Source organism: Anabas testudineus, chromosome 15 (genome assembly GCF_900324465.2).
Source record: "Anabas testudineus chromosome 15, fAnaTes1.2, whole genome shotgun sequence".
In the NCBI taxonomy this organism is placed as follows: domain Eukaryota; kingdom Metazoa; phylum Chordata; class Actinopteri; order Anabantiformes; family Anabantidae; genus Anabas; species Anabas testudineus.
The window spans coordinates 17,035,474-17,179,652 of NC_046624.1; the positions used below are offsets into that span (position 1 = coordinate 17,035,474).

The window sequence follows — 144,179 nt, forward strand, 5'->3', positions numbered from 1 at the left end:
AACCTGTCGGGTTTCTTTTCTTTTTTCTCTCTCTGAACTCTGAAGCATCCGTGTTTTCGCCGCAGCTCCTGCTCTCTCCTCTCCTCTCCTCTCCTCTCTCCTCTCCGCGTCTTTCTTTGCTCGGAGCATCGCTTCTGCAGGAATTATGCACCGTTAACTGGCCTGTCTGATGTGACTGCGGCTGCAACAAAAGGGAAGAAAGAAAACGAATAAAGGATGAGGCGAGACGTCGGCACCACAACCTCGACGGCGTTAACTAGTGATTGTTTAATGCTCCACAGTCCAAGCGCATCAGAAATGGGAGCCTCTCTCTCTCTCTCTGGGTTTTTTTATTCCACCGTCGCCTTCGGGTGGGAATAAACAAGAGGAAACGAGAGGAGGAAAAAAAAAGAAGAGTTCATTGAGTCTTGGGAAGAAAATGAGAGTGGCACCTGATGATGTCGACTTTGACACGTGTTAATTGCTGCTCAGCTCTGCTCATTAGGGAGTCTCAAATTATTTTAGCGCTCCGGGCCACGACGCCTTGTTTGCTTTGCTTTGCTGAGGAGAGGAAGCAGTCTGGCCCAAACTTCCAGTGGTAAGACACAAAGCGCTTGGGCAGAATGATTTGATGGAAAATATAAGAAATACACGCGTGAAATTATCACATGGTTTCAAATATATTGAAATAAAAACGAGAAATGGAGCGATTTATATTTGATAGAAACGTTTATGATGCAGTGAAGTATTTAAACACACCACTTTAAAATCAGCTCCTCCTTAAATTAGTTTTATTAATAATAAATTAAACAGCATCAGTTTCATTGTCAATTCAGATTCTTGCTCCTCTGTCAATATTTAAGACAGGAAGATAATTATTAGATGAATTTGAATCTTTTTTCCTCTGACAACCAGATTTACAGTCGAGTATTGTCCCTGCTGTTAAATCAATAACGGGCTGAAAATCAATAACCTTCTCAGATAAAATGGTCTCATCAATAGCCTGACAAAACTGCTTCACTGCACACAGCAGCATTTAAACATCAACAAAATGTGACTTGCACCTAATCAAATATATTCCAACACTAAAATCCCCTTTCTGCTGTAATTGCATTAAAATCTGAGTCTGTGGCCTCGACTTGAATCTGCTCCTGCACCAACACACCTCCTTGTACTAAATGCAAACAAATAGTGATGCAGCCCGGTTTGCAGGAGCACCAGCCCTCATCCTGTCTGCTAGATTGCTTGTTACCTGTTGCCGTGTATTTATATAGCCTTGCATGGTGAATTATAAAGCCTTTGTTGCTGCCCTGGCTTGGGGTCGGCCACTTGTTTATGACACCAGTAATGGCAGTAATTGTTATTGTTGAGATTACCTGTCAAGAGGACCCAGGCGGCGAGCTTGGAGAAAGCGTCTCTCTTGACAAGGGGTGACAGGGGGACGGAGAAGAGGACAGGGGGGTAGAGAGATTGGGGACTGGGGGGCTGCGAGGGAGGCTGCAACGCCCTGATGACTTCTCGGCTGATAATCAGCCGCCGCGGCCTGTGGAATAATTCAGCTGTCAGTGCCACCTAGCAGGGCCCAGCATCAGCCGGCCGACCCCAGCTGGCGACATTCATTTGGACCGAAGACGGGGCTGCAGGTGAAAGGAGGGGTGAAGGGATGCAGGAGTAGAAACGCTGTCTCCATCTTATGTCTGAGTTGGCCTTCAGATACAGTAAATAAAAGCCATCATAAAACATTTTGCAGGAAGACAAATATCTCAGCTTTAAAATCGTCTGTCCAGAACCAGTTTTTCTAAAACCTCCTGTTATTAGTTTTTCAGCTTCACAGGAACCGTCGGGATTTGTCTCCATTTTAAATCTTTTTCTAAACGACTAAAAAGCACTGACCTCTGTCTTCAAGGACCAGATGTTTGGCTGTTTAATCCTTTCTGTGGTAAATAATTGAAAGATGTTGATGTCAGCTGCTGTTATTGTAGGTTTTTAATTGAATTAGTGAGTCAGTCGTTTGTGTTTGTGATGTGTGATGACTTCATTTTAATTTCTACGTTTTTTTTGTCTTCTAATATTTTATATTCCTAAAATTAACTAATTTGCATTGTAAGATGTAAAAAAATAATGTTAAAACTTCTTTAACCAGATCTGCTGAAACTAATTAGTTTTATAATGGAAATATTGGTTGCATTTAATATTTAATGCACTTAAACTGAGGGATTTTTCAAGACCTATACCTCCTCATTTCTTCTGCATAAGTAGTCTGGTTGCCTTCCTGGACACGTGTGCATCATAAAGAGTGTAGCAGCGGTTAAAATGGCAGGCAAATCACTTTTTGAATGGTTTTGGAGAAGCTATCAGTGTCATCCCTGAAAGGCTGTCTTTATCAATGATTCTGCCTGATATGCATCAGGGGGAGTGGGGGGGGGGGGGTTTCCTATCTGTTGCTGGAATCTTTCACAGTTTAAGGGCTGTGAGCTGCGAAGAACCTGTCAAAGATTTGGACAGCTCAAGTCCCCGGGTAGAAAATGCCGAGCTGTTCTCTATCTGTATTCCACTGTGGCGGCACGCAGGGTTGTAACACTGCGCTTCTGCTGCTCCAGTGGGATAATGTCACTGAGGAAATGGTGCCAGGAAATCGTCTGCACTGTATTTTTCTTTGCTTCATGAAATGGGATCTCTCATGCAGGGTTCAGAGGCTTTTTTTAAGCTGTTTTACTCGTACTTCGTTAATTCAACATACAAAACAATACGAAAACGAAACCTAACCACTGTCCCCACAGTTTTAGATCTCGAGTTGTGAAAGAGAGAGTTAACAAATCGTACAGTATTTTCTCAAACGCCACACATGGTGTGAATGTTAACACATCTTGGATGGTTTCACTGTCATTTTGTTAAGAATATCATAAATAATATTTCAGCTTTCGCCAAGTTTTCCAGATTTGCTGTAATAAATTGTTTGGTGGATAAATCTGTTAAAAAGCAGAATTTGTTTTATATCTATATATAAACACAGACATAAAAATATATAGAAATGTACATTTATATAACTTAAAGGTGAGCAACACTGAACCTTTGCAGTCGGTGCCGTAATCATCACAATATTTCATCTTGTGCAACCTCCTACATAATTTGGATGTGTGAGTTCGGCTTGTTTTCCCTTCACCACTTTACAACTGTAAAGTGCACAGAGGACGCTGCGTTACGTGCTGCGGCAGATTTGCAAAATGTGTCAATTTAAAATAAACACGTTAAGAGCTTTTGCACGTAGAAGCGATCGTGTGATGGAGGAATTTGTCAGTTTATGACTTAATAAATTCACTTTCCACTTGAATGCAGTTTGCTCTGTTTTAACCGCTCCTGTTTATATCTTTCTGTCACAGCCTTTGAATCACAAACAGTTGCTTCATAACTTCCTTTTTTGCGTCTTCAGTTTTATTGCCACAGCTTAATCCTTTGGCTGGTTGAGAAATGGAACATCATCATCACCGTCATCATTATCCCAACTTTTCCTAGAAATGTATATTAACACAATCTCTCCTTGATATTAAAATAAAGCATAATCCCATTTCTTATTCAAATGATAGCATTAGGCGCGTGTGCATTTATCACCCGATACAGGAGTGAGGTTATAAACAATGCCATTCATTATCTGGCCCAGATGCAGTGATTGTTGATTAAAGGGCTTTGAATATAACGGCCACACACAAGTGCGCACAAACACACACACACACAGATGGGTGGACATTAGGAAAAGAGTGAGGCCATCTGAATAGGCTGGAGGGACATTAACGGCAACAATGATTGATATTTGCCGCACAGGCTTTTTAATGGTATTGTTATTCCTCAGAGTTATACCCCGTCCTCCCCACGTCTCGTCTCGCAGATAAATGGAGGTGTAATAATGAATAGAAATTATCCTGATTATTTTGGTGGAGGTGGCAGGAGAGCAAGTGAGGAGGGGGTGATTGATAATCTAAAATGAAGCTTTAAAGCTTAGTCAACAGTGTCTTGTGGGTTTTCTTTAATGCTTAGCAAGTTTCTTTACAGTGAAAAAAACATTACAGCTTTAAATGCAAAGATATTTAATATAATTAAATATTCTAGTAATTCAAAAAGCTAAGTGTAGGATTGTTTTCTTTAAAAACGACAGCAGGTAACATTGAAATGGTCGGTTTCTGGACGTCCTGAAAACATGTAACTGACAAATGTGTATTTAGAGAATAATCTGTAAACAATTTACAATATTTTGCATGAATTTATCAGATTTGAAATAATTACAGTCTTGTTAAAATAAGTCTTCACGTACCAGAGCTGACACGCAGGTTAATGGGGCACAAGAACTACAACTAAAGCAAACCTAGGCCTTGATGCTGCCTCGCTGTGAGGAGCGGTGATATTGATTAGTTGTGTTTTCTTGAGAGCGTTCGCTGCTGCTGAGTGTTGATCAGTGGAACAGCTGAGGTGGACATCGCCAGAACACATTATTTGATGTGAGAGGCCAGCTTGTCCAAAGCAGTTGTGTTTAATAAACACTCCTCTGGCACCTGCTGCAGGGAGTTGGTCTGCCAGCATCCACCCATCAACACACACACACACACACACACACACACACACACACACACACACACACACACACACACACACACACACACACACACACAGTTCCAAAATCTCCTCTCCATTTAGCCACTTTCCACCCAAATGATGGCCTTTATCACTTTTCAGTTACATTTGCAGGACTCAGCTGTTGTTTCAGTGCTGCTCTGTAGCTTATGTCAAACCTGAAAATATGCAGCTAAACACTATGAACCCAGCTTCATTTCATTTAAACAGATTTTACACCTGGAAAAAATAAATCGCCATTTGTTCATAAACTAGTTTGCTGATTGTTGGTGTGACTTTTGTACAACTTTGACTGCAAATATTGGCTGTTTGTAGTGTATTGGAGGTTACACACTATAAACAGTGAGAGCACATTTGTTTTAGTCTTATCTTAGTGCGTCTTACCTGTGTCTGTCACCTGTTGTTCCTTGTCCTCTACGTCTCTGTCTTCTTTTTATTTTGTGTTTCCTTGTCTTCTGTAAGGAATAATTCTGTTAACTTTGTTTTTGCTTTTACTTTACAGTCAGTAAGACAATGACGGTGTTTTTTTTATTACTTTGAATAGTTTTATTGCAGCCACTTTTCCGTCTTCCATCTTCTTTTTTATATTTGTTCAAAAAAAATGCAAAAATTTTCCTTTAAAAAAAAAAAGGGTCAATAAGTCTTTTGCTTTTTTTGCTTTTCGCTTAAACAACAGCAGAGATGCTGCATAGTTCCACATTAAATCACTTCAGTCATTCAGACCGCCAACACCTCTCCTGTCTTTCTCCTGTCTCTTATTTATACTTCCTTATTCTCTCCATTTTCCCTTCTGGTGTTCTTCCTCACTTCTCTTCCTCCTCCTCCTCCCTACCAACATGTTGTGCATCATCCACTCCCTCCATCCCTCCTGTCCTCTCTCCCTTTCCTCTCCTAGGGTGTAATGGTGTGATGCCTCCCTCCAGCGTCTCCCCACCCCACCCCGCCACCCTTCCACTCTCTCAGTAATCAGGGCCAGATGGAGGCAGAGATGGAGTGATGGAGGGAGGGAGGATTGGGTTTGGTCCTAGCAGTGTCTTAGAACGCGGGGAGCTGTCAGCCCTGCAGGGAGAGAGGAATTCTCCAGCAATAAAATAGGGATTTATCACCACTCTACCACAGAGAGAGATGGAAGGAGAGGGTGTGAGGCAGAGAAAGGGACGGAGAGCTCAAGAAAGTCAGATAGAAAAGGGGTGACATGGAAGAGAAAAGGATAGAGGGGGCAGTCAGAGAAACCAACAGAGGGATAAAGAGTGAAGCAACATGATAGAAGACTCTTCATCATTGTAAAGCTTCAGACAGATGAGGCACGTTGAAGGAAGGAACATGCAGGATGATAGACTGAATTTGCTACTGGAAAAGGCCAGGAAGGAGAACAAAGCTAGAAGACAAGAGGAGAACAGAAATTAGGAGAGACAGTTGTGTGATGACACCCGCGGCTCAGTTTCTAGCGACCTGACAATTTCTGTCTTGCCATCTGTAGCAGCAGGAGAGGAGAGCGTCTGTCCTGAAAGTAATGCCCAGTCGCGTTCAGGGGATGGAGTGTTAAGCAAAAAGACTCGACCTCCCCTACTGGGCCAAATGAACCTGCTAAAATAACCGCTCTCCACAATGGGCTGTGTAATTGAAACCAGAATGTGCAGGATTTGATAAATTGCTTGACCCTGCAGGAATGTTAAGGTCGTAAATTTTGAGTGCATTTTGGCCGTGCTGAGGTGTGCTGAGGTGGACGTTAGGAGCATGTCTATTAGTTTGCATGTGTTTCTGAGGCCTGTGTGTGTTATTTTCAAAACATGATGGTCTTATACAGACACACGCACGTTTGTATTTGCATACACATACCTATAAATTATACTACACGCTCTGCACACATGCACACAACCACACATAGACTATAAATTGTGCCACTGCACTTTAATACTGTGGTTTGTATCAAGGGAGATTAGTAGATCTGAAGATCTTCTTAAGCTCTGAAAAGGGAGTGCACACATTTCTGACACTGCTAAAATATTCCAGTTAAGGTAAAACATATATTCTGTTGATGGTATGTTGTTAATCCACTGTTTTTAAGAATGCACCATCATTTTTAAAAATATTGTCTCAGGTAGTAAAACTATGATCTCCCATCTGGTGTGATGATACATTCACAATCTTTAAATCCTTGTCTAGGAGCAAGTAGTAAAATGAAGCTGTTAGTGCCACAATTCTCTACATGTATAATTACCTAAATACTACTTTCCTAAAACCATTTCTTAAAAGAGCTGCTTTCTTTTTATAGTTGAAAACATCTTCCTTTTTGTGTGAATGGTGGTAATAAGTGTCTTAAAGACAGGCTGCTCACATGACTCCAGCTCTTTCTGGCATTTTTTTTCTTTCATGCTCAATAATCAGATGTTCATAAAGCAGCCTGGAATTATTTCTCAATGTGTTTTAAGGATGAAAAAAACCTAAAACGCTCAAAATGAAGACGTTGTACTCGAGTATAGTTCACTTTCAGGTCTGGAACCATGGTGTGAGTGTGAGGCAATATTTAAATGAACTCTATATCCAAAACAAGCTCAAACTCTGATGCTGTCATTATTTATCCAGTGAGTCTTTTTTCTTTTGTATTTGCTTAAAAGGTGCTTCACTTTTATTAAGTTGCGTTTTTATGTGCTTTTGGAAATGTGCAAAATGTCTCAGCCATTAGCCTGTCAGTGCAGACATAGCTTGTTAGTTAAGACATCAGACAAGTCCAGTGTAATGCAAGAAAGCAGGTTTATCCTGGAGTGTTACCACTGATCTCGAGAAATGATAAATCAGTGAAATGCTAAGAAGTCATTGTTCATTGTTCATTGTGAGCTTGGAGACGCAAACGCAGTTGCGATGTGCCTTAAAACGGCCAAATCTGTGTGATCTCACACCAGGACATTCAAGGCTGCAGTGAAGACTTTTGACTTGTGTTGAGTACAGAGGATGATGGATCTAACAAGTGTTACAGCATCTGAAGACAAAACACCAAAACAATGCAACACTGAGAACACGACCCTCTTTATAGGACCGGCTGAGCACATAAAGGAATACACTATGTATGCATGTACCATTAATATGACATGTTCCTGACTGAATAAGGTGAAGGGGGCAACATAACCTGTGTAGAAACGTAAAACACACATGAACAAATTCATGAGATTTAAAAAAAACTCGTACAGTGCATGTGAACTACTCCATGTGTATGTATGTCAACAGTGCTGAGGGCATGGAGAGCCCAGCCAGGACCAGAGGGCATAGAGAGGTCAACACAGTGTAAACAGAGACCGCTGCACGATTTACGATGTTTGCTGGCTGCTAAGAGAAGGGGTCTGCACATTCTCAAAATCATAATTGCTTTTTGCAGCTTTTCAATCAACCTGACTTGGTGGATAATGTTTTTGTATTTTTTTCGCCTCTCATTTTTCCCCACTTGTCATCAGGGCGGCTGTGCTGTGTGTCGGTAGCAACCCTTGCGTAGCCGTGTCTCAAATCTGAACGTAAGCAAAGGTCTAAAGCTCCAAGATTCCTTCTTTTTTCCCCCCTCACTTCTCGTAATTAGGAGCAGACAGTGCTTCTTTCTCTCACTCGATTTCTCTCGATCTTTCGAAGCCTGACATCGGCCACTATGACCAACTGAAAATGGGAAACCCAGTCACACATGTGGACATCTGGTTGGTCATGGAGAACATGCAGCTCCACAGCATTTCACCCCCACAACCCCCGTCTGTTGACAGTCGTTACCTGTGCCCCAGTGGGCCCTCGCTGCCCTGAGATAAAACGACTTCTCTCCAGACACAGATGCATAAATATTTCTCTTTCTATTTTCCAAAATAGCTTTTAATTTTACAAGTTTTATGGCCCCAATATTAAGTGCATATGTTTTACAAGGTATCGTGTCCTCTGCCTCACCCCTCACTGTTGGAGTTTTTTTTTTTTTTACTTTAGTTTTCTAAAGGGAGAAGGGAAGAAAAGTAAAAGACATAAACGGGGGAAGGTTAGCCAGAGGAGGCTTTTTCTGCATATCTTTTAAGGATCCACACGTCCAATCTGAGCCCTTGTGGGGTATAGTTAATTAGTAGCAATGCAACTAATGGTTTTATATCACGTAGACAGAACACAGGCAAATAAGTAACAGCTGACTTGAGCATCATCGGGATAAAAATAAAAAATACATGTTTATATTTATCTACCATCAAAAACGGGCCTGTACAGTATATTTAAAGTGCAACCAACATGTTTATGGTTTAACCGAGCATCTAAGACGTAACTTCAAGTTTAACTTTTTTACTTTTCTGTGTGTAACCGTGTTGTTCTACTCCACGTGATCACACATGTGTTTCAGTGACTAGTTAATGGTGTAAAACTCTGAATCATCTTTTAAGACACCAGTTTTTAAAGTTCATCTAGCTACACATCTGTCAAAATAAACAAATTACATGAATAACAGATAAAGATTAGCATCCGTGCAGTAAAAGGTGTTTTTAAAATAAGTTAATTATAAACGAAATAAAAACTATAGAACTGTGGCATCAAGTGAGCTTAACTTAGCTTTGACAGTGTGATTCATTCATTTATTCTGACTATAGACTCTATATTGATTATAGCATATTGAGACAATTAAGTGATAATATTAAAGCAAATTAAAGAATAGAGAGTCTGAAACTGAAGGGGTTTTCTTACTTTATACCTTGTCTGTGCTGTTTATCATGGTACTGACAGTAAACAGCATCGCTCCATGAGCCTCTCTGCAGGACATTCCGGTTCACAAGTGCAAAACAGACATCTGAACAGGCCCCGCATTGCCTGAGATGAAATACACCACAATAAATCCCCATGTGTATATCTCCAGCGTGCTTGCATCGCGCTGTCTGCTGTGCTCAGATTGAGCTCCAGTGGTGACATGACTTACGGCACTCTGTCTCAAACCACCTTGTGAGGATTTATTACGGTGGCATACAACTCACCATGGAGGAATATTTGAAGCAGGAGCAGAATTGAGAAGAAAATTGGGAAAAGTAGGAAAATTGATCCACTGCTTTGAGACAGAAGCATTTGGACGAAGGACGAGAGCAGGATCGTGGCAAAAAAATAGTTTTGAAAGAAATACCGCCTCGTTCCCAAATGAGATTCTCCATCTGATAAAAGTGACGTCATGATATTTTCTTAAAGGATAATAACTGATGATGGCATCTATCCCATGTCCTTCAGATAGATAGATATATTTATATACATCTTTTTTCTCAAACAGATGTTTTCTAACATTTTTGATAAATTGGACATTTTAGGAGGCAGCATTGGGAAAGTCGTTGGATTTGTTTTATCGCTTCCACTTTACAGATGGTGGAGACAGATGAGACTGAGAGCAAAGTCCTCTCATCTTTTATGTTGTGTGGAGTCTTTGCTGCGCTCTTCGACCAGCTGATTCAAAACAACGGTGATTCAGCCAAGTGGTTCATGTAAGTTTCTACATCTGCTGCTCAAACCACCAGATGCTTGGTCGTTCTTTTCTGGGAAAAGATTCTCTGGCAAATGGGAAAGGAGGCATTTTGTATTTCTGAGAGTTTCTTGCAATAACAAATTATCTGGGATAAACAAAAGCAGGACTGTGGATTCAGTCTGAGCCGCGATAGTGTGATGGAGCGTAATGAGCAAAGGGGATGAACAGCATTTGGCAAGGCAGGAATTTTCCAGGAATCCTGGAACCCCTTTAAGGGCAAGTGCGCTCACATAATACAGGACTTACAGATCTCACAGGAGCTACTGAGGGTTGCTGATTTGTCTATTAATGCCATCACTAGGACTTGAGAAAGGAACCGGGCAAATGAGAAAACAAGCAACAACCAGGAGGAGAAAGGAGCTTAGTTTCTGAGGCATCTTACTTCTGAAGTCTGTTGTGAAAGTACCAGTCACAGCGACTTGACCCTAGCTTCCAGATGTTTTCCAAAACTTGTTGGTAAGAGCCCCATCATTATCTCAAACCAGCTGATAGAAATGAGAGATGAGTTTGTGAGCAAAACAAGTTTCTTTTACTCAGTGTAAGCACCGACCCTCCCATTGTGACATCAGTTTGAGTGAATTCAAGTCTCAAGAGGAAACAGTTTTATTTACAGCAACAGTTTGACAGATGTTTCCAGACTAAGGAAATGCTAATTCATGTAAACCTGTCCAGTACAAGAGAAAAGAATTACGGACACATGAAGGGGACATTTCAGTCAGGAAACGAAGGGCTGAGGGTTTAGGGAACTTGGCCTGGGGCCCCTCTCCTACAGGGACAAATTCATGTCAAGTCTCTGTATCCAGGAGGATTAAGTGTGTTTGCTTTGCATTCACACATAGTGCCGAGGACACACATCCTCACAACTTACAAAGGGACTCGTGTTTCAGCCCAAACAGGGAGGAGATGGCTAATCTCTTCACCTAATCTGTGTATACACACACACACACACACACACACACACACACACACACCGTATGCTAACCAAAACAGTGCTATCAGTCATTAGCTCTGCATTATGTAGAGGATGCATCAACAACATGGCTTTAAATACAGTTCTAGCTTGAGGTTATTTCCTTTAATTCCCAGATAATATAACAGTTTCATTATTTTCTTTTTAAAAGTGTTTGACGTAAAAGTGCAAACTAATTAGTAGCATCACAAAATGCTATTTTAATGTGACAACTGTGGAGGTCCCTCAGCTTGCGCTGATTTTACAGATTTTACAGACTGAGTGCCGAGACTTTGGATTTGGACCGAGTTTATCATCAAAAGGCACCTGCAGAAAATTATCTAACCCATTATACACCGTGTTTGAAGGGCCAATGTCCTGCAGGACTGATTTAGAGACATTTCACAAACTCCCTTCATTATTTTATTTAGTCCTCTTTTCTTTATTTTTCATGTTCAACACTTCGACTCCCACTGATGCTACATTTTTCGCTGATGCTTAACGGACCATAAAGTCCCCGTCTTGCTCCGCACTCCTCTAGTCTGTGTTTTAGAGACCCCCTTTGTCCATAATGCCATATAACGTAAACACATTGCATTTGATTGGTAGACATAAACATTGACTGTGGCTGCATCACAGTTTAACACCAGGCCACAACTCACGTTCGCCGTTAACGGGCTCACTGGCATAACAGATGGAAGCCAAGGTCGATCCCCTTCCCACCCAGTAGGGTCACAGAGGAACACGAGAAAAAGGAGAAAGATAGATGAATAGATAGATATGTAGATTGGAGAGCAACAGAAAACCAAGTCATAGGTTTCAGGTAATGAATGGTTCATAAAATATCTGCTGCGTTCACTATGACTAACATTTACTATCTGAGGCTTTTATATCAGAACACACAGGAGGAAGAGTTGTAGTCGTCATGCACATCAAGTATCAGCAGCCATGTTGCTAATGGGCAGTTGCACCAGTTGAGAACATGAACTGATCATTTTGTGATTGATATGTTGGATCAGTGTTGTGTTTCGATGGTTGTTGGTAATTAATATCAAGAGTTCAGAGAATCCGAGGATCTTTCTCAGTGGTTCTGAGCTACGTTTAGTCACCTTTCGACCAATGATAGCTCTCAACGACTCGTTAAATGATTTGTGACATTTACTGAATCACGTTTTGTTCTTGTAACTCCTGATTTGATCACTTAGCATCTACAACATTGACCTTGTTTTTAGAATATGAAAGTCCGCTCTGTCACTGGCACTGGTACCGTCAGTCCGTGTAGTCTCCTTGGTGAGCAGACATGCTGCTGATCGCTGTCGCCCTTTTCTGACATGTCAGTCTGTTTGAATTTGATTAACAATCTGAAATTAAACCTTTAAAATCCCAGTATATTTTTTAATGATGCACGCCCCCAGGTTATTTAATAGGATATGAAGATGACACCTGACAGTTCTACTGAACCATAGCGTGCTTAATGTTTATGCCAGCTATGTATGAGAGTGAGTGTCTTTTTTAAATTGTGGATATCAGATTTAGAAACTTGTCTGAGTTCAGTTTCATGTGCATTGTCAGGCCCCAACACGTGTGTATACACACACACTCAGAGGACATTTTCAAGTAACCTACTTGCACCAGTGTTTCTTATTTACCTTGAAATCTTATTGGACTCATCGGCAGTCCATTTGGAGGTGACGACCCTGCTTATCCACAGCCTAATAAATTCAGCTGTGTTTTAGTCGGCTAACACTAACACACCTCTGCTCCATCCATCACGGAGCTTAACAATAGCCATGTCTTCAGCTGCTTCTGCACTGCTAAAAGCTTTTCATGTGAAATCTGCAGACCTGCTGAGTGTGTGGTGGTGATGGGGGTGTGCACGACTCTGCCCATGTATATGTGTGTGTTGAGGCTTAACACTATGTGTGCATGTCCTAGGGCCCACAGCTCCCTTTTAAACCTTATCAGATGGATGTGTTTGATTACTCTGCTGCCAAGGATTTCCCACATCAACATAAACAACCCCTGAACCACTGGCAGGTTGCACTGACACAGACACACCACTGTAACTCTTAGATGTTTAGGAGTTCTGTTTCAGTGCTCTCATGGCACCCACTTTCCAGTTCAGTCTTTCCCTTAAGCTATATTAAACAATATCAACATGGTTGATGAAAAATGCCTTCATTAGCAATTTTTCTCTCTGGCTGACACCAGTTCTGGTTTCTTTAAAAGCCACGTGACAGTTGAATGGAGGAGTGCGTGAGCAGCGATGCTCCAACCCACTAGATAAGTGACGTCTTCATTGATGTCAAGCTAGCAAGCAGTTTGGCTGTTCAGTGTCTCATGGGGCTGAATCATCCATTTGCATAACAACGAATCCTCGTGACACAAACGCCTCGACAGATGTCAGGCTCGCGAAGGAAGCTGTCCACGTCTCTCCATCATCCATCACTTTGTTTTTTTTTTGTTGTGGCTCTTTTCAAACATTTTATGTTGGGTGAGTCACATGTCCTCAAGGCTTCGCTGGAGAGTTTGAGGAGTAACCTGATTTTTACAACAACTTTAGGGGTGTATATAAAGTCTATAATTATAAAAAAGTGTCGTCTGTGTGGAGTTTGTTCTTGGTACAATGCTTTCAGTGACAGTCTGCGGTTGCAGGACAGAAATCAATTAACTTACAGAACAAGTAGTAAATAAGATGTCAATGAAAATTACTTTTTGAAAGTGAACTGAGGAGTAAAACAGCCACGAGCACCACAGTCTCAGCATTTTAACGCCTCATACAAGGCAGACAAAGAAAAAAAAAAAAACAGTACGGCAGCTCAAAGATTCTGCTTCATATTTGGTTGCAATAGTAAGTGGCTGCTGGTGCTCCCTGCTGTTTTACGTCACAGGGGAAACATCTTTATCATGGTGTATATTATTCCAAAACACAGCTTCCTGCATGGAAACATCCCCCCTGTCCTCAATTCGCCTGCCTCTCTGATAGACTACATTGCTTCTTATAAACTGTCCATGGTCCATAAATTGTGCAGCGCCGAGCATAACACTGTACAGTGTCGGCCTGCAGGGACATGCACAGTCAAAGCCCCCACCTCTTCCCCTCGCTGAGATTTGCTTAGTAAATTGTGCGATGAGATCCCTGGTTTAGAGACGAGACAGTGAAAGATGTGTGGAATGTTTTGAACATGGAAGTTCGCTTTTTGTATGGAATAAATACTGTGAATCTGATTTTAGTAGAGACGGCTACCATCTAACGAGCCTTTTAAGTTTGGCTTTATTATGGAATAAAATACATGACATGATTATAAATGAGCATAGGAACTATTTTATTTTAAATGGCACAAACAGACATGTAGACTCTTGGATCCATCCTCCAAACACTGAAAATGTAATGTAAAAGGCAGGATATAGTCTGCACCGGTGGTCAGCAGAGTCGTCTAGTTTAATTTCTGGATTGTTGGCATGAGATGTGTTGTGAATTTTAGTAATCAGTATATCTCAAGATGTCGTCGGGAACAACTTAGGTAGGTGTAGATGTAGGAAAGAGGCAAAGACCAACATGCAGGCAGAGCTGTCAAAGCTGGAGTGTGTGTGATACAAAATAGAGCTGATTTGACATAAATGAATCACAGATAAATTGAATTACATCCCAACTGTAGAGATGAGTGGGAGTGAAACTGGATAAAACTACTGCAGCGAGAAGAAACTCCTCAAAGTGCAACTTATGTCTGTAAACTGGAGCAGAAGAGTCTGAACATGCTAGAACTCGAAGAGTAATCAAATTAGTCTTAATTAGACAAAAGTGTAAAGAAAGTTAAATCACAAGGGGCCGACAGAAAATAGCCTGTAGAACACGGCACGTCCTGCTGAATAAGACATTAAGAGTTTGTCCACCTCCACACGTCTGGCCCGAGGTTCCACCTCAGGTCGAAGCTCCTTGTCTTGTTGCTCGTCCTCTCTCTCTTTCTCTTTCTCTCTCTCTACATATATCAAGCTCAGAGAGACGGGGACAACACAACAGCAGAGATGAAGACGCACGTTGTCACGGTTGAAGCGGGATGGAAAGCGGCTGACAGGGTGAGAGTGCGTGGAGCTGACATTTTTCTTTACCCATCGCTGTTGTGAGGCTGATGAATATGTAAGATGGGGAACACGTTCACAGCCTCGCTTCTATCAGTTACTACAGTGACAGTGTGGAAGCTGATTTAGTTTTTTTCACTTTGCATCTTTGTTTTAATTCAGATTCAAATCTAGTTCTGTCTATAAAACTATGATTGTTGTGTTTGGAACACAAACCTCATCAAATGTCTCATATTTCTGTCTTTAATCATCCTTTAAACTTATATAACAGCAACACGTGTTTTATTTAGTGGCTGATCTGCTGCAGTATTACAGCTTCAACCCTGAATTGATCTTTATTATAATATTAAAATTAAAGTTTAGTCTTTTTCTGCCCAACAAGCCTCAAAGAACACTCCTGGTCTCCACCAACACCCCAAACACATTCTGAGATGAGAGCACAGATTGGACTGTATGATGAATGGTGAAGTAGCCTCAGCATATAAACTAATGAAAGACGTGGCTCGGGGCCAAAACTTTATCAGTATTGTGCTGTGGCTGGAATTCAGCCCCTCTGTCCTGTCTCGACTTGCTTCCTTACTGTTTACTTTTAGAGGCCAAGCAGTCAGTCGCAGCAAACGCTCAATGGAGCGACTGTGCAGAGTGAAAGCCGCAAGACAACAGTATTAAAACTCAGCCGTGCAGTAACGAACGAGCGCGGCGTCAGAGTCCAAAACGGTTTGACGCACAGCCTGAAATGTCCAAGAAGGATTCTGAATGCATCTTATTTATCCTGCTTAAACTCTGAAGAATAATAATAATACAAGACTTGCTACTCGTGAAGTCAACAGACAATAGTGTCATTATACTGTAGCTCCACAACATACACACACACACACACACACACACCTTGGTAACGGCACCATAGGTTTTTCACTGTAACACCTGAGTCACTGTTTCAGGTTTCAGTGGATCAAAGAGGAAAAAATAAATATGGAATTAAGTAAAAGTGGAAAGACGAGGAAGCTGTGAGGTTATTCTATTCATTAATAGATGCACTGGCACATGGGGGGGGGGGGGGGGGGGGGGGGGCAGAGAAGGAGTGGGCTTCAGTCTGTGTGTTGGGAGGAGGGGAGGTCGCTATTATTGGATATCACCAGGTGAGCTGAGGAGCCGACACCGCCCCCCCCCCCCCTGCTCCTCTGGCTCTCCTGCCCTGCTTGGCGATGCCAAGGTGACCTTCCAGAGCGGTGAGAGGGGGGGGGGGGGGGGGGAGGTGGATATTCAGGAAGGTGCTGACAGAAACATCTCTGCTCATGAACGAGCCGCGGTTTGTTTCTCCCCGCTGGAAAGGTGCGCTGCCCGCAGCGCGTCCCTCCCCGCAGCAGGAGCAGCTAGCAGGGAAAACACCGAGGCCAAAACATGTTGTCCCAAGCACCGGACGTCTTCGGTCATCAGCTGGAGGGGGCGAAGCGTCCCGTGCCCACACAGCATCCCGACCTGAGGAGTCCTGCTCTGACTGAGCTGTGCGGTGTTTACCTGTCACCGCTGCGCGTCTCTGAGCCAGGCTTTCCGTCACTGCCTGTGTCTGGCGCACACACTAGTGCGCATGTTTCCAGTCCCTGGCCCACAAATCCGCACTCGTACCTGCTGACAGCCCCCCCCCCCCACCCCCCCCCCCCTTGTGCACCGTGACGCGCAGCTCGTTCCCTCCGAGACTGCGGAACCTCAGCCGCGCTGTGTCCCACAGAGACTAAAGAGGAGGGTTTATACCGAGGCAGCTTTGTAAATCCTCACAGACCGGGTCCAAACGCACACTTAACATCGATATTTTAATATTTTAATTTGGTAAAAATGAAGAATTAGTTTGACTTTGGCTCAGATTTAGATTCTATAATTCAAGTGTTTCTATTTATTTTTTTATTTATTTTTTTTTTTCTGTTCCTCTTGGTCCTTTGGAAACAGAGGTTTGTTTGGTTTTGTTTGTCTGTGTCGGGCTCCGAAACTGGATCCCGTGACTTCAGCCTGAATCAACCCTCTGCAAACAGCACGGTGTACATTATCACTCCAAACAAAAAACTACCTGAATCATATAGTTTGAAATGTTTTCTCGCTTCAGTCTCTTTAAACTCGAGGGAATATTGTTATAGTTTAATGTTTAATAATCACACGTTATGTGACATATATATTAAATTCAGACTCAGACTTAATGGAACTAATAAGAAAACACTTGATCACGTTACTTTCACCCTCCTCTGTCTCCTTTGCATTTCGTTTTTTTTTTTTTATCTGCAGTGTCTTGGGGTGAAACCTCAGAGCAGACCAAACGTTACTTAGCCTGAACGCAGAGAAGCTGCACATAATGAGAGCCTGGCTGCATTAAATGGACAAACAGCAATCCGGCATCTCCTGACCCCTCGATGCTCCTCTCGGTTCCATTGATCATCCCCCCTTATGAGATAATGCAATTACAAACATCAATAAGGAGCTGCGAGGGGAATCATTATGTGGTGACAGTGATAAATGATGCTGCAGAAAATAGCGGGCTCCTCTCAAACAATCCGTGCGCCCAAGGGGCTTTTGAGGGCCGGGGCCCCGTCGCCAAGGAGACAGATGACATCCAAAATGGCCCCCGCTCAACAGTCCTCCTCTCTTCTATTTCTCTCTCTCCTTTTCTCCCCACCAACAGATTTTTGCTTTTCTCACCCTCCCTTTTCTTCCTCCTTTTGTTTCAAACCCAGCTGCCGCACGACCTTTTTTCAAAGTGGACTTTTTGGGGGTTTGGAAACTTTGTCTGCTCGACGCTCGGAAGCTGCAGTTTAATTTGTGTTTGTGCGTATTGATTTCATAAAGTAACTCGGATATTGACATGTCATCTCGGCCATGTGTGCATTTCCTGTGTAATGATTTTCGTTTTGGAAGGTATAGAAATTTGATTGGTCGAGTTTTGTCTTGTTGTCCTCTCACTATATTATTTTTCCTCCTCGTTAATCTGCTCTTTATGAGCAACATTTAACTCCTTGCTCTCTGGAGAGAGATAAAGAAAAATAAAATAATTTATAACTCTTCCATTTGTGTTCAGTCAGTGTAAGTTATATGAATTTAAGGCCTAACCTTTGTTTTTTAATTTCACTTTTTAAAACTCGTCCAATCTTGAACATGTAGAAAAATATAGACAAAAAATAAAGAAAAAAAAAATTGAAAATTGAAAAAATTCTGTGACTGTGCGTTTTGTAAAAAATTTAGCATGAAATAAATTAAAGATGAAAATCTGTTATAACTCAAATCTTCTCCAACGGCTCCAGGTTTCCTGTTTGAACTATAAAGGCGCACAAGTATCTGCGTGGTTGTGTGAGGAAGACAGGCCTGTCCAGGCACCTCCACTGCTCTGGAACACATTTCTGCTCCATTCATTACGCTGACAGTTCTCCGTGGTCTGCGTGTGTATGAGAGACAGAGTTGAGAAGGCCTATTGACTTCAAATTACGTTTTGACTTGCAGCTTTTGAAATGACCGCAAGTCAAACCTCATATAGATTCGTGCATAAAACAGTTTTAAACTACACCAGACACAGCAACTGTCAAAGGGCAACTTATATCCACGTCTCTACGGATTTGAAATGTAGGTAATCTGTGATAAAAATGTGTCTGAACGTGCAAAATGACAATCAAGTCAAAGTTTTTACCTCTAGTGAACTAGAAAACAAGTTGCTCTGTAGCTGCTACTGAAAAGGTTTTAATATATTAATTGTACATAATCAGTTATTTTTTATTTAGTATTCAAGTGTTTAGTCTTTAAAAATGTCTAAAATGTCTTTAAAGTGAGACAAATACACTCGGTGATTTCAATAACTTGATTAAATCCAGTGTTTCTTTATTCTATTGACAGATGTAACGCGTCTTAAAACAGACTTTAATTATTTAAAACTATTATTTCTATCACAAATTTTCTGTGAGTCTGGTTTTCATATTCAATTTAAGCCCAAAGCTTTTGTTTTTTCTTTTTTTGCAGTGCACTCTTTTGTTGCAGCCACACACTCTTTGTAGCTCCTCATAGTTTTTAGTCCAAACGCGTATTTGTGCGCTTCTGTGTTTTTGGACGCCCGTGCGTAAAATGAGGGTTGGTGCTGCTTGCCATCTCTAAACGTGCCTGCCCCTGACATTTACCAGGCCTCCCTAAAGAGGGCAGTCAAGCATGGGCTTTCTCCTCTTGTCTCCACAGCTCCCAGCGGCCACAGGCTCAGGAATTCACGTTTCACAGCCTCGGATTTTCCAGCCATGGTGGAGAGGCGAAGCAATTAAAACGTCGCCTGGGTTTTTTAAGAGCGTGTCTTTTTTCTTCCTTCTTCTTTAGTGTAAATAGCATTCACTTCGGCAAAGGCAATAAAAAACATAATAGTTGCGCGGAGGAATAATAGAGAGGAAGAAGGGGAGAGTATAGATTTATACACGCATATTGTTATGGATTAAACAGAGTCTCTCTTGTTCGTTCGTTGTTTTCAGAAAACAAGACGGTGTCTTTGGGAGTCAGGGCTGCTCCTCGAAATGGATCAATTAGACAAAACTCGCTCGGTCCTTCTCCTCAGTCAGCTCAGCCTACCCCTCCTGAGGTGCAGTGTATCCCGGAGACAGCATCGGCTGCAGAGCGCTGGGCTTTAAGCGGAGCCCTTTGACTGCGGGCAACAAGGCGTGAGGGAGAACTAATCTTCCCATTTACATGTTTGTAGCAATTTTACCTAAATGAATTTTAATGCTAAATGAAGGATAATTCGCTTTCTTGCCGAGCCCCTCTTTCCTCGCCTCCCTTCTCCGTGTGTGAGAAAATTACAGCATACCTCATGCATTAGCTGCACATTATCCACAGCAGTTGGGGAGTGGAGGGTCTGACTTAAGTGCATGTTCCTTTAAGTATAAATGGAGCTTTCTTCAATGGGTATTTGTTGACATGTAAACATGTTTGTGTCTAATTAAGCTTCACTACATCACTTGTAGTGTTTAGGGCTTCTTGTAACTGAATAACTAGTGATGTGTTGAGTGAAACCTGCAGGTAGGAAGATAATGTGAGACTAGTTGGGAGTTCTGTTATTTGAACAAAAAGTATTTATTTACAACACAGATGTACATATATACCCTTCAAAGTAAAAGCATAAGAATCATGACTTGTCTTCAAAGGAATCTTAAAGATGTGCGTTATACATGTTTGAAGCAATGGATAATGGATGCATTGATAACCCACACAAGCATGTATGCACATACACACTCATACAGGCATGTTCCTCCTCACATACATACTGCCACAGACACACTGTGTGATGTTTTACATTCTCTCCTGTCTGTTGACCAGCATTACATCATCTGGTTAAATCAAATTGAATGGACTGTGGTATAAATGGTGTCCTCCCATAGTCTCTGCCTCTCCCCTGTTATCAGGTCACATTAAACACTGAGGGCGAGAGAATCCATTGGCCATGCAGCTACCCAGCCTTGTGACATAAAACACATCAATAGAACACTGGAATAGAGTTTCAGAGGCCCTCAGTCATAAACAAACAGCAAAACAGGAAACTCGTTTGTGGGACACGCTCGTTTCCCACCCAAAGTGATTTTACTTTTTCAACTGAAACGTTTTTGATGTTAGCCATGTTGACGTCTCCATCGTGCCTGCCCTCATGTAAACAGAGTATAAAATGGAAAAATTGGACTGGATTAAAACGTTAGCTTGTCAAAAACTGTGTTTGGAGTCATTCCAATGAGCTATAAGAGAGTTTAATGACCCCAAATTGTCAAATAACCTGCTATACCAATATCCCACCAGTAGAGACACATAATCAACTGATATGAAAACATTTTAAAAATCATACAAGATGCAGACACAGCAACAGTGTCGGCATGTTTGTGGATGGGCTGCATGTACTGTATGTTTTTAAAAAAACAAAAAACAGGACATCTGAATTGCCCTCGCACTCTCTTACCATCCAAATAAAGTCTGTGAGAAATGAGAAGCTGATCGAATTGTCCATCTATTCACTTTTTCCTTAATGGAGCGAGGGGGCAGGAGCTCAAATTTGAAGGAGAGACTGCACACACATAGTGTGGAAAGAAAAACAAAAAGAGAAAAAAGTTCACATCCTTTTTTTAAAAAAATCTATTAGAAACAACATAATATGCAGAACAATACAATAGCATTTACAATACTTAAATTCCCAGTTCTTGTGAGAGTCCAGCATAATTTTACAACAGTATACAGTATATTTTCTTTTTCCACTCGCTTCCCAAACAAAGGGTTGATATAGTTATACTTTTAATTTCTTTTCTCTTGCTTTACCTACTTCCGTGTTTCAATCCGCTATATTTTTAAAGGGCACCTCTTTTGCTTTGTTAGTGTCCTGACAGATACAGACATTGGTTTCTCCTTGGTTCAATAACATCGTCCCAAAGTTCGGAGTGCTCTTCACAGGAAGTCTCTTTTGTTTAAGAGTCTAGATTAAATCACTGGGTGCCACATTCGCTGGAGGTGCAGGCAAAGGACCCAGTGTGTCTCTCGTGTGTCGTCTATGCAATCGCAATCACTTTCAGTGGAGGAACCCATGTGAACCTAGTGGGCAGTGGTAACGGGGCGAAGTGTAGTGCCCACCAGAGAAGAAGCAGGGTCTATTAGGACAGGGGGGATCATCTGGGTTGGGTGAGCTCTGATCTTCTGTGCATCACTGTTGCGCTCCATGTTGCAGACATCAGCTGTATAAATTGTTGTTGGATCCTGGAGGTGGACAGAGGGGTTTCTGTTGGTTGTAAGGGAGTCCTGTTCCCATGCTCCATAGGCCTCTGTGAGACAGTCGATCCCCTGGTTTGCCCTGAAGTTCTGAGGAAAGAGAAGATCGAAATGATTAATCAGCTTTGTACAGGTTAAATGGCAGCTGAAGTCTTTGAGGTTTCTAGTCAAACAGTATGACTGTTTATTCATTTCTTTGACAGTGACGACGCACATTCATAACATTATTGAACACAGCCTTTAAAGAAAGACTTCTGCAGATTGAGACCATTCTAAAGTGTGATCGGTGCTAAGGTTTCACCTGGCAGCAGTGATATGTAAATGTGCAAACTGAACAAGTAAAAAAAATTCAATGTCTGTGCAAAGTCATGCAAATATTATGAAGCGCTGAACAACTTGGCATATCGACTCCACCACTGGGGCAAAAGAAAACTACTGAATGAATTAGATGTCATTAATCATTCATTAAACATGACAATAGATCACACTAGACGCTAGAAAGCAGATTCTCATGTTACAATTTCAGGCCTGTGGCACATGAACATGTCAGAAACCGATAATAAGCCCCTGGAGGAGTAATACAGTATATGGCAACTGTGGCTAAACCAGCAGTGTTAATCTGGGTCAGAATACAGACCCAAGCCTGCCATTTACTAACACTATGTAGCTGTATAAGAGCGAGAGCACTGGAGGGTTTATTGAGTTAATCCTACACCCCCAGTAACACTGCTTTAACAGGAGAGGAGGGCTAAACACACATGATTGACTTGAACTGATACTGACGTCCAGTACTTAACACTTCCTGAATAATCAGTTTAATTGGACTATAAGGATACTTAAAATTGGCCTCTGACCTATGTTTTGATTGTTTACAGTTGATGTTTCTAGCGTGAGAATAACTCAAGTTAGCACTAAGGTAGCAAACAATTGAAACTTATTTTCAACTATATTACTGATGAAAAAAGCTTGAATCACAAAATCTAGAAGTCATCACACCATCGAACCCCCTCATACAATGAAAAATGAAGTAAGGAAATCCATCTTCACCCTCTTCTCTCCCTACATTCCTCTATTTAAAGCCAACAATGGAGGCAATCCATCTCTGCAGGTAGAAAGTCACTGCTGAGAAACCATGGCCATTGTTGTCAAAACCAAAGGAGCGAGGTGAGGCTCGCACGGACACGCGTCACCTGAGAGCGCCCAGGGCCCATCCACGTGTTTGCCACACATACAAGAGGGCCACTACAGATGACACAAAGGCAGGCAGGGAAAAGCACAAGAAGGTGCAGCAGGAGGGGGACAATAGGAGTGAACACCAGGGCCTCATTTGTTATTCCCCTATGCCATTGGTTTTCACCTGGGCTGCTAAAGACAATAGGTGTGACTTGCACAAGAGAAAAGTGAGCTATTACAGTAATTGAGCCATGTTAGTTTCTATCAGCTTCCTTTGAATGAGTGCGGTGGTGAGGGTTACCTATCTTTAAAGATCTAATCAAGCCATTAGCAATGCGTAGATGCAGTGCAGGCCATGTTTATGTTTAGTAGTAAAAGTAGATGCAGTATTTTCAGGTAACTTGTCGGATTGTGGCTTTCAGTTGTTTGTGGCTCTCCCCTGGTTAAGAGGAACATCCTGTTAACCACCTTAACTCTATGTCAAGGATCTAATGAACAATATGCGTGCTTGAAACAGTAAACATCACTAATAAGGTTTTTGACCTAACCAGCCAATCAATACATTGAGCTGTAGACCTCCTTACACTCCAAGGGGGATTCCAAAGGGGCCAAATCAACAGGGACACACATTCACATGGACAATACTAGGGGGCACAAAATCTCCATTGGGAACTTTTTTTTTCTCCTAATGTTCATTAATAGTAAAAGTTCATCCACTCGAAAGAGAAGTTGAGGGTGGGGGTTAATGGTGGGAGAGTGCGTGGCCTCAGCAGAAGGTTAGCAAATTTGTGCTTAATGATTGGAGCAATGAATCCTGGGACAAAAGGTCTCCAGCCGAGACTGGCAGAAAAGGGGTTACAGGCAGCGTTCGCTCAAGCGTTCTGCCAGACATTTTGGAAAAAAAAACGGAGAGCGGGAAGGCCCCGAAAAAATTCTATACACTATGCAGCATAATTAATTCCTGCACCCTGTGATAACTATTGTCCCGAAACTGAAAATTACAGTTTTCAGGGGCCACCCCTGGCTAATTTCGTGGAAGAGGGAAAGCAGGGGAGAGGAAGTAGGGAAAGGGGGTAAGGGTCATCTGAGAGTCATTCTTGTCGCTATCAAAGGCTCGGCTCGCTTCTGCTTCACTTGCTGGGCTTCATCCCTGCTGACAGGTGTATTGTTTCACAAGGGGATATAAGCTCTGCAATCATCATTGGGTGGAAAGCATAACGCTCTTCACTAAGCAGGACTAATTGGCTTTAGTTTTAACTAATGTTGCAGTGTGACTGCTAGGCACACCTTCTGTATCAAGGCTCCGCACTCCCCAGCACAATAACCGCTCAATTTAGCCCTGCGGTAACAAAACCTCAACTCCGCTAATGAAAATTGCTTATAAAATATAATGAACCTGTGCTCTCTTAATCAAATAAGATAACCGCCCCCCCCACACCTCCTTCCCATAATAACCTATTAATTTAATTGGTCATGAAAGAATATAACACATCACTTACATTTAATTGACCTAGAAATGAAAGTAGCAGTGGTTGATGGAGACAGGCTAGCAGTTAGCAGTGGCTGCTGGTTGAAGTTGTAAAGACTAGTTGTGAGAAAGAGCAGATGTGTTTCGCCATCTCTCTCCCAGCTTCTCCTTTCATCCCTCTCTTTCTTCCTTCCGCCCTTCACATCCTTCACCCCTCCCTCTTGTCGTTTACTCTCCTCTCGTTCACCATCTCTTCATCTGCCCCTCCCTCTTTCTGTCTTTTTTTCCCCACTGTCTACTCGTCTTCTCTGTGCTTCGCCCGTCTCGCAGAGGATTCCTCTGGTGGCCCAATTACGAGATTCAGCAGGCAAATTGAGGCTGTTTAAAGCGAGGTCTGCTGGGAAGGCTAGCAGCTGCTGGAAAGAGGCTGCTCGGACGTGGCGAACCAGCTCCTCGTGTTTACACACTCTCGCACATAAACACAGACACATTCTGAAGCTCAGCCTTTCTATCACCACGTCTCTCTGCATTTCCAACCTGAAAGATGCTATTCAACATCAATTTTTTATTTTTTGTCTTCATTTTTCGTTGTGGACATTTGTGACGGAAACAAGGGCAACATATTTTCATCATGGCACACACTCACGTGCACGTGCATTCTGTGGAGGGTTAATGGTCTCTATTTTTGTAAACTGAATAAGTCAAATCCATTGGTCACACCTCTGGTGATGGCATATTTAATTTGGATCTAGTCAATTAGGCCCAGCTAAGCTCTATACCCTGCTGGCTACCTCCTCCATTTTGCACTAGTTTGTGTCCCCTCCCTGTGCCAGGAGTAATCCTATTACCATACACACATATGCACATGCATACGCACACATACATAGTCATAAAGACACACACATGCTCGTATGCGTGCACACCCCCACAGTGGCTAATGTTTGTATGTTTGCACCCACACAGGTATATACACATAAAACAATAATGTTTCAGAATGATTGGACCCATAGCCACTTTATGCACACTGTGCACTGTGACAACACCAAGCCTGTATACATCCAGAATTATGTGGGAGTCTATTTGGCCCTGGGGCGAAAGGGGGAGAGGAGGTGGAGAGGGGGAGAGGAGGTGAGAGAAGGAGAGAGACAGAGAATTAAAGAGAAAGAAAAAGGTGTTTGTGTGAAAGAGATAGAAAAGGAAAATTGACAGTGAGAGAAACCACAAAGAAGGAGTGAGACAGTGTGCGCATTAGACAGAGGTGTGTGTGTGTGTGTGTGTGTGTGTGTGTGTTGGGGGGGGGGGGGGGGGGGTCCTTTAGTGTGTGTATTAATGTGGCTCATGCATCAACAGCAACCTGGCAGATTTATGACACTTAAGGGGCGCTCACTTCTCTCTCTTTCCCTCTCCTTGCACCAGCGACAACTGCTTACATTTTTGCCAATCAGTCTGTTGCCATGGAAACATCCTGCCTGCCCCCCCCCCTCAGACTTCCCACCCATTCCCTGTCCCAAATCGTCCCCGCCTTCTTTCATTCTCATCACTCCTTTCCTGCTCCTTTGCCCTATTCGCCTTCCTTCACCTCCTGTTTAACCCACACCTACACACAAACCAATCATGGTTAGTAAATAGAAATATCTAATAATAATAATAATAATAATAATAATATAAATAAGACAACATTTTCTATTCATGTAAATCACTGATTACCTTCAGTACTTTACTATTCATATGCGTATGTATATTGTTTTTCTCTAATTCTTCCTCTCTTTGTCTTGTTTTTCTTTCCTGTCCTCCTTGATATGAAGGATGTTTAGTCCTGTAGCTATTGGACCATTATGTGAGAGAGCTGCACACATGTGTGCACGCAAACATTACATACACAGAGTTACAAGGTTGTGATCAAAGGCTGTTATCACCAGACTGAGGGTGGGAGAGTTAAAGAGAGAGTAACTGAGAAATATCAGCATGGCGAAAACAAGAGTCTGTTTGTAACCAGAAACACGTTTAAACAGTTAAGTACAAATGGATTACTCCTAAATATGTACGTTTTGGACATTAGACGTTTGTCAAACAAGGAGCTATGCCATCTACGACTCCCATAACTTTTACTTTTTCAGATTTTGTAAGTGTACTGTAAGTTCTCTGGGATCAAAAAGCCCTATAAACTGGAATGTAAAAACAGACCCAAACCTCCTGATGAATAGTGTACCTTATTCCTGAGTCTGACAGTGTCTGCTGAGCAGGAAAATTAAATACATTTGTGCATATAATGGTGTGTGTCGCTGTATACTTACATCCCCCTTTGTGTTGCGATTGGTCGGACTGGGGCGGGGCTACATGTAGTGCCACTGACCTTCCATGCCCATGTTCATGCCCATTCCACCCATTGGTCCTGAGAAACATACAAAGACACATGAGATACATGTTTTAGTTAGTTTATATAAAGGGATGAGAAATGTTTTCTTTGAAAGTTATTGCAATCAAGTGTAACCAGAAAAGTGAGAGAAAATACTGAGGGAAATGCTTGAGATGCTTTGGCTGTGAAACTACCCTGACAGACAACATAGCAAAGGAGGACACTGGCTTAAACCTGGCAGAGCGAGTTATGGCGAAGGGGGTTAGGAGGGAGGTTAAGTAGCCTGGCAGTTTATCCAAACCTGCTGACTTTGAGTGGAGGGTGAGATCGGGTTAGAGACTTGAGAGAATCCTAGAAAACAGGGGATATAAGAGGAGCAGAGGAGCTTAAGGGCAAACTCTGGGATTAGACCTGATGGCGTGAGAGAGAGAGGGACCGGGAGCGAGGGAGTGACGAAGGAGATGGTTGTGTAATTTGATTGACCACACCTGTTCTGCTCTGTGTGTGAAGAGGGGGAGTTGTAATCGGTGTGCGTGTACAGTTTGTGTGTATCTTAATGTGTTTTACGGTGCACAAACTTAAACTGCAAATACAATTTAATCCTGTTGTTTCCTAATGATAAAGTTAAAAGAGGAAAAACCAGCAAAAAGGGTGAGAAAGAAGAGATAAGATAGGACGGACTGGAGACTCAAAAACAGGGCAGAGACGTGGAACAGAGCTAACAACAGTGAGGGAGGAACGAGGGACACAGACACACAGAGAAAGCCTTACCAGGTGGTCTGATTCCCATGTGCTGCTGGCCGTCCATGACGAAGCCCCCCATCGGCTGGCCATCTGGATTGTAGGGAGCTCCTTGACTTACTGTAGATGGAAGAGGAGACAGAGGGAGGGAGGGTTAGACGGGATGGAGTGGTCAATTAGTGCTTTTAATTAAGACTCAGTGGCCGAAGCAGGATCATCTGTTGGCCGGTGCACACGCAGGGAGCCGCTGTTGTCTTTCAACGTCATTCTGCTCCGTGTCTCTGCAGCCGCCACTCTACTCTAAGCCCCTGGTAGACTTTAATGTGTCTAAATGCTCTAATAGGGATCAGCTCCAGACAGTTCAACACACACTATCGTAGACGCAAAACACACAGGAACCTTTGTCTTAAAATTAGGGTTTTATTATGTTTTTCACTGTAGAACTGATAGCAAACCAACATATTTTTCTTGTGTGGATTTAAATCCTTTTTTTTCTTTTTCTCCTTTAGCTTTGAGGTAAAATACCACTAAACACTTGTCATGTTATGTAGAACAACACAGCACTTTGGCACTGTTTTAACATAACTGCTGCCCCTATCAGTGTAAATCAGTTTATTATTATTATTTTAATTCATACTTTATAAATCCTCTTGGGGAAGTGGGAAGGGATCCATCTACTGCCCTACCTACTGAGCCACAGTCACCCCTCATTATACACATGATCAAAGGCACAAAAATGAGCTAAAAAATGGGTTAAATCTCTAATCAGTTTCCATTTGTGTCAACAATAAGTCATTTTTGCTGAACTGCTCCTATCCAAATGCTTTGTGCAGTAAATACTGCCTCTAACTGAGCAGCAATGATAAGTGTAACCTGATAGGGTTCCTATTTTTTTCTTGTCTCCATTGTTCTGCTCTCATAGAAATCCACTTACCCTTGATTTAGGCTGTTTGGGGGTCAGTCAAGCAAAAGCAAGAACTCGCCCCCACTGAATGCCTTTGAACTTTACTGCGCCCCTAATGCCACCCTGACCTCTGATCCCTATTACAGGTAATAAAGTTTACGGCAGTCCAAACCAAGCCATGAACCAGGGGGACTGCTCACTCATTCCCCTCGCTCCCTGGAACAGCCACAAATAGGGTTGAGGTGTGGAGTTTAAAGGAGTGTAGGGGGGGTGGGGGGGTAAAAACAGGTCTGGAGCCAAAAAGCCAAACAACGGTCACCCAAAAAAAGAAACGGGTGTAGTCTTAATGTTTTGGTTTGAGCCAGGGAGGAAGGGTTGAGTGTTTTTTCTTTCTTTGCCTAGTTGCCAAAGGGGGGAGTAAAGGGTTAAGAGCAAACTTTAGAAAGAACACAGCTAGTTTTGTTTATGGGCCAAGAAAAATAAATCCATTCATCATTAACTCATTTTCAGACAAATGATTATATTTTATAATAAGTAGCTTCTCAGTCCAAATGGCACATCACAGTTGATTAATGGTTGCTGTTAATGTTTTAACGGTGCATTTTGGTTCTTAATTTTAGTGGTCAGTCATGACAGCGAGGGGGAAATCCCCTGGAGGTTTTGGACATTCCAGGATGGGGGCATCAGTCCTGTATTTACCAGCCGAGGGGCCTCTGGGTGCATGGCTTGTGGATGGCTTTCGCCTGCACGACTTGAATACAGAAACTATAGGAGACTTGCCTGCACGGTTTGACTGGTCGATCATGGGTTGAACTATTCTCCTCCTCGCGTTAATGAACCTGAAAAAGATAAAGAAAACGGGGAAGAGGATGGAGGGGGAAGAAAGGTGAAGGACAAAGACAGTTAATGTATTACTCAAAACAAGATCGGGCAGAAATCGCTGACTAAGACCGTCAAAATCTTGGCACACAGCACGAAAACAAACACATTGCCAAACCAACCTCTTTCTCTTAGCTAACCATAACAGTCATATGGAGAAATGGTTCTACCCTAAGCAAGCCTGAGCCCCAGTAAAGCCCTAATAGACTCGGGGCAAAAGCCACATCTTAACAACCTTAACTACCGAGGCAGCTGTCTTTCAAAATGCAAAACTCTACAACTTGTACAAACTTGCACAGGCTCAGCGTATACACAGTCCCATTGGCCTAAACACTGGGGTCTTTGTGGGCCACGGCTTAGCCGGGATTTCTCTCTGCCTGTTTGAAACATGTCGACCCATCTCGCTTTGTTGGAGACGTTCCACCTCACAACGAGCCGAGATTGCTGACTGTTTAACACTCTTGGCTTTGAGCGCGGCAGTGTGGGAAGTGTTGCTGACAGAAACATGCCACGTTGCCACTGGTGAGAGGCATTGTTTTGGGTGATACTCTGTTAAGACAGGTGCCCATGTGTTACTCTGTGACAGCAGGAGCTTCTTTTTAGTGTGTGTGTGTGTGTGTGTATTTCACAAGAGCAGGATTTTGTACATATACAGTACAGTAGCCTTGGATCAACCCCTTTACTCCGTGACCTCCAATAAAAGCACACAGTCAGACCATTTATTGTGTACACACACACACAGTCTTGGTCTGTCTCCCTCTCGTAGATCCATTCACACACATTCATGCTCTCACACAGGCCAGTGCTCTGGCCTTGCTCAGCCTAACCCCTTGTGAAATGACCCTTTGACCTGTAATGACCCTAAAGAGAGAAGGCTCCTGGGGCTTCTGACTTGATTTATGTGTTCCTGCTGTTGCCCCAGCGGACCCTTCTATTTCATCTCAAAGAAGAGAGCGTTCGCTGAACCTTAAGGACACAATAGTTGTGCTGCACGTCAGTAGCTGGACAAATGAACATTAGAGTCTAGATAAGAAGAGTAGAGCACTAGTTAGTGCGTGAGTTTGACCCCTCAGTGGTGAATAAAACCACCTTGTTTATATCTGTTTAATATTTCCTCTCTAACTGCTTTATGGTGCTCCTCCTGTTGTTCTGCCTGCTATCTCTACTGTATCACCTTCTATAGACAGAGCTGCAGGGAAATGAAGACAGAGTGGCAGGGACAGATAGCAAAACACAGAATGATTAGCCGCCTAATTTTTCCCCTGCATTGTTTTTATTACTAACTGCTCTGTTACATCTTGTAAGCTTCTTTAGAACAGTTATTACTTGTGATAGCCTTAGCCTTTTTCCCTCTTTTTCTTATTATAAACAAATTATAAATTAGACATTTTTTGGGGGGTGGGGGGGGGGAACAGAAACAGCCAGAAAGGAATGTAAGAATGCACTGACATGGCACAGCACCATCAAATGAGGGAACGTCTGGAGTTTTATCACCAACAACCCCTCCTGCCTTTCCTCCCTCGCTACCCTGTTTTGTTGGGGGAGATATGGAAGGAGGAGCGGAGGGAGAGAGGGCAAGGAGGGTGAGGAGGCCTAAGCATTCCTAACTCTCCTCTCCTCTCCTCCCCAGACCCTTTAGAGAGGGATGAGGTCAATTTGAGGCCAGTGCTAGCTAACTGTTGACCTCTCCTTCTCTTCAGCTCCTTCCCCTTGTCTTTCATTGCTGTCTCCCAACCTCTCTCACACTTTTCTTTCCTTCCTCTCCCACAAAATACACTGATGTAACAAAGGAGGTTGTTTTGGCAATAGGTGTGCAATTGTTAGAAGGTCATTTGTTTCTGGTACAACTTGGATCAGGAAGGAATGTAATGGACTTGTAACTTGATGTGACCCCACAGAAATATGGCAGTGCTCGTTTACTTTAAGGATTAAACTGACTCTGTATTAATTAGGTAATAATCCTACTATTCTGCTACCGCTGCTACTAGACCTACAAGGGCTGCTCTTGTTACAACTACAGTGACTCTGCCTGTCATGACTCCCTCCCTGTTCCCCTCTGTATCGGTTTCCTTCTCCTGCTCACTCCCTCCTTATCATTCCTTCCCTGTATGGTAGAAACTGGCAGTCCACCTCCCAGCAACAAACCCAGACTCTAACCCACCAAACCCCCTCCTCTTGCAAAAACGTTCGCCGGTTTCCTGTCCCTGTCGTCCCCATATCTGAGGCCAGATGCACCATGGGGGCTGGAACAAAGGATAAAATGCCTCTCATAATAGCAGCCAGGGGAACAGAGCGATGGCGAGTGGGAGAATGGGAGGGAAGGAGGAGTGAGAGAGTGGGAAAATAAGGCAAGGGGCTCTGGTCTGCAAACCAGACACTCTTGCTGTGACCGTTAATAAGCTGACAGAGAGAAAGACTGAGAGAGGGAGAGGTTGTAGTGAGGAAGAGAGGAGGGGAATCGAGAGAGGAAAAAAGAAAGGGAGAAGACTCCGAGAAATACAGAGTGATAGAGAGAGGAGAAGAGAAAAGCAGAGCTGCTCTATTAGGGGGAGTGAGGCTTCACCTTTGCACGACCCCTGGGTGTTATAGGGCCAGTGTTTATGGCCTGTTCATTCCCCTGTCTCCCATCACAACACAATGAACTGCACTATTCAGCTCTGCTCAGTGCAACAATAGCTGGGCTATTTTGGCATGACAGACCACTGGTGGTACGCCTAAGGTTGGGCAAAAAAACATCAAAAGACAAAAAGGCGGAAGGAGAATAACCTAAAATAAAATTTGGACTTGAAATCCAGTATGGTGTGAGTTTGAGTCTCACCGTGGGCACACATGCTTGACATATGCATGCACCCATGATACAGTGGATCAAAAAAACACGTCAGCCATGTGTTATGCCTGAACTCGAGGCTCTTAAAAAGTCATGTTAGGAGACTGGGTGAATTTTATTCTTTGTTGTTTTACCTCCAATCTATTTCTCCTTCTGAGACTGCTAATGTCTGGATTAATCCACCCACCCTTCTCCCTCCTTCTCTGGAAGGAGTGGAACTGATTGCGACGGCGTCTGCCAAGCCCTTGCTAATGTCCTATTCTCATTACACCCGAGACACACACACACACACACACTCACACACACAGAGCTGAAGCAGTCGCACACAGGTGTACACGAAGCACACGTGAAATGCCCAATTAAAAGCAAGAAATTGTCTTTTTCATCAGCTGCCTTTGTTGCGTGACCAATTAGGGGATAATTTAATAACGAGCAGTGGAAAGATGCAGATTGGATATACAAAAGGTTACTCTGTGAGCTCGTTGATTTAAATTCAGGTGGAGTTCTCAATTTCTGTGGCACACATACTCACACACATACACATCTCCTGAGCCTACTACCAATATTATATTAGTAATATGAGACCCCCTGAAACACACAAGTGTGCACACACATACTGTGTATACACACATCCTCTGCACTCACTACCAATATTATATTAGTAATCCGAGAGAATGTACACACATACACAGTCCTACACACAGTTCAGATTCATACACTGGATATCCCAGCGTCTTTCACACACGCATCAGGACTCGGGCGTTAGATTTCAGTGTATGCCGACAGAGGTTTACATGCATATTCAAATCTGAGAGTTGCTTAAAATAACCGTGTAACCACACACTCTTCCTGGCTGCCAATCAATGTGATTTAAAAGCACTAAAAAGAAAGCAAGCTCTGACGGGTAGAATCATGTAGCTTATCATCATCTTGTCACTGCGCGGCTAGCATCGATTGTCTGCTGCTCAACCACAATTAACGCCTAGCCCATATATCCTTCCTACTCACTGGTGAACACACGCACGGGCGCAAACTAAAACACTGTCCTGTTATTTTATCTGAATTTAGTGAATTTAATTCTTTGGAGAAAAAAAAAAACTTTTAAGCTGTCCTGTTTCTCTCAAACTGAAAACTAAATGTTAATGCTCCGTAAAATAATTAATAGAAAACTAACATTAAAGCAGTTGTTACCAGCCATAAATCACAAGATAAACAATCATACAGCAAGTTAGAGCTAACACACACACACACACACACACACACACACACACACACACACACACACACACACCATTCCAATTCCTCCGTCACACACTGTATCCCTGCAGAACATTATTATCTTGTCCTGTGTCCCAGTACATCTCCATCTTCTTAAGTAATTAGTTATTTTATTATAGAGCTCGCTTATTCTCTTATGCACAGCAGGGAGTAGCAGTGAACTCATGTGCATGTATGTATGTGTGCCTACTGCATGTGGGTGTGTGAGGGAATTACAGTTATGAGTTTCTCCCCTTGTTCTCTTGAGTTGATGAGTTAACTCATAAATCATATCCTTTGCCTTTCCTCACATCTCTCCCTCCCTCTTTTTTCACTGTGGTTCTCAGGTCAGATGCCTTGATTAGATGCTCCAGATTAGCTTAAATAAACTAACACAGCTGTTTGCAGAACTCTACTTGCAACAGGAACACACAAATCCAGAAATATTTTAGACACGGGGTGGCTTCTAACACGCACATGAAATAAATTCAACACAAAATAAACGTTGCTTGTTTTTTAATCGACTTTTACTGAATTGCACTGGAACTTTTGTGGTATTAATGTTTTCTGTCTTATCCCTTCACTCATCTTGTGACCACCTCAGGTATATCTTGAGACCACTTAGGTGAGTTCTGAACAGGCTGGGAACCACTGATAGAAAGGAATTTTAACCTTTGACATGTGGATTATGAAAGAAAATGCTATAAGTAAGCCATGCCTAACATTGTGCAAAGAGACTGTGTCCTGTGCAGCTTTCAACACGTACAAGCACCTAAATGCATACACACAGTTGCAAACGTACTGCACTGCACACATTCTGCTACATGCACTCACTTGTCAATGAGTAGCATCATTCTCACCGTTTTCCCCAGAGCTGCTCAGACCAATAAAACGGCTACAAATACCTACATGTTGTTGGTCCATAATCCTCATAAAACATACAAAAAGCTCATTCCCATTTCCTGCTTCTTGCCCCCTTCTATAGTATTAGGTTGTGTGCATTGGGTTTGTAGAGAAGGTGTGGTACCTTCCATATTACCTTGGGGTTATGGCACTGTGACAGACATGAACATATATGCTCGTTCACACATGCACAGACATAAAAATGATTACAAAACACAGACACATTTGACAAGTGAGGTCATGTAGGGGTAAAACGACCAAGTAAGTCTGAGTATTGTTTGGCTGCAGCTAGGCTGCTAGACAGGAGTCCTGTGTTTTGAGTCAGCAATATATATAAGTCTTTATTGGCAGGCAAACAGTCCCTGAACCATCTCCAAACACATGCATAGCTATGAAACGACACACCCTTAGACACACATTTAGTACATGCAGGTCTGCTGATCCAGCTCCTAATAACATGCGGTGGATTAGTTGGATCCAGTGCCACATGTGGAGAGAAACATAAGAGAACAGTGTGAAATTTAAAAGGAGCTTTAGACTGAGAGCAGCCGTGGGGTCATTTAATCCCCATTACTGCACACACATAAAATACAAGTACGAAAGCACACACACACACTCCCTGTTGCTCTGCTACACAAGAGCTTGTCCATTAAGACAGTCATGAATCTACCACTAAAGCTGGATTTACAGAGCAAAGCAACAGGCTGGTAATCACACACAAACTGGGGAAGAGCGATATATATATGTGTGTGTGTATATATGTTTAGGGTATATATGTGCGTCCATGACAACCAGATGCCTCACAGAGTTATATAGAGAAAATGCTGGTCACCTGACAAACATACATGAACTCAGTGGCTCTGTCTGGGCTGGAATTGCAACACTCCTTGACTTCTAAATAGCACTTGCCAAAAGTCAAAATATAAACAAAGGGCTGGGAGAGAAATGGGTGAGAAAGTGAAACAGAAAGAAGAAGAAAACAAAAAGAAATAAAGGCAGAGAATAAGTATGTAGCTATCACACAGGACCTCCGTCACTCTCTTTATCTCTGTTCCTGGTTCCCTTCACACACATTCAGCCAGTCTTGGACTCCGTAAGCCAGTCATCCATCAATGCCAGAGAGAGGGTATGGCTTCCAGCCTGGCTTTAACCAGAAACAACATGGCTGTCCTGTGCTGCCCACTCCACAAACACAACATTGGACAGAGCTGGTGTCCTTTAGCCTTTGGGCTTGGATCGAAATGCATGTGCATCTATGTGTGTGTGTACAAGTGACTGTTGTGTCACTGTGTACACAGGCACACACACACACACTCACACCGTCAGCAGTACTTGCCTTATGTGTGTGTTTTAGGAGTTTTTGAGGAGACGTTTATATACAGTATACCATACATGTAAATACATACATTGTTTTTGTGCACCACAAACACAAGTTCATACACAAACTTAGCAACCATCCAAAAAATCTCACTTTACACACACAAATGGCCGCAGTGTCAAACAGAGTCAGTATTGCTGACAGGGACTGCAGTGAGGAATGCTGCAAACACACAGCGGTTGACCTAAATCCTTCCCATACTGCCCGTGTCATATCCTGTCTCCGCGCATGTCACTTCCCCCCGCTGGTTCACAGCAGCCATCGCAATGGGGATCCCTCTGACTGCCCAGAAACTACCAAAGGCAGCTTAAGCAGTCCACATCTACAGTCCGCAGAGACCAAAGGAATGCAAGTATGAAAAATTATCTGTTTTCATAAATTGAATTTTTAGTTATATACCTGTATACAGGCTTAAAGGGAGAAATCAGATGTTAATATCTCTCAAAAAACAGAGTAACCAACAATTTTGAGTCTCTGAGGAGAGAAAGAAAGAAGTCTGTTGGCCTCATCATGTTATGCTTTGTCTGCAAATCCTTTACATAGAACCATCACTTATCTTAATTGCATGAAATTAGTGACAGTCCTCTGCCTGTTAATTGTACGAGTAAGTGTCCTATTTTTCCTAGATATTTAATTTTGGCACAAAACACTTGCTCAGTGTCCCTGCTGATTCACTCCACAACAGTGTTTGATTAACACAAGTGAAGATCAGCATGAGAACAACAACTGAGTGGTGGCAGTGAGCACAACAGCGACCACGTGAGCTTCAACACAGACTCTAACACTGGTGTTCTGCCACCTTTCATGTTTCGGACCACCCATTTCCTACTACAAAGGAGACTGGAAAAGCAAAGGAGAGGAGAGGAGCATGGAGAAATAAAAAAAAAAAAAAAGACTGAGGAGAATTAAGAGAAATCTAAGTTTGGCCTGGAGCTGCAGGCTGTTAAAGAGGGGGGTTGGAGTGTCTTTGCCCATGGACACCTATACGTGTGCAAGTACACCCACACATCTACACACATTTCTGTTGACATAAGACTGTAAAGACGAGATCGTGTCTGCACAGGCTAAAGATTGTTGTAAAGGCCACTGGTAGCAACGTACTTTAAACAGAGAGAGAAGAAAACCTGTTTTTGAAATGATTTTCATGTTTTAATTCAATGTTGAAATCTGAGGGTGAGGTCATACCTAGTGAAAATGTGTGTGTGAGTGTGTGTGAGTGGAATTTGCTGTAATGTCAGGGAGTTTCAGGCTGAAGCAAGTTGACAGAGGTGCCGTGTATGAAACAGGCTTTAGGGCATGGACTGAAACTGGGCTTGCTAATTCCACAACACACACCTCAGTAGGCTTTCTGTGAACAAGTTCCAGCATCTCTCTTTCTGGCCTGTCAACATATTGAATCATACAACTCATCTCACTCTACCACACTCTCGAATTACTGAAAGGATAAAGCTCGGGTCATGTTTGTGCAGTTTGGACCATCGTTCCTGTTAGTCATGATAAAGTGACTACTTCACTTTGCCAGATCTGATCAGAAGATCACACACGTTTACTAAATAACAGCTGAGCCACATTTCTACTTCAGCTGGTTGTAAAACCGAAGGTGTTTCTGCACAATATCTTTGTAAAACGCTTCATTCAACAGGAAAACAGGATTTTAGTCTTTAATCTGTGAGGAACGTTTACAACGGACTATTTGGCCGATCATTTCACAGTTCGCCTTTGTGTTCTCCTCCATTTGTTTGGTTAAGCTTGAGTTTGTTTAAAACCTGTCTGATCATCTGACTTTCTTGTCCTGCCTGACTTCTTTTTGTCTTTGCCAGAGCATTCTGAAACAACGTTATCATAACTGCCAAGTCTAAGCAGAATTAAACTAGATTGTACTATATTTTGTATGAACAATACTTTATTATCAATTTACCAGTGTTACTAAAAAGTACAAGAACAGCAGGTCCTCCTTCTCCATCCATGTTTCTATGTTCCCCACACTCACTTTCCTTCCCACCCCTCTGCTCGTCCTTTCAGAAACTTGATAAGCGACATATATGCACATGCCACGCCGCTCCTTCCTAAGTAGCTTCAACATCCGTCCACTCTGCCCTTTTAAATACTGCCTCTCTCTCCCTCGTTCTCTCCCTGTTCAGGCTTTTAAGACGTTCGTAAAAGGTCTTATTGACAAAACAATCGCTCGGCGGGGCTTAAACACTGCCTTTAAAGGGGCATTATTAAATTGCAGGCAGGAAAGGGAGGGGCAGCCAACAAGGGAAACCTGATGACCTCGCCATTGATTTTTACATCACCAGAGCGTTAGGAGAACTTAGCACAGAGATACTCACTGTAGTCGGAGAAAAACAAAGAAGCAAAAGACAGACATGTTGTACGTTCTACTTTAATGCTCATAGCTGCTGTTACTCTGCAAATGAGTCAAATTTCTTGTTCCATCGAAGTGAATTGTTGTTTTCCATGACAAAATTGTCAGAATCTTTTCACAGCTTTAGTTTGTTTTAAAACAACTGCAAACCACAATGAAATGAAGTACAAATACACAGTAAAGTACTGGCTTCTCTTTGTGTGCACAATTTATTACATCAGATTTCACTCAATAATAGTTCTTAACCTGCAACTTGTTTATTAAAAGTGAATCCATCAGTTGAGCTTTGACAACTGTGTGAGCAGAAGTGTTGCCGTGTGTTTCTGTGTGTAGGAATAATCCAGTTATACTATGTGTGCGTTTCTTGCCTGTCTAGGATGTGTGTGTAAGCCTTTGTATTTCTGTGTGTATGTACAGTACGGTATAGACTACTATGTAGAGATGTGTCAGAGTATTTGCATTTGGGCGTGTACAGTATGAGTACATTCTTAACATATGATTCTATTGTGTAAATGTGACCATGCATTACCACATACGCGTCTGTGAGGCCGCTCATTGACATAATGCATTCCTGAGCACTAACCCTAACATTAACCATCTTTTCCATAACCCTAACTTAAACCTAATTTTAACCTGAACCCTAAAACCAAGTTTTAACCTCAAACAGCACTTTGAAGTTGTGAGAACTGGCCAACATGTCCTCATAAGGCCCAAAATGCCCTCCCGACAATTGTAAAACTAAAATTTGTCTATGCAACTACATAAATACATGCACGCAGATACACACACACACACACACACACACACACACACACACACACTACCACACAAACACACTTTCTTCATTCAAATTGAGATTCCCTGGTGCAGAGTATTTCTGCCAATAATTCATGAGTGATCTGCGCCCCTTGCCGGCCTTTAGCATTTTTATTTAATCTGCTGAGCCCTACCGCGTGCTCGCTCATCAATAATACACGCCAACATGTGTGTTAACACATCTATGGTGTGTGTGTGAGTGCGTGACAGAGAGGGAGAAAGAGGGAGACAGTATGTGGGTGTATAAGAGATAGTGTGATTATGTATGTGAAAGAAAGCACACACGTCAATTAAGAGATTGCGTGTGGATGTAAGACTGAGACGGAGTGTGTTCATATTGTCCTGTCGCTGGAACATGTGACAGGATTGCACTACGCATTTTATTTGTCAGATGCACATGTTTTTCATCGTTAGGTCTTCCCCTTGGGACAGCAACAAACACAGATGACCCACAGTTCATCTGCAGCCATTCGACATGAATCCAACACTGATGGCCTGGGTATGACCATGAAACACACTTCCACTAAGTGTTTTATGCTTTTTGAAGTACTCTTTGGCTTGATTTCACAGTTGTAGACCTGATTTGGTGCAAGTGAAAGCATGAGAAAATGTGTGTGTGTGTGTGTGTGTGTGTGTGTGTGTGTGTGTGTGTGTGTTCTTCAACAGCACTGACAAGCAGAATCACAGCTAGGGAAATTGACTTCACCAAATCAGTGGGTCAGGAGGTAACATCACCGTGGGTTGCTATGGAGACACCCAATGACGGGGCTTCCCAACCAGCACAACAACACGCCTGCGAAATGGCAGTTCCCCTAACGTAACCTCTTTCCTCGTCTCCCCGTCTCTCTGATTGACTGTTCTTCTCTTTCTTCTTATTCTGTCATCTGTTTTATTTTTCCTTCCACCTCTGCCCTCCTTCTCCCACCTCACTTCATTCTCCCTTCTCCTGGATTTATTCGTCTTTATCTCTCTATCACCTCTTCTTTTCACTTTATTGTTTTCCCTCTCGATCGCCCTTTCATGCTACAATGTACTGCTCACTCACGCAAACAACTATGCTTGGAAATATGCCCACGGACAAGCATGTACACACATAAACACACTTGTATACAACAAAATGTGAGGGGGTAGTGGGATCCCAGCATGCAGGGTTTAACAGCTAATACCCCTTAGATTAACCACCCCCGGTTCCCCTCTCTCTGTCTCTCATACACACACACACACACACATACACACACACATACACCTTCCACAAACCAAGATTAACCTCCCACGATTTACACAGTGTGTGTTGGTCTTGCACAAATATGCACACACACCTTCAGGGTGTGTTGCTATCCCCCTACCAATAAAAATAACAAACAGAATGAGCGCACAGAGTCAGCCTTAAGTGACCAAGCTACTGTTCATGTGACTGTCTGACACACACACACACAAACACACACACAGCTTGGCTTTATCTCAGCTGTAAGAATTGATCCCCCATGGTTTTCAGAGAGATCACGTGATTTGATAACCTCTACAGGATTCCCTCTGGTCAGGAGGCTTTTTTCTGTGCATTGTTTTTGGCCCAGTATAAAATGAATTCTCCATGGACTGACACACCATACCCTAATCTAACGCCGGTCTGTCTCAGAGTCCTCAGATTGAACAATGGCTGGGAATAATGTTAACATCATTAGAGTGCTGGTAATGGGGATTTAACATGTCTCATCTCTTTCTCTCCTTCTCTTCATTTATTTCTCACTCTGTTTAGCTCTTTAACTCTCTCTCTCTCTCTCTCTCTCTCTTGTTCTGCTGCTCTTTGCCTTTCTGCAGTCTCCTCTTTCATGCCCGTACCTCGAAACAGACTGATACTCTCAAGGATTATTTTAAGGGCCATTCAGATCAAACGCCCACTGCCTGGGCCCTGCCTCAGTTACCCAGTCTCCAGCCCCTTTAATTAGACATGGCTAATAACACTAAGCATGTGGTGATAGCCATCTCTCTGATAAGACTAGCCACACAAGGACACAGGGCCCCTTTCTACCTTTTTCAGTGCTACCTAAGGTTAAAACAGCTAGTTAGCAACTTAAATTTATGGCCCCGGCCAGTCAGGCTTGTGTCTAATTAACAGGCTAGTTGGCACTTACAGAGCACTAATTTTGATCTTGAGCTGTGCACTTTTTTAAGCTGAGCTCCCTGTTAATAAGGACAACTTCACTTGCTATGTATATGCTATAAAATACAAAATAATAACATGTTAAAGGAACTATGACACTCAGTAAAATGACTTAACAGAGAAGTGATCAGAGGAGGCTCAGCAGCTAGTGCTATAATCTAATGAGGGACAATTAACTGTACTTTTTGTAGTAATTAAATGTAAATATAGTAAATAAATGGGTAATTACCTCTAAAAGAGTTTTTAGGATCATTGGGTAATCAAACTAGAATAAATTTTACAGTTTTACCAAAGGAGAATGAAATGTGAGCAGGACGTTCCCCGACTGATTAAAGCAAATGTTCATCACAGTAGCTGCTACAAAAAGCCACAAACCCCCAAAATAAGTCAGCCAGAATAAACCCCTGCAATTAGTCTCGAAGTTACCGCTATTCCTGTGATCATTCTTGGAAGACTTGTGCATGCTGGATGATTTTTATTGGATGTTTTCAGATGGTACTTTGGCTCTTAATTAACATGGATGCTTATGTTTGGGTTGAGTGTTAGTTTGGAAAATCGGCGCAGACCATATCGGTTTATTAATTGATCTAGGTGAGGATGATTCAATAAGTGGTGTGTGTGTTTCTGTGTGTGTGTGTCTGTGCGTGGTGAAAATAGGGGAGGAGTGGAGGCATTAATTCCAATCATTAAGAACTAGGATAGCCTGGGGGGTCAAAGCCCTCAAATCGACTACATGTAAACTCTGAAATGACTCACCAGTTGTTCACTTGTAGGATGGTGAGACCTGTGTCTTGTGCCAGCTGTTTCTTCTGTTCTTCTGAAGGGTAGGGATGCTGAATGAGAGAAAGACACGTATGAGAAAAGGCTGACCACAAATTGTTTAATGAAGCTTCTTGTTGTTGGAAAAAAAAGGGGTTTGATGTGCCTTTTAGTAGAGAAAGAGATATTGCAGGGCACAGGTTAGACAGTCACACACACACAAAGCCATGCTGCATAATGAGTGGTAGAAAATGAGACGTGTGCTCATGCTCACTGATGCGTAGGTGTCAGTATGTGCCTGTGTGTATGTCTATCGGTATATATGCTGTGAGTGTGTGTGAGTGTGTGCACGCTAATGTGCCTCTCTCCCCGATCATTAATGGAATATGAAATCTTGTAATTAATGGCAGCCAAAAAGGCAAGCCAATTAGAAAGTTAAGTGAAGTGGAGAACCAGCTCTGGTAATTAGGCAGCCTCTTACACAAATATATTCGCGTCAATGGCCCCCCTTTCGCCCCCACTGCATATGTAATCAGTGAGCTGGGAATATGTAAGGTTAACCCAATGGAATACAGACAAGAGAATGTAAAATGTCTTGTCTTTATTGCTGCTGGTTGCTTTTATCCTTATTGCACAAGGCTGTGTTAAGTTTGCCACTTTACTAGAATCACTTCTGCAGTTTCTGCACAGATTGTAAAAAACATTCACTTCAGAAAGTCTTCAGATTTTCAAACATTTGAGTAACAGCTTAATGTAGGAACACGGTGCCACCTCAGCAAGTCATTTAATTAGATTTGTAGTCTTCGAAATCTTAAATATCATAGTGTCTGGAAGGTTTTCTAATCACGTCGCACTTTTTCAGGAACTTATTTATTATTATATATAAATGATTATTTGCAGTGATACAAGATAAATAATTTTAACTTCCTGTTTTAATCAAAGGCTCATAAATGACACATTAATGCATGATAAACAACGGTCATTCTTTGGAAAGATAACTCAAACTGACTTCAAGCCCAGCATTTAAATATAAACTCCACTCCCTGCTGCAGCCGCCAGCCAGCTGAGAACAGTTAAAGTCGAGCCACCTGTTTAAATATATAGAATGAATAAATTGGATAAATGTGAACTTGGGGAGAGTGTTGATTTATATTAGAGTGGGGGGGGTATCAGAGTTGCACAGAGCCTTGTTCGTGGAGGACAAAGTGCTGTTCATGACGGAGACAAGACATGGACTGTGCTGAACACCATAGGCAGGCCATAAAAGAGGAGGAGAGGAGGGAGGAGCAGGGAAGCAAGGGAGAGAAAAGATTGTTGCAGGGATAGCACTAACTGGAGAACTATATCTTCCAAAATGTTTACATTTAGAGGAGAAAAAGGAGATACGTAAACAGCTACAGAGGATTGTAAAATATGTCTGAATGATCCATTCAGAGGTGTTTTCTTTTTGAAAACCAAGTTTTTGTCACATTACAGTGAACTGAAAAAAATAACTTAACCAGTTCTTCATATATTTTCTGTATGATTTCAACAACACGTAGAAATTTTTTTTTACTACAACAAAGAGCACAACTCATGTGATTACTTAATGAAGCGTTAGAAGCAAATCACACAAGGTTAATGCCAAAAATTCCCTTACATCCTTTTTAATTAATTAAAACTTCCAAATCCACAACTAAATGAGGGAGTAGCTGCATGTGTGTTTAGGATTTCAGCACCAATGCAAAGTCCTCAATTTATATATATATATTAAAAATAGAAACAGGCTGAATGTTATTGAGGCCTGCAATAGACATATATACAGTATAAATACAGTATATTAACAAGAACACACACTCAATAGTCAATCAGACGTGAAAAATCAGTGCGGCGCCAGGGTTTTTATTTTTTCATTACAGTTTTTTCAGCGCATAATGAACAGGATTGTGTTTAATGCTGGGACAACCCAGTACAGAGAGTGAGGAGACGGTTTTTTTCAGCCTTCCCTTGTCCATGTGATTGGTTGTGGGGAATGAGAACACAAGGAGGCTAATTTCATGCACTCAGTTATAATTGCGTTGTCGCCTCTGGCTAAATTCACGTCCACTTCTTTTCTACAACTATTTTTGTGTATGTGTGTGTGTGTGTGTGTGTGTGTGTGTGTGTGTGTGTGAGAGAGAGAGAGAGAGAGAGAGAGAGAGAGAGAGAGAGAGAGAGAGAGAGAGAGAGAGAGTCGGGGGGGTTGCGTACATGCGTGAACCGTCTGTCCATTCATATGCTCTGTGTGTGTGAGAGAGAGACAACAGAGTACTTTCCGTCCTGTAGACTGATCAGATGATACCAGATTTTAAATAACTGCAAATCTGAGGCGCACGACACACTACTATTGACTTAGTAAAGATAATCATGTGATCAACATATCTTTTAAGTTTTTCTTCTGAATAAAAGAAAAGAAAAAATAAACACTGACTCAACATGAATAGATCAGTGTGTCCATTCTATGTGTTGAGATCTCTGGAACCAGGAGTGTCTTCCTCGTGATATCGGGGGGCTCCAGCAACGCCAGGGGCCACAGTACAGCACAAATACACCCTGTTTCAATGCTTTCCTCCCTGTAGCTTCCCAGCAAACACAAGCAGACAGACGGCTATATACAACTAGTTACACACAGAAACACTAACTCTGCAGCAGCAGCACTGGGGGTTCTGGGTTGGTGGCATGACTGTGATCTCTGAGACACAAATACTGTCAGTGGTAACCAAAGCACAGATCTAAAGCATAAAATTAAACAATATAACAGTTATATAACTTACAATTTCATCCTACCCCCTAACACAACCTTTAAAGTGCTACATAGCTCATGGTTTTCAAGTAACGCAAGAATTACCAGGAAGAGATGGCCAGAAACCCAGTACATTAAAACTGTTTTTGTCCTCCTTTTTTCCTAAACCGCCAAATTAGCTCCTATCTGTCAAAACACTGTGATTTAGTATCTCGCTTAGCAACAAGTCGGCCAGTTTTAATATTGTCTGTGAGTGATTCTGGTGTCTCTTAACGGCCTTTGGCTGTGGTTCAGCGGCTTGAGAGAGAAAGAGAGAGAGAGAGAAAGGCCCTCAGTGAGAAAAGCAATAACATGTTCTTTAAAAGAGCAGATGGAAACTTTCTGCGCATCCTTCCCTCCCTTCCCTCTTCCCTCCGCCTATCTTAATGATATGTCTTCTCCAAATATACAACTCCTTTCATGAGAATTTCCAACCTCTGCTGGGCTCTGAGCATGTGGGTGCCAGGAGGGATGTGTGTTTTCACTCTCTCCCCTTATCAGTCCCAGTGTGTGTGCATGTGCATGCGTGGGTGTGTGCGTACACGTCTCTTATGTTGTGCACATCCATTACAGTCAAAGATTTTGCTTGTGTGAGATCAAATTAGTAAGTTCATCTGTGCACAGACACAAGTGTGTGTTCATGTGTGTGTGTTTGTTCTGATTTAAGCCACTGAGCTTGCTGGGCCAATGTGCAAGTTCAGCTCTATATACACACACACACATATATATATATATATATATATATTTATATATATATATATGAGTGTGTGTTTGAGTACAGATGTGTGTGTGGGTGAGCAACAGAGCATCAGTAACATCCCCTCCCTGTCTGACTGTTTTCCCTCTCCGCCCCCCCCCCTCACACAAGAACAAGAGAAGGATAAGTAGGAAAGGGAGGCAGAGGAAAGGAGGAGGCAGGGAAGGAGACATGGAAATGGATATCTGGAGCCCTGGGGGCTTAACAAAAAGATAAGAGCATAAATATTCTGCAAGACCCCTTTTTACTGCTGTTGCCCCACGCCTAAGCCATGAGAGAACTATTCTAAGCAGGGTGGTGAAAAAATGTTAACTCTTACCAATTATGTCTCATAGAAGATATTAAATAAAGAAATTACATGTATATGCCATGTTCACCTTTAATTTTACGGGACAAACCAACCAGCTAAGCAAAATCCCATTTTCATAAACTACTTGTTAAACCTTTACAGTCATAACAAAGAATCTTTTTCCCAAAGCGATGGCTGCAACTTCTTAACAGTATAAAGCCTCACCTCGGTGCGTCAGTATCAATAAGATGAAGAAATCTGAGTCACTCTTTTGTTGGGGATGCTCTACTTCACCACAAGGGTAGGGCTATTCCAGAAATGTCTTATCTTGCTGCTGTTCTCCCTTCTCTTCATCTCACCTCCTCAGCAAAACCAGTTCTGTTGCTATTCTCTCTCTCTCTCTCTCTCCGTCTCTTTCTTCACCACAGTGCTCCAAATATTTTTACTTTTAATCTTGCTTTAGCTCAAACCTAACGTATTCACCCCTACAAATGACAAACAATCTAACGCTATGATATGATTTTACACCGTTTTGCCTTGTGAAGACGTATTCCCGGTTTATTAAAACATTCCAACTTATTACTTAGTTCCAACTCATTTCAGATAAAGGCCTCCATCAAATTGTTACATGTCCATCCTAACGTGTAATTTTATCTTTAATTGTAACTCACGTCAGCCTTTCAGTCCTGTTCCGTCCTTAGCCATTAGTATTATGGTGTTATTGTTGCATATATTTCTATTTAAAGCCATGCTATCCAAGCCTCTGCGCATCCCATTAAAAAGGCCTGACACGCTGCATTAGCTTTATAAAACTGCAACCATGAAACAGGATGTTGGGAGGAATAAGAGAGAGGAAAATCATATGTTGTCACAGTCATGTGATGTCCCTCAAAAAGCAGCCATGACACTGCACAATCTGTGGATAACAGACATGGGTCAACGGCATTTTGAGTTAGCTTACTTTACCACCAGATGGCTGGCGTTTGCCATAAGGCACAAAGAAGCCAGAAAATGTAAAGAGTAGTGTGTAATTTTCTGTTAAATCTGACACAGTATCATGCATGGTTATTGACTTGCGTGCACATCTTAAGGTAAAAGTGAACAGCCTTGACTTGACCAGGTCTGTTCCCCTCACAGTTCCCAGGTCAAGTCCCTGTGGAAATCTAGCTGCCCATCAGGAATGCCTGACGGCTAATCCGGAGGCCTTTTTGGCTAGAAGGGCATCAGAGTATCATACCACAGTGTCTTGCATACACACACTCACAAACACACAGTTTACTGGAAGTGTACACTTGCTCCTGCCAGACGTGTATAAGATTACCTTAAATATTTGGGGAGGCAAGCACATTGTTATGCTAACAACAACTGCCCAGAACCCTGAGCACGAGCAGACTTGAAAACAAGTGTTTCAAACTGTAAGCCTGTGGTATCTCATACAACAAGCTTCCAATTTCCCAAATTTCTTGCTCATTCAGTGGAAGTTTCATCCTCTGTGTGTGTGCTCACGCTGCGCTGTGAGAGCTACAGCATTTCAAATTCCTAACTGTGTAGGTGGCACCGACTGACATCCCTTTGACTTCATTAGGGAGCAGGGACCCAGCAACAAAGCTGGCTCTGGGAGAAAGGGGGATTAAAGAAAAAAGAAAAGGGAGTGAGAGCAAACAAACAACAACAGAAAAAAATAAAGCACCCCTAACCTAATTTCCTCTGATTCGGGCTGCTCCGATGCAAAATAACAAAACAGAGCAAAAACAGATCTTTTGAGAGACTCAAAATGAAGCAGCTACAGGATGAGAGTTTCAGAGTGCCCTAAGCAAAGCTTGCGCAAAATAAACGCCCTACGTCTTAGTGCTGTAAAGCGCAAAAAAGCAGAAACATCCTCTTTTATGGCATTGGACTACGGTAAACCAACTCAAAGCTTGTAACATGAATAATTCACCACAGCTTTAAAAAAAAAAAAAAAAAAAACCTCGATATATGCACCAGAAATGACAAAGAACCCCCCTTTTCAAACTGTTTTTGTCATCAAATCTCTCCATCTCTTTTGGAGATAAAGAGGAAAGAGAAAAAACAGATGTTCTTGAGCTTTTCATTCATTAATGAGCATTTTCCCTCTCAAAAAACAGCTTTTGTTGATTTAGGGAAATCTCACAGCGCTCTTGCCTATGGGAACGAGATAAATCTAGTGAGCTGGTGTGGCAAGGGGTAAAAAGTGTGTCATTAAAGCTGTAGTACAAAGTGGATTAGACGATGTACAGCATACCAGTTTCTCCACGATGATAATTGATTATTAGGATCAGTCGTTGCTTTCGTAAAACTCTAAGGGCACATAACATAATGCAGGGCAGCGAGCACCGCTGCAGCCGTTGCTGCAATGCTACAGGGTGTGAACAATGATCTGTGTGCTTTACAGTTGGGTGGGTCTCCAGCCTATGTGTATACTGAAGCTTATAGCATGTATGCACATGACCAAGTTTTCACGAAGTACAGTATTGTTATATTTAACACAGGATGTACAGGGTGTGGTTGTTGATACTAAAGAATAGCATCATGTATGTATGCCGTCTGTACTCTGGTTGCTTTCACTAAGAGCGAGGGCGTGCTTCATTAGTCCTCCCTATTCCAGCTCAGGGGAGGCAAAATTTATTAAGGGGGGCGGATGTTGCACAACACCTGCTGCTGTGCTTCCCTCTGTGCAATAAAGGGAAGGGGGTGCAGCATGCTAGCTAGTGCTAGTGGTAAGCGCTGCTCGTTGGACTGAGGCTGATGAGCTGGGGCTAATTCAGGGGGTGATTATGTAGTTTGCTGGACCACTAAACCTCTTTAAGCCAGTAATTACCGCCTATTTGAGCGAGGGGAGGCACTCCAAAGCAATCGGTACTTGCACCAAGCGGCGCAGTGAACGGCAGCCACAGCTGGAGGTGGGCTGCCTCAGGGCTGCCTGGGATGGAGGGGGTGTGTAAATGAGGAGTAGGAGGGATCCACAAAGCCTCATCCCAGTCAGGTACCACAGAACGCTGACGAAAACAGCTAGCTTCAAGCTAAAGTGCTTGGAGCTAGCATTTTAGCAGTGATCTCTAAACTTAACAACAAATGTTCCCTTGTTCCACACAGCAGCAGTGCTATTACAGGGGATTTCAAAACAAAACTACTAAACAAGCAGACTTAATAACCACATAAACCCTTTGAACTAAATTATGCTTTTAAGTACACGAGGAGGGGGGCTGGATACATCATTGTGGTGAGATACTAAAAGGCTTTTTTTAGACTCCATGTCCATGACATGCAAGAGGGAATCATATTCTCAGATTGCACCTCGACCGTGGGGGAATACATTTCATTTCACCTGACTTTCAAGGAAATTTGACTTTATGTAATGCCATTGAAATCGGATCTCTCTGAGGAAGCAATTTGGGGACCACAGAACATTCTAATAACCCTAGCGATATTATTATGTTATTATCATAATTACCCTTTTGCCCCCGACGTTTTAATTAGAAACTCACCGTTGGCCCCTAGGGGGTGAAAAGAACCTGGGTTGGGGGGAATGCTGAAACTAGGTAAAGGTATTTCACAATTGCTCCCTTATGCTTTTTGGAACGGCAAGTATATGAGGGGAGGAGGTTGCAGCCAATGCTACTGAAATATGAAGCTTTCTCACCCTACCTCCCTCCTCTGTCTTTCTCTGACATCTCTGTCATTCAAAGTACACCTACACCCCTCCCTCCTTCCTCTCATCCCTCATCTCCCTATCTTACTCACCCATCTCCGCCCCCTCCATCCTTCTGTTCTATATTTAGCATTTTGCTTAACTATCTCATGCGATCTCCTTTTCTCTCGTCTTTTCTTCCACCTCCGCGCAACTCTTCTCTTTCCCCTCAATTTTAATATCCTCGCCTCTTCCTCCTCAGCCAAATTCTTTTCTCCATCTCCCCCTATTGCTTTCTCTCTCTCCTCATCTTCAACAGTGTAGGGCCTTCTCCATCAGTGCACCGCTTTTACAAATCAATGACTTAATCTGTCGTAACAAACAAGTGAGCAGCACCCTCTGCCCTGTTCACTTCCCTCTGCCAGTGCTAACACCACAACAGCGCGCCTCAAAGAGTGGAAGGAGGGGAACGATATGGAGAAAGCCAACAAATATCCAACAGTAGTAACTCTATGTAAAGGTGAGACTGTGTTGGAAGACTTAGATGAATAAGAGGAAAGCTATGAGCATCGAAGATCCTACTAGGAAAAGTGAGAAAAGTGTGTTTTCCCACTGTGTCTCCTCTACCACCCCTCAGCTCTGTCTGACTCCTCTACCATGAGTTATTGCCTGTCTGCATTCACCACCTGGTTTGCTAGCTATGATTTCTCTCACTCCACTGGACACACACACACACACACACACACACACACACACACACACACACACAACCGGACACAGACATATACACACCACAAACAAACAGTCACACATGTCCATATGCATATTTGTGTGTGTGTGTGTGTGTCACAGATGCCCTTACAACACACACTTGACTATGACCCTCCACAGGGGGACCTTGACAAGCTCGCCAAATATAAACACACAACCAGCGTATGGCTATGCTTCCATGCCACCTGCCTCTAGTGCATCATGAGCTTTCTACTGTCTACTTGTACAAAAACTTCAATAATAACGTTAAAAAAGACGAGTAGAGGTAAAATGATGAGATATGGATACATATCACAGGACATCTCATCTATAAATCATAGCACTCTCCCCAATGCCTTTGAAACAGCACAAGTGCACCACTATTGCTATGATATCATGGTTCAAGGCCATTAAAATGTAAGGCAACACAGCTGTTATAGAAAAATGGACTGAGACGAAGTCATGGAAGAAAGCAGGAGAAGGAGCGAGAAGTCAGAGAGGCAGAAGGCATGCATAAACGATAGGAAACCCTTACGGTTTTTCAGAAAGAAATGTTTTGTCTGAGAGGGAGACCGAGTGGAGAGAGAAGAGAGAGGGTTCACGCATGGGAGAGAATACAAGTGGGAGGAACTGAATTGATAAATTAGTTCAGCCAACGCGCGAACTGATTACCACAACGGCAAAGCCACAGGATCCATCGAGCACACACATGCAATAAAGCACAAAGGCACGCACACACTCACAGCCCTTACAAAAGACACATGAAGCTGACACACACAAATAATAGTACAAGTGCATATGCAATCACACACAGATGCACACACCAAATGTATCTAGGGCAGGCTGCTGCAGTTGCTGTAAGTAAAAGGTATTGAGCTGCTGACTCCAGCCAGAAAAGATCCCACAATCCTCTGGATCACCAAACACAGCCTAATGGATAATGGCTAACAGCTAGCGCTAATGTGATTTCACACTTAGCAGGCTTAATATATAACTGTCTGAACAAAATCGTGCTACACGCAGCTATGCTAAACTCTGTTTCTTGAAAGGTGGTGGACATTTTACTGCCACAGCTTTGTTTAAGGAGTTTTCAAGTATTTTAGAGGTTACGTGTTTGCTTACAGAGAGAGTGAGAGGCTATCGTCGCTAATCTCTGAGTGTTGGATAGAAGCATTCCATCAAACTAACCACAGACTTATGACAATATTTTTCCCCGACTCTTCCACACGTCAACTTGCCACTCACTCTCCAATAAATACCACAGTGACGGTGGGGAACTCCACACCCCACCCAGCCACTGACGTCACCACTAAGGGCTTATGTTAAAGTGTGTTTTTGTCCCTGTATGTATGTTTGCATCTGGGAATGTGTTTGAGGGCTGAGAGTGAGCCTCTTCTTTGGATTTGCAGATCACTGTAAACTGATTAGTGGGTACCAGACCGAAGAGTGATTTCGCACATCTGCATTATCAGGCCTCTGTCCACCGTGGAGACACACTTTCATGCATGCACGCACACACTTATCACATACAGCTGATAATGAAAAATAGAACGAGTGTGAAAACACAGCTTCAGCATGAAGCCATCAATCATTCTGACGTACAACAATGAAACCACACACTGAACTGTTTCATACTTTCCCAACTATGAAATTATATGAGGGTTTGGGGGAGGGGAGAGAGAAACAAGAGGAATGGCAAAGAGAAAAGAAGGAGGGGATGGCAACAATGGTGGCAAGTTAATCGAGAAATCAAGATTGCTATTACATATACCCTGATGTTTATATTTAATCACTATAACTTAAACACATTGCATTATAAGGCTGCTGTTGAACTAAAAATGCTTAAAGCAGAAACTAAAAAGAAGAGTCTAAGGCTGAATTGTGAATGTGAACTGTGTGTGTTTGTGTGTATTCCTGAGAGCCATATTAGATCTCTTGTGACTGCTGATCCCCTCCAGTGCTTGTGACCGACCTTGAGGGTCTGTAAAGTTCTCACATTCTCAAGGAAACACACCAACCCACCCATCGACTAAGGCCAGACCAACACACACGCACACACACCAACTTGCTTTTGGTCTAGATCTATCGCAGACATTTTGGAAAAGTTCAAAGGTGACATGAATTAAAAGTTAACTGCCCTTGGGGGCTTTTAAATAGAGGGGTAAAATGATACAAGAAGCAGTGAGGAGAAAGTGGGAGAACACACTGAAGTAGCGGGTTCTCTGAAATGTTAAGAGACTTTGTGAAAGACCTGACCTGGAGTGTTTCCTCCACCGGTATAAAATGTGCATATCACACTCTCATCAAACCCATTCAGCTGAAATCTCAATCAGCCAATGGTCAAATGTGGTGGCTTCACTGTATTCCTGCAAACTTCTACATGCCTACATCTGCCATGCGTCAGTCTTTCTACCCATCTACTGTATCCCTCCAACTATTCATCTACTCACCCATCCATCATTCCATCCATCAATCACAAAACAGATGGCCTTTCAGGAGTCCATGTCAGGACTGATGCAACCCCCAATCCTCACCCCGGCCATACCATTATCCACAGACACCCCTCCTGCCCCCTACGCCTACACCAGATGGAGCGATCTCACTATCTCGCACTCCCAAACCCACTATCTGTCCTCCTGAAAAAGACAGGTCATCAGCCTATCAGCTTCATGAAATGGTTGCAAGAGTAAGTGCACGAGTAACAAGTCTGTGTGTCTGTGAGGGTCAGTCCACAAAGAGAAGCCCCCAAAGAGAGCTGTCTGCCTTTGGTCCCTGGGGCCTGTCAAGGGGGATAATTGATGATGTTTTCATTACAAGGTGTGGGCTAATGTGGGGGCTGGGGCACAGTATGAGTGTGTGTGCATGTGTGTAATGGGGGTAGGCAGGTTGACGCAGCTGCCTACTCTTTGACACCAAGCACTCCTGTGATTGGTATGGACAAGCCATTGCTTCCAAATGCCCTAGTACACACACACACACACACAAACACAAACACTCAAGCACACATTCACACAAACACTAGGCCTCACAGACAGATGCATACGCACAAACACACAGCCCAAAGCCAATTCCATTCCCAGAGATAAAGTATCTGAAACTGAATAAAAATCCTGAAAATAAGACTAACTTGTTCCCTTGTTTTCCTCTGCCGCTCTGTCTCATCACTGTGTCACGCCAGGCCTTTGGCAGATCTGTCCGTCTGTCCTCTCTTAGGACCTCTTTGAAATCCTAATGTAGTGGCGCCTAAGATTCTGACTACCACTTAGATTGAATTAAGACCTAATCAGAGACACCAGGCCACATAGGCCACCGTATTACTTTACAGTATCAAGATGGACATCGTGTCTTTGTTGTCGTTTATGAATAAATGAGCACAAACACATAAAGAGTCAGCTGATGTTCTTCCTTTAAACTCCCATGTCTTTTCTTTCAAAGCTAATAACAAGGCGTCCTTTTGGCTTGGATGGTCCACTAAGTAATTTTTCATGGGAAATTTAATTTTTGCAGTGGATAACTAAGACAAACAAGTCTACAAACAATCACAGGACAACCATAGCCTTTGTCATCCTGCGGGACTAGTGGAATAACAGCTCTACAGGCCAGGTGGGTCATAGCTGCTACAGGTGATCAGGGTGCTGATATATCTAGACTTTAGCAATAAATAGCTGAAGACTAAAGGCATCTGAGCCAATGGTGAAGTCCGACCTTTCCCTCCCTTCTTTTGTTTAAATGAGGCCTTACGTGTCTGGTCTGTTTCTGTCTGACGGCGTCATCGGTTGACACTGTGATTTTCTTTAATTTTTCATACGTACAATAATAAGTACAAAGACTTTTTATATGAGTACTATGGTAGTATAATATAAACACCCTCCTTCAATCTAGAGAACTGCCTTGACAATACATTTCAGTGTCTTTTTAATCCCAAACAAATACATCTGGCCTGTTACTACATCTATCCATCTATCTCCTCCTCTAACCCCCTCTCTCCCATTCTGGATTCCTCCACCACCCAGGGCCTACAACAGCAAGGCTCCTGGCCTCCTCTACCAGCGCAGAAATGAATTATATCACTTTTCACACCTGTTTCTGCTCAAAACCCCTGCTGCATGCTGCTGTGGGGGGAACAGCACTCCCTAAGCTCAGCTACATCTGCGTACACAAGTGGTTAAATTAGACTCTAATTGTATTAACGGTGGATTATGCCTTCCAGTTGGATTTTTTATACTCTCTCTCTGCGCATTTTACACGTTTTAAGGGGAGAAAGCATGAGGGAGGAAAAAAAGCAGCTCATTGAAGGTTTGCGGGTTGGCTTCTTTTATGAGCTGCGATCACGGCTGCCCCTCGTTACACTGAGTCTGTGTACAAATAGGAGGGGAGGAGAGCCAGAATGAGGGAGTGTTAGCGATAATGTGTATGCCCCAGTGTGCCAAGCTAATATACCGATGCTAACAATCTGAATGCCAAAGCCCCCTGCCCTTCCTTTCAACACACACACAAACACACACACACACACACACACACACACACTGACACACACACTTCAGTTGAGCAAGGCAGCAATCTAAACGGGAATACGAGTAGTGTGTGTAGTAGAGAGGCAGGGGTGAATTCCATCTAATTACTCTATCACATAATTTCACAAATTGCCTTTTCATAGGGGAGTGGAGAGCAGAGCACAGGGCACGTTGGGGATTTGAGGCTTGAGCTTTCATTTACTACTCATTTCTTGTTAAATTAAACAAGAAAATACTGTTTGTGAGGAAAGGAGGGTGCAGGCAGGGGGTGGCTGGATTCCAACTGCACAATAGAAGAGATGCAGGAAAGAGATATTTGATATTTCTTTAACTCAAAGCTTGTCTCTTGATGGTAAAGCAAAGCAACTGAGCACCTCAACCGCCTATAAGGTGATTTTAAATCTTAAATATTTCTTCGTTATGTCTAGAAAAAAAATCAGGGTGACTCAAATTAATGTCTTGACTTTAAACACACCCTTATCAATGTGAAATATAAAGGTGAGGTCACTCAATTGGAAATGTGCATTTTTATGGTTTTCTCCTTTCAAATGTCTCATTGAGTTAGTTAATAAAACTAAATGGCTGCTAGTTGTTGCAACATATGTCTAATTAAGAATATCAATGGAAAACAAACATCAAAATGAGATGAGAACACAAGTGGAAAAGCCCTACCCCCTCCTTTATTTTGGTTCCCCACCAAGTTTGCAGCTGCATGTCAAGCTGGCAGCGAGCTGCGTGGTTCGGCTATTGGTGACAGGCGGTAAATGCTAATGTTTTGTAGTGGCTCCAAGTCAAAGCGGCCAAATTCTTCTGATGAACTTGTCCCACAAGCACTGTTGACAACATATGAGCTCATTGGGTGTGTTGGAGAGAACTCTGCAAGCTGCAACTGTCGTCATTGTCACAGATTCAATACCACTGCTATGTCTCTCATTCTGTCCATCATCACACAACAGATAGAAGTGCTGCAGAAGAGCTATTATCTACCCTTCCTCCCAAATTCCCACATCTTACTCCCACCTTATTTACTATTTGTATATATAAAATCCTCAGCCTGCTTATGATGTCCAAAAATGTCCATCTGAGCCTCAAAATGTTTCCCTTTTCCTACTAGAGTATGACTTTGAAAATCAGAATCCTTTATGGATAACTGATGCAGGAATGTCTTCAAAACAACCCTAAAAACAGCCAGATGAACGGCATCTACTGGTGCTCTCACAGCCTCAGTTTGCCACCCACCTTCCCCTTCCGCTTCGGTACAATGGGAGCTCCCCTGAGGGTTCAGGAGTGAGAGTGAATAACAGAAAATACAGCAAGGTGGTTATCCAAACTTCTACTCTATTCTGGTTTAATCTGTTCTATTGTCTGTGCACCAGTGTCCTATAACTGCATTATTTATTAACTTGGTAAAAACCAGATGCTGGTTTGTGTGGCGCCTTAGTGCTTTTTCATTAGTATGTGTGTGAATGCATGCATCTATGTGTGCCTAATTGACATTGTGTCTATCTGTAAGAGCCCTGACATCGTCCATACTGTACCTATGTGAAACAAAGACAGCCAGGTGATAATGTATCGGGTATCTGTGGTTCTGTTTGTACCAGCAGAGACAGACAGACAGACATACTGCTGGTGTAAGTGATACTGTAAATGCTTTTGCATTAGAGGTGCCATGTGTAACACTTATAGGCACAGACATCTGATGATTAAATTAATGACAACAAAGAATGATTCATGTAAACAAATGGGACCACTGCAAGCATTTATCTGACAACAGTAGTATTTCTAATGCCAGTGGTTTTCAAAATTAAGACTACATATCTCTTAAACAAAGAAGAAGAAGCCATTGCTCATCTCTGCTGTTTGGCTTCACTGATGAGAATAAAGATGTCTGAGATCATTTTCCCATCAACCTTTCAATCTACCTCAGACTTTTAGAAAACATTTGCACTAATAGCACAGCAGCGTCTTCTCGGTCTGTGCCATAAAGCCCGTTATCCTATGTGCCATTGTGTGCCTGTATGTGTGAATGTTTTAGTTCCTCTTTCTCTTTTTATTTTCCCTAGGCGAAGGATGCCAGGCAAAAGATGGATGATGGATCCTTCTTGTCCCCCACTTCATCTCCTTGCCTCTCTTCCCCCTATGCTCCCCCGACTCTCACTTATATGCTTTCGCATCTAACAGTGCAGAAGCCTCCCATACGCCAAACTCATAGGGTAATATGACACAGTGGTTGTGTTGCTCTGTGTGTGTGTTTCATATGTGGCTCTACTGTGTTTCCACAGACAGGATGTATGTATGTTTCAAACACCTTCCTCTGTGGCCCCAAAGGTTTTGGGGGCGTAGGGGTTGAGGTCAGGGATTTGGAGGAGAGATTACTGTGTATGTGGGATGGTGTGTATGTGCAGGGTGATGGAGAGTTTGTGGTTTGTGAAGGAGGTGGTGAGGGTCAGTTAGAAAAGGGAGACGTAACAAATTACAAGAAGGAATATGAGATGGTGTGGACCAAATACTATGAATATACATTATTTACAACAGAGTCTATGCTTAAATGCCATAAAAGTTCCAATTCGCCATTAACAGAGCACAAAGAAAAAGAGAAAGGCACCATACAATGCATATAACCAAACTTCAAAGACAGGCTAGAAGTAATATAATAAAAAGTGGAGCCCATCCAAACTCCAACAGTCAAATCACTTTTCCTAGCATCCTCCCTGTTGATTTGTGCAATTCAAACCAACACCCACTTAACCCAACTGGATCATGTTCTCCACAAACTCCGGACATAGGCAGAATGTGTGTGACGCAAGCCCGGCTCAAGTTTGAAACATGTTTCCTGAACATAAGACCGAAAATGTCTGAATCACGAATCTCACTCAGTGCAACAATAAACACAGTAAAGATTCAAGCTTCAACGATATTTAAGCTTAAGTTCTATCAGAATCTTGTTTCCTCTAATCTTTATGTAACTTCTACATTCACAACACAGCATTGATGCTCTATCAACTCAAGTTGTTAATTAACTCAATATGTGAACAACTTAATATTTATTCTTTTCCTTCTTTCCTATGATAAGTAGTAAGAGATGTTAGCAATTAACATGTAGCTATTCTAATAGAAGCTGGTGGATAGTGATTATTTTTTAAATGAATAGAAACTCGTATTCAACTTATTGTTGGCTCCACTTTATGATCACAATGGTATCTTCTAGTGTCTAAACACATATTTTCCCACACTGCCTCGCTCTTAGACAGTTTGTGATGCACTCTGCTAGTGCTAACGACATCGGTATTCTCCGTTATAATTGAGTAAAAATAAAGCCAAACCACAGGACTTTGCAGCATCTCAGGCATCTGTTAAATAATGACAGATTTGTTCTTAATAAGGTTCATCTATGTATCTGCAGCAGCTGTGGCCAGGGGCGTCTCTCCTTGGCTTCAACCTTATTCGGTTTCAGGAGATGAGGAGCGAGAGAGCATGCTGCTGTGATCGCCGGCAGATTACACAGGCTTTTGTCTTTGAAGTGTTCACCGTGCAAACTGGGATGTACTGCGGAAAAGACAGGGCTTCTGGTGGTGTGTACCGTCACGGAGTGTGTCAGTGTCTGAGAGTGTGTGTGCAAGTGTTTTATGTTGAATAAAAAAAGCAGCAAAGTTAGAAACTTTGTGTATGTGTGTGTGAATAAGAATAAGAAAACACATGGCTTTAAAATGAAGCTCAGTGTGCACATGTGATATGAAACTGAGAACAAATGGTGCTGCTATCAACTCACTGTTAGGTGCTGGAAGAGCCATGCTCTCATGATATTGGTGGCCACTTTAGGGAAGATCCCTCTCTTCTTGTTGCGTTTCTTTTCTTTATCCGGGTCATCGTCATCCCCTGTGCTCGGTGATGCCACGCTGTTGTCCAGGCCATCACCTGTCACATGACAAGAAACAGGAAGAGACAGCGAAGATCAGACACACAGTTTGTTTACTTCCTGCATTCGTTGTGCCTCTGTGTTCAAAGGGAATAAATACGATTTCGAAGGAATTCTGGAGGGCTTTGTATGCACAGACGGAGGGGTATAGAGACATAACAATGGCAAGCAGAGAATGGCTGGAAAACAGCACCTCATAAATGCATTCATTTTTAATACATTTATAAATAACCCTGCCTTTCATTTTTCTTCCCCCGCCACTTGAAAACACAGCAAGCGCTCGCATCTTTTTGCGAGAAAGAGAGGGAGAAGGGGAGCACAAAGGACTTGTAAGGTCGCATTTCCCCACTCTCCCATCCAAGCCCGCGCAGAATTGAAAATGACAGAGAGATTTAGTCTTTATTATCCTGAGGGGAAAATAGTTATTGAAGCGTCGCCCCGGTGCATTCTGCCATTTTACCTGAGGTGGAAAGAGTAACACGGCACTACAAAAGGGGCGGTTGTGAGGAGGGGGAAGGCAGAAAATAAAAGGAAAATAGGTGGAAAAAAAGAAGTCAGAGGCACAAACAGCACTAACAAAGCTAGCTGCTTTTCATAACAATGGCGTCATGGCTGCTTACAGCAACCTGTAGGGCTTCGATAAGGCTCTATTAAGGCCAGTTAACCTCACCTAAGGGGAACACTGAGGCAGCTTAGAGTATTTCAGCACTGAGAGGAAAAGTGAAAGGAAGATGCTCCACAGGCCTATTCTCTGCATTCAGACTCAACAACATCAACCCACACACACACACACACACACATACTGCACATATTTAAAGCTACCCAATTACGGTATGCATTCTACACTGCTTCCGTGGAGAGAAAGAGGTTCTTTCCATCTGTGGCTATGAAAAGTCTAATTGTTATTATCATTATTCAAAAATGCAAGCAACCCTCAATGAAGATGATCATCATAAAAGAAACATGAGCCGCAGTAAACAAGTAGCACCCTCACTGCTAAAATGTCATCGGCTGCTCACTGATTTTTGTCCCATACTGCCTCACTCGACTGAAGTGGGAAGGAAAGAAAAAGAACGAGAAAACGCTGTAGCTGTGCAGTTATTTATTGATTACACACAAAGCACTTCTAAAGCTTCTAGTTCTATTCATTGTGGCAGGAGTAGATAACTGCATTCAAGCGGGCCCGCACTCCACTAAGTTGCAGAGGGTGACACCCAGCACCTAGCTAAACCCTAAGCCCCCGACTCATCGATAATTAATGGGGATGTTGGCACTAATCCGGTTGGAGATGACTTTTTTCCAGCTTGCCACATCAATGGAATAATCAAGGGCCTAAAACCGAGGCCTTTGCTCCCCATTACCTCAGGCAAAAGAATTCCTGAAAGCATGCCTGGAGGGCACCTGAATTATATACACCATTAGGAGAGAGAGGCTCAACGATCCATACGAAACAACACTCTTGGCTAGCTCTCACTTGCTCTCTCTCTCTCTCTCGCCGACTGTTCTGGCAGAAGGAGATACATATGCACACATATTGAAGGCTTTTTTAATGAACCTCTTGTGAAAGTGGAGGTGACGCTATGGTGGGTGGGGGAGGGCTTAAAAAAAAAAAAAAAAAAAAAAAGAGGGGCTGCTTTTCATAGATGGGGCGATACTTATGCAAACACCAGCCACTGCGCATTAATAATGTAAAGTTTGTGGTGGGGTTGGGCTACTGTAACATCACCAAAAGGTCAAAAGTTGGATTCAGGCAAGAGCCATGTGTCGAGCTAAAGTGCTTTTAACCAAGTCTGTTTAATGTACTGGGTGTACGTACACACACTTTCAGTCGCACGTCTATGCCAAACTATACACTCATATACAGTAGTTATTGCCAAATGATTATTGAATAACTGGCTAACCGTTTCAGCACTACACACACACACACCGTCCACCCAGCTCCTAGAACTCTCTCTGTCTAAAAACACTCACATTGCAGGCTTCAGTTACATTATTAGCTCTGGACAAATGCAGCGTGGGCTTAACAAGTGAGATTTTTTTCTTCCTACTGTTTGAGGGCAAAAATATACCCACCCCTCTGTCTTCTCTCTCCCTTTCTCTCTCTACGTCTCTCTGCCTGGTGGAAAAGAGGGGTGAGACGAGCCGAGGCCCTGTAATCTTAGACCAGATTTTCATTGGAAGCAAATGCTCTCAATCCGTTGTAAAGACCGGCTCATGTTCAGCAAAGCCTACAATAACAAACCTAGGGGTTTGTCCCATGCGAGTTGGGAAAAGGAAAGCGAGCGGCCAGAGTACCAGCTCAGCGAGTGAGAGAGTGAGTGAATGAAGGAGTGAACGAGTATGCATGCAAGTGGGAAAGAGTAGGCGAGCATGGCAGGCTCAGGAAGAGGTGAGAAATCATGAGAAGCAAGAAGAGAATGGGAGAGAGAGAAGGGGCACAAGGGAGAGAGAGAGCACAAAGGAAGCAGAGAAAGTGTGGATGCTCAGAGAAAAACTGTCACAAGAAATGTTATGATTCTAGTTGTGCTGTCCACACTAGTTTAATACAGTTTTATCACATGTAAGCTGGACCTACTTTTATCGCGAAGTCTTCACAACACTTGATCACACGCTACAGAATGTGTACAGTAACAACTGCACTGTATTAACCGTATTTCAAAGCAAGGAACTTCACTTGATTTGTGGTATAAAAGCAGTGACTACAGAATGAAACAGAATGTGGAAAAGTTTATCATCTAGTTCATATCACTGAATAAAAAAAAATGTAATTTGTAATTCAGTAAACTGCCCTGATATAACAGGTTTTAGGCCCCAGGTCAAAGAGGAAAACCCTAGCACCTCCTAATATTCCCTCCCTTCCTCTCTCTTCCCAATACAGCTAAGTAAGTCTGACCTATAGGCACTTACTTTACCTAGAAGGGGAAATGGAAGAAGGAGGGCTAGAAAAGGGCTGTCAATTTTATTGGCATTTCCATTTTCACTGCAATTTGATACCAATCACCTCTGCGAGGTCTGGGGCTAATTTCTGCTTTTCTTTAAGCCCAGCAAGTGAGGGAAGAGAAAAGAGAGCAGTGAGGGTGAGACAGGAAAGGTGTTGAAGCTGTGTCTGGCAGCCTTGTTGGGGAAATGTCAACGGTCTTACCTCAGTTTGTGAAGGAAAGGGAGGGTAAAACGGGAAAGAAAGCAAATGAGACATGGTGAAGGAGGGCAAGAAGAGACACTGAGAAAGGGTTGTGGAATATTGAGAGAGGGGGAGAAGTGGAAGCTCAAAGTCAAACCACTAGAGGAGGACTGAGGTTAATCAGTTGGAAAAAAAATCAAACATTGGACAGTCAGCCAGGCCATGTCCACTGTAATGGAGATAATTTATTTCTCTATTTTGGAGTTTGAAGCTGACATTTTCTAACACTAAAGCAGAACTTCTCAGAAAGGCTATTCCAAAATTAATGCAGCCGAGTGCTATGTGTGGTATTCTCATGCAATTAGAGCATGTCTGTTTTCTTCAGAAGGCTTCTGTTTGGAAAAATAACATACTACGCTTCTACTACACTTTTTGTTCCAACACAGACCTCTAGAAAATACTCAGGAGTCATTACAATCACTGTGTGATGTGACATCTCACCATGAAGCTTCTTGATGCTCAAAATGTTCTTTCAAAATACTTCATTGACCCTGCAGAGAATTTGCTGTAGAAGAGAGCTGTCATGCAGGACGCTGCTACTTGGGGGTTCAACCCTGAGGTTTATAGACAACCTGTTCTACCAACGGAGCGATAGCTACCCCAAAATTTGCTCTATAGTCAGGGAGATCTTTTGAAAATGGCCTAATTTACAACACACATCAGTGGCTTATGGAGTGTTGTCACTTGACATTCATCGTCTGATGACTGCAGCACACAACATATTGACAGACGCTGTCAAGAAGCTGAGATGTGAGAATCTGGCGAATAAATATGTGAAAATGACAATAAGCCAGTCAGACACAATGCAGCCTTGTCAATCAGTCAGAATATAGCCAGGCAGCTAGGAAGCCAGTCAGCCAATGAATCAGTCACTCTCTGTACACAGGCTGCCAGGCTCATTAAGAGCATCAGCAGGCTTCAACCCTGGGCTGGAAACATACAACATGGAGAAGCTAGCCTAGCAAGCTCCAGCCTCCTCATGAGGAAAAGCCACAGGCACAACTCTGGGTCTGGGCCACTGATCGGCCATGACAACGTCTTTGCAACTAGTTAGAGGAGGGGCTGTGAGGGGGAGGGGAGAATCAATGCAGGGCAGAGGGGGTGCACGTTCGTGTGCAAAGAATGCATGCATGGATGTGCATTCGTCTGTATATGTGTGTCTATCTCTGTCTTTCTTTATGCATGTTTCAGCCACAGAAGCCCTGAATGTTGTGTGTGTGTGTGAGTGTGTGTGTGTGTGTATGTGGCAATTAGTGAGCAGGCCAGTGACTGGAAGGAGCCAGGGGCAGTTGAAATGCCCCGGGGCCAACCAAGGGAAGGAATATTTTATCAGTCCCCTCACACGCTGTATACACAAATACACACTTGCACACATACACACACACTGCGAGCAAACAGATAATGACATAAAAACTAGGTTAGCTTTCTTCATGCAATTCTACTAGCTTCGTTAGCATTTGCTAAACAGGCACTTCTATGCTCATTCAGCTTCGATGGCTTTTATTTAAGCCTTTCTGCCACTTCATGTTTCATTCCTGCCTTCCCCTCCTTCCTACTTCATTACCTTACTCTATCCTCTTTCTCTCTGTCTATTGGAGTGTGGGGTTGGGATGGAGGATATTTGCACAGTCCTCAGGATGTAAGACTGAGGCATTCTTATCTATCTTTACTGTAGGGTTTAAGTTTTCCCCTTTTATAGATCAAATAGGACGTGGGAAATTATATTTCACTGATTAATTATGGTTAAATTTGAGGTAATCTGGGATAAGATTGTTTGATATCCTCACTCTAGATGTTTTCAATTGGCTTCTTCAACTAGTGAGAACTGATGACACCTTCTCTCATCTCTCCTGTATCTTTATCACTTCTCCACATCTCTGTCTCAAGGCATACCCTGACATTATCAAGCAGTATCTAGGCTAATCTGTTATGATCTGATTATGAACCATCTCTCAGCGTAAGACAGAGAGATTGGTACTACCTGCCCCCTCAGCGCGGGCACATGTGCCATTCCGAGGTGTCAGCCATTTTTCTGCTGCCTGGCAAATTAACAGCCACAGATTCACCAGTCAGTCATCTGTGAATAGCGATCTTGTCAGAAACATTGCTTCTAGCGTGAAGAAAGAGAATTATGACATTTAGCTTTCTAATAATTTTTTTTTCTAATAGAAGCACTGCTGAGGAATAAGGGTTATGAGTGTTAGCTTTATGCCAGATGTCATGAGTGGGATCCTGTGAGAGGAATCGGTCACATGTGGTCAAACGTTTTTGAAGGATACTGCAAGATGTTTTTGCAAGGTTTTATAGGCCGTAGATAGACTGAGAAGAAAAAAGGGTGAGGACAGGTCTTTGGAGTTTATGACTTAGGGCTATTTGTCGCAAGAGAGAGCGAGCATGTCTTTCACTGTGAGTGTGAGTGACCTGGAGCTGATCCCTCATGGGCCACTCCTAGAGTTTCACACCCCAGAAAGCTCACATGACTCTGGGTTGGCTGCCCAGGCAAGGCCCAGGCCTCAGGGGCCTGCTATCCTGTTCCACATGGGATACACACATTTCATAATGGCAGGCGAGAAATTCATACGTACACACACACTCAAAACATGATACACCAAACACACACACACACACACACACACATCCTGATGTACATTGACTAAAGTGCTCTTCTTCTCACTGTTTTTCCCTCTCGCACACAAACACACACACTTGCGCACACACACACACACACACACACACATACATTACATTCCCAGAAATCCTCAGAGGGGTAAAGAAGGGCTCACAAGAGGGAGGGAGAGGAGAAAAAAGTGGCGTTTATTGTATTCAGGCCATTCATAAGCTCTAGACTTGGGGAGGGGGAGTTAACAGGGGTTGCAGGCAGTGGGGGGTTCCCTTTGCATGGCTCTGGAGCCCATCCCACTTCCAAATACTATGAACACGGACAAATTCCTTGCAATGCAATTCCCTAGTAGGAGCACATTTTTTAAAGTGTCTTTCCCTTTACTGCACCGCAAACACACAAACACTCTTGTCCTAGGATGGTCCGTGAAGCAACTTTCCAATAATGGTTTATAAAAGTATTTTAAATCAACACACACACACTTGGTCTAATACAGAACACTCTGTGACCAATGCTGTTTCGCCTCCCTTTTATTCCTGAGGAGGAGGAGAGACAGGGAGAAATACCCTCTCCTGTTCTGCAGATAATGACATGCGCTGTTGACAAAACAATATGGCTAGTCTAGACTTTCCTTCCTGCCTTTGCCAGTGAGACTCCACTATTTTCAGATCTTTTTCAAACTACAGCCCACACATTTGGATCATTTCACACTGAAGCACAGATTATTCTTTGTGGAACATACATACACCGGCTACAGTACAATGAGCAAACAGATTAGGTAGACAGAGAAAGTTGTCATTATTACAAAAAGGAAAAAATGGGGCTTGCCAGGTAAACAATCAGGGGAGAGCTAAGTAATTGCTTCCTGTAATCAAAGACAATTGCATTGAAGTAATTACAGTAAATAACAAGTGCTTTGCCGTAACAAAGCCAGTTACTTTGAATGATGACAGTTGTGTGGATCAGCGCTGACAGATTCAATAATGACAGTAAATGGTGAGTCATTTACAATGGTTATTTGTAATTAAAGCACACTGGAGACTTCTTGTTGTGAGAATCTGAGCCAAGTTTGGAGCAATTATTTCATTTGTGGTGATCTGATGAGGAAGAGATCAGTAAGCCAGACACAGGGAATGTGTTTAACTAACAACAACAAATAAAAGTTCATTAAAAGTGTCAAAACTTCAGGTCTGTTTGCTTTATGTGGCTTCTTCTTAAGGTGGTTCGAGATAACTGTTTCTTCTAAAGGCAGTTGTGCATGATCTTCCATGCATTTCAACTACTACTTATGTCATCGCAAGGTTAGATTTTAGTTTTGGATCATCCAGAAGCACTCGGTGAGAAACTGTGCTGGTATTTTATTTTTTGACCACGTAATTAACACTTTTATAAAATATTGAATATTACAACTCTATTAATGGTCATTTTCTCTGTGCAAGTGTTTCTGTGCTTCTGTGTGTTGTGGCTGAAGCACATTCACGGTTGGCTCTGAGTAGTGGAGGGGGTGCAGGCCTGTTGACATAGCCATAGGTGATGGCAAAAATGTCAGTGTAAATGTGACTGCTCTCTCTGTGCCATTTTCCCGTAAAGGGTCATCACCACAGGCTGCCTGACACGCTGGAAACTGCCTCAAGCGCAGGGCACCGACACGACATTAAACTCCACTGTGCCTCCACACACAGAAACACACACACGGCGACTGCCTTTTATTCCCACTTCCAGATCAGTCGGGAGAGAACGAATGAGGGAGAAAAGAGACAGACGGTACAAGCTAAAATGAAAGTGTAGGGCGATGAATTCACCCTTTCATGTTGAGCACTTTTGCTGTGTAACTATTGATTTTTCCCCTCTTGCCTTTGTGTTGCATTTTTCTTTTTTTTTCCAACCTGAAGACAGAAGGCCAGACTCAGTTCAAATGGGAGCACTTGTGAGGGGTGCCCACAGATTCTTTACCTCAGTGAAGTGCAGTCATCACACACAAATACAGACCCACACAAAATGCTAAGATTCCTCAAATCTTTCCTCTTTTGCGGCTTTCTCACTCCCAACCCTCTCCCTTTCAGTTGTTTTGCTGTTTCTCAGATAGCTTTTGACACCTTCAACTCATCGAGCTTCGAGTTAAACTCGGCACACCGCGAATGCTGATAGAGAGAGAGGGAGGGAGGGAGGGAGAGAGTCAAATGGACTATGGAAGAAAAGGGGAAGGGGGGAAGGGATGGTAGAGAGGACAAGGACTATAACAAAAGCTAAGAGCACTTAACAGCACAATGGCACAGCGGTCCTTTCCAAAAGTCAGCTGATGTGCTGAAGGGCGTCCCAAAGTCCTTCAGTAAAGATGAGAGACAAAGAGAGGGAACCTTCAGCTAAACTATAGGAAAAAACATCCTATTTAAACATAGTTGTGGAGTAAAATTGAGTTAAAATATATATTCGCAGCACGAGAAAACTAGATGTGCTCATGGAAACCCTTTAATAAACCTTCAAAATATCCTTTTCATTAAACTCCAACTGAATGTAAATGCACATTTCTCAGCAGAAAGACACTTTCTTAACTTTCAGGAGCCCTTCACTAAGCTGCAGTATGAAGGTATCATTTTTGGTCAACATGAAAACACATCCTCTCATATCATTCTGGGCATCTTTCACGATGCGCTACATTTAGTGAAATTATATCTTGCCGCACTAACTTGTTTTACTTCTACCAACCAATCAAAACCAGCAGTTTAATTAACTAACATTAAGTGGAAATGTGTCATTTCAATGCCAACGACCTGTTTGTTAAGTCTGTAATCATCTCTTCGTGTTTGGGGTGTAGTTCCAACAACCAAACTAAAGTTTCCCAGTTTTTTTGAGAGCTAACATCTCCAACTCTTTCCTGTATATGCATTTTCCACATGGTAACTATCTGCATGACACAGCTTCTGATAAACACTTACAATACACAAGGATTTTCCCACTCATGCTAACTTATCAGTGCCAGCCAAACTGCAGCATGCAGTTAGATAATACTGGCACGCTAACCCTGCGGTGGCACAAGCTAATAATAGCGCATTAGCATCCAGTGAGCGTGTTTTTTCTTCTTTTTTTGGGGTTTTGGTATTATGAAGGAGTAAAGTATAGTCTGCACCCATAAGCTCAGGTTACTGAAGGGGTGGATAGGAAAACAGGATAAGTCATTATTATCTGAGCAACTACCTACTCTCTCTGAACATGTTTGGTTCTTGAGCTGTTGCATTTCCATTTGAAGGTTTTAGCTGATTTTCAATATATGCTCTATACATGAATATCATACAAAACTGGTTGAGTGGCTCCTTCCTTAAGATATCTACACCTTTGTTGTGCCTACCCCTCCATTTCACAAGCTGTAGTATCAAATGAGCCTTTTAGAGCCTTTCTCCAAACGAATGCTGCGTCACCTCGTCCCCCTCCTTGTCAGCCTGTCCTCGATAGGCACAGGATGTGGTGTTGTGGGGATGTGGGGGATTTGTAGTCCTATCAGCCTCCCCATACGCAGCCCTGATAAGGCTTTAGGGACAGGGGCAGAGGAAGAGGAAGTGAGTGGGTTTACAGCAGGCCTACTTCCTGTGGAGCATGGGCCCATGTGGACAGGAGTGATATGCCCCCTTGGATACCGGTGCGCTCGCCACCCAGTCCCCCAAGTCGCTTCCTGAAAGAGGCAGCCCTCTCTGGGGGTGACTTCCTGTAAGAGTATGACCTCTCTGCTGGTTAAGAGAATCTCAGTGGAACAAAGACCTGGGACTGGCCACGGGAGCTGGTGTGTACAACATTTAAATGCAATGTGTGTGTTTGTGTGTGTGTCTTTAACACTGCCATTCAGGCTTTTACTCCAAAGGTTATCACTAGAGACAATCTCAGGGATCCCCTCGGTCCCAGCTCATCTCTTTGAGTTTCACTGGCTCGAAGCAAGAAAGGATGATCAGGTTACATCCAAATGTATGTGTTCACAAGCGTGTGCACTGCAAGTGGCATGCTTTGTGTTGCTCCGCAAACAGACAAAGTAAGCACCCATAGTGCTCTGCAGCCCACCCTGCTGCTCTTGTGTTTACCTGCAGGTATTTGTTATCTAGACCTCTCTTCCCTTTTACTCTAAACTCTTGCTGAGGTCTTTATCTCTCAGTTAAATCCCTACAGCAGGTATCAATGACAAAAGGACCAAAGGGAGGGGGCCTCAGGGGGCAGCATGTTTGGACTGGGTCAGCCCAGGGTCAAGTTTTGGACCAGTTCACATTCTTTGCCTCCAACCTGCTGCATCCCAGGTTACCTGGGCTCACAACACACCTTTAAGTTTTTAACTAACATCATCACCCGAACTGAGACAACATATTTGAAGAGGTTCGTGTTCAACGTCACCACAACAGCATAAATGTAAATGAACACAGCGTTTGCTACAGGGATCAAATCTGTGACTAAATCATGCAGGAAGGTGGTTTATCATTGCAAGAAGTCTGATGTTCCCTCTTTCATATTTCAAATGTGTAGAAGCCTGGTTTGAAAGTTAGAAGCAAAGGGAGTTGCATACTTATATCAAGGTTATAAAGCGAGCGGTGACAAAAATTAAAGTAGCTTCAACCCATAAAGAAAATCCACTGGGATGCAGGTTTTGACCAAAAATGGTGTTTCTGCTGGTGTTTTCCTGGCATGAAATTGGCTTTGTGTGGGTGTCGTTTGGCGAGCCGGCTGGTAAATTCTGCCGTTCTTTTGTTAGAAAAGGGGGGGCTCCATGCATAATGGTCTTAGCCAGGGAGGTCTGGAACTGTGTCCATAAATTGAATTATTTCAATTTGAGAGAGAGAGTGAGAGAATAATGGAGAGTGACTGTGGTGAGTGTGAGTTGCATTTACATGTGAACATATGCATGTGTGTTGATGGAGAGAGTGAGCGAGAGACTCATTTTTATTCTTCTACGGGGCTCACATTTACAAGTGAGAATATAAACCAAGTTGCAGGAGATTACAGAAGAGGTCAAGTGTTACCTTGCAGCTGGAAGCTATAGTGGATAAAAACGACCACAACCTGTGGCCAACAAATATTTCCTGTCTGAAAATTAGAAAGAAAAGAAAACACACTGAGTAACTTTTACAGATAAAACATTTTTACATGTTTGAATGTGTCTTAAATTTGCTTAGTAAGTCAATTTGTGTGATTTTATGTTGTTTTTTTAATATAAAACACAGCCTTTTGGAAACAAACTACTCAATCATAGTTACAAGTTGAGATAAAGCCATCTCATTGCATCATAAATGCTGAAACAGCAGAAATGTGACTGTGTTTGTGTGAATGTGTGTGTATCTTTGGGATGGGGGTGGGGTGAAAATATTCCTGACACAATATAATCGGCAGGGGACCATATGGCAAACTGGCAGCAAGCTATTTATCCTTATCCTCTTTGGAGGCTAAAATTAGCACTTTGCTGTTTGTAGCTTTAAGCTGGACTCCAACCGCTGTGATAGGGCTAATAATAAAGAAAAAAAAAGCCCAGCTTGTGCAGTGACTACTTCATTTTGTTTCCATCTTTTTCTTTCTTCTTACTAACCTTCTATATCCCTCTCTATATTTTTTGGCACAAAAATATAGCAGCCTCACCAAAGTGTCCTCATTTCAAGGCCAAATCATTTTAATCCGACCATTAGGAATTGTATTAATATCATAAATGTTGCTTGAGCCAGGTTCCCCTATAAGCTCATGTGTCAGGAAAGCCAGGATTTCCTGAACACGGACCCCCTCGGCTAGCTTAAGAGCGTAGGATGATGGAGCTAATCTCTTTATCAAAAGCCTAAATAAACGTTAGTGCTCTGTGTATATTTGTGTGTGTGTGTTGCTTATTTGCGTGTGTTCTTGTGTGTGCCAAGGGGCCAAACAATGCTCCTCTACTAGACAAAGTGATAATACCCTGTCTCTTTGCTCTCACCCTCCCTCCTCCATTCCTACTCTCATTCCTCTCACTCCTCCACCACTCCAGTGGTTGCCCAAACTACAGTAGCTTTCATAGCCATCTAAAATTAATACTCGGTTCTTCTATATACTGTAAACAGAAGGAACAAGCTCATCCGGCCCTCCACTCCTCCCATCCACTGGCAGGGGTGATCGTCTGAATTCTCCAGCGTGCTATCAGCATTTTCCCTGAGAAGTTAACATCTATCTGATCAGAGGCCTCCTGGGCCCTGAGCTCAGCTCCTCTTTAAGGGAGGAGGAGGAGAAGGAGAGAGACACACACAGCAGCGAGAGAAACAAGACAGAAAGAGGGAAGAGAGTTTGAGGTTGTTTTATCAGCCAGATGTAATGCGTTGTGACACATCAGTGATGAGTTGCTGCGATTTCACTGTCAGATTCCTTATGAACCTGTATCGGCCACGATTAAGAACCAGGGCAGTTTCTGTCTGCCAGAGCTCAAGTGTGTGTGTGTCCCATTGTGATTCAAGGCAATTTGGAGCTGAATTGAAAACACAAGAGTGCAAACTAGTAACAAATTCCGACTTTGCCACCATTCTGCACTATTTCCCACGGCAAGAACTCAAGATCTTCCACATACACACACTCACACTCAAAGAGATGTGTATTCTTCAGCTTTTTCTTCTACTCATTGGCCTGACAAGTGTATTACCACATTTCAACATATTTACATTTGCAAATTAAAGCCAGAAAATTTGGTTCCAGAAGAAGATATCCAGTAATTTGACAAAAGTAGCGTCCTCTTTTTGGATGTGATTACAAAAAAAATGGTGCAAATTATGGTGCTTTATACAAAAATAGGTTTGGTTGAAACAAGATCTTGAATTTAAAGGTACTAAATAGAAACATTTCAATTTTAAATAGGCAGATTATACGTGTAAAATAAGTCTGTTATCCTAATCCAAATTTTTACTTTGTACACAGAAAAAAAAATGGTGCAGTTAAAACTGAAAAAACTAATCTCTACCCCGTTTACACGCTTAACTTTTCTTGTCATAATCTCCTCAGCCCGACACACAAGAGACCTCTACAAGGCAAAAAGTGTGTGTAAATAGTATCTTTTAGTAAACACCAGTAATTAGATATAGGCATTTGGCATTCACACCAGTTGCAAATTAAAGAAGAGCACTTCCTGTAAACAGACAGCGAGAATGTGTCTACATCATTAGCGTGCCACAATTATAACATGGGAGCTAAAGATACATTTCCCTCCCGCCTTCATTCCCTCACTGGAGCAAATGAAGTAGAACCTTTTTTTTTTTTTCCCCCATTTCAATTGAACGGCTGTTTTACTCTGTCTTGGAGCAACACCAAACTGCATGGTGTGATCCAAGTGGGAAAAAAAAGAAAGACAATATAGGACAACGCAGGCAACTTTGTAAGAAATAAGATACAAAAACGATGCCACCGGTTTCACTGCTAAGACTTTCGGAAAAAAAAATAAATCCTGCGGAAGCGCACGGGCCAAGTAAAGGCATAAGAGAAGAACGGGAAGGAACGAGAAGCTATTTTGTGTCCACGCATTTCACGAATGAATATGTATTTCATGTAAATTGTGCACACAAGGCATATTGTAATGGTCTGGGCCAGACTTTGCATTTCTTTGGTCATGCAAACATGCCCACATGTAACCAACAGACAGAGAAAGACAGCCTGAATGAATGCAGGGGAATTTTAAAGTAACAGAGAAAGCAGGGGGAACATTTTATTCACCTTAAAAATGGGCAGCGCAGTCTGTGGAATATCATTAGAGAGAGACAAAAAAGTAAGGACATCATGAGAGCAAAGTATACAATGGTACGGCTGTGAGAAGAAATAAAGATGTAGAGGATGATGATGAGGATGATAAGTCAACATGCTCGGAAACACTCAGCATATAAATCCCAAAGTCAAACAGTCAAATAGCCTCTGACACCTTATCACACAGCTTTATGACCTTTACATTCTCACAGATGAGATGTTCACTGAGCCAATAAAACATAAGTTAGCAAACCCGAATGACAACGCAGAAGATTGGTTCGTGTGTGAAATGAGGGTGTAGGAAGTCCCTTTGTTTACACGGATTTCTGACTTGCTTCCACACGGACCCAGTGGCCGGGAGACACCAACCTTAATCCTAAAAGCAAACTTGCCCCTCGCTGTGGGAACCTGATACAATTTCCTCTTTTTTGAGAGGGGCAAACTCAGGCCACTCTGAATTTGCTTATTACCTCCAAGGCAATAAAAAGTCATCAAGGGCTATCACTTTCTGAGTGGTAAGTCACAACATGTTGGTTAACGCGTCAGCTGCTGCGATAAAGCGCGGTCGTAAAGATTTCAGTGAATCTGAGAGAGGAAGGTTGTGATTGGCCAAACATCTCTTTTCCCAGGTAACCACAGATAATAATGTTTGAGATGCAGTAAATTCAGTTGAAGCCGAATAAACACTGCTACTAGCAATGCTGAATTGTTGAGTGATTTCTCAAGGTGTTTAGAGATACAATTATGCTTTATGCCCTTCAGATATTGATTTTCATAAAGAGCACGTGAATAGAAATTTAGCTTTATGCTCTTGTGACCCTGCAGGTATACATTTTATTAAAACACCTGAACACATGCTTACATGCACTTAAACTCCCAAAGGGACACAGATTGAGCTCAAGATGGCCTGACCACAACTCTTTGACCTCTGCAACTGGCAGAGAAGATGCTGAAGTTTGCTAGCAGTGGTGCACATGCCTCAGTAGACTCCCAAACGACACTTGGCTGCTCTCATCAGGGATAACTCCTCACTTATTGCAGATTTTTCTAACACACACAAACACACAGCATTCACTGTGAGATTTGCTCCCTTCCTTTTTATCTACCTCTCTCATTTTGCTGTTGTCTTTTCTTCTCCCACCTCTCTCTCTTCCCCCATGTTCAGGCTCTGAGGATATCAAAGGGAGAATCATGTTTGCGTCTGCCAGCTACTGTACTTACACACACCTCCACTAATACAGACTGCAGACTAATCAAGGGAGCCACATACCTTTTATCTACCCACAGAGCCTCACATTTAAACAGATTACCGGGAACGCTGGACACAAGTAAGACAATTACTGTACCAAAGATCTTCTATGATATTGTCTAGAGAACTTCCATACAACCTGGCATGGAAACAAGTTCTGTCTGTATAAAACGAATGAACATTTTTGTACATTTTATATACTTGAACTCATTATGATAGTGGGAGAAAAGCAAGATAGGAGGGGAATACACACAGCATAACAACATAACACACAGACACACACAGTTCTCTCTTCCAGTCTACTGGACAATCGGACCAATTAATCGGTGACTTTGAGGGAGCCACACGAAGCCGAGTGATTGGACAAGCTGGATCTCGCTGCTGATTGCCTGGCACTCCTGCCTATGTCCCCGTTTGTCCACCCCGGCCCTGGAGACTGGCCAATGAGACAAGAGAGAGTAACAGCTCTTCTGTGGCCTGACCTTGTTTGAAGGCACAGAGGTCGCAGCACAAATGGGCGGATGACAATATCAGGAATATTCCAGTCTGATCAATGGGGATTCACAACCAGTGAAAGTTTATGTACAGCCATACAGACTGAATGGGGTGAAGCTGTGTCAGGGGATGATATTCAAATACACCCAGCAAACCAGGAAAGCTGACTATCCAAATGTTTTAGAGCCACATCCTGAAGAAGAAGCCACATCCTCCACCAAGACAATGCCAGCTGGGATTCTGACTAGCAACTGTACTTGTACAGTCTCCTTCACTAGCCTCCACAGTGTCACCTGTCTTTCGTTTTAGTGATACATCACAGAATATTCCTCATCTTATTGCTTTTATTAGACTTTTTATTCATTCATACATTAAAACTCAATTCACTCTAATTAAATCCAAATATGTATGCAGGAATTTCATAGGACAGACAAGAAAACGTTCTTCACAAGTACACTTTCACATTAAGCATTCCCCCAATTACACCAAATAAAGAAAAAACCCTCCGAGCTACATGTCAGACTAACCAACCAGAAATCTCCAGCCAGTACTCAGACACTAGAAATGTATGCAGACACTAACACGTAGCCTTACAGGGAGCTATTTGCCTTGGCGCAGCACACTGTACTCTTTACAAACGGTCTGGGTAATTGGTGATACATATCTAATATCATCAGTCATCGCCTCACTCCCTGGATGTTTCTGACAAGCAGAGAGGGAAACCCTGTAGCTTCCAAAAACAGAGCAAACACTCCGCTCGACTCGCATCCACATCGCTGCAGCTGCCCGATTCAGTGCCTGAATGTTATTCTGTTTCCCTCACGCGCCAGGCCCTCGGAGAAGCCAAAGGGTGTCCTTACAAATTCACACAGGCAAAGAAGAGTACTTTATACTGGGAGAAAAAGAGAAGGCCCGCTCATGTCTGTAAGGAACCCCTCACCCCTACCCCACTGCAGACTTATATGATCTGTTAGCTTTTCCTCTGCCCTCCGAGCATTGCTCTTCACAGGAAAGCATGATCCAAGCCACAACAGCTACAATAAGGCTTCTCCAGAGGACTTCTGGGTATTAAACAAAGGAGCCTGTTGGTAGAAGCTAGCTAGCAAACAGATGGGCTAATAGAGTGGGACTAATTAACTCCAAGGCCACTCTCCGACTCTCCCTGTCAAAGCTCGCTGGATGTTTACAAAGATATCCCAGAGAAAGGGAGGAGAAAAATAAGAGCATTTCTTCTTTGTCTGCTCTTTAGGGAGAGTGGAGACACCCAGGACTGATTTTAATGACATGTGTGAAGCAAATGTGATCCTCCCTCCATATTTTTGCAACTGCCAATGGAATTCAGTGCTAAAAAAATACCATCGGCATTGTGGTCAAAGCATAAACACCATAACCAAGAACTCAACATGTGAGCATTGTCACCACATGCAAAAATAAAAAGTAATCTTATTTTAATTGCTCTTATTGTCGCTGGGACCCTGACAAAAGTGCTGCAAAACATCTGCTGATGAATAAAAGGTCCAAAAGTTATCATTAAATGTGCCATTATCAATTACTTTGCTTTGGAAAGAATGTCTTCTCTTGCAATCGAGCTCCACAACAAAGAGACATCTGATCTTACGTAATGTGAAGAGCTCCTCGCGATTCCTACAGCTCTTACAGTGTGAGTGCTGCATTTCCGGGTAGAGATGGGGATTTTTATACGAGTGGGCAGTGAACTGTTAAGAGGAGAGGGCAGAGCGGAGCATGTGTTTGTCTCAGGAATAGCCTCAGAAAAAAGGCTGAAAGAGAGAGAGAGAGGAGAGGAGAGTGGAGTTCACTAGTTAAAGGCCCTCAACCATCCAGCATCCTTCCTCAGAGCTGTTTCGCTTTGCTGCAAAGAGCGAATGGAGGGATGAAGGGGATGAACGTGGAGTGTGTTATAGGAATTGATACAGGGAGGTATTAGAAAACGATTGAGTGCAAAAGATGTTTGGAAAGAGTGGGAGCTTAGATTCATAGACTAGTGAGAATGAGCAAAGGGGATGGATGAGAAGAAGGTGAGAATAAATAAAAGAAAGATTGCCATTAGGTGTACAGCTCTAAAGGCAGAGGGAAGGAAAATGAAGAAAGTGGGAGAGAGAGAGAGGGAAAGGTCAGCGAGAAAGCAATCTGTTAAAGGTAGAAGAGAAGAAGATGTTGGGGAAAATAAAATCAGAAATCACGGAGATACAGAAAGAAAGAAGGAGAAATGAAGGAAAATACATGACAAGGGGCGTGTAAGGGTGAAGATAAAGTAAATGAAAGAGTCAGATGGATAAAAACAGGAAGAGTAAAAACGGTGAGAAAGAAACAAGTGGAGATGAGAGGTAAAAGATGAAAAGCAGGAAAAATAGAGATGTGAGAAATGGAAGACATGGGGAAGAAGGAGAGCATGAAGGGAACAAAGGGGTGAGGGAAAGCAAAAGAGGAAGGATAAACAAAGGTAGTGTTTTAGAGCGAGTGGGAGGCATGGAAGAAAAAAGGGGGAGGAGAGAGAGAAAAGCACGGGGATACACAAGGAGAAAGAAACCGACTGAGAGCAAAATGAAAGAGAGAGAAGTGAGAGTAGGTGGGAGACAAGGGAAAACTGGAGAAGAGAAGGAGGCTGCGAAGATGAAAGCGTGAGAGAGAGAGAGAGAGGGAGGAGAGACCGCGGCGTGAAGCAGTCTGGAGAGAGTGAGCAAAATGCCAAACAGATAAATAACCAGCTTACTGGGATTACCAAGTGACTGACACACAATTTGCCAGAGCCAATATGACGCGGCAGTGATAGCTCTTAACCCATATAAACCTGAAACCAGTCCAAGATGTCCCCCGGTATTTACTGTTGTCACTGCATCCTGATGCTCTACGCTGTGCATGTAGACACAAACACACACAGGGAGACTGTGGCAGAACTGTTTAGTGCTACGTGAATTTAAAACATTTAAAAAACATTAAATAAATCAAACTCTACACGCCAAAAAGTGTGTGGACACAGATATTCTCATAGTCTTAATATAAGAGGAAACACTGGAGAATTGTTGAAAATAGTGAATGAAAGTTGTGCAACTTTATGGGAAATCAGTAACATGTCAATAAATCCAGCTGTGCACAGATACCAAGGTGTTTTATGACACAGCCTCTCTTTACTTAACCAGCTTGAGATTAAAAAGACTGTAAATGTTGGGCTTTAATTACTTTTTACAGGCTTCCATCTAGTTTAGCCAGTGAATCTGCAGGAACGCTCATGTTCCCGACTCTCCTGTATCACTCAAAGACAAAGCAAATCACCTCATTCATTAAAATGACACGAACACACACACACACACACACACACACACGTGTAAGGGAGTGATATGACGCGATAGAAAGCGAGATGATAAGAAAGAGTGAGAGGAGGTGGACCAACATATGGAATGGGTCTATAATTGGAAAGATGTGAAAAATGAAGTGTCAGTTTGGTCAATAGAGGGTAAAGGTCATCGAAGCAGGAGCCTAAACTCAGCACAGAGCACGCTCATTAAAGCAACCAATCAGAAGCGTGCACACACATACTCATACACACAATAATGCTTTTTCTGTCCCTGTTTCACTGCAACGTCACTCTTTTTCTTTTCTCGTCTTCCACGTCATGTCTCTCTTTTATTTTGATCTCAACTCGTGTCTCACCTCTCAGTCTCTCCGCTCCTTTGTCGAGCACTACTGAAGAGTGAGAAAGACAGAGGAACAGTATGTCAAAGACACAGAGAAAGAATGTGCGTGAAAGACGGAAAGAGGGAAAGCATCAGAAAGTGTGTGGTGACTATATAAATGGCTGCTCGTTGGAGTGGAAGGCATGGCGGCGCTCTCTGCTCTCGCCCAGGCTCTGCTTCCTGGCACTGGCAACCCTGCAAACTGCTCGCCTTGACATCGCCTTCAATAATATATGAAGTTGCTTTTTTGCCTACAGTTTGTTTGCAGCGCTGCCCCACCACCAACAACCCATTCTCCCACTGCTGCCTTTCTTTCTGTGTCCATCTTTAACAGACATACACGTATGCACACACAGACACACACCTTTCTTACAATGCATACACACAAAGCCTCAGCAGAGTTGTACTGTACAGTATGGTCATAGGAGAGTAGACTAGTGCACTGGAGCATTTATATCTGAGGCTAAATTCAACATTAATAAGAAAATGTGTAAAATATAAAATTCTGTGTGTATTTTTTGCACATTTAATGAATAATGTTCTCTAGAAAAATTTGTATTTATTGATATCCTAAGCAAAAATGAACTGTTTTATCCTGGCTGAATTTCCTTAAACAGCTGCACGCTGTCCCTCAAACAAAACTATAGCTTGAAAATCATCATCCTGGTCTTATTGTGGTTTTTATATGAAAATATTCCTCAAACCTGAAGAATATTCAAAACAGAAGCGGCTCTCAAGTCATCTCCCACACCAAGTCTGCTCTGTCAGTGTTTCCCTAACCAACTGTGAGCTGTTACAGAACCTCAGACCCTGCTGAATATGATATAATAGAGACATACAGTACATTAACACAGTGTACCTGTCCTCATATCCATGCCCCCAGACTAAAAAATAAGGAATGAAATGCAGGCAGACAAAGAAATTTGGTTTCCTACCCTGTTCACTGCTGTTGTCTCCGCTGTGTGATGTGTGTCCACCGCTGGATGGTCCTGGTGTTCCTCCAGAACGTGTGGACGCTGTGTCGTCATGATCTCTGTTCCAGGACGTCTGACAGGGAGGGAGAGAACAAACAGGTTGGTCAGTTATTTAAATGTCAACCTCGTGTAGTTTCCTCCCATTATTAGATTAGATTCGCTTTTTAAAAATGCATATCTTTTTATCTTTTTTTGAAAACTTCTATCGACCGCACATTATGTGGAAGGAAGCCCACACACATGCACAAAAACAAACTCACAGTCCAGACAAAACTCATCAGCCCAGCACTGCTGTGTGTGTGTGTGTGTGTGTGTGTGAGAGCCCCTACAACAATCTTATGAAATGAGGATTATTGCGTCTCGATGAAGAGAAAGGCCCTGATGAATAGCGAGCAAACATGTTGAATTAGTTCCCAGCTTTCTGAGGCATGCAATCCACGGCTGCCTCCATTTGGCTGAAACCACTAGCAGATGAAAATACAAAACAGCTACAACTTAAGATAGGCCGCAGCAAGCGCCAGGGAGTGATGTCATCCAAGCAGAGCAGACCAGAGAGAGGGGGACCGAGAGGTAAATTATTCAAAGTATTGGTACATAAGTATAAAACCTCTACTTTGTCCAAAAATGAAAAAACACGATGATGATAGATGACCAATCCTACTAATGTAGATTTAAATTTCATTTTGGAAAGCACAGAGACATATCCCAGCGAGCCGAAGTTTCCCCACAGTCTGTCCTCAAACAAAAAGAGAAGCACAAACGGCAAAAATCATCTGATCTAAATCTTACTTCAAACTTAAAACAGACGAATGAAAACACTGAAGTATTACCACAGAGTGGAAGTCCATTCCTGTCTTTTCAACTTTAAAGAAAAAATGCTGATGTTAAATTGAAACTAGTTGACCAGTTATGTCCTTCTTGTTTGTGTCATCCAACGCAAGCAGCTGACTAGACCTGGGAGACCTGGGTTTATATATAGTACTCGGTGTGTGTGCATGTGTGTGTGCATGCAGTGTGTTATGCCAGATGACAGTCAGCTGCACACCCGGCGGTAGGAAGCAAATGGTCCAGACAGGAGGATAAAGGGAAAAACACACACACAGACAAAAGAAACAAATACACAAATAAATTAACATACACTTGCAGGGATTCGGTGCTTACATTAATGCACCCATACAGAACACACGTCGCATAAACTATCTAAACACACTCACATCACACTTCTCCCCATACAAAGCTGCTACATGTTATTGAAACTAAACCAGATGTTACCTCTTATCTCTCTGAAAAGCAACATTAGTGCTGAGGACAGGAGAGAAAGAGACTTCAAAATAGGAATAGGAAAGGAAATAGGATCTAATGTCTTATCACATGCAGCTAGCTATCGCAGACAAACATGCAACAAACAAAACACATACACACACACAAACACTTGCTCAAGCCTCCTCTACCGCCCGTGTGAGCCTATCTTTGCTCTGACAAATCAAATGAAGCAGATATGAAGGGGCAATGTGGTGTTTGCATCACGCTTTTAGGGCTACGTGATGAAATGAGTGATAGAAACCAACACTGACGAAAAGAGAGGAGGGAGAGCAGAGAAACACACAAGGGAACAACTGGTTTCAATTGGAATACTACAAGCAGCACTACCTCTGCGAGGAAGATTGAGAGCCGAGTTTAGCATTAGAGAAAAAGTAGACATTAATTCATGACACAGGGTCTGTTTTAAACAAAACGTAGAAGGAGTAAAGTAACAGAGGAGACTAGACCAGTCAGCAAATCCAACACATTTGGGGTCTATTAGAGTCCGTTTGATGTTCCTGTGCTATGAAATTATAATCCAGTGCTTACATGGACGATATAATCGTTGTTTTCCAAATTAGGCTTTGAGGCTTTGCAATAAAGAGGAAACTCTGCACTACACAAAGGCATGACTAGAATGGTGCTTGGGTAGATAAACGTTGATTTTAACAGGGATAAGATACCAAGAGGATCTTTTTTTTTCCCACCTCTTACAAATTCTTTTTTTTCTGACCGTCTAACACTGAAAAATGAAACACCCGTGCATGACTGAGTAACTCCAGAGGACATCAGAAGTGAGGTAATCCAGACCACATGCTCAGCACGCAAACAGTTAACAGTGGCTTTTCCAGCTCTTCCAACAGGGCAGCTTTTAAAAATGAGCAGAACTTGTTTATTCAGAGCTTTGTGAAAAAGAATAGCAAAGCACCCCGGGGATGTCGAACAGCAAGTATAAAAAAAAAAAAACAAAAAAACAAGACCCTCATTTTGCAAAAAGCATGTTTTTCCATTTTCTTTTTGTTTTAATTTTGTAAAAATTTCCACTTGAAAATATAATTAGAAAGTCGAGGGGAAAATGGCAAACTACTGCATTAGCTGTAATTGAACAAAAGAGCGCTTTGCCTGCTGGGAGGTGGCCGCTGAGGCCCCATGGGAAAGGGGGCGGGGCTGAGACAGAGACCGGTGGCATCTCCGCAGGGACGGGGAGTTTATTTATAATCACAGGCCGCCCTTGGATGGAACAGGCCTAGCACTGATCTAACGCGCAATTAATACGCACACGGCTGAGATCACAAAACCCACACACATACCAGTGCACACAGGTTCTTGCAGCATGCGTGCACACACACCCATGCACAAATACACTAAAATGCTTTTTCGCTGCCTTGGATTGTACACACACACCCACGCAAACAAATATTTTTAATCTACCATATGCAAACACATCACAGAACCACCACAGTCACAGTCCCTATTTAACAAAAGCACACACCTTGACCACAAGACACACAATGACAGAAAAAACACACACCTTGTGCCAACAAGACTGTAGCACACAACGTGGAGGTCCACATTCAAGATGTGGGATATGTAAATTACTAAATGAACAGATGCATAAATGGAAAGCTCAAGGAAACAGAGAGAATGAGAAAGCTGTCCCTGTACACAGCTACACACTTGATTTATTCTGTGTCCCCTTAATGAGCTGCCACGGTCTCGCTGTTTTTCACTCTGACTCTCCCTCGCTCTCGCTCTCTCCTGTGCAGGATGTAGATTAATTCAATGCTTAATTGTTTAGTAAATTCAATTTTCCACGTTCTATTCTGCCTAGCTTTAGCTAAAGTTCTTAAATCTGCCGCGCCAAGCCGAGGGAACCCTGTTTGTGAGCCATGCATACCTTTTTTTTCCTCTTTTCTTTTTTTCATTACCATTTTTCTTCCCTCCACCACCCTAATTCGCCATGAAAAGATTTTCCTTGCTGGAAATTCTGATTCCACTATGATCAGTGAGGCATTCCAATCCAATGCATTCTCATTGTGTCGCATCTAAGATGCAAGGGGGGCTTCCCTTTCTCACTGTGCCAGGCCCCCATATCATACAAGCGCTCATGCAAGAAATGTTGCCTTGCCAATTCATTTGCAATAATAAAGAAAATGGTTAAGGTTGTTGTGCTTTGCCCCCCACCTTTCCCTTCTTCCTACTCTGAAATATCTTTTGTGATGTGGATATTTACTTTTCACTCTGTGCCAGCAAGCATGCAGGAATAATCTTATGTGCATCCTTAATGGCACAGATATAAATATCCAAATAACCCCACACACACACACACTCTTCAGCGGTGGTACGTCTGAATCAAAAATGACAGTTGGGCTACTCCATCCCCCAGAATGCTTTGGTGCATCTGTTCTCTGTGGTTGTTTTCTTTAACACCATTTTTGACCTTTGAAGCAGTGCTGTTTCCTCAAGTTGAAATCGGCGAGAATGCCATGTGTTGCAGCAGCGAGATGGCCTGCAATGACTCGGGACACATTCTCCCACTCAACCTAATGCTGGTGGGGACGCTGTTAGTGAAAGGGTCTGAAAGGACAGCTATTGTAAACTCTTGTTTACATTGCATTCCACTGTGACTAGATAAAGCAGGATCTGCCTGTCTGATAACTGGCCAGGCAAGTGCTTGCCCGACTACCTCTGCGTTCTGTGCTCTCTCTACCTCCTCTCCTCCCCTTGCAGCAGTATTAGTGCTTCCAAAATGAAAAGAGGGGCTGATAATGGTATGCATGGTGCAAAAAAAAAAAAAAAAGGGGGGAGCGAAGGACCCCTCCCCACCCTCCTATTCTGTTCTGCACTCCCCTTCCTCCTTAACTCTTCACAATAGACAAAGAAAAAAGAAGAAATAACCTTATAATTGCTGAAGGGGGTGAGGGAGAAAACTGGAGTTGGTCTCTTGAGTAAGTAAAGTAAAGTATGCTATATTGAAGAGCCGTCAGGTGCTCTTCAATCGGTTTTATAAAACTGGTGGGTTAACCTCACGGAGACAACCAGGGATAATTACATGCTGAGATAATTAACTGAGCTTTGAGAGTCGGTTTAGATGACACTCGTGGAAACTGACAAACTGATTTTCTTTCTCTGTGGCCTCTTCCACTTTAGCGCTCCTTGTTTACTCTCTGTGAGCTCAAATCCAAACAAAAACATTAACTTGAGTGCTCTCTCCCCTCCACACCATCTAACCCCAAACAAAGCATATTCCTTTCTTCAGCTGTGAATGAAAAGGCAGGCGTAATTTCTTAATGACACGTTTTGCTGCGGTTTCTTCGTTAGCCTAGCCTAGCTCGACTGGGATGTTCTCTGTGGATTCCTTGGAGACGGGCTGTTTGTGACGGTGGCCATTGTTGGGGGCTTGCAGGGGGTTAAGGGGGAGAGGAACTTTCCATTAGCTAAGTACACAAATGTTAAGCCAGGTTATTGTTTACTTAGCCAAAGAAACCACAACAGGCCTCGGGGACAGACATGGCCACCCATCATAAGAAACATGAGAAACTAGCCAAGAACTTTATTTCCAATCGGGATCTTACAGCGATCTGTGACTCTACTGAACTCTACTAATGCACGATGTGAAAACAACTAAGAAATCAACAACAATGACATAAAACCCAGTATTTTGTGCAAAAATAAGAAATGCACTGAGGATGTCTGAACATATATGAAGCTCCTGGCGTTTTTATTCTTTGAAGTCACTCAGTCCTTGATTTCTTTAATCAGAATCACCCCTACTTGTTATTCCAGCACAATAATGAAGAGGCTAAGAAACACACAAGTCACGTGGTCACTTCTTTGTATCACTTGTTGAATCCTTAACAGCCGCCCCGCATTCACTCCCCAATGGAAAGAAAGGGGGGAGTTCAGGAAAGAGTGGCGTAGGGAGGGGGGGTGTCGAGGAGGGAGGGGGGCAAGTGAGGGTCAAACCTCTCCTCTATTCAACTACAAAAGCTGCTATTACCAACAATCACTGCAATGACTGAAAAGTTTGTATTAAGAACAGCAGCGTGCCACTGTAGGACAGAGAGGGGATGAAAAACACAGAGTGTGTGTGCCGGTCGAGTCGGGTGTAACTCGATCCATACTTCAACAACAAGCGGATAGATTAGCGATAGCGGTGTACTGATTAGGAAAATAGTAGCTGACCCCAGCGGTCAGGGTTTCCATTGAGTTAGGAGGGGATGGGGGGTGAGAGAGGTTTAGGGGTCACTCTTTGACCGCCAGTGTTACCTAAACCAACACTGCTGGGTCTCACTGACCTGGAAACCAGTACTTGTATGGCATAACAGTGCCGATTGTTGGGAAAAGATAGCACTATCAAGAGTAAATTCTTACACAGTGACCACAACATTAAGCTAACACAAGCAGGGTTTGTTTAGGATTGTATGGAATATAATAAAACAGAAACAGGTCCCTAATATATACATGTTATTTCAAACTGGTGGCTATTTGTCTCTTTTCACACGATTTCAACAGCAAAAAATTAAAAAAATCCTGCTTGAAAAATGTCAGCTCAATAATAATAACAACAAAAATACCTCTTCACTAAATGTACTCAACAGATCAACTGCTGAGCATTCATCATCATTCAGGACTCTCACACCCACAAAAAGTCAGGCAGAGAATATTTTTTAAGGAAATTACAATTATTTCAAGCCGCACTTCAGCCTGCATGGCTCAATCAAGTGGAGGAGCTCTTGAGACTTGGAGTGAGTCCTCAGCACTATTAGTAGTGTTCTGCTCTACAGCGGAGAGTCCGGGCTCTCGGAGTTCATTAGCAAATTGCTGCGCCCCTCCCCGTGCTCTCTGTGCAATTAAAGGCAACTGTGCAAATGACGTACAGCAGCGTGGAAATACCTCCCTGCTTCTTTGGGCTGAGGTGAACATGTGCACCCGGCAAATAGGGACGCAATCAGCAGAGTGACTGCTGCCATACTTCCACAACAACTAGAGGACAGAGACAGATGCAGCAATATTCAGGGTGGACATGAGTCTTTCTTGATTAAAGAGCTCTGCAAAATTCACTGAATAACAGAATTTAAATATACTTTTTATGCTTATTTGCAGCTGAGCAAAGCAGGTTATATGCTTCCAATGGGGCAACTAAAATGTGCTGCTGGAGAGAAGGAATGAGGCAAACATGGTGGGAAGCTCTCCAGGGAGCAGCAGGGAACGGGTTAAGAAAGTCCAACTGGTGCTAACCAGTCACTCCACTCACATAGCACCTGAGGGGGGTGCTGCATTTATCAAGCCAGTCAGAACACACGCATGCACAAAGCAACTTACACACAAACACACACAGGCATACACATATATGCAGACAAATGCATGCACACAGCTTATACACACACGCACACACACATACCTACACAAAAAGCACACAAACACAGGAGGGGAGAGCCCAAACTGGCTGAGCTGCATTCACAAACCGGCACAGAGCCTCTCTGACTTTTTCACCTCTCAGCTATGCTCTGCTTTCTTTGAAAAAGGGCGCCCAGCGTCCCTCCTTACTCGCCTGCATAAGCAGGCTAACAAAACAATGTAAAGAATATTCAGAAAATTACTGTTATGACGCAAAGATGTATAATGCAGAAAGAAAGTCAGCATTGTTGGATTGTTGAGTTTAATCAATTCAAAGTATTTTTTTTTTTCCTCTGACATTTTTTTCTCCACTGCTACAGTCGCCTTACTGGAATAAATTGGTTTATGAATAAATGAGCCTGCTTTCTCTGTCTTGTTAACATTGTTCTTTTGTGCAAATTTTTGGCATTTTTTTCCAGTCCACTTCAACTTTATGCCCGAGGGCATATATTAAAAATACATATGGAAAGAGATAATGCACACACAATGCAAATTCGTTAAGGATGTCACTGCCTAACAACTGTAGATAAGATGTCACACAGAAATAGCCCACAAGATTCAAAAACTATATATTCAGCTGCATGTAAGTCATGGAGTGCAGGGCCATTACATTGACAATGTAAGTATTCAGCAGTAAGAAGCGTGCACCCTCTGCCTGTTTGGTTATGCCCATTTATACACAGCTGCTGCTGCGGACAGTCTCCATGTTATCCTACTGGAACATCAGCCCATCCCTCAATATTACACATCTGTCAAAAAGTTTCCCTGCATGTTAATGCAAACTGTGCCAGTGTGAAGGTTACTTATAATATCCTGTCAGCGTAAACATAAACTCGGGTGGTTTGCCCTGAATTAGCTATAGGTAGGGGGTAATCATGATATTAAAATAGGCCATGTCTTCATCTTACAGTCAATTAAAGATTGGCATCAGTGCCCCAAGCACAACATAATTTTCTTCATATACCTAGAAACCCAAGGGTTTTTAACACCCTTCATTTCCATATCTATATAACCACCATAAGGCGTCACTCCATGTCCTGACCTATCTAGAAAACTTTTGACAACTGAATCCCCGAGAGGACGCAACAAGCTGTTCAAAGAGACACTTAAATGCACAAGTGGCGTCTGTGTTATTTAATTCTCTTTCTGGATTAAATGAAGTATTATCTTCCGGGTGATCTTTTTCATTTCCATAATCAGACACAAGAGCCGGGGATGGAGGAGTGCATGCGCAGCGGCGGGGTGGGGGTCTCCCCAGTCCGCTCCCAGCCCTGCCATTCACCCCAGAACACAACATAAAAGGCGGTGGCTGTCTCTCTCTGCTCAGACCAGCCACTCAACCATATGGAAGTCCACGGATTTAAATTATTTAGCCTGATCGCTTCATTAATTTTTATGTCGGACTGTCCAACTAATCCCTTTAATTTGGACACTTGATTGTTTCCCCCTCATCCGTGTACACAGGTTATAGCCGCTACCCACCTAAGCTATTTTTAACACTCTGGGATAGTTTAACTTATTGAAACATCTCCTGCAACTCTGTCTCCTGCACAGATGACTCCACCTATTAATGGCCCAAAATCCAGATTTGCATAATTCTAATCATCGGCTGCTGTTATCATTATTTAACGGCAGTGTATGGACCATTAGGGTCATGCCTGTGCGCACACTACAATGTCCCCGGAGTGCCAACAGCCAGTGGAGCACATAATGAAGGCTGTGGTTATCTCTGATATCTACACAAAAGGAAACACTCCCTAATCTACCTTTAATACTCGCTGCTTCTATTGCTTACGAAAATAAACCTTAAAAATCTGTGCGCTCTGAGCGAAATAAAGGAGGAGGAGTGGATGGGTCTCGATAAGCAATGTGCACTCATGTCTAAGGAAAAATACTGACAAGACGCGTAATGAACCGTGAACTCTACAGTGGAGAAACCAAAGGCACCCAGACCACAGTGTGCAGCCCATCCTGCTGCTGCTGCTGCTCTCTCCTGGGCTCAGCAGCAGAGAGAGGAGCTGATAACGTTCAAACAGAAAAAAACACAGAGAGCCACTAAATTAAAATCGACATGAAACAGGTCAAGTTTATGGCGATGCTTTTTCGAGCTAATCTTCCCAGGTCGGTTCCGGGTTCAAGTCTTAATGGGCCAATAATAGCAACATTATTCAGAAAATTTTTCATTCCGATGGTTGGAATGTAAAACGGCCTTAATCATATGCAAATAACAGCGCAGCAGAGTAGTGACCCAGAATAGCTGAATAGCCAGCAGGGAGAACACACACACAAAGAGAGAGAGAGGGAGGGAGAGGGAGAGGGAGAGGGAGAGGGAGAGGCGTACCTGATCAAGGGCCACCGATGATCTTGTGATTTCCTCGCTGTCTGATTTGGACCCGCCCTCTCTGTCGTCTATGACCAAGTCGATGGGCATCTTTCCTTTGAGACAGCTGATGTACCGGTGACAGAAATTATCACACAGCTCATGTACCTACAGAGGGGAAGACAGAGGCGTCACACACTCCCCCAAAAAGGGACATCAACACACGACAGTGACATGTGCAACCACAACACCACACACACACACACACACACACACACACGACACTCTTTGAAATGCAAAAATAGTTTTTAGGTGATTTAGAAAATGTGAAAATCACAGCCCGATGGTTTCAGATAAAACATTGAAATATTCCACAGACTGGATCATTAACTACATATTATTGGTTTAATCCTGTGATGAGTTATTAAATAGTTTCAAACATATTTATTTATGCATTTTGTTTTTTTTATATTGCATCATTGTTGCTCTGAAATCACAAGGTGTGTCCAGTTCCCGTGCCGTGCCGTGCCGTGCCGTGCCGTGCCGTGTTGGCAGTGCGCTCCATCTGGACTCTGATAGCAACTTTATTTTTCCACCTCTCAAAATAGAGATATCGTCGAAAATTGACAGTGACAAGAGGGCTCAGGGGCTACAACGCACTCAACACCCGTGTTAAATTCATCATCGGTGCCCCGGGTAGTGGCCATTAGAGGAGAGTGACCCGCCTGACTGACATTTAAGGTAAACTGTTTAATTTTGTCTCCTTATTACATTATCACTGCCTCTGCGCCGCATCCTCACGCGTGAGATGTGAGAAATGTCAATTGCATCCGCAGAAAAACCCTGAATCCATCTTCTTCAGCTGTTCCTGTCGTTTTCTTTTTTACGCACAGACAAGTTTTATTTGCTGCAAACTGCGAGGGGGGGGGAAAGTTTAACTAACACTTCTAACAGCTTTGTTAATGTTTCAGAATGTTAAAGTTTAGATTAAAGTTGACTGTACAGGCTACCGTAGTCCATCTGATACGGAGACACATCGGAGTTTTACACCCACTAGTGCCTCTATCCACAGATGGCTGTCTGGGGCCTTTTGCCCTCCACAAAGAATCATTTCTGAAACCCGCAAAGTTCGCCTATATGTTTCACCTTGCATGCAATTTCTGCCAGCATTAAACTTCATTAAAACATGCGGGAGATTTGGCCACAGAGATATCCGTTCCAGTTGTAACAGCTTGCGTCGTGATTAAACGAGGAAGAGAAATGGCCCCATGATTGATTTTGACGCTAATTATAACCGACTAGCAAAAATACATTTATGCAAATACAGCCCATAGGTCTGAAGTGGCATAGTGGACAGAAAGGGCGAGAGAATATTACCTTCTCCAGCTCCAGGAGATGAAATCGTAAAACTTGAATGGCTTGAATCATCTGAAAAATTAAAATAACAATAAAAAATGAGCTGCACACATGTCTTGATATTAAACAGGCACGTTTTTCTCAATACAAGTAACTGCAGACGAGGAAAATATTCATATGAATGGATTTTTATGTGGAGCTGATATTAAACTTGGACGTTATTGCAATATGGAGGACAGGCATAACAGAGCAGGCTGGCGCTGCAATAAGCCTCAGAGTCAGAGACCTATTAGGCTCCAACTAGTCGTGAGGAAAACGTTACTTTCATATCACACTTAAAGAACCAAACTGTACAAAGGGAAAAGCAGGAATAGAACAACTTTCCAGGCAGGGTTCAAAGGTTTGTGACAGCTGTCTGACAGCGGCCCTTCATCTAAAGATACAACCGGGGGCAATCAAGATATCAAACAACCCAAAAAGAGGAACATCACCTCCAATCATGCTTGAAAATTTCAACACCACATGGTCCTCTGACACACGTGTGCAGCCCGCCAACATACATGCAACACTGTAGGAGAAAAGTACATAAAGTGTCTCTTACCAGATTATCCAACTCTGGATTCGATGAAAATAAAGGTTTTTCTGCCCGAATCTAAAAGAAAAACACTGTTAGAAAACACATGAATAAAGGCGCCTTCACGGTTATGTAACGTAGCATTAATTATGACAGTCAACTATGAAACTATGTTGTTTTAATTCGCACTTTACGCACAACAAACACCACATGATTTAAACTTTTTCAGCTCAGATTTTACTTTACGCACAGAAAAAGTCCGAGCTCCGCACTTTGTACATGCAGGTAAGAAGTGAACCAGCCCGAGCATGCAGATTCAAAAAAAGTCAAACTCTCCTGACCTGTTTTGCAAACACTGCTATGTCTTCATTGAAAGATTCCGATGAACAGACGTCTCCTCCCGCCACCCCGGGCTCTCTGGGGGTGCAAGTCGCTAATTCACATTTCTCAAAAATCAGTGCAAGCAAGGGGAACAGGGGGTGCCTGGGAACACACACAATAGCAAATGTCACCAGAGAGAACAGCGCCGGGGTCAAGACTACTCCAGGCTAGATTTAGCCAGCCATGCTACTCTCCACAACTCGCCCATGGGGACTGCTGCTGCAGCCCGTGCTATTATATTATGCAGAGGCTCGGAGAAAGGCTGCAAACAGCGGGCAGACCTGTGATTAAATCTAGGCGCACCTAATAGCATAAAAGCTTTAGAGTCAGTCAAACTATTTCTTGCACAGGTCTCCGTTTGGTGTGTGTGTGTGTGTGTGTGTGTGTGTGTGTTTGGCAAAAAACCTGAGGAGCTGTAGGTGGCTAAATGTGCGCACGTTTCTGTATAATTTATTGTTTAAGAAACCAGAGTTAACATGTGCAGGCTGGTTATGCCATGAGGTCAATATGAGTTCTAAAGTTGGGCCAATATGGCGTAAAATGGCGAAACTGTCAGTGGCTTGTAGGATTACCGTGAAAACATAATGCTCAGATTTGTTTAATTACCTCCAGTAAATTACTAAAATATCCATTTAACCATAAACATTTTTAATTTGCTGACGTGTGGCACATTAATTAAGAGAGGAGATAATTATTTTTATTCCTAAATAAACAATGAACCTTGAAATAAATTCAAGGCAAATGCTAAAAAATAGAGAGAAGTTTAAATGTATTTTATTTATTCATAATTATTCTGAAGAGTCCAAATAGATTTTCTGTGAAATACTGACCAGCAGCATGTCAGTCTCTTTTCTTTTTACTCCTCTAGTTGAGCCAGTAAAAACATTTAATAACGATGACTGACATAATAGCATAATACTCCAAACTGTGCAAAAATAAAAGCGCAAAAATAAAAGCATTTGCTTTGTGTCTTAGCGCCTGTGCGGCGGTTTGGGCTCCGGTGTTTTGCTGAAACACTTCTCTGGGACACACAGCTGTCCCGGGCGCTGAGTCGATGTGTTTCCTGCTACGGGACCGTCTTTACACCCACTATCCGGCACCGTCTGCCCCCTCCGGGCCAAAGAGTGAGCTCTCCAACGGACCGGAGGCTTGAACCTACCCGTATATAGCATCTTTATCTCTCTTGAGAGCGTCGTTAACGGAGGAGCCCATACTGGGAGGCATGGTGTTGGTGTGGGCGGTGTGCGGGTACTGGTGAGAGTGCAGCTGGGGCCCGTGGTTGAGGTGCACCGCCTGCATGGACCTGGCCCCGTGCGGGTCTCCGTACATGGTGGTCGGGATGCCCACCCCGTCCATCGCATAGTGGGGCAAGTCTTCGTACTGCACAGTGAATACACAGCCACAAGAATATGTCAGAGTCGGGTTAGAACTTTTCTACAAGTCAGGGAAATATTACAGAAGTTATTTAAAGTGGGAGACGTGAGATTTGACGACGGGAGGAAAATCTGTCAACCCATCGATATGTTTTCACATTTAATTTGAAGTGGTTTCCTCACACTGCTGCGCTCAGGTGACTTTTCTGCTTTCTTTGAAAATACTGACACTTGTATCACCTGCAAAACAACATAAATAAATTTACCCCGGTTGTTTGACTTTTAAAAGCGTGAGTCTGACTTGTTCAGCAGGATCCTGTTTATTCTAGGAAAACTCCAACATTTATTCTAAAGTGAAAACTAGTTTTGTTCTCAACTAATTCACAGTGACCCGTGAAACTCTCAGGAAAAAAACTGATGAATTATTTAGTGTGTTCCAAATTATAAAGCACAAGAAAGTAAAACTAAAAGGACACAGTAGAGTTGTTATAATAAATATTATTAACCAGGCAGTAATTGAGTTTTAATAGCAAACGCCTGGTGTCCTGTGTTTTTACCACGTACAACAAATGTCTTAAAAACTTGTTAATTGCTGTGTTTTCTAATTTTAAAGGCTCATAACTGTGCAGCATCTTAGAACCCATAAAGCCCACTGTGGTTGGTGAATGAAACTGAAGCAAGTGAACGCGTGTTGGATTTTTCTGACGATGTTAAATTGGAGCTGGAGCTTCAAACTTTTTTCACGTGTTAAATAATATAGTCTCGTCCTGGCTCTGCTGTCTAGTCGTTATTAAACACACGGCAGGTTTGTTAAAACGCACAAACGTTCATTCAGTTCTGCCAAAGCTGTAATAAAAGGTGTATTTGTGGTTTGCCTCTTTAGCAGATTAAATCGAGGCTTGAATTATTGATAGTTCTCTCTAAAAGTGGCACACAAGTGCCGGAGAAGGAGTAAAAAGCATTATCACTTCAAGCTGAGCGTTTCAACTGGAGGGAACGAGGTGCAAACCCCAGCGTGGTGCAGCTCCAGTGCCAAACTGAACAGCTAAATGTGTCCGGCGAGTCCCTAAGATCTCCGCTTTTACACCGTTTACTGTCCGTTTGAGGATCCGGCCGCTCTTCTGAAACGGTCCTGGACTGTGTGAATCAAAGCGTTTGTCATCAGCTCTTCACTAAAATCTGCCTCACTGGCATCAAACTAATGTGTGATGCACGAAGAACTGAGGGTGAAGTTGGGATTTTTTGTTTTGTTCATAAATGCTCCAGTGAATCTTGACAGTCTGGGGAGAAATGTGGAGATTTGCTTTGCCTCTCTGCCCTCCCCCCCATTTCGCTTCCAGTAACTGGCCTGTCATAACTAATCTAAAAAACATAGCCGATGTGAGATATGATCACGCTTCTAATGTCCCTCAGTGGGCCGGTTTGTGGTGCAAACGAGACCGGCCGTGCGCAATACCGTGCCAACAGACGCCAAACATGAAATTGTGTCTGCATGTGTCAGGAAGACGACAGAAACTTTCGCCGCGAGTGTGTGTCCGTGCGGGTATGTGTGTCATTAAGCCACGTTACAGTGCAGGATTGCATTCAAGCACAGCAGACTTAGAGAAACTTTTTAGGGGGGACTGCCCTACGTACCCGTTGCGCCATAACCCTCCTCACTCCCTGGTCGTCCTTTCAGTTTAGATAAATCCCCTCTGAGGCCAGGGTGGAGACGAAATGAAGAAAGAAAATCCAAGTAAATGGGAAGATGTTTCAGCCAAAATCCCGTATGCCCTTTTTCCACGGAACGGTGAAGCCAGCCCCCGCTTTCTGCGCAAGTTTAGCCCCGGCGCTGCAAATAGGTCCTCGGCTATCCTCGGGGCAGCGGCGCCAGACTCCTTTTCCAAAACCAGGGTGAAAATAAAATAGTCCCTCAAACAAAACTGGCGACTCTCATAGCTTTTTGCCACTCCGCCTGTCAGTCAAAACAGGAGGGCTTGTCAAAAGTACCGGATGAATGATGGTCCGACGCGCGTCTCCACGGGATCGGCACCACCTAAATGTTAATGGTCACAATCACAGTTAAAAAATGAAGCAGCTCTCCTCTCGTTTTCTTTGATCACTCTCGGCTCCCGGCTTGATTTTCTTATGCAAAAGCGTCTAGTGGAGATCAAGAGGAGGTGGGGTGATAATTCTGGCTTAGGCTTTCTTAAAGGAGCCACGATCGATGCTGTGCATGTGTGCGCATACGTGTGTGTGTGTCCCTCTCTCTCTCTCTTTCTCCCTCTCTCTATGTGTGTGAGTGCGTGTGTATGCGTGAGCTGCCTGCCCGTTTGTGTACAATGGATGTGTGTGTTGAGCTGAGGAGGAGCGGAGGATCTGGACCAGACTGCTGAAACCCGGAAGTTGTGGTGGCCATAACAGGTCGCGTCTTACACAACGCACCGGGCTGCAGCAAGTCGTGCGGAGAGGAGGGGGGGTGGGAGGACCCTACGAGCCCAGCCAGCCGCACGGCGAGCTGGAACAACACAGGGATAAACACAGAATCTCCTATGATTCCAGCGCCATGTCTCCTCATCATAAAGTGACTTTATCCCTCAGTTTGGACTCGTTTGTAAACACTGAGACGTCAGAGTGTCGGGATGACGCCGTCAGCACCAACATCTCGGCTTGTAAATAGTTGATTAACGACGTGAACCTGCTTTGAAGTTTGATGTGAGATATTGTCAGGTATGTTATCCAGAAGCTACAGGGTCTGAATTGTAGGCTACATGGATTTTACTTTATAACCAATCATTACAAAAAACAAATAAGTTACAGGTCTAAAATCAGCTCCTTTGAAAAGTTTACAGTCAGGTTCAGTGTCTGGAAGAGTCTCAACAATCATGTTTGCATGAAATTCACACTGTGTGTTGCAGCCAAACATCCAGTCCTGCAGGTTTTGGGCCTCTTGCAGCTCATTATCAACTTCTAGGAATCATATTTGCTTCCCACGACTGCACTAGAGCGCATTTAATAAGGAAATGCACGGCTCAGGTTCTCTGAGTAATGTATAGTTATACTTTTATGGGAGTTATCTGAAAGCAGCGCGTTGTCTGTGATGTTACACACTGACTGCTCTCTGTGTAAAATCACTGTAATTAATTAATGCTCAGATTGGCACGGATTGTGGCACGAATGTTGAAACCTGAAATAAGTCATTAAAACGTTACAGCAGCGTTTCAAAGCATCCTTTATGTCTGAGTAACAGTTCACATGTCGTCCGTCCCTCTCCCCCACTGCAGCGCTGAATGGGTCGCTCCAGTCTGCCCGGGCTGTCCAATGGCAGACAGGCACAGACAGAGGAGCCCCCTATTGGCTCCCCACATGATCGATCCGGAGTTGATTGATCGGTTTTAGGCCACATTTGCTCGGAGGCGCAAAACAAAACATCGTCCGCGAACAGAACGCACACACTTTGTGTTTCCTGACAGCTTCTGCAGGCTGTAAATCCACCAAACACTGAATATTTGACCATGATCTCTCACTCTCCCTCTCTGACACACACCAATTTTCTTTTCACATCTCTGACTACTTACTTCCAAACGCAGCCAGCACTTGGACTCAACTCCTCAGTGAAACACAAGACTTTGAGATTAAGACCCAGAATAACTTTTCTCTTGTTATTAATTCCACTCTCGTCTCGTCGTAATGAACCGTTCACTTCAGTGGGAGCTCGGTTTGCAGAGGATAGATTGTAAAAGTTTGGTCAAATATTGATGAGCTCTGATTTATGAAGGGAAAGTTAGGTTCTCGAGCAATTTCAAAAAAGTAAAAGTAATGATCTAGTTGATTAATATCTGGATGTAAATTAACAAAATAGTCTGAATTTACTTCTTTTTCTTGTTTCTGCACCGGGATATAAATGGCTTCAAATCTCCTTTGATTTAGTTTAATTTTTTTAATTAAAAAGGATTTGAACTGTCTCAAAAGCAGCATAAACTATTTATGAGATATTTATGGGATGGTTTTCATGTGAAAGATTAGTTTAGCTGCAGAAATTCCAGTATATTGTTTATTTTGTGGCTGTTTTCCACATGATCATCAACACCTCGAGGTCTATAACCAACTTTTTATTTATTTCTCAACCAAACACACATGAACACACAGTGTGTATAACAGTTTCTTTAGCTGCTGATTATGCTCATGAGGTGTTGCTGCTCGGTGACAGCATGTTCTGAAGTTTGTTTGGTTTTTTTCTGCCGTGCAGTGCGTCCACTCATCGATCACCTGCCCCGGTGACAAAAACGGTGTCATAACGTGATAATGCGGCTTCACACGTTCGGCGGTGATTCGTGTGCTTGAATCCGAGCGATGGGATCCGATGGGACAATAATACAGGCATGAAATGACGATCAAAGCCTCCTGCAGTCCGGCCACAGAGGCTCCGGGGCGCGGGCAGCACAGAAGCCTCGAAGCGGCGCAGGACGCACGGACGTTTGCGCGCAGAGACTCGGATCAGATCAGATAATAAACTGGATGGACTTAAGCTCGTCGAGTCTGTTAATTCAATTATTTATTGGTGAGTAGAAGCTCTACGTCTCTTATTCTTTTTTTTTTTTAATATTAATATTAAACAATTAAGCGGCTTTTTCTTAACAATGGTATTTTTGAAGCTATTTTAATTAAAGAAGTCTACTTTCAGATACATGTGTTGGTTTAAAGTAACGCAAATATGATGATACAGTGCTACAACATAGGGTACACTGCATTTTAGTGAGCAATTGAGAAGAAATGGGGCTAAATTAACATGAAAGGCGCTTCTGCCCACTGTAAAATAACTACTATGGCATTATAAAGCAATTAAGCTCCTTCAATTAGGGTCTACAAAAGCAAACTGGAGCTGCACTTTCTCTCCTGGAGTTGCTCTTTCGTGAGGGTCAGCGCATTTTGGCATTCTCAAAGAGAGCAGGGGGGCAAATACCGTCATTTCTGCTTAATCCGCTTTGCGTTGACGGCGATGCTTGAGTCGTTTCAATAAAATCAGCAGGTATTACTTTCAAATGGCTGAACGTAAATTGACAACATGTTTGACTGCGGAAACAAATGAAAGCGTTTTTACGCAGCCGGTGCGACTTGACTAGTTTTATTCAGAGAGGTTCAGTCTTGATATTTAAGTTTAATAAACACACTCTTCATATTGTGTGTGTTCACTGGGTTTAATGCAACTATTTTAAGTCACCACCAAATATTATTTAGCTCAGAAAAACTGCAGAAATGTGAATATTATTTTTAATATCTACAGTTTGGAGAAAGTTAAAAATAAATTTAGCAAACAGCTCCAGGTCAGAAATGTAAATGCTGTCTGCTTGTCGGTGATCGCTTGTATCGTTGCATCTGAGGCTGTTTAAAGAAACAAAGAGTAACTGGCAGCTCAAGGAGTCAAACTGAGGTCAAACTTTCTGCAGCCCCGCAGCTCTGCACCCAAACGTGTCGGGATCTGCAAAAAAAAAAGGCCACTGACTATCTGCTTTGTGTCACACAGGCAGATAGATCGACCTGCTGGGAAGTTTTCACAGCGTATCTAATTATATGAAACTACTAGTATATTATCGCCTGTCAAAATATCCACTCGGATCCATCAGGCTGCGTTTAGACGCTGAGTCCGGGTCAGAAAAAGACGTTCAGCTTTGTGCAAGCAAATCATTTCTTTTGCCATTAGATATTTAGAACTTAGTGCACCGAGCTATAATATGAAGTAGCATGCATGTGCAATGCAGTGTCACATAAGAAAAGCACATATGCATCATATCCTGAGTCTCCTCCACCGTTTCTAAATTGTTACCAATTAATTAAAATGAAGAAAATTATTTAAAAGTCGCTTATAGTGTGCCTCAAATTATTATAACAGGAGAATGAGGTGTGATTTAAAAAAAAAGGTTTTATGGAATAAAAAATATAAAAAGTAATGTAAATGTAATTATATTACCAAAAACATTTAGGACAGTTTTACATGTTGTGCTTTATAGTGTTAAATCATAGCTTGGGTATAATAGAAGTAATATAATCTATCGCAACATTAATCTTAACCCATGAAATCAGTTGCATTTTTTTATTAAGGGTAACTCTTTTCCTCTGGGAGTGTTCACTTCTGCCGGATCCTGCAGTGTGGCCCAAATGTTTAATCTGAGCTGCTCTCTTCTCTCACACAAATTAATGCTTAATCATTTGCCCCTTCTACCGGAGCTGCTGGAAATTACATGTCATGCAAAAAGGCAGAGGACGAGTCCTGCTCACATCATGAAGATAAAACGCACAAGTTCAACCCCTGCAGGACAAATCTGCTGTCAAACTAGTGTCTACTCCTGCTAATCGTATTTTTTAAAAGCATACTGTGCATACAATGCAATATACAGTTTGAATCTGTACACAAATTACTCCATCATGATTTTCTGTCTATGGCCAAAGTTCCACCTGCTAATAAAACATATAATGAAGCCAGTTGTCTTTTGCTGTGTTGCCATTTATTGCAGATGTGTAGTGTGTTTATTTGTGTTTGACACATAAAGAATAAGAAAAGCTGCACAGATCTCTCTTATTTAGATCTAGATCTACTGTGAACGTGACATTGCAATATATAATAATGTATTATTTATGTATAATTATGCGTAACATGTATTTTGGGGACTTTTATTGAGCTCAAAGTGATGCTCAAATTAATCTGCAGTATAAACAAATTCCAAATAACAGCACACAGAGACAGAAACCTAAGAGTAAGCTCAGTGTACAAACATCTCAAAGTCTGTAAAAGAACTACCTGTATCTAAAATGTTTTAAATATAACAACAGCTGTTTGAAGCTTTGTTTAGCTCTGTTATAAAAGTAAAGAAGCAGCTGCTGCTTACTGAACAGTTGCAGGTGCTGCATTAACGTGAACATGTGGATTGATGATACAGATGATAAGCTACTGACTGTGGACACTTAGATGTGACAGTAACACTGGCATCAGTGCATCGCACCTACTGGTACATATGCTGTGAACAGCTGCTTTTCTATAGAGTGAGAAGTGTGTGGGATTAAGTGGACACATATATAGACGGATAAAACATATACATTCAAGCCCACACGCACACACAGACTTGTCATAACAGCTGTGCTGAATGCTGCCAGTCAATTTTCACATTGTGCCACTGGCCACCAGGTCAGCAGCTCCACTTTTACTCTGAAAGGCTGCAGAGTCCGAATTAACCCCACAGATAGAAAGAGAGCTCATCGCTATCACACTCGCCTCTGTGCATCCCCCGTTTCTCTCTCCCGCCTTCCCCTACCAGCAGCATTTGTCACCACTGCTATTATTTCAGGTGCAGCAATGGCACAACAGACACTTTTGCTTGAGAGAAAGAGACGTGACGGAGTGGAAAAGAGGACAGAAGGAGAAGTAGGAGATAAGAAGGAAAAGGAGCATCATCATCATCATCATCATCATCATCATCACATGAACTCATCTCTCCTGCAAAAATCCACTGCTGGAGAAATGGGTGAGGCAAGGCTAGTGTGAGATGTCACATGTTGGCCAGTCGCACCATTCAGGGTAGAGGGGTAAGGGTGGCAGTGGGTGGGTGGGTGAGGATCGGGGGGGGGGGGGGTTCTCACACCTCCCAGGGAGGCTGTGAATTGATCAGCACCTAAGAGAGAGAAAGGGAGGGAGTGAGGAAAAGTGAGAAAAAAGGAGAGCGGCAAAGCATGGAGATGAAGGATGGCGATGAGGAGAGAATGAGTGGAAAAAGCTGGGTGTTGGAGACGAGCTATAAAACCAGGAGGAGGGGAAAAAACTGAGCGATAGGAAGGGAGGAGTGAGGGAAGGCTGCAGAAGAGGTGTGAAGACTCATCTTTTCCTGGATGGGTGTGAGTTTAGGCTGGAGCGGAGAGTGGCCTGGGAGCACAGCATAGCCTAGTGGTAATAAAGCAGCGAGCCCCAGTAGAGAAACAGCCAGCGTCAGCTCTAAGGGAGCGAAACGAAGGACTCGGATTCTAAATGTAATGTTCAGATTGTGATAGAAAAAAATACTTGTGAAGTTCACAGATCAATATTTCTATAGTAGGGTGTTATACCACTACATACAATATGTTACTGCGTTGAAAGTCAGTGTCTCAAGAGTTTTAATTAGTTACTGCAAGTTTCAGAGGCAGAGACCTTAATTAAAAGTGAGAATTCAAGCCTGAAATTAATCATGTTTTGAGCTAACAACTGAAATGTTTTCTTAAATTCAAGTATTACGTGTGCACAACATAAATAACCATTAAATGCTAACTCCAACTAAGTTGGGTGTTGAATCTGAGCTCCATTTTTGGTTTGACAAGATTTAAAGACCTATTGCGTGCTCTTTGTGTCGTCTCTTGGGTGTTTTATGTTTAAGTAAATCTGCAGAATTTGTAATTTTAGTTACAATAAAATAAACGTCTTGAGGTTTTTCCTCAAATTTTACAGCCAAAATTTGCCAGATGGACCCTTTTCTGGTCTTTGGGGGTGAAACCCATTTCTCCGCATGATGGCTGGTTTCTTGTCCAAGCAGCTGGTCCAATATAAAAACCTTTTCCATGACCAGCGTTTGGCTTGTGGCTGATCTGCATCTCTCAGCTTGCAGTAAACACATGGTCACCATGAAAGTACAGTTGTAACACACACCACAAAACCACTGTGCAGTACTAATGTAGTACAGCAACCAAGGTGATAAAACCCATGAGTGACACATAATTTGAGAATTTATAGTAAATTAATTGGAAGAGTTTAGTTCAGAATAACTTTCACAGGATTCCTCAGCTCCACTGATGTAGCTACGTTAGATAACAGGTAATAAAAGGATAACAGTGGAAGTAAGAGTTTTATTTTTCATTTCCAAAAAGGTCTGTCATTTGATAATAACATCATCTGGAGGGCTATGCACACTAAAAGCTGCTTCCTTGTTGTTTTGACATGAGGAATAACCAGCGCCAAAGACCAGCGGTTCCACGTCTGACGGCAGGTTTGGCGACTGCTGTGTTGTGGACTCCAAAATATATTCTAGTCAGTTAGGAAAATCAGGTCAGTTACTCGAACTGCAGTTCAGCAGTGGGGCACTCGTCCATCCTGGCAGCAGTGAATCAGATTACCAAACATACTGATTGACTGCAGCGGTTGCTAGTGAACCTACAGCCATCTCTCCTAAACAAAGTTATCTCTGCTGCAGTTCATGAAGAGGTCAGCGGTCACATCATCTCATCTGAAATCCCTTGTATACTGTACGGCCCTGCAGGATCCTAATAAAGAAGCTTTCAAAGCATAAATTCCTGTCATAACAACAAATGTCAGAGATACAGTGAAGTGCAGGAGACTTCTGCTGTGGCCTTGCTGCAATAAATGGAAGCAATTATTCTACGTCTGTGTAACAAAACAAAAAAAAAAGGACAAAAAAAATTACAGCAAGGCTTCTGGAACGAGTCGCAAACTTGTTTTCTGTTAAAAGTTCTTCTAAACCCATGAAAACTGTCAAAGAATCAAGGTAGTGTGATTTGTTGTAAATTTATTCCACTTAGCTTTTGTTAATTATCACAAGTGTCATAACCATCAGAAGACAACAACAGACGACTTGGCGCACGCTAATGTTTGACACTTCTATCTTTGTACTCTTTGTTCTGTCGCTCTCTCTTTCCTCTTTTGTTTATCACACATTATACCACACCTGCCTCACATAATTATTCTTCCCTCTCACTTTTATGCTTCATCCCTGACTTTCTAAATGCAGACAGAACCTGTCATTGTGAACATTTCTATTCTAAAGAGCCGTATAATGTTGTTAATTCTGCAAAGAAAAAAAATGAAGATACCCTGAATTACAGAGGATCTGTATCTGCAATCAGTGCTATTTACAGTTTAAGCAGAAACACAACCTGGATTACAGTTATAGTAAAGAAAGAAATACATAAGTATTATTTATAAAAAAATACCAGATACTGTAATCTGAGCACTACATTATTAAAATCATTAAACAGGTGGTTCCTCTCTGTGCCTGTAATCTACTGGTGATGTGACATTTTCACATGCACACGTTATGTAACATCAGTTCCGTTTAGAAGAGCTATTTTCAAATAAACACAACTGAGATGGAAAACAGACTCGAAATATTTCTGTATTTCAACAAAGACAGAAAAAGGGAAAAGAAAACGGTTATGATCCAGACAGAGTGACAGAGTTAATCAGTCTCAATATACATGTTAACAGTGACTACACTGTGTCTGGATTTGCTCCTCACCACCAAACCACCAGAATCTGCACTGCAGCAGCAGAGGTTTATAATCCTGGGTCCTGTTATTTTCACTAAACCCTGGACGGTAACTGAACATCACTCTCTACATCTCACGTGTAGTTTACTGTAAACTGTATTTTATGCTATCAAATTAATTTAAATGCTTTTTCACACTATCACAGGATTTTGAACTTTTGTTACTGCCCATCTGTGACACAAATCTAGTTTGTTTCTACTTTTCAAACCTCAGCCTCTAATGGCTTATTGTTCCTACCTGTGGAAATATAAATCTACTGATGATTTAGGAGCATGGGTTAATCTGAATCTCCCGAGGGAGTCAACATCACAGGGCTGCACAGACCCATTTTACAGATTGACCTTTCACCTAGCGGGCACTAGCCAAAAAAAGTCTGGTGGGGTCACATATCCAAAACCATTACAGATCACATGCAATTTCCCCCAGACCTTCAGACAGGTAAATTGTGTGTGCACGTGACACATGCTCATACAGAAGAGCACATCGATCGTCGTCCTCCATGTGAGCTGAAAAGGTTCCTCAGAGAAACAGGTAAATGTCTCCTGTGATTCTCCAACAACAACATCGTCCATCATGAAATGCACACATAAAGTACGCACCTGAACGCAAACACACACCAACAAACATACTCGCAGTCTGTCTGAGTCAGTCTCCAGAAGAAAACATCAGTGCAACCTGAACCTTACCTGCATTTACTGCTCTGTTAAAATGCCCCTGTGTTGTTCTACCAATTCACCACAGTATAATTGCACAGACTGCATATGGTCTTCATCTAGTGCCCAGCACAAGATAAAAGCCAACAAGCTGCGAGTGTACAACGCGGGGGAGAACTGTGTGTGTGTGTGTGTGTGTGTGTGTGTGTGTGTGTGTGTGTTCATATACATTACTGTGTGTGTGTGCTTCTGAGTATGCATGTAAGCATTTTAGGGTAAATTGGACTCAACATAACTCAGGGAATCATTAGGAAAACTGCATGATGTCACTGTTATTACACTGTAAACGCAGTTGATTTGACTTTGAGGATTTCTCCATGCAGAGGCCTCTGACATGTGCACTGAGGCTGGTGCACAGATCCCACCGTCTACATGCAGGCTTTGAACTGCTCGCTGAGTATCAGAGTAAGGTATTAACACATCGGGCCAAATTAGTCCAGTAATTAGTCACGTATTGTGTGCGTTTTATTACTTTTCCAAGAATATTTAGGGCAGTTTTACATCAAATGAGACAAGAAAAGGCTACTACGGAATAATTAAAAGTGCAAAATTAAACATCTACAGTTGTTTTTAAAGCATAGTGGGTCACTTACATCCTTGCCTGATAGCACTGTAACACTTCCACAGATGATGTTCTGTGTTTACTAAATGATGAACCTTAAGGTCGCGACTTTGGCAAGAAACTAAATAAACAGCTCAATAGCTGGATTAAGACTGACAGGAGGTTGGCTTGTGGACAACCTCACTGTGCTTCCTTCGTGCTAATGCCAGTGCTTTTGCCTGCTCTGCCCAGTCAGGTTTATGAAAGTCATAAGGATTAGAGCCCAGCTGGGGCTCAGTAAACCAACACTCAGTCTTCGAACTCACACCACCATACATGACTTCCCAAACAAATCTCGACATCCACCCCGCCTTCCTTTATTTTGGGCTCCTTCATCGTTCTCCCCTGACTGTTTTTCCTCTTTGCAGGCATCGCTAAAACACAGCCTTGCTGTACAAACACAACACACCACACACACTCTGCTCCAAATTAAAATACCAAGGCTTATTGAGCAATACTCCTCTAATGGTTTCATCCACCAATGGTTTTATCTTTGCACACAAACACACATGCAGCCTCTCTGCTCCAACCTAAAGGAGCTGGGTGCTTCTCTTTTTACGTAAGCTGGCAGAAAATCTCCTAAATCCCTCTCTTTTGCAGTTGTTGTGTTGTGTTTCAGCTGGCACTCGCTCTCAAAGAGCATCTGAGACCAGGGCAATTAGAACCTGAGCAGGGTCTTGGCGCATCAGACCATTTAGCATAGAGGCTAATAAGGCTGGCTATCGAGAAACCCACATCTATCGCCACTGTAGTTCTGTTGGTATCGGCAGTGATTTGACAGGACTGAATCATATCAAAGAGCTTTGAGATGTTTGATTCTCCCCATGAAAGCTCAAATTATAGTTTTCCTTAAGTGAATGTGAAGAATCCTGTTTCCTAAAGCCACAACATGTGTCCCTGTTAATTTGTTTTCTTTACTTTAATAAAAAAGTCAGAATAGTTTGAGTGCAAATTGGCTTTTTGTTGGATTCAGAGGAGTTTTTAAAAGAGCCAGCTGTAGAAATGCCACATAAGGACATAGTGTGTCATTCAGTAAGCTTGGACACAGATGCAGACACAAATGTATAACAGCAGAACTGATGTTATAAATTCCAAAACCGATGATAAAATACCAGTAAGATCCAAACTGCTAGCTGGCACAGTGGTGCTTTAAAGAAGCAGATTTTCCTTTTTCTGAAATTGACTTTTAACTTTTAAATATCAAACAAAGCATGTGCTTTGCAACCACAATCTTCTCCTTTTTGGGGACGTGAGCCTACGTTCAAAAATGCTGAGCATCACAGTATTTTTTAACAGTCTGACGTGTGCATAAGTGCTCGAATTTGTCAAATGACCAGAGAGAGAGACAGTTGGAAGAAAGCATCAGAGTGTTACAAGAGATCCAGCAACAATGTGCATGCAAGAGACAATGAGAGGAAAGGTCATAAAGAGAGAAAGAGGAGAGAAGGAGTGAACAAGGCAGGGAAAAAGCAAGCAAGAAAGAGTGAAAGAAAGAGCAATGGAAGGTTGCTGCTAATTCTTCCATATCTAAGCCTCTTTGCAGAAACTCCCTTTGTCTTCCAAGTCCCAGTCATTAGAGCCTAATCCTATCAACCAGGGGCTAATCTGAGGGCAGAGGGTTCAGGCCCCTCAGCTCCACAGGCCAACACTCACACATAGCACGCACACAAACATAAAAGCCGCAGAAACACTGAGATTTACACACTCTTGCACTCGCACGTGTGCACACAAATAAATGTGCAGATGTTTTACCGTGTGCACACCAAAATAACGAGGAGCCCCATTTTTATTAAACTAATTAAATCTGAACCATTATAGTATTACACAAAATCAATAACTACCATAGAAGACATGAGCTACTAGCCCAAACTTTTTAGACTTTGTAATGATCTACTTTATGGCTGGTCTGAACAGAGACCTGCCAGTGCCAGTGTGTGTGTGTGTGTGAGTGTGTGTGTGTGTGTGAGGTGGGGGGGCATTAGTTTCCCACACATTCCAGCAGAGCCTCTCCCCCTGCCATCATCATTCTCCTCTTTATTTCAGCGCTGACTATGCCCAAGATTAGTTATTGATCAGCAAGGATATAAATTATTCTAAAGTGAAAGCCCAACAACACAGTCATTATAGATCGACTATTGACCAGCTCCAATATATCATTCTTTTTCCACTGCACTGCACCCCTGCCACCGGCCGAAGAAATGCTCAAATAATGAGATGGGGGATTTTTATGACTTGGGCACACTCTGCTTGACCTTTCAAGGAAGGTAGCCGGATAATATCAGCATCAGGTTCTCAAATGCGATGCCATTTGAAGAGGCCAGAATGACCTGGTAAATTAAGACAAAGACACATTTCAGTGGGGATAAATATTCAGCACGAGAGGTTCTCTGAGGTTTCAAGTTGTTTGTTACAGTTTATTATTAGCCTTATGGAAACAGTTTGTCTTCAAAATAGATGGAAGAAAAATAGTTATGTGTTAAGAAATCAGATTTTATGGAGAGAATTTACATTATTATAATCATAAAACGTAATTATGTTTGATTAAAAAAACTCTAGAGGGAAAACGGTAGGGGAAAGATTCACACATGCAGCAACTACTGATTATTTTTGTTATTGATTAATGGGTGCTTTTTTTTGTTTCGAATGCCTGACTAATAAAATGTCATAAAATAGTTTCAATCACAATGTTACGGAGCACAATTCTTTTCAAATAGCTGTTTTTTATAAGGGAAACCCAAAGATACTGAATTAAGAACTATGTAAAACAGAGAAGAGCGGCGATTGCTCATATTAAAGAAGCCGAAACCTATAAATATTTGGCATTTATGGCCGATCAATTACTTAAACGTAACAATTCACAGACAACCAATTTACAATTGAATTATTTGTATAACTATGTCAATAGAAGTTCATATAACATGACTCAATTTAACATTCTCCATTAAAAATTAAATAACAAGTGATTCAGACACAAAAACAACTGTGGTTCGGGTTAAAATGTCCATTTTGTAAAGATCAGGGAACATCATGGTTATAATAACAACCTTTGTTATTAGTGACTGTCAATAGGAAACTGGTAGTGAACAGTCATCCCCTGTGGTAAAATCCACCCTAACCTCCTCCCAAAGCTCCACCTCTCTACTCTTTTACTCTATTATGGTATTTTCTAGAACTCATGCAGTTGTTTTTCATTCATTTTGGTGTGAGGGGGGGCGTTAGCAAAGTGTAAAATACTTAAAGCATCAAGCAACACAATCCTCTGCTGGTCACAGTATAAATCACCATATATTCTTATTGGCCTAAGCCCTTGTTATGAGTAAATACATCCACAGGCGAGGGAGGCTGGCAAGGTTCACAGGAGATTCATCCAGCAATGGCGGAGGGAAAGTCACTCTGTGTGTGTGTGTGTTTTCCACATACCGCTTAGGGAGGCTAAGGAGAGGATAAGGAGATCAGCAGAGGGGGAATATCATGCCTCTTAAGCATGTATACACTTTCTAACTTTTACTTTTTTTACCCAAAACCTAAATAAATCCCCACTCAGCTGAGCATGATAGCCCCCCCTCACCCCCCGTTTTTCCTTTAAATAATCAAACCTCCCTTATTTCCAGAGTTTGGCATGGCCACAATGCCCTAAGCCTGACAAATTTCAAAGAAAACCAAATATATTTAACAACTGCATATTTTTTCCAATCAGTGATGCTTGTTTACAACATTTTCTACTCACTGTGTTGGAAAAGCTTGTCATATATTATCCCAAACCACACAGCATCAAGTCATTTTCCATGCCAGGCCCAAATTATTTATTGCTCTCAGTTACTTGTCCATTTAATGGATGTATTGGGTTAACGGACAGAAGAGACGAAGGAGGAGAGGAGAGTAGAGGAGAGAGGAGGGGAGGGAGGACGAGTAGGAGGAGGGGAGAGAGAGAAAAACAGTTTCATATTTCTGTAAGCCTCAAACTTTTGGCAAACAGAAGAAAAGAGAACTTGGCCCTAATTCCATCTCACGCTGGCGTTTGTGCATTCTAAGTTCTCGGGGGCTGCTCTGGCGGAGGGCCTGAGCCCGTAAATTGGATATTAGGGGGCGATATAAAGGAGCCTGTGTGTGCTCCCGTCCCGGGGAATTATTGCCTCCAATATCCCTGCGTATGCGTCTAGGGCTTCCGAAGCCAGGCCAGATAGATCCTCATCTCATAAGGAGGCCAAGACTATATCCATCGCTCCTTAACTTTTATGAAGCTCCCAAGCTCTACAATGGGATTTGCCAGGGTGTCTTTTCCCCTTATCCAAGCAGGGGGGATGTGACAATGCAGATATAGCTGCATTCTTCGGGCTCCAAAGCTCCGACCTCCTATTTGAATACAAGCATTCCAAATTGTAAAGTGGCATTCTTCTTTATTTTTCTCTTCCCCTGTGAAGCCAGCTCCGTGGCGAGACTTCTCAGTGCTTTTGGAAATGCTTTTCTCCGCTCACTGTTTCACTCTCTCTCTTGTTTTGTCTGTGTAAATTCCTTCTGTTTCTGTCTTTCACTATGACTCTGCACCTTTCCTTGTGCACTTCTCCATTGCCTCTGCCTAAAGTCTTGCTCTCTCTATGAACAGCGTCAGTAACTGCCCCCCACCCCTTTTTCTGTCCTGCCCTTGTGCCCCCACCCCCATCTTGCTTTGGGTAATCCTAAGAGGGGGCAACACCATCAGAGGGTGTGAAATTAAATACATTACAGCATTGCGGATTAAAGTGTTTCATAGGCAGTTGCTCATCCACATCAAACTTTAGCTTTTTAAAGCCTAACATTTGATCTAGGTTAGAAACCGAGGCCAGAAGAAGGGATTGGGACACTTGTGGGCCCCAGTGAGCAGAGACCGGCACACTCACTAGAGAAGAGGATGGTGTTCAGAAGTAGACAGACGCAAAGCAGACCGTGGTTTAAGTCTTATCATGTTGCCAGTACAGGAAAAAAAAACATTTCTAAATGGAGGAAGTTGCAGTAAGCGGCGGAGTTGGACTAAAAATTTACAGCGTTGACTGGAAGTGCCAGCAAGCAGGAAAATAAAGCAGGCGTGTGTTCTGTTTCACAAGGCATATATATGAGGATAGCGTAATATGGGAATTAAACTGCTTGCACACAGGGCTGTCTTTAACCAATGCAAACGCAGGTAATCATAGCACTTTGAAAAAGTAATAAATGTTAATGTGCCATTTTCCACTTAATGAGAATTACTCACATCGTCCATCACATCATCACAATCTGGGCCACACATTGCTGCCATCTCACACCGGAGGCGGACTGCAAACATGCATAGGCTGTGAGAGGTGATGTTCTTACAGTTTGAATATACTTGAAAGCTAAATATAGTAAAGATGGTTTATACATTATGTGGAATTTAATTTAAAGCGAATGCTGCAGGAACTTTCTCTGCACCTCACAACTAGAATCTGAACTCTCAGTCCAACATCACTACTTCTATAGAATAAGACACTAAATCTTATATTATACTAAATCCAATACAAATCTGGCACGGCACTGCTTTAACGCTTACACTAACTGTTTACCTCTTCTTCTGTCTGGTCTGAGTACCTGACCAGATGGATGCCCATGAAGTCTTTACCGGTGATGAGGTCAGACGTGAAGGGAAGCTGGTCCAGCTGGGATCGGTCCTGTTCTCTCCCTCTCTACTTATTCTGCTGCTATTCTAATGAGTCTCCAGGGACACTGGCTCTCACTTAATCCACTCATCTATTTTGACTTCCTCCGCCTGAGAACAGTAACCTCAGAACTCCGGTAAAGGTCATGTTCTGTCAGCTTTGTTCAATGATATCCATTGATGCAACTCCCATGTACAAAACCCTGAGTTTAGGTTACATGGCATCAATGAATCATTGAACAAAAGAGACTTTTACATCAAAGGCCACAAAATACAAATATATTTGTAACTATATAAGCATTAGAGATAGTAACAAGTTCGTGAGCACAAGTGGTGGAGTAACAGGATTTTATATTTTATCATTTTTATTGATCATGGTTAGTGCAGGGATCCTTTCTGAAGACACACACACTGTAGCCAAAGCAGCACATAAACCAACAGCAGCTGTCTTTAAGCCCAAACACAACAAGTACTTGAAGATCTATCAGACACAACAGAAACATCTGTTTGTGTCTAGACAAAGCAACGTCTTAAGAAAGCATCAGGGCGGGACAAGGCTGCAGTGTCTACTCTGAAAATGGAAGCAGCTTTAATTTTATGAGCTTTATAATAGAAGTGTTGGCAGCACTTCCAACTAACGCCATGGTACACGATGAACAACTTTATTCCGGTAAAAACTTTAATTTTGTGAAATTTCCCACTTCAGGAAGTCTTGTGATTCAGTCTAACAGTTTATTCCAAAATGACAAATTGTCAAAAGTGACACTAAATCTAATCAGCACTGATATTTGTTGCTTGCTGCCAAAACCGGCTGCTTGATGGTAAAACAAAAACACCATTTAACCGGTCTTAACTGAGCTCACTATAAAAATCAGAGTTCTTGGACCCAGAACAGAGACTAGGGCTAATGAGTAGTTGGATGGTTGAGCAGCATCTGAAATCCCCACCCACCACACCTTTCTATGTTCAGAAGTGAAGTGACTACATCCAAAACTGACATAATCTCATAATATTTGTGGCCACTTCATGCAGACATAGGCTTTGCAAGGAAGTAAGCTACATTTTAACCTGTGTTGTTATCTTCTATTTTGGTGATTAGCATGTAGTCCCTCTTTATCATGGCAGGTTCTTCACCCCATCTTTGACCGCGACCATCAGCAGAGCTATCTCATTTTATGCTTTTTTTTAACCATATACCAACTTTAAAAGACAGTCATCTACTAAAATGCTATAGCAAACATACTCATCTTTTTTCACATATGTCCCCTTCCTCTGGTTTTATCTATGATACAATTAAAACAGCAGCAAGCTTTCTACTGGATGCCAATGATAGCACCAGACCTGACTGACAGATGTGGTTAACTGCAAATATGTTATCATCATCTGACTCATCTTGACATTGTTGCTTACAAAACAGAGCGCTTGATTGACGTTTCTCAGGTTGCAATAATTTCACTCTGTTGGGTTTATAATAAAAAAGATCCTACATTATCTCCAATCTTCCATAGATTGAGAAATGCAGAGAGCATGCACCAAAAAGGGAAGCAATCCAACAAGATCTCCTACTAATCTGAGCATGAATGACCAAAATGACATACGCTAAGTTCTCACTGAAGCTATCCTGACAAATACATCTCCACCTCCTAAATGAAAGCTGTTTAGGCCTTTGTGTAGAGACTGACTAAAACATCAAGGTTGACGCTCCTGTCATCCTACATCCGCTGCACGAACAAGCTTTCGCCAGCCACAAGACAATCATTCTCAACCTTCCTCCAGTAAACAGGGAGCTCTGAAAGAGCTGCCACGCGCTAACCAGTTAGCACACCAGGACACAAGCTGACAATAACACCAAGGGAAAAACAGATTAATAAAGAGAGAAAGAGGAGTAAAATAAAGATAAACACAAACAGAAAGGGGAGCCACTGGAGGTGGTTGGGGGGGAGAGTAAGAATTGCCTGGCCGTGTCTCTTTGGTGAAATCTAAATGAGAGTGCATAATATGGGCCCTTCATAGGATTGATCCAGAACATTCCCCCCTTCACTGGGCTTTTCTTCCTGCTCAAATTGAGGGATTACCCCAGGAGGAAGTGCTTTGATTAGGCACAATAGGCATCTATCCTCTGTTGATTTGTGGGATTGAGGAGGCAAATCCCTGACAAAAAAGCTGATACAGAAAGCGAGGGCCGCTGGATGATGCCTGGCTGACGGGGGTTTGGGGGAGGAACAGAGAACAGCCAAGGATGGCCTCTTCCAAAAATGTTTTGGCAAATGGTGTAAAAGGAAGAATCGAGGATGGGTCTGAGGTCACATGTGAGGGAGGGGAAAGGAGTGCCATATGAAGTTCATGGCAAAGGAAGATGAGAGAGTGAGACACATCCTGTGACGTTTTACAGTATTTCTGTGTAAAATCAAGAACCACTGAAAAGCAAGTTCTGTGTAAACTGAAGAAAAAGGCCCCTTTGTAACAAACATCAAGGTATGGAAGCTAAATCTGAAAGTCACATTGACAGAGATGATTTTGACATTACAGCAGGAGACAGCTCTTCACTTGTGTCGTCTTCGATGACTTTTACAGCTGTCATAACTTTGGGTAAGCACATTAAAGATTTCAAGGAAAACACACACACACACACACACATAAATACTCTTGACAAATTTCCTAATCTTCTCCTTAGGTTTCAGTTGCCCAAGGGTCATTAAATTTAAGCAATGGAGTTGTGGGTTTTCACCCAAGAGTGGCAGTTAGGTAAATAAGAGGATCAGTCTCTTTTGCAAAACAGTTACTTCAAGTCGTTCTTTCAAAAGTCCCTAATCTTCTCTCTCTTTCACCCGCTCTCTCTTGTAAGAGACCATGGACGGTCCCTCGGCCCATCAGGCAAGGCCTGTTATCCTAAATGAATCCATAGCTCCTCTCAACACTGCTGTTATCCAGTTTCCGTGGGGACCTGGAGCTACGAGGCACAGACAAACATGGGCTGGGTGGGAGTGTTGGGGAAGGGGATTTTTGTCGGATTTACACATATACAATTTCAGGGTTTAAAACCAAGTTCCCCCTCCCTAAGGACAGCGCCCAGGCAAAAGGGCCCATCAGTGTCACTAGTGTCAGCTCAGGCTGCAGGTGTGGTTGCCTAAAGGTGTAGTAGAGGCCACTCGCAGTACATAATGAAGGGGCACGGAGCAATCACAAAGTGGGCGCGTTGTACCTGTTAGAGGCCAGAAGTGCAGCTATGATGAGCTAAAAGGGGCAAAACATCAAAGGATGTGGGGGTTCTCATTTAAATTCTTCAGTCCAGTCCCTGGGATTTGGTTTAATGAGCTGAGAAGCAGGAGTAGACAGCTGACTCCTGGCTGTGTGTGCATGCCTGTGTGCGAGCGTGCACACGTGTTAAAGGAGTTTTCCCACCACTAAGTCCCTATGTGCACGTATGCAAGTTTGGTTTGCCAGACTACTGTGACCATGCACTGACATACACACACACACACTTTCTCTTTTCTCTGAAGCCTATCCAGTAGTGGAGACTCCACGCACACACACACACACTCACACACTGTAAAGGTCCGGGGGTTTGCCAAGCTGCAGCAGACTGGGTTTCTACTCATAAGCCAAAGCTCCCCCTCTCTCTGTCACTGCTGCCTCTAAAACTGGTCAAAGGTGGCTGTTTCAGTGGCTCCAGAGCTGCTGGCAGCAAGTGTTGGCAGCCTTGTATCTCCTTATTTTTTATTTCTCATGTCTGTCTCGGTGCACGTATGTGTGTGTGTGTGCTTCAGTCACTCAAACAAGTGGCATCTAAAATATGGAAGTGCTACCGCTCACACAAACCCTGGCTGACACTTAGACCGTCAAGCTAATTCTGGTTATCCATCCTGTACAATCAGCTTTATGATGTGATGTTAAGTAAAATCACCATTTCTGTCCAGGGCTGGACGCAGCATCACTTGCCATCAACCAGATCTTTTTCTTCTCGTGTTGTTCTGTTTTTCCACAGACGTCATCACCTTCAAGGAAATGATTCTGCAGGCCCTTTGCTCTCTGGCAGAGAAGATAAACCTGGAAAAAGATATAAGACACAGGAGGGGAAGCCTTGGGTTATGACAGTTGCTGTTTTGGCAGTTTGCTTGTATGAATGCAAGAAATACAACACAACACAACCATGCATATTTCAGAACATCTGTGCATGATTCAATTACAGCCATTTCAAACATATACAGACGCTGCTGCTATATTTAGAATTGTTTTGTTCTGGACTATTGCATGAAGCAGTAAACTTAAAACATTTGTTTATCTGCACCTAGATCTTTAAACATAAAAAAAAATCAGACAATCCTGTGTATCCTCTGCAGATATTTAGTCTCATGCCTCTAAAATGTTCAGGCTTGTTAAGGAGTGTGACAGAAAGGTCCAGCTCTGGCAGACAAGGCCGAATATGACACTAGTGTTAATCTCTAACCCTGCAGAGGAAGCAGGCATACAGAAGGATCCTATTACATCTTTCATTGGGCCCCAGCAGGTCCCATCCCGAACAGAGGGATTACTGGGGGCTCTCACAGTCACTTAGCCATACGCTGCCCCAAACCAAAAATCCACAATCCTCCTCTGTCATCAACAGATGTAGACAGGCCGAGGAGGAGCGTGTTTTGTCGGTGGAAAAGCAGCATCACGCTGCCTTGGCACTGCAGATAAACAGGCCGTGGATCATTATTCGTTAATCAATAGCAATTGAGTGAAATTAAACTTATAATCAGCAGATGTGACGGCCGTATCGGTGGCACGTTGCCCGGTTGTGGGGCAGTTTGGGCGGAAGAGTGGTAGTGTGGCAGGACTGAGAAAAAAATAAATAAATGGAGCAGCGAGAAAAAGAAACAAGGGAAAGAGTAGAATGAGAATGAGGGTGGAGATCCATTTGTATGGGAGTGTGCGCTACAGAGCAGGAAAGTAAGAAGAAAGAAAAGAGAGTTAGCTGTTGGCAGTAACAGCTGCTCTGGCCTCAATGCCTGAGTTTCAGATTGAAGTTGAGGCTTGTGCTGCATGACAGCATGTATGAGCGCTGCCGTATGCTGCCGCTGTCTGCACCACCATCCACGTTTGGTTTGTGAGATAGATAGTGCAGATAAAACGACAGCTCTATTGAGCACCTGTCTAGCTGTATTTTTTTCTGGCTTCGCTCTCCTGGATTCCTCCGTGATTACCCAGCAACATGCCGCTCCACCGTGACATCAGCCTGCAATTTACATCCAAATTAGAATCAGATGAATAAGAAACAGCTCTTTTCTTGTCTTCTGGCCATCCCTCGCTCTCTCCTCTCTCTTCCTCTTGCCCTCCATTTTCCCCCTTTCTTCCACTCCGACCACTTTGAGGCCAAGTTCGTACAAATGTGACATGACTTCCACTGAAAGCGGGCTGGATGTCTCTATCAAAACAGCTCTCTGAAGTGGGCGAATGCCTCAATTTGGAAGAGTTCTGGAGAGAAGAAAACTTTTATATGACTCGCATTAGTGTTCCTATGAGACCAGTAAACCTAAGTACAATAACTACACTGATTAAACACTTAAAAAAAACTAAACTAAACTCATGCCTAAAAGAAAATAACAATTTGAGCAAAAGTTCAGGACGTCTCTGTTGTTTTCATTTTTAAGCAGATTTGGTGTCCGCAGCTCAGCAAGTCATGGACAACTGCAACAATACTAGCCCCATGATTTGGTTTAAAATAAGTTGTGTTCCCAGTGAGTCTGTTTAAAGTACAAAAGGCCAAATTAAATTTACTCCAATGACACCTGATATCTGAACTTCTGTGAAAATGACCGTTGAGCTGCAGTTTTTATATCTCTGTCGTTTTTAGAGTGTAGCAGAGGAGCAGGGTAGCGGTCAGAAAAACACCACAAAGAAAATCTGCTAATGTGTAAAATCCTAGTAATTATGATGATTATCAGCTTGTGGCAACAGTGGCGACTGTAGTGTGACTAAATTATTAAAGTAAATCCCAATCAGTCTAGCATCACCTAAATAAAAATAATAATCTTTAATAAATGTAAAGATGCCGTTTGTTTCTGGACAGGTAGTGTACAGTCTATCAGTGTTTTTAACTGTAATGTAAAGTTAACTTAACCAAGCTGCCTGCTGTGAGTTAGATCCATAGGAGTTAACCAAAATCCATACTTATTACATTAGTTATAACCATAGCTGCTAGAAAAAAATTATAAATCACACGAAGTACACACTTTGTATATAGATGATAAACATTACCACTAAAATACAATTCAATTTTATTGCAACACAATTTAAACTGAATGGATAAGCATTCTTGAAAGCAGATCATATGTTGGACAGCGATGGCTCAGTTCCAGTGGTATAAACCAACTGTTCTGTCTAAACAGTCCACACGCTCCATATTTCAACTGCAACCAATGGACACTGGATGATCCATAATCAAATCTGGATCATAAAAACTCTACTACATAAACCACAATTTCAAAGCAGCCAACCATTTGTGGATAGAAGAGTGTTGTAAGGCAGCAGCACAGTGGGGTTGTAAACCTCAAGCATCTATCCTTTAAGTTGCTGCTGCAGCTCCGGTTCATGCTCTGCAGCTTCGTCTTCACTCAGACTCCACACCAACCTGTTTGCTCTCCTGGCAGTGGTAGAGTCTGAGGGGACACACTCGCACATACACACAGCGAGCCTGTATCGCTGGTGGGCCAAGAGATCACAGAGACAAACATATGTTCACTGGCAGCCTAGAACCCTGGAGGATAGAGAGGCAACGTTTTCACGTTTTAACTCTCACACACACAAGAAGACTTATACAAACTAAGCACACATGCAAAAGGATGGAGAGCTCATTATGAACATATAAGACACTCGGTTCCTTGTTCATGCTTAAGAACAGGTTTACACGCAACACACACTCAAGCTCTACCTCTGTCTCACACACACACACACACAGTCTTGTCCACCAAGCAATATTTTGTATTATTCATGAGGGAGAAAATATTCAAATAATCATGAGCTTCAGCTTCTGTGCCAAACACTGTTTCTGTGTTTTATATTCCAATATGAGAGAGAGGTAAAGAGAGAGAGAGACCCAGAGAAAGAGCAGAAAAAAGAGAGTCAAACACATTATACTCATTTATGTTACTCGCCCCTGTTGTGAATGGAATAAAACAAACATAATAAATTCTAATAGAACTGATTATTGGTGGCATATTTAATTAGAAATGCTGAGAACATTTTAAATTAGAGTAGAATAGAGAAAAGAATAGAAAGACCACAATAGAGAAGGATAAAACAGATTTTTTATTCCTGTCTGGTAGTAAATATGGTCGCAACAGCTCCAACCCATGAACCCATGTTTTACCACTAAATAAACTGGAGAACATCACCTCAGTAGAGCAGTGTGTCTCCAGATGTCGAGGAGTCACTCAACCGCCTTCACCAAACAGACTAAAACAAACTGGCTCGGCAGACCTCGTCTTTGTTCTCCCCATGTTAGCTGTCCATCACTTTGATTGGCAGACAAGTGTCAGAGTGAGGGAATGTCACGGGAAGATGGCAAGAGAGCAAAAGCCACAGCAGCAATCTCAATATTTCATCTCGACCCCTGGAAAAGGGCTCGGCCGCCTCATAGTTTAAATTCTAATCTTGTTAGGCCACAGGGGCATGTCATTTAGAAAGCCAGCCTCCGAGTCTTCATCCCTCTGCTTTCCTCCCTGGCCCAAACAAATTATTAGAAGATTCCATTATTTCTCCATTATGCATATGTGTTTGAGTGTGACTGGCTGTTGCAGGCTTGGAAGAAAGAGCATAGGCAAATAGGTTTTGTTTAGCTCATCATGGGCCAATACGTCTGGTCCTGGACACAGATGGGGTCCTCAGGGGTCCTCAAATTGGTCATGATTAGGGCCATAATGCTGCTATTCTGTGTCTACTAATGCCTCAGTGCGGCTAATCAGAGTGCAAAAATGATGTTGCAATCTCCATTTTTTGTCTTTCATTGTCTTAAGTCTGATCCACAGAGGACAAGTATGATGTAAGGGCCTCCGATAATTAAGGAATTACCCTCCAACCTCTGCACTCTACACTTGCTGGTTAACAGTAACAACCAGAATGAAATTGAAAGGGATTGTATTTTTTTATTGCCTGATTTAGAACTACAAAACTAAAACCTTTACAAGACCATGGACCTTCACATTATTCTCCAACTATTGCTTCCAAGTTCAAGAGTGAGCTAACAAGGATAAGACTCTCTTAAAAGATCTCTTAACATCCCCTGAAAAACGTGTTTTTGTTGACCAGCAGCAGATTTTTCGCCTCACTGCACTGATGTAGCAGTGAACTCAGGTGCAGGTTGCAGATGCACACCAAGATCCAGATCCTGATCCAAAGGTATCTTGTGTGTTTTGAAAAATAAAGCCTTTGATTTATGGAGGACCATTAGAGGAGACAAGGGTTGCCAAAAGGAGGCTTGGCTACTGATGAATATGTAAATGTGTGAGGATTAAAACATTTTGAAAATTAAGGAGAAATATTTACATTCATGCTAAAACTTTCTTTTAAATTATCTTGTGCTGTCTGAATTATTGTGGACAGACAAAGAGAGGAATAGGTATACCTGTAAGAACAAAATAACTTTTGCATAGTATTTTCCATTTGCTGTGTCCACTATGGACAGATGTCACATGAGACAATATTAGACCAGTGATTATAATATTTGATCAGGCATAAACGCCTGTTTGTCTGTGGTACTCAATGACAAATCATTTCAATGGAAACTGGGACAAACACACAACAACACACTAACAAACACACACAGTAATAAAGCTACCCTCCATGGATGTCATCATGATAGCATAAAACACACTGTGCATAAGGTTTTTCCATTCATTATAAATGAGAGCTGAGGGAGTTTTCCAGATCATGAAAGATATAAAGAGAATTGTATTGCATTAGGCAATAATCCATAGTTCTGTCTTGGATGGTGTGTCAGGGTTATTTTTGGCAATGTCATCTGGCTGTTTTTAATGGCCTGCATATTTATAATGTCATGGTTTTATATTTTACAGCCTCAAACGGATTTCCTGCAGTCGCTGGGCCATAATCATGGTCAGTTCATAACTCACCAGGGATTATTGATGCACTTTCACATCAGCATAACATATCCCATTTGGTGTAGCAGATGTCGATTAGCCAATGCACCTTACAGTATCAGGGTTAAATATACTCTTAGTTTGGTTGGCTGCAACCAATTCACTAAAACCAACATTGTGCCGGTGCTGTCATGAATAAAAATGTAATATTTTGGGCAGCTGGCAAGTGTTTCGAGTATTTAGACTATGGGATCAGCATCAACACAAACTACATAACCATACAGTCTATTTATCCAATAACCATTTCAATTTGTTTTGACGGTTCCCTGTTTCTTAGTGCCACTTTAATAACACGTAAACACTTCCATGATCAAGACAGAAAAGAATACCATGTGCCCCTCCAATATAATTAATTTTGTTTGTTTGTTTGTTTTAGATAGAGAAGGTTAAAGAATACAGTATAGTAATAGATTCTGGACACTCTGCTGCTCTGAGAAAGTGAGTGGGGAAAATACAGACCTGTAGCCATAACAGCACACATATCACATGACCAAGAGAAGACTGAGTGAGATGAATTAAAACAGAAACTGTAGGGCTTGAAGATGCTTTGGTCTCTGCAAACTACAGCACCACAGTCCACACTGCTCTGTCCACACTTGTTACAATGTGATGACTGTCAGTAAATCAAGTCAAAGAGGATCATTTAGCCCTAATGGCTCTACTACAACTGGACCCCCTGTCTATCCAACAACAGGCCCCTCAGCACTGCAGCCCAATGTGGCAAAATGTCACCTCTGAAAATTAGCCATCAAGCGGGGGCAATTTTCCCCCTAGCTAAATTGCTAAATAAGTAGTGGGGCTGTAATAGGTAGCAATCTGGGGCTAATCTGATGAGATCATTTGGAAAACGTTGGGCTGGGGGTTGAGCGGACAGGAGGGAAGCTCTGTGTATGTGTGTGTGTCTGCATGCATGAGTGAGTTGTGTGAAAAGTTGTCTCTGGCTACAGAAATCAGTGCATGGTCGTGCATGAGTGTGTAGCTGCATGTCACTTTATGGGTGTTCGAGCATATGCAGACTGTGTGCATACATACACACTTGAACGTAGTGGAGTGTGATTACTTCTGTATATTTGTGTACATAAATGTAGGTCCGACAAAGCGAAGCATCGTTGAAGCTGGCGAGGTGACTGTGATATCATGTGGGCACAGCTGGAGCGTCATATGACCACATACATGAAGGGTGCGTCACAGTGTTACTCTGTGTTTGTGTGTGGAGAGAGGGGACATGATGGCAGCGGCAGTGGGTGAATATTATTGTCAGCAGGCACCAGATGCCAGCTGGCAGCAGCACAAAGGGAATAGACAGGGAGCGGGTGAACAATTACTGTTATTCATAGCTGAGCCAACAGAGAAGGTCTCAGCCATTACAAAGTGCATAGGGCCAGATCCATGCAGATACGTGTAGATTTAGAGCCGTAAAAAGAGGAGAAAATAGCTGTCTATCTTACACTGCTAGAAAACACACAGGCACACACCAACACCTAAACAAGTTGTAGACACACAAAAGCTTTATCTCCGTCTCTCACACATATAAAAGAAAATGTTTTGTACCTAATCAAACAATTACACCACCAACAAAACGCTGTATAAGCAATAATCACACTGTTTATACCTAGTGGTTCCTTCATGATATTATGATATTAACTTTAAACTGAAAAAGAAACAACTGTGATTCATTTGTAGAAGTTGGACAATGGGTTTTCCTTTGTTTCAGTAGTTGAGTTGCTTGTCTTTGTACAACCTCATTTTCTCCTAACCCACTTTTACAGAGAACTACAGTAATTGTTATTAAGTTCAATCAGAATGGGGTCAGTACTGGAAGCCACTGGGCCCTGTGTTTAGTAATTAACATTTCACAGTGAATATCTCATTAGGAGAGACAAAGGTTGCTAATAGGAGCCTCAGCTAGTGAGAACATGTAGCTGGAGCGACAAAGCCCCTCCAGTTTTAGTCTGGATGCGATCAGTAATGGAATTCACTCATAGCTAAGATATTTCTGGACCAGGCAGTGCTGTGCTGTATTTAAGTTCCTTAATAACATATCACTGTAATGTCCACACAAAAGTTTCAATACTTAGGATCCTGGTTGTGGACTTGTTGCTTTTTGCATATGATGTGGTTCTGTTGGCTCCATCAGACCGTGACCTTCAGAATTCACTGGTGTAGTTTGGAGCCCAGTGTGAAGCTACGAGAAAATGGTGGATTGTCCCCTTCAGGTTAGGAATGAGTTGCTCCCAAGTGAGTTCAAGATCTTAAGGTCTTGTTTATAAAAAAAAAAAAAAAAGATAAAATGGAGCAGCATGAAACTGACAGGTGGACTGGTCCAGCACCAGCGGTGATGTAGATGTTGTACTGGACCTGTTGTGGTGAAGAGGGAGCTGAGCAGCAAAGCTTTAAATTTACCAGTCTTCATACGTTCCAGCTCTAGTTCGGAGTAGAGCTGCTGCTCCTTCTTATTCAAACGTGTTGGGTTTTTTTTTTTTAAATACTTTATTCACATGTCCACCTAGTAGGAGGCCCTGGGATAGACCAAGAAAGAAAACCATTGCTGGGCAGCGAGGTATATATCTAGGCATACATATAGGCAGTTAAAAAATATGAATGATATGATGAAAATGCTCAGATGTGCTGATTTTGATGACACCTGTTTTTCTCAGGCATCACCAATAAGTTGACATACTGTATGTGAGGAGAACCTAATTTAACTAAAGGCCCTGTTAACCCACGATTCAGTGGTACAACAAACAAACTTATTAAACTGATAAAAACTGATTCAAAGTAAGGTTACGATCTAGGGTTTTAAAAAAATTATCTTACTAAAAAAAAAGGAGGATGGAAGACAAAGCTGAATACAGTCTGAATGTGGATTCTATCAACCAGGATAGAAGTCAGCGGGTGTTTTAGTGATTATCTTCCTTAACAGCACATCTAAATGGACTTCATCATTATTGAACTAAAAAAGGAGACTAGATGTGAGAATAATAATTAAAAAAGCAAAGATAGTCGTTATATATCATTAAAATGAAGTTTAGGAGTCATTTCAACACTAGAACTCAGGAATTCAGCAAAAAAAAAAAAAAAAAAAAAAAATAGATATACAGTAAAGTGATGGTGTGATCTAAACAGAAACTTGGCAAAGCCTCATGTGCTTCAAATATGAAACTACAACGTACTCACATTTTGTCTTGTACCCATTACAAGAAAATGACTGTCAGTCCGACTTTTCTTTAGCCTTATCTCTTTCTCCTTCAAATGAATAGAGACTGAGAGATGTGCATTTGGATGACTGCCTCTATTGGAAAAGCACCTTCTTTGATCTGCCAGACCTGTGCTAGACCTCAGAGGCCTCATCTCCCTCGATAACAAGACAAAGAGGGTAAATGTGTTGATAGTGGCAGACGGTGCTGGAATTCTGGGCAAATGTGTCAAATTAGTTCTCACGTCTGGGCCTCATTCCTCTCCACCTTGCTGGGATCTTTTGCTCCCTTCTCTCCGCTGCTCTTTACACCCCAGTCATCCTATCCCTCATCCTCCCACCTACACCATGCCATTCCTCTTGTGACCCTGTCCCTTGTTTCTCTCTCCCCCTGTTCATCCATAAAGATATAGTGAGTTACTGTACGGCAGATGGAAGTGTAAAGCTACTGGAGTCGTGCAATGTCATAAATGGCCAAAATTACCTGATGCCAATGTATGTACTGCAAGTTGTAGTGCAAAGAATTTTGGTTTATTAGATCAAACATTACATTCACGAGGTTTTGGTTTATCCCGTTTTAAATGTTACCAGCAATTAAGGGAACGGGGGTTAAGTGCTGACATCTAATCATACTTTTCAGAGGAGTGGACAGCCTACATAGTATGTCCTTGTGTGTTCATACATGTGTGTTATCAAAGGCAAAGAAACAGAGACCAGAGACTGTGAGCGAGGATAAACACAAGTGGGAACATGCCGTATGTCGGTGTGTATGACCCAAGGACATTTTCCCGTGTGTTCTCCCCAGTTCCTCAGTTTGCCTCAGAAGCATTCTCCTCTACTTCAGCTCCTCACCACCAAAGGCTCTGTTATGCCTCTATATGATACTGTACAAAACCTCTCAGTAATGCACTGTGTGCTTCCAGCGAAACCCCTGAGCAAGGTTATAGTGCTAACATGTACTGTATGCTTTATTTATGCATGAGCCACCCTTCTCCTATCCAGGGAATTCTGATTCTTTTCCCGCGATAAAAGTTGCATGGCCTTACCCACTCCGAAGGGAGTAAATGATTTAACACCACGGCTTACCATATGGTAAGTAAGCAACTAATGTTAATTCAGCTTTTTTCTGATAAGCTATTAAATAGGGGCTCTGCTACATTTACCCTCCTGTACCCTTTAGGGAGGTTTGGTTATATGGGGGCAGAGAGAGGTAGCCCTTACATGTCACGCCACATCTCCTCATGCAGAAAATACTTAGATATGAAGTTGTGTCAGTGTGTGTAAAATAGGTAGGAAAGGGAACTTTTACAACGTATATTAATTTTCCTTTCATATATAATTTTTTTTCTTCTCCATTTTGAAATCATCTCAATTAATTAAGGTGGTCCTAAACACACTAATACTTTTAATTCGTATCTTATTGTATTTCTGCAGGTGTAGAAATCTACACTAGATTTCCAAACCTATGCATGTGTGTGTATATTAAATTTTTTTTATTTACTATGCACAACTGTGCTAATGTGTTTGTGAGCCAAGCCTTCTTCCTCTGCCCCTGATCAGGACTCAGGCAAAAGAGGCCATATGTGCTACTTAAGCCCACCCCGACCCTGCACCAGAAAGCCTCAAAAATTCAAATCAACATTAAAATAGTTTTATGTGTAAGTAAGAGTCAGTGAACTCCATTATTTTCCCCACTATTTGCTTGAATAATTCAGGGAAGATAGCTGAATTATGGATAAAGTGTACAGTTTGAAGAAGGGGTTCATGTGCAGCCTGGGGCTATAGCCTAGCTTTAATGATGTCTGGAGATGGTGGACGGGCGGAGGGAGAAGTCGTTAGCTTCACAGTCATTTTCTCAAGGATTAAAAACACGCTTTTAAAGCAGCAGGGAGAACTGGTGAACTAAGGGTGACCAAGAGCAGTGAAATTCTAAAATTTTGTAAAACTTAGAGAATTTCCAAACTCATTCCACTGAAGAAGTTTATAGAACGGATATTTTTGAAAAGCGATTATTGATTTGGGTAATATCATGATGTGACTAATTATTTAGCAACACATAAGAGTTGCACCACTAAATGTTTTAGGTACCAACAAAACCACATCTAGCCATTTCGTTTTGACTTCCTCTTGATAAATTAGATATTAATAAACATAAAATGTGCAACAATCCTCTGAGGTGAGATGTCACTCTTGAAATTTCGGAAACAAACATAATAAAAATGTATTAAATTTGTATATAATACAGGTAAAATAAGAAAATATTACAATGCAGGAGCTTGTGTTGAGGTAAAAACACAGTAAAAAATGTTGTCTTACATGTGGACTAAATTTTAATTTATAATCAATCTTCAAAGACTGCTGCTACACATCCAGTCTGAGCCGCAATTCCAGTTTTCTTTGACTTACTACTATCCCTTTTAGAAGTCTGGAATCTTAAACTGGCACAGCGAGGATTTATACTATTAGCCGGTAGCAGTGACATCCAAAAACACACACTTACCCGCTCACACACATAAACACCCTTCAACAGCCAGCAGGGAGTCTTCCTGTTCCTACTTACTCCAACAGGGAAGCCAAGCACAGACTACTCTCCTAATTACCCACCTTCCTCTAATTATCCAATCATAAAGCCATTAGCAGGCTCACACCATATTAACATGGTCCCGCCTACATGCCAATTTGTGCATGGCCAAGATACAACTGGAAGGGACTTTTCAGTATGTAACCTGACCAGGCGAGGTATCAAGCAGAGAGGCTGTGCTTTTCCTGGCCTCGAACAAACAAATATTTCCAAACAGGATCTAACAGCAGCTGCAGTTGTTTTTGTCCTTTCACAAATGATGTTCTGTAATTTGTTCATTACTATGGTTTTAAATAATTCCTGTGTAAAATGTTTTATTTGTCTATTACAGCAAATGTATTTTGGAGGAAATGAAAACACAATCCAGGTGCAATTACATCAGACATCTGAGGAATTGAAATCTTGCCTAGTACAGAATCAACTTGTAGTGATTGCAGCATTATTAAATATTCGTATAAATTCGTTTGTTAAGTGGACACACAAGACTTAGTTGGGCTTAGAATAAGTTTATAGCTTGGTTTAATACAAGAAATCACAGTGATCAAAGTGTCTTTGTTGTCTAAACTCTAACTGCAGACAAATGTAGACAAAGTGTAGCTGTTAATTCATTCAAAAAGCCAATGTGTCCAAATATGATCTAGTGATTACATTTGTCACAGTTACCTAACAGGGAATACAATTCCATTGATTAACACTTTATTTCCCCAACACAAACCTGCCACATATCCTTAATGCAACGTCATCGGCAGCTGATGTAATGATCACGATGCCGTCTGTCAGCAAACCGTTAAACCACTATATTGGCCCAAAAGTAGGATGACCCTGATTATAAGACAACCTCCTTTTCCAAAAGTAAAGGAAACACTTAATTTATTCTGTGCGTTCCCAAATGGCAGAGACACATCAAGTCGACTACATGCGATTTAGAGCGACCATCATCTCATGTCGCCTTCATCTGGGCCAAAAAGTGGTACCAGGACATACAGTACCTCTCTTTACTTGAAAAGCTGCTCAAGGGTACCAATGGTGAAGGCCACATAAAACTAGGCTGACGGATGCTTACCAATGGTCCCACATTAGCTAACAGCCAACCATTGGCTTGTGTGTCATAGCCCTAAGATATAATCAGTCCAAGGAAATAAGCATCATCATCGAGTCTTTTCTCTCATGAAAATGATGCATGAAATACTGTAATATGTCAAACCCACATCTGTGTAGCTCACACTCTCTTCTGTCAGACTGGTGTTAGCTTTTTTCAGCCTGTGTTTTTGATCTTATTATCGGTGACAACTGTAATTCTTAGATTCCTGACAGATTTTTTTTCCCTGGTTCATTTACACAGTGAAGATGTCAGGAGATGCTATGAATTCTTTTAATTTTTCAATTCAATTTAATTTTAATTTATATAGCTAAAGCTGACTCACTGTGAAAAAGTCATTATGAACACACTTGAAAATACTAGTTTAGCAATACTAAGAGCAGCAAATTACCCATAACTCTTCGACTATGTTACACTGGTGTAAAATAAAATCGGTTATATTCAGGCCAATTCCTAATTTTGTAAATATATTTTGTTCACATTGACAAAATGTGATAAAAATTTGATTAAATAAAGCCAAGGAGAAAGTGAATCCTGGTGAATCTATTATTAATGTGTTCAGTCCGAGCGGCATGTTGTGTAATAGAGTATCCAAAATGTTCCCTCCTTTATTCATACCCATCAAAGGGAGGGCAGGTTATTGGAGGGAATGGGGTGAACGGAAAAGACACAGAGCACAGATGTTGGCACAGCTGCAGCACTGAGGAGATGCTCTGGTTAACAGCTAGCACTAGACGTGCACAGAGTGCATGAGAAGCATACTGGGGTGCTAGCTAGAGCTAGTTCATCCACCTGACTAATTTGAAGGTCGAAACAGAGGTCGAAACACAGAACAATGGAAGAAAGTAGAAGAAAAGCAAGGAAGTAAGAAAAGTACATGACACAAAGTGTGTAAAGAATATAAATCAACAGAGGTCTGCTAAAATCAAAGCATCAGCATTAGTTCAAATCTTAAATAAGTTGCATCTGCCAATGTATATTTTTCTATATAATTTATGTATATTGCTAAATGCTCTTTTTTCTTTCTCTCCCCTTTGTACCACAGTGAGTGTTGTAGTGTGATTTCTGGGCTTTTTAAACTCTCACATATTAAAATTTGAAGCTGCAAAAACACTGTACAACACTGTCCAGCTCAGCTATAAAAACGGAATTATCTCCATGATGATCTGCTCACAAAAACATTTTAAGGCTGGAGTCAACTGTTTTCTATGTAGATTAAAACTTTTATTTTCTTCAAATGACATAATTCCTCACAGAAATCCCACATGATTTTCAATATTCCACTAAGTCCCAGAGACGTCTGGATGTGTACAGCTGATGGTCGCAGGCGATAGGTCCTGCAGTACAACGCTTTAATAGACTCCAGCAGAATCTTTGGCAGAAAGTCGAGCCAAGGCCGGGAATGAAACTGAGCCTGTCAACGCTGGCAGAGGCACAAACAACCAACAGAAAAACTGTATCACCGCACAAAAAAATGTGGAGACAAATCCATTAATTCTGCCTCCTTACAACAGCAACTCCAAACACTGGCTGCACAATGACATTGTTTTATTTGATGACTCTCTCAGTCTGTTTCTCTGTTTGCCCATGAAAACATCCTCATTATGTGACCACACAAGCAAGGTGACGGCAAATAATGGTGCTTTGTCAAAACTGATCCATGCCCAAGGTATGGACTGACAATGGAGGATCTCAGTGTCTCATCTTTATAAAGCCACACAGCTGTTCCCCCTCCCCTCTGCACACAATCAAACCTCTACCATTCAGTGCCACAAACCAATAAATACTGCCTTTGTCTTAGCTTGACACCATTGTTTTGTGTTGATAAAGATTTCTCTTCTTTGGAACAGATGCTTTCTTATTTTGTTTCAAACCCAGCTGTATAGTTTTCCTAGTCTTTTTTTGTTTTAACAATGACGTTCACTCATGTTTTTTCTTTCCTTTGCTAGTGCTGTCACCCTGATCCACACTGAAACGTGGGGGTTTCTACAAACAATTATTCTAATTCTACATTACTATTAAATAACCTCATTAAGATATAAAAATTTGAACAGCCTCTGGCTCTAAAACGTCCATCTTTGAAGCAGCTAGAGAAATCATGTCCAGTGGGATTTAATTCAACAGTGAGTTGTAGTAGGTAGCTACTGATAATTATGAAACAACAGGAAATAACATGAATTCTAAGACTGGGTCCTTTCAAACAGATGTTGGCAGTGTTTTTATTGACACTGTGCACACCCCGCTGTCAGCGGCCTAATAAATGGGTAATCTAAAAATGCGATCTGTTTCATCTTTTGGTATAAAAGCCAAGGTTAGTCTCTGACAGAGATGAAGAAGATACCAGACACTTCAAACTGACCTCAAAACCATGTTTTGCTTCAGCACACACACACCACAGACAGCGAGCAGAAGAAATAGAGACACACACCCGTGAAAAAAGCCACACACCAACAGATACAAAGAGAATCTAAAAATAGATTAAACATAAAACACTTCCATATGTTAAATAACCAGTAAAATACTTGCTGTGTTGAAATTTTCTCAGGGCACCAGTGAAGCACCAGTTCACTGAACTGCTGTGCAGCACCCCCTGTTGACGCACACTGACTTTATTAGTGTTTAATTTTATTTTCAGTTAAATTAGTCGGGGCAGCATAAAAAAAAAATGCGGATTAAGTTTACAAGCATTTTTCACACTGTAATGTTCCCACTATAAAATAAAAACACATCTCACAGAATTTTAGAGACTAGAAAATAAACTAGATGTAACAAATAAGGGTGTAAACTAGATGAACTGATACATAAAACACTAGAACATAAACTATATGAAATATGAATGGAAAGATAATAAAGAACCTGTACAATAAAACACATACAGACAATCGAACTGTGGATTAGGGCTTTGAATGACCTCAGCTCAGCAGCCACCACTCCTCATCCTTCCCTGCCTACATCTCCTCCTTCATCTCTCTCACTCCTTCTCCCTCCCTCCCGTATCCTCTTTGGAGCAGTGTCGTTCCCCGTCATCTTCGGGTCATAATGTAACATGACACCGGCGGTTGCAACAAGGCCGGCCGGCCAACCCGAGCGTTTAAGACCAATGAATATCATTTGCTCCCGGTAGGTTCCCTGGTGCTTTCAAACACTGCCACCGCCAGACTGAATCAGCATTCGCGCCTGTCATGTCCCCGACGTGATGGAACATGCACGGACTCACACACACAGACGCACAACAGGCAAAAAAACACACACACACACAAACATACTGTACAGACGCAGGCGCACATCGAGCCGCACTGTGGGCTGCAACATACACAAACACTTTTAAAAAGAGAGTCAGCTCAGAAGACAGGCGCACACACACACACACACACACACACACACACACACACACACACACACACACACACACACACAGGATATTGTCAGCCTCGAGAGACCACTTTGTTGTTTCTGATGCTTCTGTCATCCTCAATACACTTCACGCTGCTCTTACAAATCTAGAGATTTCTCACATCTCACACTTCTTATGTCCTTTTTTTTTAAAAACCCAATAGCTTTCAAGGGTTATCACCATGCAAACCACATTAGGGCCCTTTACAGGTGAAAGCAGCCTTGGTGAGATCCCCTCCCTCATTAGGGGGATTAAAGACGGGGCTGACCCTCTCTTGGGTTAGAACCAGCCACAATAACCCCGCGCCTCTCACCTCAGCTCTGGTTTCCTGCCTTACACTGCTGTTTAAATTCCCTCCTGCCTCTGAAAATGCCCTCCCTGGGGATTCCTGGGGCTTTGATCAGTCACCCCCAATGGATTCAGCCGTCCACCTCCACACACCCACACCCCTAGCCCCACCCACACTAGCACTGGGGGGAATAAGGGGGCTGAAGAGGGTCAGGGGTAACACTGCTGGAGATAAGAGAGAGAGGAGTGAATGAAAAGAGAGGGAGGTCTTGTAAAGATAAACTGGGGATGGGTAGAGGGGTGAGTAAGAGGGAGGTTGGGCTAATGAACCCCACTATTACCCCCTTTGCACGTGCACACATATACTCTTTAAGCAGCCTAATTACCTGTCTGAACTGGTGGAATGAGAGCACCTGCAACCAGGGGTTAAAGCATGTGTGTGGGGATGTGCTAATAACCTTGTTACGAACTATCTCATGTTAATGAGCTCATCATGCTGCGTATTTAGTATCGTGCTAATAGGGCAGCATGTGATCTTAAAAGATCACTAGTAATGCACAGACTTTCATCTAGCACAGCACTGCTTCATAAGGTCGGAGGTATCACAATTACATGAGTGAACATATATCACATGCCTTCGTGCACAGCAAACCAATCAGATGTTGACCTGCAAGAGGTAGTGTGTAAGGCGTATTAGCATTGTCAAAGGAAAAACCTGGGTACAAGCAAATAGATCCAAATTTTTAAGAGGGACCAGATTTTTTTACTAACACACTTTCATTTCACAGAAATCCCTTCTCTCCATATAGAATATTATAAACCAACTTTCTTACACTGTACTCTATGTGCTATATGTGCAGGAAATCTGTTCCAAGACATCCAGGATATTAAAGCAGATCATAGATAGAGCAGCTTCAAAACTGCTATCTCATCAAATTAACGTTTAAGATAAAATGATGCTCTGATAAAATGGGAGTGTGTGACAAGAGCAAAGAAAATTCTTGTTTTACTTCAAGAAAAAAAAAGTAAAAGTGCCTGAGGCCCAAAGCCGTGACAAAATAGAAAGTTTGCAGAAAAAGTGATGAAGTACGTTGAGGAAAATTAGAGCTCAGCCACATTTTGCTCCTCAGTCTAACAGGAATAATGATATCGTCATTATCTTTACAAACTACTTCTGTCATTCCTTATTTCTATACTATATACTACACTTCTAACTACACATTGATGTGTGGGCAGCACACGTTAAAGGAACATAATGTCACTGTGGGAAATAAAACTGAACTAGAGACAAATTGTTGTTTTTAAACTTCTTTTTGTGCAGATTAAACCAACAAATTGTATAAATAGTGAACTTTACAGGTGCTGGTAGTCAGATTTTACAGCCATTGGACAGAGACAGCCTTGTTAATTATCTATACTAAGCTAAACTAACCAGTTGTTTCTTATAGCTCTTATAAGGTTGTTTTCAGGCACGGCATCACAACTATGAAGCATGCAAGCATCCTGAAACTACAAGAACCAATCATCTCTTAGTAGGAGGTCAGCAAAAGAAACTAACTATCCCTAAAGACATCCAGCTCACGTCATCCTCTTCTGTAAATGGGCACCTGCAATTAGTTTGTGTATATATTAATGTTGTAGCTCTGAAGCTAAGTGCTCATTAAGGTCGTTGAGGTCAATTCATTTTCAAATACCAACCATCTGCATTCAAACACGGGAATATTACCCACATATCATAACATCGAGGTAGATGAGTCAACTTAACGCAGCTCATCCCTCTAAGCTTTGACGTTGATGCCTCACTAAACAGCTCTAAACAAACTCTCTCAAAGCACTGCTGAATAAGTGAAGGCATAAAAGCTACATCGATACCATTCTAACGCATTAATGTGCCAAATAAATAAATAAGTGGTGATGTGCAGAAGGGGGAGCAAAGGGGGGAGATGTTGCATTCTTTTGTACATTGAATCTATCTTATCGGAGCGTGTAAAAATAGCTTGACAGAGGCTAATTGTGCTTGTTGCTGAATAATGGATCACAGCGGAGAGGGCCTTCCTGGAACTGGGGCGGGCACATCGGTTCCCTGCTGAACTTATAGGTTCCTCCGCCTGTTTTTGCCTTCAGGTAAAAAATCTGCCACAAACCCCTCTCCCTGCCTGTCTCACCCCTGTTCCTCTTCTTTTTCATCCGCCTTCATCTTTCTCTTTACTCAACTTTGTTTGTGGGTGTCCGACAGTTTTGTTTAGTTTTTTAATGTTGGTGTGTAACAAATGTATAATAATTTTAATTTGGGAACTACAACTATTTGATTTGCTTTATTAAATTATTAATACCACACACACACATTAAGAAACTAAACTAAAAATTAAACTGACTGACTAAAATAACTTTAACAATATAAAATCAAATCTACTGCTTACAAATGAAATGAAATTTAATATTGCAGGGGAATAAATGTCATCAGCAATGAGTAAAACAATTCTACACCGTCCCCCACAGGCTTCAAAACATGATCAATATGTAGTACGACACAGAGAGGAAAAGGTTTAAAGAATGAGTCATCATCCTGCACAAAAGTGCAGCAAGAAAATACACTGTGAGAAGTACATCCAACACATAGGAGGCCCAAATGAGTTTGGGTTACTGCTGATGTTCAGGCCCTACGACATAAAACATTTAAATTCAAAAGTTGTAGTTTTCTTAAAACTCTGACAGTAAAATGGAAAAAAAGAAAAGAAAACTAATCCTCTTACTCTGCACCACCCACAAGTGAAAAAAAACCTTTGTTGGTAAATACCCATATCAAGTTTGTTGCTTCACATCTAATATGGTATCAATGTTATCGTCCGTGTGACTGGAAAAGTTGAAAGTGCGAGGTTGCATCTTTGCATAAACGTCTTAGCTGCTATTGTCTCATCAGAGGAATGTGTGCAGCTGATGGAAGACTGCTTACACTTATTCCCCTCAACAACTAAAGGCTTGTTAAAAACTGCTTTTCTCCCCATCGGCTGTTTGAAATGTGCGCGGAGCTAATGAATCACATCCTTCAGGAAGTAGAAAATACTCTTTGTTGTTGATATAAAAGAAAGAAAATGCAGCTGTTGTATTCAAATGTAAGACTGACATGGTCCTTTCCAGCCTGCGCATGTTTGTGTGCTTTTGAAAAGCTATTCAAAAAGCATCCAAGTATTTCACAGTAAAAGCCCATCAATCAGAAAGAACAGCTGCTTTTCTGTATTAATGAAAAGCTCAGATTTTGTAGTTATGTGACACAGTAGTGTATATTCTGTACGTCTACGATAGCGCCTGATAAAGTGTGGATAACGGCTGTGATAATCGCTCTGACGGTCATAAAATCGCTTAGACAGATAAATTTATCTTTCATTACACAGATTTTACACTCTTTGCAGCATAAATCAAGATAAACATCTCTGATAAGACGTCTTTGTTGAGTCGTATACATCAGTGTCTCTTAATTGAAGAAAAATGTTAAAAGAGGCTTCGAACACAATAGAAGAGACAGCTACTTCACATGTATTTGGCTCCTTTGATCACAACCCAAATCTATGAAATTCTGATAATTACAGACTCTTCTCTTATTTCCCTCATCACAGCGTGCACTGTGTTCGATGCCAGTGTGTGTTTTGATATGTGTGGCAGAACAACAATCCCGACTGCTTAGAGAAAAGTATTGCAATTTGATTATCCATCATTTAAGCATATAACAAATTTTATTTTCTGTCCATCCATCTAGCCATCTCTAATTCTGTTATTTATTTCACCAATTATATCCATGAAGACATAAACAAACTTAATGTATCTATGATCTGCAGTAAAACATTTAAGACCTATTATATTGTGTATTTCAGAAGCAAGCTAATTATATTTAACAAACTGGAAAGCCAGGAAAAACAAACTGCAGTGTGATCAAATAAACATTATTATGGTATAAAAATGAGTTGTCAGTCCATGCTGGCTCTGAGCCCAGTGTGCACAGTACACAACTAAAACATAATATTGTATAAAATATATTTTAAATAATAAAACAAAACATATCTGAAAAATCTGCACCAGACAAGCGTTCAACTGTAAGACTTTGCAGCATTTTCCACTTTGTTTTGCTCTTATGCTGCTCGGTTCATTATACAAGCTGCTCCAGTCCAGCCAGTGCTGGTCAGTTGTCCATTTATTTGTCCATAAGGCCTGATGGGAGAGGAGACCACTCTTATCAATATTTCATCTCATCATATGATGTTGTGTTTGGACAATCTACCTTTTATGGTCTCATGCTATCTTAAGCTGAAGCCGTCAGTACTTAGGGCCACAGAGGAAATCAATGGGCAGGATAACATCAGTGGCCTGCTGGTTACTGTAAGTTCAGCATGACTATGTTAACATTTCCTGTAATGTTGACATCACTATGTTGTTATGACCCACTGAGGGAGAATTTTAGATACAGCAATATGTTTTTAATGGCACCCATGTGAATAAAAAGCCTCTTTGACAAAAGTAAAGTTCCTTCTGTTTTATGTTTACTTCAAATAATTTGCAGCATTTGTTAATGTTTTCATTTGTTTAAATTATTGCAAAAAATCAATTAGCATTTTTACACTGTCACTATGGGAGTAACCTGTGTGCACAGTGTACTATTACTTATTTACAAAATCCCAAAAAGGAAAAAAATAATAAATCCTTGCATTACTTTACTCTAGTTATGAGCTGTTTTGGTTGTCATCTATGCATCCTAATGCTACCTGACATTTCTGAACTGTTTTAATATTCCACTATTATGATGAACGACTCGTAATCGAGGCTGCATGAATAATTTCAGCGCATTTGGTGGAGGCCTGATTATTTGAAACAAGTTCTGTTCTGGGCTTGCAGGAAGCCGGCAGATCCAAAAACACCATTAGCCAGGTGGTATCCCATGAATTAAAAATAGCCGAACATGCTTTTCCAGTCAGGCTGCTTCGCTGCTCCCCCAAACCTCCACACCACAACTTCTCCACCCCCCCTCATCCTACACAGCACACACTGTTTCATGACAGAAGGCCGCCTTCCCTCCAACCTGATGAAGAAATCTGCTGGAATGAAAAAGAAAGGGAGATAAAAAAAAAAAAAGAATCTGCCAAATGATCTGGACACAGATACATGACCTACATACCCTCTCACTCGCCCCACCCATCGCCCGCCATGGTGCGGCTGTCATCTAAGGATGTTTTCACAATGTTTTACCATCCAATTTTTTTGGAGTGTACTTCAGGGACGTGTGAATTAGATGGCAAACGGGGAGAAAATGTGGCAGAGACACCTCAGTGGAGCTGAGTTAGCGAGCTGTCACAAAGCCTGAGATGGCGCCCAAACGCACTGCTGCCAGAACGGCTCCATAAAAGGTTGAATTAACATCGAAGTTAGCCTCAATTCAATTCACATCAAGTGGTTCCTGCTGCCAAGCACTCAAGGACTTATTCTAATAAAACATCTCCATTTAAACCCTGTGGTGGGATTCATCTCAGATTTATGTTATATAGGTGGCCTTACATCCCAAAGCAGCATGTGAAGAAAGATAGAAGTAAAGAAATGAGAAAGAAAGCAACAGCAAGAACAGGAAAAGAAAGAAAACAAGTAAAAACACTAATACATACATACAAATACTAAGAGAAGGAAAAACTATATACATTTAAAAAATAGAAAATGAATAAAGAGTCTGGAAAAAAGTGAAGGACTGTCAAGAAAGGAGTGATGGAAACTAGAAGAGGGCAACACACATGTGACTGCTGAGATTCTGTAGTACTAAAATAGAAGTTAAAAAAAAGAAATGAAGAGCTGGAGCACTGATGCGCCACCATAATGCAGGAGCCTCCCAACAACACCCTGCATGCTCTTCGCTGCCTGCTGTATATTTAATAGCCACTCCATCATTCTGCCTCCTTTCCTCTCTCTCTGTCTCTCCATCCCTCAGTCATTCCCCCCGCTCATCCATGGCTTGCCCAAGCAGATGGAGATTGTAAGGCTCGGTGGCGCATTCCAGCATCACAATCTGTCCCCGTATGCTGCGCTCCAATCCAGGGGAAAAGGCCGAAGTCTTTTCCTACATCACACGCCACATATGTGACGCTTCAGCTTGTGCCCGTTTTAGGGAAATAAAAATCAGCAGAACGGCTTGGAGTGGCAGCATGTCAACAGAGGCAGACAAGGAGATAAGGGAATAACTGTTGGGGAATTAATCAGTTGGGAATGCTTTTCCCTTATGCCATCCTGCGTGGGTGAGAGTAACTGCAGCGGAGACCAAACAAAGAATTAAATTTACACCATTACAAACACGTTTATCTTTATCCCTATGCTCTGTGGTGTGGGGGTAAAGTCTGTGTGATGCCAGTTCAAAGCATTGTCACATTTAACCGTATCATAAACTTGTCTCCCTTAGGGTTTTTTTCCTTCCATTGTCTGTCAATGGCATCAATAAATAAGAAAATAGTGTGGCCCAAAAAGTAGAGGGATGTAAGCCCTCTTTTATGAAACAGTTTCTTTAAAGATGGCCTCCGAGAGTGTCAGAGGACAAAGGAAGTCACAACTGAAACATACTAGTTTCAGTTTTGTTTAATTTTTATGAATGAAGTTTTCACTTCCTTGAAACTACCCGTTGTTTGGTTAAAAGCGCTTCATGAATAAATTCGACTTGACTTGCCCTGTGGGTAACATCAACACATCATTTCCATATTCACCTAATTGTGTCAGTCACTCATCCTCAACAAAACAGCCTTTCCAGGTCTGAGAGATGCTTCTCTTGCAGTTTTCAGAGTTCAACAAGAAGGAGAGGGAGAAAGAAAGTAGGGGAAAACAGCATGTAAGGCGGTGACTCTTGACAGTGTTGCCAAAAATTTGGTGGTGTGAGGAGAAAAAAAAATTAAAAGACACTAGACAATAAATTTTTCATTCACTCTACACACCCAAGGTGAAATAGGCGAGCTGCTGCAGCAGCGTGACGTGTAAAATGTGTTTGGATCTGGCCTGCAAACACTGCTGAGGAGCACATGAAAGATGCATAGGGCCACTGGAGAGGTATAAAGAATTTAGAGATATAAAGGATATATGACAAATAAATCAGGATGCAAATCTCACCGGGTGCCACTGGGAGTTCTCCAATGAAAACGGCCTGAATAATTGAAGAGGGAGAAGAAACATTTTATCAATGAGAAGAGGAGTGGAAAATGCTCTTCCCTCCATTTTTTAAACCTTTCTTAGGGGGATCTTCTAGTCTTTTCAAAATGACAGAGCAGAAGGGCGCACCACTGAAAGACGCAAGTATGAAACCACACAAAACTCTTTGAGAAGCAAATTCTTAAACAAATGCTTGCAACAAAGCTTTCAGAAATCTGAAAAAGAGTCTTTAGGGGGATTATCAGAGAAAATATATTTTGCAATACTGCCAAAACTAAAAAAAACAACAACAAAGGATTGAGAAAAGGTCAGCAGTGTGATGCAGACAAAAGAAAAACTAAACCAGAATTCAGTAGCACATTTTTCCAGATGCTATTGTGAAATGCCACTGCTGCACAGACTGTGAAAAACATCTCTACTTCCAAAGTATCCTTCCTCCTCGCCTCCACTAGTGTTTTAGCAAATGAGACACTTCTCCTGTCCTGCTGCTAATTTTATCTCAGTTCTGCTCAGTTGTTTTTAACATAGAAACATGAAATGATGACGCTCTATCACTTTCTTTTCTGGTCATCCCACCTTATCCTTCCACTTGTGTCACTTCGCTTCCCTATTACTTTCAACTCTATCTCTCAATTTTCAGCTGCTTTTTTGGCAGGATGGAAAATGTTTTTGCCAAACCAGAAAGCCAAATATGAAATCTGCAAACAAACACGTTTAAACTCTGTTTTTCTTGCCAGAAAAAGAGCAGATACGGTGAATAAGTGGAGATAATGATGCCGTCTTGCCAGTTCAGCCAGACGCTCCACGTCAAGTGGAAAAAAAAATTCTAATGGGAACTTATCACCATGGTGAACCTTGGTTGCCAAGCACAACTGTCTTGGCAACAGCGTCACCAGGGATACTGGCTCCCTGTAGATGGGGTTCATTGATTAGAGTTGGAGCTCACCCCAGAGTCCTTGGAATCATTAAACACTGTAGGTTTTTTTTTGGGATGACAGCCCAGGGAATTGTGGGAAGGACTCACAGGTCATATTCATTAAGAGGTTGGAGATCCTGTTCTTAGTCCAAACTGTATTTCACTTCCTTTCAACAACCTTCATGACATCATTGGTGAGATAATTATTGTGTAACCTTCATTACAGGGATCCTGGTTCAGATGAAGTCAGGTCTGATGCTGCTGATGCTGTTCAACTTTGCAGCTGCTTCACTGCACTTTAGAAGTTGAAGGTGACTCCAGAATTTTTGCTGATTGTCACATTGTGCAACTTTAACGCCACAAAATCCGGGTTTCAAATGTCCTTGTTTTATCTGCACTAATTAAATTTAGGGTAACAAACCCACATATATGTATGTATTACTCAGTGAACTCCTAACATGCAGATATTGAATACAATATGTGATAATTATTGAGCTTTTTTAAAAAGTTTGAACCATCACTGGCCTTTGTGTGCATGATTTATGTTGTTTATGATTTTAACATGTATTCACTACACTTCAGCAAACTCAAACACTGAAAAACTAAAGTCAGGTTTTGGTTGTTTCAGATTTTAAAATGAACTTGAGAGAATCAGATTTGTTTTTTTTTTCCTCACAATCACATGGCTCGGTGAGAAGGAATCTTTTATACAGGTGACAGAGACATTGCTGCCATTTGAAGCAACATAACTGTCAATGGTCCTGCTGACAGATGAGAGCCAACCCCAAAACACCTATTACGTCCCAGGTCTGAATGCTTTAAGGTCTGGAAAATGATGCATTCTTGAGCTAGGAGATGAGGTTTAGTGAAATAAAAACATTATCTGTAATGCTGCAGGACTAAGAGGGTGTCATTTTACTTTTTTTCAAACCAGCTGTATCTGCTTTGAAGGTTTTTCATTGACAGGATATAACGTGCATATACTGAATACATTTCATAATTAGTAAATGGGAAACGAAGCACAAGAGAAACTGCATCTTACGATTTAACACATTTCTTTTGTTTTGCCTGTGTGGCCACAAAAGAAGTTGGCTCGACACCGAGTCCTGAATGATCTGTCATTCCTAGTTACATACAGGTATGCTTATGAGTTGACATGGCACTGTTGTGACAAATGCACGAGCTCAGCGTCACATCTCATACTATAGAGTGACTGACATACCAAAGAACCTACACTGACCACTTGACACAGCCTGTCTACACTCCTTAAATTTTTTAAGGCAGCAGACTTGACAGATCTAATGTGCCCTTAGATGTGGAACAGCTCCCTCACTTGTAAGTGCTATTAATGACAGAAAAGGTAGAGAAATCTGCATTTTACTTAAAGAGAAACTCCAGCTATTTTACACATGAAGATACATTTACTCACTCTATGAAAACAGTTCTGTTAAACATCTTCTGTTAGAAAACACTTGTGTAATAAGTGGTATCTCTGAGCGAAACTACAACTTAAACAAAAAGCCTGCATTTCAAAGATGGATGTTCAATGCCTGCGAAGATTCTCAGTCGTCCATGGTCATGGTTATCCATGACCTGGGTGACCACTGAACAGCACTTTTGGGACAGGGATGTTTATCAGGCATGGAGGGTCTAAAAAGAAGATGTTATTATGGACGATTTAGGTTTTTTAGGAGCTTTTGGAGCTTGAGCCATAAAATTTAAGGACATCTGGTCCTCTGCTCCTGTTGCTTCAGATGCGATTATCCTTTTTTATCTGTAATTTGTGAGAGCCCCTACATTTATGGGAGTGTAATAGTAAATGGCTCGAGTGGATTTTTTTTAAACACAAGTTTTAGGCCTGGGACATGCTTCCTGCAATCTCCTTTGCGGGTGAGTGCACGCCATCCAGAGAAATCAATTTGTTCATACTCACGAGTCCTGCTCTCATTCATTACTCTCCGACATTGTGTTTTGTGCTGTCAACCAGCCTGGGGGGTCTGGTCAACAGCTGCTATAGAAGAAAGCAGGCAAAGCCAAACGTCACTGCTTTTATGTTAGGTTTGGTCCTTATAAATACATTGGTTATCTAATTTCCAGTGCACATTGGAAGGTGGTGGAGAAGGAAGTGGCTGACTGGAAGAAACCAAGTCCAATGAGCCAATCGCCAACAAGGATGCACGCACTAGCACAACACAATTTCAAAAATTTAAAAGCCTGTGCAGAGCTCTCACGCAAATCCCAGTGATAAAACTGGGGCACATTCTGTACCTCGTTCCTCAGATTACACAAATTGGACCTTACCTCAGCAGAGGTGAGTTACAGTACCAGTAAAGGAAAAGAGATACAAGCACACAATGCCTTAGTTTTTTGTTTTGGTGTTTTGATTTTACAGAGATTCACTTCCGACGATGTCTATGTAAAATGTCTACTACAAATTCACAAAATGTCAACTTAAAAGTGAAGCTGGTCAAGTGTGATCCTGTGTGTTGTGTGTGTACACCAATTTTCAATCTATACAAATTTTGCAAAAACAAGAAAAAAAAAGAACATTACGGTGAAATATGTGTCACTTTGCACGTCTTTCTATTTGTGTCCATTTGTACCCTTTCGACTCTGCCTGTGTGAAAGGAGGACATGGGTGGCAGGGCTACCTTGAAAGGGAGATGAGAGGAACTTCCTCTTCTTGGACCAGACACAAAGCAGTAGGCAGCAGTGTGTGGGAGAGGCAGGATAGCAGATAGACGGGGTGAGGGCCAGTGCCAGTGGCGAGGGTCTTTGTGTGTTTTGTTAGCGGTGGCGGCACCCCTCAGGTCTGGTGGACACACGCCTGGTTCATTCGACAACAGCTTTGTCTGAGCTTGGAGGGCAGCCATGAGCTGGGTGCACAGGTTGTCGGGACAACTGTGCAGTGAGACAAACACACACGCACAAAGATAAAGATTAAAATCAGTCAAGGCAATCGGCTGAGTTCTTGTTATGATTTAATAAAGCGTTTCATACAAATTTGGTTCATTTTTCAACTAAAGGCACTATCTATTTGTTAATGTAGGTCTCTGTGTGCTCACTTTAGTAGTAGATTTGTGTGCTCGTCTACCTAGGTCTGTCTAACCACTTGTCTCTGAACCCCGTTCACCTGAAAAAGCGGTACAAAGGAATGTGTTCGGCTGCACTTCTCCCCAACCCTTGTATGTCTTTCAACCCTAAACTATGCCAGGATCTTGGAGAAACAGAGCATCCGTTGACAGCAGGCGCTCCTCCAAAGACATGCTTCTCATGCCCTGTGGAGGCCCCCTGTACAGGAGACTGTCCAACCCCCCTCCAACCCTCAGTCTCTCCTGCAATCAAAGACAGCTTCATTATCTACTGACTAATTTTGTGCCTGCCCCCAAGACGACTCCCAGGTAATGGTGGTGCAGGTTCGCCCTCCTCTCCTGCACCTCTCCAGAACAGCCGCTCTGAGACTTTGAGGCCACAGGACTGAATCTCTCACCAACAAAGGCTCCTCTCATGGGCCTGAGCACTGCATGGTGCCCTCCCTCCTCTGCCCCCACCTGCATGTGGAAGCTCACTTTAGAGGGGAGCGGGAGGGATCAGGGAGAAGTAAGAGAGGGGGAGTCGAATTTTGAATCTGCATCAGGAGAGGAGCCAGCACTGGGACAGGCGGTGATACAACATTTGAATGCCCCGACCGGGGACACACCGTCGTGCCTCTCCAATTAAATTATCCAGTCTACAATGGCGAGGCCTCGAGAATTGACACCTCCATTGAGAGTGTGTCAGCAGCTTTGCGGGGACCGACAATTTCCATCTCTGCAGAAATAGATTTGCTCCCAAGGGGAGCAACAATAGCAGGGCAATTCCTCTAATGCTCGTTTTTGGGAGGAAAATAGGGATGAGAGCTGGGGATTTGGAAGGTTTACTTACAGGGACCGAGGGAATTCTAGTTGAAGTGATAATATATCTAAAGTGTTTTTGAAAAAAATGCAGTGTGAGACAAACGTGTTGTTTTTCAGGCTTACACTGAAATCACCCTGGACAGTATAACATATTTCAGTACGTGCAATCAAATGCACTTCTTGCTCGTGCAAAAGCTGAGCAATCGGAGCAATTTAGCAAGTTTTTCCCTAGGCTGTGCTGGTGATAGCCAGAAATCATTCACTGCTTGTTACAGTATATCTTTAACAAGTAGAAGATGTGCCAGTCTCACTATCTGTCAATGTAATGTTTCTATCCGCACCAATGTGATTGAAGCATTTTCAGCAGATAGGGCTGAAAATGGACAAGAAGAGTTTGAAAAATACACAACCCAACACCTCTAAAGTGAACAGACACATCTGCGTACAGTAGTTGTCATCTCTAGCAGTAGCAGTGCAGGTGGAGCTGGGGGTTCGATTTTGACCACTGTTTGCTTCCTGTTCCCTAAAAACAAGTTACAAAACCACCTCCATCTACTGCAGCACAAGCAGGTGACAGAGAAAAGCAAAAAAAAATAGAGGTTTAAATATATAGTTTTGTTGCTGTGTTACTTAGAACTATAAAAAAGTCACTCAGTGTTAACCACTGTCGCAGTTTGTTGATGGTAAATTGTTTAGGTCAACTAATATAAAGGATTTGAACTCGCCTCCTCCATGTTCCCTTTAATCAAACTTCACAAACTTTAGTGAGTATTTTACCTCTGTTCACATAAGGACACAGTTGTTCTGTTTCTCTCAAATACAAAGTGAATATGATGGACAAAGGTACGCGGATAATAACGTCTGTCTTCCTTCTCAGCTCTAAGTAGATGCTGCTGAAAAGACAAGCCTTCATGTCTGACCCCAAAAGGTCAGACTGATATGAGATGGCATGTGTGGAGGGGGGTGTCTCCATCACTGCACCACACCCTCCTGTTTTTCCACAGCCTGGGGTACCTGGCAACTTGGAGACGTCTTTTTAACGAACACTGATGTGATTAAAGCAACCATAAATCGTTTAATGAATGCACTGAGATTTGTAGGAGATAATCATGGATAAAACAGCACTAAAGAAAAGGTTAAAGCATATTTATAAAGTATGTTAGCTACACAATAATCACATGGCAATCTGAATAGGTAATTGCATTTGATGGAATTATTCTGGACGAGGTGTCAGATTTGAAAAAAATATATAATAAATAAATACATTTATGATTATGAAACTCCTGAACAGTCTCCTGTACTCCGCTTAGAGAAGCCTCTGTAAGCCCAGAGGATTTATCTTGTCCAATCACCAGAGGGTCCACGTCTAAAGAAGAAAGTGCCAGAGGAAAGAAAGGTGGAAAATAATTCTTCCTTTTTGTCTCCATTTCTGGGTCAAGTCCTAATTGATTTCCTGATTAGTCGTCCATCAACGTAAATCACAACCTGCTTCCACACCTGCGATGGGAGTGTGATTACATAGTTGAAGAATTGTAGAATCCATTAATGTTGAGCAGCTTATTTATCTCATTAACAAGTCTATTCCAGCGATTCTTAGCTGTAAAACCTAATGAAACTTGCAGCACAATGAAAAGAAAAAATGTAAAATTGAAAGAGAAGAATTATGGAAATTACATTTTCTCTTAAAGTTAATTTTGACTGTTGTTTTCCCCGTGAGGAATCTGACATGCATGATTATTCATCTCTTGACAACAGCTCAATTAACACAATAATTTTGTTTTTCATTTGTTATCATCAGGGGAAATATGCCATAACACAGAAACTTACACAGTGTAATACAAGCAATCCTGAAAATATACATAGGCCGTTAGTGACATTCTTGCATTTAATTTGCGGAATGAGGCTCGGTCCTCATGTGATACATAAGCTTCAGCGCAGCAATTATCTCCCCGAGAGCACAATGTAGGCATAATTTCCCCAGACTGCATAATTATCTTTGAGTAGGATGACAAACTCATCACAGAAGTTTGAGAAACAACCACTTTAGTGGAGTAGGTTCTGTTCTTGAATTGAGAAGAATCTGTACCTATTTTTAACTCTCTGTAAGCAGTTTAGTCAGGGTCTTATTCACAAATGCAGCCTTGAGGAGTGAAGTAGCTGCAGGGGGAGGAAGAGGTGCATCCATATCAGATTTCAAAGTTTGCCCAGAGTACAGTGGTCTATAGAGCACAAAGCAGCAGCTGAGGGTTAAAGCCTTCCCTGAGTACCCCTGATTCTCCTCCACCAACTCCAGAATCCAAACAGCAATCTTCAATCCACTTGTTTTCTCTATAGCTGCCCTTTTGTTTCCAGAGGTTCAAAAACACAGTCATTTCCGCATGTCTCTAATGAAGTCTGACCAGTGGAAAGAATGATTGTTTCTCATCAAGGAAGAGAAAGGGGAAAGTAACGACTTCACCCTCAGTTTCTAGTTTCAACAACATTTGAACAACACTTTAATCTTGATTCCCAGTCAGTTTTGGTTCATCGAGTCAGAACAGGTGACATGCAGGATTACTTACTTAAGCTTGTACCCACCAATGCTCTCAATTGCACCCGATGACAAAATAATTCCTTGTGAAATTTGTTCCTGTTTATGCATCAGGTTGTCATATTCTAACGCTTGACTAGCAACATTATTTTTTAAATAAAGTTCTCTTGTACTAATATGTTGAATATTTATGTGTTACGTCAATAAACACACAGTTACTTTGAAAACTGCCTGTGATTATGCCAGTGGTGAGGTGTCTGGCTTTGTGTTTTTCTATGTCTGCAGCTCACAAGGCCGTGTGAGCAACCATCTATACACACGCACCATATAAAGAAATATTGTCTTGTGTTTGGTCTCAGCTCAGGTCAATGCTTTTCCTTCAATTTGGCCGTCACTAAAAAAGTATTTTGGTGTGCTCATGGTAACCCGATACCTCTGACTGATGCTGATCGCTCCCCACAGGGCCCCACTCTCTCTCCTGCAGCAGGCCAAGGCGAACCCAGCTGCAATTATAATACTTAAAATAATTCCACAAAAGTGGAGCCATCATTAAATTATTCAGGCTTCTAGTCTTGTCAAGACTTTGCTAGACTTATGACATCATTCAAGCTGAATATCCTTTAGCACACGTGTGAGCCACAAATACTCAAACAGGTATCACATTTCTACAATATCTGAATGTTTTAAACAGAGTTCCACACGGTTGTTTCCTAAAACCTTGTGTGAGATTGCTCACAACTAATTGAAATCGGAGCTTGCGGCCTTGATAAGGCTTTGCAACAAAGCGCCGGAGTGGTCTGATTTGCACGGTTATGTAAACAAATCGTGTTTAATTTTACATGAGTATTTGCTTGGCGCCCGACACCCTAAGAGCACGACCATATCATTAATAAGCCAGACTTGCTCATCAGACTGTAAATGGTTCGCTTCATGTATAAAATATCAGAGGAATAGAGTGGCCCTGCATTTCTAAAGAGGCCTGAATGCACCGCTACATTCTTAGCTGGAATTTATGGAGGACGTCAACACCTGGCCATGTTTACAATCCCACTCCTGCATAACCTAATGGATGATGAAGCACCAGTATGGACCAGTGCTTTTGTTGATCCCTGGGCAGCTCAGAGTTTAAAACTGTCTTTTGGGAGCTTCCACAGAATGAGGCTGCAAACTGGTAAATTAACTGAACTGGTGCTAAGATTTTACTATAATCACAGGTGAAAACCGCACTTTCAAACGTAAGTATTGAAATTGAGGCATCTAGTGATGCTATATCGACACAGCTGAGCCGATAAAGTTCCAGAGAATCTGTACTTGAGAGGGATTGGAGAGCTATATACAATATGTACCCACTTCCTGTCAGTTGATATTAAATATTAAGCAATACAAGTCTCAGGTCCACAAGTTGCAGAGAATATTGCAGCAAGTTATACAGCCCATGTGTGTTTTTCTATTCCCTGGATCTTTTGCAGAGTGGATCGTACTAGCTTTTCCCCCTCAGCACCCCATTTGTCTGCACTGTGGTGTGTAATTGTAAATAAAGAAGAAGCCACTCATGAATGCTCC

The 144,179-nt window shown here is 42.2% G+C and overlaps 1 protein-coding gene across 1 annotated transcript; it reads right to left on the bottom strand.

Moving 5' to 3' along the window:
- Positions 1-20,202: 20,202 nt before the first annotated feature.
- LOC113158978 (homeobox protein Meis1) lies at positions 20,203-93,530 on the bottom strand. The gene is made up of 13 exons (XM_026355409.1): positions 92,812-93,530; positions 90,963-91,183; positions 89,764-89,905; positions 89,450-89,500; positions 88,870-88,920; positions 87,514-87,660; positions 78,432-78,543; positions 58,403-58,548; positions 41,872-41,948; positions 29,307-29,365; positions 27,653-27,742; positions 26,820-26,917; positions 20,203-21,974 (listed from the first exon to the last, which is right to left on the bottom strand). Exons 1-12 carry the CDS (start codon positions 92,821-92,823, stop codon positions 26,859-26,861), a joined length of 1,167 nt encoding a protein of 388 aa, XP_026211194.1. The 5' UTR covers positions 92,824-93,530; the 3' UTR covers positions 20,203-21,974; positions 26,820-26,858.
- Between the last annotated feature and the right edge of the window lie 50,649 nt (positions 93,531-144,179).

Bases quoted from the DNA above. Each gene is read 5' to 3' on its own strand.
- LOC113158978 (XM_026355409.1), bottom strand. The intron at 88,921-89,449 runs GTAAGAGACACT...TTAATTTTTCAG, and splicing joins ATCCAGAGTTGGATAATCTG to ATGATTCAAGCCATTCAAGT. The intron at 78,544-87,513 runs GTACGCCTCTCC...CCTCCCTGTCAG, and splicing joins CATCGGTGGCCCTTGATCAG to ACGTCCTGGAACAGAGATCA.